The sequence below is a fragment of the Protomyctophum bolini genome, assembly GCF_963924005.1.
Source record: "Protomyctophum bolini genome assembly, chromosome: 14".
Taxonomy (NCBI): domain Eukaryota; kingdom Metazoa; phylum Chordata; class Actinopteri; order Myctophiformes; family Myctophidae; genus Protomyctophum; species Protomyctophum bolini.
In genome coordinates, this window is record NC_137875.1 from 10,821,208 (window position 1) to 10,965,386 (window position 144,179).

Below are 144,179 nucleotides of genomic sequence, written 5' to 3' on the forward strand. Positions count from 1 at the left end.
TGAAGTGTGATATTACTAAATCACAGTAATTCTTAATCATATTCAATCATACTCCAGGGCTTTTGGAGATAAATGAGACAGACTCCAGAGCACTGCAGAGGATGTGTGTGTGTGTGTGTGTGTGTGTGTGTGTGTGTGTGTGTGTGTGTGTGTGTGTGTGGTTCAGCTGGTGCTCGTTGCTCGTTAATGTTAAGGCAATTATGTTTATGCACTGTCAAATAGACATATTATCCTGCTCATTACTGTACACAAATGCATTATATATACATCAATCTTCATGTTTAAGCACAAAATGAGAACACACAATTGTTCCGCGTGCGTGCAATGCGAGCACGCTGTGCGCGCCCCCACCCCACACACACAATCATTCAACAATTATGGCCCCCGGGACTAATCTAGTTGAATACCCCTGGCCTATAGATCGAACCATTAGAATTGAGAATATATGAGACTGGAGTGTGAATGAGCATTGGACGCAGCTTGACTTCCGTGCCTGCTCAATGCCAACTACACTACTGTAATGCCTAGATAAACATTTGATAGCTCTGTAAAGGCAAGTCAGGAGTTGTAATGTAAGAGTAAAAAACAAGAGAACAATAAACGTTTGGGGGTTTACCAAGTATCTATGTGTTCAATGGCTTCATCCAAAACTCTTCTCTTCCTCTGCTGTGTGGAGAGTAACTCCTGCATTAACAGAATACATGGTGAAGTTCTTCAATCTTAAGTGATTCTTCTGCAAGATACACATGCAGACACAATAGTAGGGAAATTACATTGCAGCGGTGTGTTTCTCTCACCTTCTGGAGTTTGCTTCGCAAATGCAAAAATGTGTCCTTCTCTCCTCTCATGGTCTCAATGTCCCCACGGAGACTGGCATTTGTGGACATCAAGGTGCTTAACTTGCCGTTGGCCTGGGGGTGCAAGAAAGGAGATTTTACTAGGCCATTTCTTTCGATTTAAAAATGAAGCCACCTGGGATTCCTTGTTAACAGCGCTAGCCAGGGGCGCATATAGCATTTCATAACTGGGGGGGGGGGGGGGACATATTTGGGGGCTATCTGCGAACGCAAAATGCACGCAGAAGGTTTCATGAGGAGGGGGGATATCCCCCCAACTTTTGCGTATAATTACACAGATTTTCCAATTTTCCAACACAACAAAACACAAAACACAAAAATGCCATCTGGGACAAGGAAGAAACAGATAAAATGGGTGATTATGGCCACGATTATTTTAATGCTGCGATCCTGTGTTATTGAAAGCACCAGCTAGCAACCCGGTGCTAACGTAAGTAGCATTATGACTTGATCGATCGAAAACGCTATAAAAGCGCAATTGCCATTAATCTACGGCAATGGCGTTGACAGTTTTATTAAATAAAGAGCTTTTTATTGAAGTAGATCTGGCGGTATTATACCAATTATTAACGCTTATACCGCCGGTATAAGCGTTAATAATCTGCCAAATAGATATTACAGAATATATATAACAAAATATATAAATTATTTTGCTCGAACGCTGTCATCCACTCTCCTCCGGTACAAATGCAAACTTCCCCGGGTGGAGTGAATGCCTGCATCACCCCCCCCCCAGTGTGTGAAGCCGTCAAGACACGTGTGTGTAGTAGGCCTATAGTGTGGTTGTTATTATGAGTACACTCACACCAGAAATGAGATTGAAATAATACCGTTTCAATGGGTGTGTTTGTTGACGCCGCGGCACTAAAATGTCTGCTACATTACAGTATCATGCGTTCCCGTTACCCTGAGGTCAAGAGCCCTCTAAAAGGCATTGACAATGAAGAGGAAGAGGAAGAGAATTGGATGTTTCAATGAAAGCCATCCCAGCTATTAGCGGTCCCTCAGCATGTCCTTGTACAGTGAAATTATGCACATGTACGTACATTGCTATTCAAGTAGTCACTAGCCTTTAGGACAAATGTAGCAGTAAGGTGGAGTGGAGTTTGTTTGTTTGTTGTTGTGGCGCGGAGGCAAGATGTGACCCTGTACACCTGTGTGAAATGTTTACTGTAGTAACTCTGCACACCTAGGTATTTTCTTTTTTTTTGCTGTGCATGGATTATGGCCACGAATAAGAAAGTAAACCTCTCTGTAACCAAGGACTCACATTTTTGCTCAATAAGACCATCTCTATAATCTCCATATTCAGATTTTATAGCATTTTTTTAACCAAACAATCTATTTATAGGAAGAAAAAAGGTGAAAAAAAGAGCATATGAAAAAGGTTGAAAACCAATGAGATGAAGAGAACGTGACAGAAATCAAGAGATGCACACAAAGCATAAACCTGTGCAAGCTGTGTGGTTATCTGCTGAATCTTCCTGTTAAGGTCCTGTTTGGAAGCCGGCCCTTTCCTCTCCTTGTCAATCCTCTTCTGTACGTCCCGGGTCTGCAGGAAGAAAAGCCTTTAAGTCTTTCATTTTACGGATCACGTGGGTAGGAAATGAATAAGATTCAGCGGATACGTTCATAAATCAAGGCATACATGCAACAGAGTTCATAAAAAAGGCACCTGAATTTGGCACAGGCAGTAGGTACAAGTAGGCAAACATGGAAATACAGTTGTTGCCTTCTACAGTGCAGGTTCAAAATACTGATAAGAACCCACAATCAATTCAAATGGTGAACGCGTTAAAACCATGAGGAAAGTATCCGTGTCGGTTTACAATAGATTTTAGCGTTGGCTATTCAAAAGTAGAATGATCTACAAGCTCACAGCACATCACTTCCTGCCGCGCTGCGAGCTTGTACATCTGCAATTTCTTTTAAACATTTTTGAAAATTCTTGAAAGTGTGAGAACTACGTGATTCAGAAGGCATTTGTAGAATCGGCATCAGGTCTTAACGGGTTAAAAATAAAACAAATCAAAAAAGGACAGTTCTCTGCGATCTGTGTTAACAGGAGGATAAGGTGTTTCTCATTGTTTAGGCCTTGATGTTCAACGTTGAAATTCCAAGCATGACCCGTGCTGCTATAAATATCCAGTCGACGCTCGGGAAATTACTGCCCCGAACATCAGAAACGCAGTACCAAAATCTAACCTTACATGCTTTCATATTTCACTTCAGACAGTTTACTTTCTTCAAAGCCAAAGCTGCCAGTGGGAATCAATAGTGAGTGAAGGGTAAACATTTCAAACGATGGCCTACTTTTGAAATGGGCACACAAGGGGGGTAAATTATTAATCATTATTAATTACAGCGAAATATTAGAGGGTGTATCCGTGGCAAATAAAGGACGAGCTGCAAGCCCATAATCGACACCACAAAGCACAAGACAGCTGTGCGGGGCCGGGGTGAGACCTCTTCTGCTAAATTGACATCAGTACTTTGTACGACCTGGCAAATGTATTAAGCTCTCCGCCATGGGGAGCATCTTGGATTCAAAACTAAATAATATGTTGTCTTAACATTAAAGAAGAGGATCCAAGGCACTCTGTTCCAGTGAGGTGAAAAAAAAGCCTTTTTTATTAAGAGTTAAGTCATGGCAAAGAACATTACAAAAAGGACCAACGCGTTTTGGCATACAGCCTTCGTCAGGTTCCCATGATTCCCATGACTTGATGGGACCCTGACTAAGGCCGAAACGCGTTGGTCCTTCTTTTTGTAATGTTCTTTGTCATGCCTTAACTCTATAATAAAAAGGCTGGAACAGAGTGCCTTGGATCCTCTTCTTTAACGTTATGATTTAACCTCGCCAACGAGCACCTGTATTAAGTTCAACAAACAAAGGACCACGGCAGCTCTATTCAATATTTTGTCTTTTTGACTTCTTGTAAATGAAGTAATTCAGATGTTTAACAATAATGTAACTCTTGAGAGCGTAAAATGAAACCGAATGGACCCGTACGGGTCCATTTGGTTTCATGTTACAGTTAAAGATCTATAAGGGTCCATTTGGTTACCAATATTAACTCTCCATCATTTAGCTGGGGACCACCTACGGTATAACTGCTTCAAAGACCACTGGTTGAAAACCACTGCCTTAGCTTAAAAATACATTATGAACATAATGTTAATGCCATGAATGGCTACTGTAATAAGTCTTGAAGGTGATGGTGGCATCCACTGGCTTGGAAAAAGATGGCAGATGGCAGTAGATCTCTTGCACCAAGGTGCCCACCGTAGTCCAACATGCATATAGAGCGTTGCGGTCCCGCCCCCTTTCATGACGACGCCAGGCCCAGGAAATAATTCTTAATGCATTTTTCCCATAGACATTTCAAAATTAATTAATTTAAAGACCTTTATCGTACAAAGCCAACTCGAGTTGTGACAAATCATGACAACACACACATTTTTGGGGGCTACCTGAGCTAACAAATAATTAGAAAGAAGAAAAAAAAGGCAGGTTATTTTTGTTGGTTTTCTTCTTTGTAATTATTTGTTTGGTACAAAATATTGTGTTTGTTGTCATGATTTGTCACAACTCGAGTTGGCTTTGTACGGTGCTTAAAAGGTCAAAATAAATACTTTTTGAAATGTCTATGGGAAAAATGCATTGGGAATTATTTCCTGGGCCTGGCGTCGTCATGAAAGGGGGCGGGACCGCAACGCTCTATTGACATAGTACTATTAAATAGTTACTATTCAACTATTACGAGTTGCAATGCGTCTCTCAGCGCATTACATCTTGACACCAATAAAAGTGCACGCATCCTTGGGAATGTCACAATTCCCACAGTTTCAACATTATTACATCCTCTAATTATGTTTATTTGCATGAATCGTGATTATAGCTTTGCTGGCCTAATGTGAACCACCTCGTTATTTTTGCCTTGCTGAAGGAAAACTGAATTTGGAGCAGAGGGATTTCCATTTCAATGTGCTCTTAGTAGGGAGCCCTAACCTCAGTATTATCCCATAAGCACTGGCAGATTGTTTTTTAATCTAATTGTTACATGGGTGATGACTTGAAATGCTGCTGTTTTTGTAGGAATGCAGTGTTTCCCCTTATACCTACTCTGAGTGGAAAGGATCAAAACCATTCTGCTGTCTGTATGTTCAATACTGTCTTAACTCTTGGACAATAAGAGTCCAATTAAGGGCTGAAATCTAATCTATAATAGTCTATTAGGATCATGCATTTGAATTTGATCTTGAACAGTCTTGATTTTTTTTTTTATGAAACATTGTAATCTGTGGATGGCCAATTGTTTGAGGCCTTAAGGTCACAAACTCCTGGCCTGGGGGACAGACATGGCCCCAGAGCAATTTAATTTGGGCGCCCATGCAGGCCAGCCAAGTAAGTCTCTTGAGACAAACTAATTGGCTCACACACAACTTACAAATGCTTCCATACAGTCTGTGCAAAGCGGATGTACACAGTACACCTCTCCAGAGGCTCTCCCCCACTTCCGTTTTGTCTTTGCAGTCACAAACATTGGTCCTACTTTAAATCAAATATAGAATTAGTCTAAGCATATCTAGGTTGTTGATACTCGCATGACTGAAATGCAAATGAGACATTAACTTGAACAATTGGGGCTGTCTGGAGTTGTGAAGTCAAAGTTAATTTAACTCTGAGAGTGTACAAATGGAAACAAACGGACCCTAATGGGTCTGTTTGGTTCCATTTGTACACTCTCAGAGTTAAATTAACTTTGATTTTACAATATACATTGGGGTCCCAGAGATAGAAATGCCAATAAATAGGGGACCGTAGCCTAATTCAGGTCAAACCGGGGGCCCCTTGAAATGAAAATGGTTGAAAATCACTGCTAGAGCCATACAATTATTCTCCTTGGCATATATTTTCAAATGGGGGTCCGCAGGCTAATGAGTATCATTTTGGGGGGTCCTTGACATGAAAAGGTTTGGGGTGTTTTTGACAGCAAATTTCGATTTTAGTTTTAGTCATAGATTCTTTTAGTCACATTTTAGTCACCTGGAATGTCTAGTTTTAGTCAACTAAATATCCTAAGATTTTAGTCGACTAAATCTACAGTTGATTTAGTCGACTAAAATGTATTTTGGCGGGCCTCGATAACGTCGTAATGACCGTTTTTACATTTGCTGAAAATCTACAATCTACGATCTACTAGCTCACAACGCGAGACGCATTGTGAGCTTGTAGATCGGCTATTTTCAGCATGCAACAAAGTGTAAAATGGATCTCTTGTCCACTAGTCCCTTCCTAACATTTTAGTCTAGTTTTCATTTGTTGACGAAATTGCCAGTATATTTATTAGTCTTAGTCATCATAACTTAATTTTCATTTAGTTTTCGTCAGTGAAAGAAATGTAGTCGACGAACATTTTTCGTCTTGGTTTTAGTCGACGAAAACAACACTGGGAACCACTGCTCTACGGACGGAGTCTTCAAACGGGAAAGGCTCCAGGCCTTGATGGCATCCCAGAGACATGTCGTCTCTCATCTCTATTGTCAGTAAATGCTCTGAGAGTCTGGTGAGAGACTACATGTCCCAGGGCGCATCTACCAGGTGGTGAGTCTGGTGAGATACTGGGGCTGTATTTTGCGTGTCTTAAGTACCAGGTCTTATTACTTAACTTAAGACCTGGAGGCGTGATCAATGCCATTTGGCTATTCTGAGTGGCCAAAGAGCATTGACCACTCCTCCAGGTCTTAAGTCCACGCAAGTCGTTCTACACATCAATAGCTCACCTCGGACAAACATACTGTATAGGTCAATAGTTTTCAACCTATTTCACATCAAGGCCCATTATTTTATTCAGTATTTGAGCCACGGAACCACCATTTGACTGAATATGAATATTTTGTTGTCGTTGGATATGATTTTGTCCAACGTTGACCAAAATAACAATTCTTCTACATTCTCTAATTGTGCAGACTTCTTGTAAATTAAGTAATGCAGATGTTTAACAATAATGTAACTCTTGAGAGCGTAAAATGAACTTTAAAATGCGTGAAATGAACTTTAATGAAAAATGAAAAATTTGAAAATGAAACCAAATGGACCCGTCCATTTGGTTTCATTTTTCATTTTACGCTTTCCATCATTTAGCTGGGGGCCCACCTGGAACCCCCTTAAGGACCACTGGTGGTCCCCGGACCACTGGTTGAAAACCACTGCTCTAGGTCATTGGATGTCATACAGGGCTGACATTGAACCCTTAGTTTCATCAGCAGTAGTTGCAATCAAATGTTCATAATGCAGCAGATGATGATGATTGGAAGACCCACCTCTTTCTGAAGACAGGCCTGTGTGGTGTTCTCTTGACTAATGAGGTCACCGAGTTCACCATCGTGGAGGTGCAGTGCACGAATGATCTGGGCCAGACGACGGTCCTCTGTCCTTCTGGCTGAAACGCCGGCCAGTGAGGTCAGAAGCTCCTCCTTCTCTTCACTCAGGGAGCAAATCAGCTGACTAGAAAAAACCGAAACAAAGGCACGGAAAACTTGAGATGTTGAGTCTTATTCTGGTTTAAGTGGTTACAAGTGAGGTGGCCACAAGCCAAGGCACTGTACAATGACGACTGAGGTTCAAGGTTATCATAAAGAGAAACCTCCATTCCAATCCACTCACGAGCAACTTGTCCTAAAAAGGGAAAATCTTGAAAAATCTACCGCCTATAGACAAATCACATTTCACAGCCTCGGGGTAAGAAAGGGCATTGAAGGGATTTCACTTTTCAGAGAGCAGAGCCTCTGAAAAGGAGAGCGCATGGACCGTGGCCCATGCGCTGTGGTAGCTCTGGTCCATAGCTCTAATGCGTTGCATTTAGAGCTATGTTACTCTCAACTTCCGCCGCTCGCATGAATGCAGACCAGCCTCTCCTCTTTAGCGTAAATAAAAATAACGTTTTTGTTACTCACCAAAACAAAGGCGAGTTGTGTCATTAGAAAGCCTACTTTCCATAGTGGACGCACTCTGAGCCCCCACCACACGTATAAACTGTACTTTTGGGCCAAAACCGGGAAAAAATACTTTTAGTTACTCCGCTGCGCCCTCTACCGATATTGCCCAGAGAATTGCCTCATAGAGAATATTTTTCCTCCGGTGAAAGAAAATCCCTTTCTGGCCAAAAAGTACAGTTTATACGTGTGATAGGGGGCTCATAGTGCGTCCACTAAGGAAAGTACGCTTTCTAATGACACAACTCACCTTTGTTTTGGTGAGTAGAAAAAACTTTATTTTTTATTAAGCTAAAGAGAGAGAGAGTAACATAGCTCTAAATGAAACGCATTAGAGCTATGGATCAGAGCTAGCGCTGTGGGAGACTGACACTTCAAGAGTCTATGCACAGCTTTGGCCATTCACTGCAGTCATTGCTGAACTTACAGTACCTGAATAATGGAGTCAATGCTGGCCATAGAGCATTCTAACATACTGTATATGTGTGTGGTACACCAGCTGTACAGTAGCCCAGAGGAAAAAGCTCCAGAGGGTCATTAACACGGCACAAACGATCGTTGGCTGCCCAGCTCTTCCCTCATTGGAGGACCTACACAGATCCCGCTGTCTCAAAAGAACACAGAGCATTCTAAAGGACAGTCACAGAGCACCCCGGTCACTCACTGATTGAACTGTTGCCGTCAGGTAGACGGTACAGAGTGCTCAAGTAAGGGACCAGCAGACTCAGTAACAGTTTATATCCCTCAGCGGTACACTAAATGCTGCTAAATGCTGCTGCTGAAATGATACGTTGCACGTCGCATGTTTTATTGTGCTGTTAAGTACAATCAGGGTTTGTGCAATAACAGCTGCAGTTAAGGGTGTACTGAGCAATATATGTCGTGTGCAATAGGGATTTGTGCAATAACATGAAGTACGGTTATGTGTGTGTTTTGTTATATTAGCTTTTATAGTTTTATATTCTAGTTTATGATGCACTGATCGGTTGGCACTTTTTAATTCAGTTGTACTTGTTGCAAATGACAATAAATATCTATCTATCTAAACGGTTAACACATAACCAAAAAAATAAATACTTTGTTTTATTCTTTTCTCCAGGGTTAATATTTGAAAATAAATCTGTGCTTAATACTGTGTTTAATGTGCATAACGATAACTTTCAACTCAACTTGTTGATGGACCTTGATGGACCAAAGTGCTCGGCAGAAAATGAGTCATAATTTAACAGTAAAAGACAAAGCTAACAAAATGATAACAAAGTGAGGTGGAAAAAGAAAGGCTAGCAATACATAATAAGGGCCACGGCTACACACTCAGAGTGAATACATAATAAGGGCCACTGCTACACACTCAGAGTGAATACATAATAAGGGCCACTGCTACACACTCAGAGTGAATACATAATAAGGGCCACTGCTACACACTCAGAGTGAAGGCCAAGGGAAATAAGTGCGTCTAAAAGACTCCATTGATGAAAATGCTCGGTCGGTCACAGGCGGAATTAGCCGACCTCGAGGTTTTACTTGGGGTGTGCCAGAGTACGAGTTCAGGAATGTACGGAGGAGCCAGGCCGTTAAGGGACGTAAAAACAAACACTAAAAGCTGAAAATGACTTATGAAATGCACAAGGAGCCAGAACGAGACCGGGGTGATGTGTGACCCAACGTTATTCTTGCCTGTGAGGAGGCGGCCAGCTGCATTTTGCACCAGCTGCAAGCGCCGGAGCGATGACTGACTGGTCAATTTCCGCATAGAGGGAATTACAGTAATCGAGCCTCAAAGAAATGTGATGAGGTCATCACATTTGGGCACATTAATTGGGCAAGTGGCTATGGCCAAATTTAGCCCAAGCAGTGTTTTTCGTGCAAAACTAATGCTTGGATTGGGTTCAGAATCATGAAGACCCTCTAGTTTGATACATCACATGCTACTTAAAGCTTTTTTTTGCCTTATATACGTGTAGGTAATTGTACAACTTTCAACCCCTGAATTTACCATGATCAACTAAATATTTCATTCACAATTTTTAATGTTATTTGGATGACCCTAAGGATAAAAAAGAAAAAATCACACCCGTGTTATGTAAGTGGTGCAGCTCCGTGTGGGGGTCCCCGGAACTTCCAGACCTGCAGGAACGCGCACAGGGTGCCAGGCCTGTTCCGGTGAGCCGCTTAAGGAAGTGGTTGCACCACTTAAAAAGAAAAACTTGAACGATTACTATTGCAATTTCGTTTTGGTCACGCCCCCCCCCCCTTTTCTTAGCTTAGGCCTATAATACAGCATGTGCAGTAGAACAACCCTGTATGCACTAAAGCATGTGGAACAGCACCTCTGTCTGCGAATCATCTCCTGGGTTTCCCTCTCCTCTGCTCTCCTGGCTGCCCCCAGACGCAAGTAGGTCTGCTGCAACATGGAGAGCTCATTCTCACCTGCACACACACACACACACACACACACACACACACACAGAGAGAGAAGACCTGAGGTTTGGCAGTGTGTGCTTTTGACTGAGTGAGTGGATTTTTTGTTAATTGGTTGGTAATAAGCAAAATTGTTCATAATGTCTAGACTGCTCTGCATTCATAATCAGCAGGATGAGGAGCGTGTGTCTGCGGGTAAGCAGGCCTGTACTGTAATCTCATTATCAATGTCTGTTCAGAGGACATGCACAGGACAACTATGGCCTTGAGCCAAACACTCATCTTGAGCCCGACATAAACAAAGCAGTTATATGACACAGGGTGTTGCTATGGAGATGGCGTATGTTTCTCTCACTGCCGCAATCAATACAGAATTGGCATTAGAAGTCAACGGGATGAGACCTTTCATTTGGCCGCCATCTTTCCACAATCTATATTGTTGACAGACAGAAATCTTGAATTTCAACTTATCATGTTTTTTTTGTTTTTTTTTGTAAATTCATGTCCTACATACATAATCATACAAATGACGACGTAATACTTCATATGTCCCATATAAATAAATGACACGCGCCGGCCCTCACTTCACACAAGTGTAATAATGAAAAAAGGAACCGTTTTGGACATACAAGGTTAGGTTTCCACTCGACAGCAACAATGTACAGAAACCTGAAATCATCCATATATCAGATCAGATTCATTGCTGGGGCCTTAAAGCGAAATTATCCTTTGTTATGCAGCCGTGGAAAATCTGTTACTTTTGGTGAGCGACAGTTCCACACAAAGAAGCATAATTAGGTTTGAGGTGGTACAATACCTTCCTTATCTCTGTCCAATTTGTCTCCACAGTTTCCATGTATGTTTGATGAGCCTGTTCAACACACACACACACACACACACACACACACACACACATTTGGGTATAAAAATCTATGTTGAATGGATTAAGGTCATTGAACCCGACAAATGTAATTATCCTCATAAAAGCATCCCGTCTATTGCCAAGGTGACCTTTTGCATTTTTTTTTACCCAGCTGGGGCAGAACAAACTCGTTCCAGCAATAGCACACAAATCCAATCAGTCTTGGAGTGGACTCCACCCAAAATGACTTACAACTCTATCAGGGTATATAATGCCTCTGATTCGAGACCAGTGCTGTGGCTTGTGTCCGTCTTTAAGGCTTAGAGTTCACCACTGTTGAAATGCAGTGGCATTCTGCACTTCATCACATATTGACTTCCCACTCACCCGCAGGTGACACAATGTTTAGGGAAGTCTATTTAACCACTTAAACCCTATAATACTTTATTGACTAGTCCCTCAGGGGTCTATACTAGGCCCCCTACTTGTTTCACTCTACACTAAATATCTTAGTTGAAAATTAAAACAGCCTCACAAAGCCTCTACAAGCTCACAAATTCGCGAGCTACAAGCTCATAATTTTGCGATGCACTGCTTTTGTAGATCAGCTATTTTAAACTGATATTGGCCTCAGCACAGGGATGCTAGGGTTCAATTAACAGTTAGGAATCGATTAAAAATTCTGTGGAATATAACCCATATATTTTGAGAAATAATATGGCGGGATTAAAAGCTTATGGTTGCATTGCATACTCTGATAACCATATCCGCTTAATTGGAATTACAAAACATGAACCCCCTTAATTCAAATTATTTGAGCCCCATTTAATTGAAGAGATGAGTCATGGCTTCTCTTAGCTGGTATATGAACTGAAAGGCATCCTCATTTTTGTGTTTGACTTGCTGTAGTGTGCCTAAATGAGGCTGGGTGCGACCTTGTGTCAAGAATATTTTTAAAACAACTCTTAACATCATCCTTACTGAAAATGTTTACTTTGTTTACCTTGTGTCAAAATATTTTTAAAACGCCTCTTAACATCATCCTTACTGAAAATGTTTACTGTAACTCACCATATAAATAATACAACAACATACCTGCTTTAGGTGAGATATTTTTCCTAGACTCCTTGGACTTGTCCATGATGGTACCTCAACGTGTAATGGTAGATGTGTTCTCTATAGTAGACTCTGAAGCACCCTGAAGGTTGTCAGCATCTGTTCGTCTCCATGTAATCAGAGGATCTCACATAGATACCAGATAAGTGAGCACAACATGTCAGCATTTATAGTATACTGTTGGCAAAGCCTGAGTAAACATCCATGAAGCAATATAGCAACAGACAGTAGTCATGATGGGAGTGCAAAGATTCAAGACTGAATTTAGCACATCTCCTCTTTTGTCATTCATAAACTCCTATAGTGCACAGGCGTATATGTTATGGCATGCCTGTTACAGGTATATGCCCAGTTTTGAGATTTGGTGCCTTGTGTTTTCTGTGTAAGTTTGTTGACTTAGTTTCTGATAAATCTTTACTCCTTCAGTCCTTCTAATAAGATGTTCTGTAGCTCTATACTCCATTCTTGTCAACAAACCTCAACCTAGGGAGGTGGTTCTCAACCCTCTCTGGATTCAGAGCGCAGTTGTGTTCACAGCTCACCCATCTGATCACTTACAGATGGTAAAGAATAATAATTAAAACAATTAAATCATTACAATAACGAGGGCATGTATTTAAGATTATAGCGATGGTACTTTCCAAGAATGAAGTTTGACCTACCACAATCACATTACTTAATTCCTTAGCTTTAAATGAGACACTACGTCAGGGAGAATAATATACCACAATTTGATATATGACCAGAGTAACGCTTTCAATATGTTCATGCATCATCAAGCACGGGTTTCTGAACTAGGAATGGAGACGAGTGATGAAGTCTGGAAGGAGGGTTTGCATGTTCCATCAATGCCAGGTACCAACTAAGACAATATAAAGGTATGTACAGAATGCACTATTCCAAGACAAATCTACATGGAATCTATCCTACAGTACATCATCTCTGATGTGTGATAGATGGAAAATAGAAGAGGGTACTTCTGTTTGGTGGGGCTCTGTCCCATTTTACATGATTTCTGGACAAATATATTTTAATGGTGTTCTATCTAGAGTCTATAAAAATATATATATAATTATTGAACCTCAAATTGCTTTATTTGGATGTTCGGAGAATACCATAAGATGAAGAAGAACAACAAATGCTTGGAATGGTTAACTTATTGCAGCCAAACCATTCTACTGGACTGGATGTCACCCTCTCGCACTTGTTTTAAGAAATGGTTTAGAATAATCGACTTGTCACATCAAGTAAAAAGTGGGTGAAATTAGTTCCCATCGTGAAAAAAGAGAAGAGGGTATAAGGGGGGATGGCAACGGGGGCAAGGAGATCAAGTACAAATAAGATGACATGCCCAAAATTGCAGAACTTTCCAGAATCAAAATCGGAAAATTGGATAAAGCCAAGGTCAACACTCTTATTTCATTTCAAGTCCAAGGTTTTAAACGAGGGAATATTCAATATCTAAATGTATCATTGAATAATAAAATAGATACTGTGAGTAGGCATAAAAGAAACAGGTTTTGGTGTTTCTTTTATGTTTTTGAAATACTGTATACGCTTTCGAAGTATATATAGGTTTTATCCACACATGGTAATGTCATCTTGTCTGGCTCACAGACTATAGGAGTTGCCAGTGCAGCATCAAAGAACCCAATCCCTGCCATCTTTCCATCAACAAACACGGCCCAATTATATTAATTGGGAGCACCTGGCCATGCCGGAGGCACCATGTAGGAATCTAACAGCCTCTACAGGGGTGCATGGAGTGCCTACCTACCCCTAGTCCCCTACGGCTATGCCACCCAGATGCCCAGACTTTTTGTTTGGCAAATAATTTACTTCGTTGAGTCTCCATAATCTATCTATAAATGTGCCACGCAGTGACGTAGAGTCTGTGGGGGCCGGGGGGTCAGGGCCCCCATGAGGAATTGGACCGCGTTGCCTGTCCCTTGTACACATGCAGATCAGGCATTGAAATGCTAATCTGGGTGCTTCTTTTCACCTGCCAGGTATGGGTATGCAACTATGCATGCATACAGTACTGTACTAAGGTTTAGGCTACTTGTTCACAATATAAACCACTACCAGCAAGAACACCCTGGCTGGCAACAGCGATGCCAGCCTGCTGTTGAAACCTTCCGCCATCCCAGCGACAGAACACAGCACTGCTGTAGCACTTGCCCTATGATCCAAGGTTCAATTTATGTAACTTAGATAGCATTTTATTTAGACATAGCACTAGATAGTATACATGCATAGTTTCATTATATAGATATTCCATTTATGTTCTTGCAAGGACTAGTGTCTGCTAAATGCCTAAATTCTAATCCACATAACTCAAGAACCATTATCCCACCGACTTCAAATTTGACACGCACGTTCCACACCACCACAGGGAGTGCAGTGTCTGGTGTAGAGTACATCGGACCCACAGTTGTCCAGAACCATCACAAAAGCCTCTGCCCCAGCTCTGGACCTGATCACCTCTCCCAGTTCATTGCCTCCACCAGGCCGAAGGCATGGGGACAGAGTATGTTTTGCACTCTGTCCGTCCGTCCGTTATCAGCTAATCTCTGGCACTCACACAATTGCATGCATCGAAGCCTTAAATTCACACCTCAACACAGTTTACAACAGCTGCAGAGTGAATTAGCATAGGAATGAGCCTAGACACATGTCAATTGTTCATTGTGTAGTGTATAAGTGAGGTGCGCGCGTGACGTCTTTGAAGTAGCGTCCCACCAGAGATAGATTCACCAATGCAACACTTGATAATCCACTCACGCACACACACATTTCCTGATTCCCGATTTGTTTCGTTATTTTGGATTATTTAATAAATACTAATTTAATAAACTAGTAGCGGCCCGACGTCTAGTCGCCTCCCTAGTCAGCACACACGTCTCTCTCTCTCGCTCGCACACAGACGCACGCGCACATTGAGAGAAAATGTAAAGATAGATACTGATTACTTTGTAAATTGCGTCTTCCCTGTTTGCTATGTTCCTTGGCACCCCTAGGCCAGGGTTACAACAATCACATAATATACATGGGAAATGCATTTCCATTGTTATTTTGAGCAACGGGCTCACTGCTAAAATCAAAAATATCTAAAACCACATATTACACACATTTGTATAATTTATTCTGATTTATAATGTTGTTTGATGTATTTTTGTATATATTTTTTTTACTGTATTTTGTGTATTGTAACCTCGGCTACATTGAAAATGAGGGCTTGCCCTCAACTGTATTTTCGAGTATAAATAAAGGTGATGATGATGATAAAGACCCCCAGGAAAGTGGTCTAAATCTTCTAAACGTCATTAACATATATTTTTGAAGTGTCCATGTCCCTTTAACCAACGACAACTAAATATTTTACGTTTTGAGTAAAGGCTAAATGTCATCAAAGGGTGGTCCGTTGCTCAAATGCACAATAATGGACCTTGATATGAAAAAGGGTTGAAAACCACTGCTGTTGGAAGTGCTTTGGCAATGTAAACGTATGTTTTCTCATGCCAATAAAGCCCTTTGAATTGAATTGAATTGCATGAGGTTTACCCTCAATGGGCTCCAAGATTAAAGGCTTGAAATGAATTACTAACAGTCAGACTTTAACTTGTTGATGGCTTGTTCTGTGTTCCGTTCAGCACCTTGTGACTTTGTCTTGAAAGGTGCTTTACAAATAAAATGTACTTACTTACTTACTTACTAACCCAATCTGTCATACAGTAACAAGGCCTTCTTCCATGACACAGCAAGCCCTGGTTCTTGTCCTCTGGTGCCAATGTACTGTACAGTACATAACAAAACAGAAAATGAATCTCAATGTCGTGAGAAACATTTATTTAGATTCATATTCAGAGAAAGAGGAATGTGAATTTAAAGAGACAATAGTTGTTTTCCTTTGATTACATTAACCTGGTGATTACCAGTTTTGGCCCTCGATGCCACCGAAGCCCATTATAAATAAAATAAATAAATTTAAATTCTATTGCGCATGTCATCACCTGCACACCAGATTAAAGGAATTTTCAATATATATATATATATTTAATTTTTATAGTTTATTTTTCTTCAAAAAGGCATCCAACTCTTGGGTCTGTGGTTATTGTTTGAATTAGGCTACACAATTAGACTACGGTAAGCACGGTATGCTGCAAATCAATTTAACCCGGGCAATCAAATGAATCATATTGTAACTAAGTTAGGAAGACCATAAAGTACGCAGTTGAATGGAGACAGTGAAATTGCAACTTTGTGGATCTCATTACTCCTGGAGTCAGACTGGGACGCATCATCTGCGGAGGAAAGGACAGGGGAGAGAAACGCATGGTAAGACTCCTACAGTATCCACCTTTTTCAAATGGCCCGTCAGTCTTTGCGTTTGTGTGTGTGCATAAGTTCCTCTTTCTCTTGCTGTGTTGCCAGTTTTGCAAGAGAAACAAGTGGCCAGGTCTATGAAAACCAGCACAAATGAAAATAGCTGATCTACAAGCTCACAGCAACACATTGTGAGGTTGTACATCTGTACACTCGAAATATTTTGATAGAACATATAAAAAAGGCACAAAATATTTTCAGATGGATGTCTATGGACAATTACATATTAATCTGGGGTTCATTGACGTCAAGAAATGTGAAAACCAATGGTTTAAACAACATTAGGAAGCAAGCCCAAATAAGCAAGTCAAAGGTTGCTTATAAGCAGACATGGCAGCACGGCCTGAAGGAAGCAAAGCACACACACAAGGAGCCCCAGTACCTTGGCGGGGAAAAATGTGGATAGCGAGAAAGGCATGACACAGCAAGAGAAAAAAAGAAATTGAGATGAAACTGACATTAGAGATAGACAAAAGGCAATGAGGATAAAGATAGATGAGGAGAGATGTCGGAGTGAGAGAAAAATAGTAAAATACACAGAAATACGAGAACGATGAGAGTGAAGTACAGTCATCCAGTGAGTGCCTGCACAAAACATAGTTATACAATAATAAGAGACGTCACAGAGAGGAAGCATTTAAACGATGGTAGTGGTATTGCAGCTTCGAGCGGCACTATATGTGAACAAACGCGCGCAATGCTCTATATGTGAACAAACGCGCGCAATGCTCCATACATGAACGCGCGCAATGCTCCATACATGAACGCTATGTTCCATACCTGAACGCTATGTTCCATATGTGAACACGTGCTATGCTATGAACGGTCCAGCGCGTTCACGTATGGCCCAATACAATCCCAGAATGCACTCTGTTGGATATATAACTCTGTGGTACAAAAACACCATGGGCTCCATTTTCGTCACCTCTAAACCCCTTATCCCTAAACTTCTTTGCCTTTTTTTTACTCTTTTGAAAAACATTTTTTAATCGTTCAACTAGCCAATCTAAATTGACACGTTGTGAGCTTGTAGACTGGCCATTTTAACTATTCAAAAATGTTTCGCAAAATATTTAAAAAAAGGCGAAGAAGTTTAGGGATAAGGGGTTTAGCGGTGACGAAAATGGAGCCCCATATTCATAATACAGTAAGGGGTTTACCGTTTAATGCTGTGTGCTTGTGATCTCTGTCCGCGACATCCACATCTACTTTCCTCAAGGCATGAACACTTTGTCCAGAGGTCATTCCTGCTAGGAGAAGTCCTGCAACGCAACGTGTGTCAGTCACTGTAGTGTGTACAGTATAGCTAACATTACGTTATATACTTTAGCTGTTGAAAAATAGCAGATCTACAAGCTCATAGCGCTGCACAGAGTACCACGCTACGAGCTTGTAGATCTGCCATTTTAGAAAAATCGTGAAAATGTGGCGCAAATCTTTGAATATATATATTCTTTCAGAGGAAACGTTTTTGGAACAACACTCCCCCCCCCCCCCGGGAAAAATCTGGAAAAAAACGGATAAATATTTTGCTTGCTTACCTTTCTCGTTTCCATTGTATCGCTAAATGTTCCAAAAAGCGTTCATATTTTGACTCAAAAATAAAAAAAGGAAAACATTCTGAAAATTCTTTTCTCGCCTGATATCATTGAGGATGCATTAGGACGTGTACACACGTCCTATGCATCCGTCGATTGGATTCCCTATGACATGTGGACACGTCTGATGGATGGAACCTGTTAACATGGTGAAACACATCTTGATGACATCATGAGTTTCACCATGTTAATGATTTTAAAAATAACCATTTTACAGCCATTCATTTGCACAAAAATGTATAATAATAATACAATAAAATAATTTGGGGACCCCTGAGGGGTCGCGACCCACATGTTGAGAACCCCTGCTGTAGTATACTGTAGTTTTGGCTCAGACACAGATGATGATTCCAGCAGACTGTCCGCAGACCAGTCATATGTACTGAAAGCACCCCTATTGCATATCTCTCCACCAAAAGGGTGAACAAAATATCAAACGCAAGCAGGCATCAATGATAAAAGCTCGGGAGGAGACATTCTCAAGTCTCTCTAAATTATATTCTTTGCAAGCAAGCAGCCAAAATGTCACAGCAAAGCCTTTGTGTAACTTTGCAATGAGAGACCCCAGGTAAGATAAACACATCGACATCGTTTACTGTCCATATTCCTCTATAAATGGCCCGTTTTCACTGTTTCTAATAACTCTTTATACTTTTGTATAGTATGTGCAATTTAACTTGTTAACTAGTTGCAGATTAGGCAACATGTTTAGTGCTCTTTTCATGCACAAGGCAGGCAGCAGGTGGAATCAATCTATTAACGAGCAATTCTCTGACGTTCTGATTATGCCACAATGCCACAATATGGGAAAGATCGGCATCGGTGCGTCTCAAAATCAAATGATCGGAATCGGATCGGGAGCTAAAAACGTGATCGGAACATGCTCGAGCCTTTCCCGCATGTCTGACTAACGCTCCGTCGGAATTAGGAGTGGATCTCCTGTGTACCAAGCCCTCGACCATGTTGAGTGGCAATTGTCCCGCCCCATTTGTTAGTAGTACAGTATATACCTTGATTAGTGCATGGCGCGTATATCTATTCTATGTCTGAGCATAGACATGGTAACGCCCCACCTGCCTCTGATTGGCCTACCGACACTACAGAATACAGCTGGTTTCACCAGACTGTCCTCCGTCTGAGGTGGGAAATAATCAGTGTTGTGACTAACGCCCTCACATGCATTACGTTACATAACGTAACTACTATTTGCAGTAACTTGTAACCTAACGCTTTACATTTCCCCATTCCATAACGGCCTTATAGTTATTGTGCGAGCGTTATGCGCGTTATGGCGTTATTATGTCAACTTATGTGATCAGTGAAAAAAAAGTCTCGCAGCTCCGTGAGTCTATCATACAGGCGTCTCTGTGCTGTGCTGACTGCAGTGCAGAGAGCGCTCTCTGTTGACAGTTTCGTTTGTGCAGTCATACTAGCCTGTCAGCCCACATGGCTTGATACACCCTAACATGATAAAAACAGAGGTGGAAATTTAAACACTATTTTGAGTACTTGCGACCCAAGGACGACAAAAACATTGAGGTGAAATGTAAATTGTGTGGCGGACATAAAACATTGTCCTCAGCCAAAAAAAGCAACGCAAACCGTGAAAATGTGAAAAACATCTCAATGTGCTTATTTATTTTATTTACTTTACGGTGTAAGAAGAGTGTACTCATTTTATTTGATTATTATTTATTTTCTTCATATTGCACTGACAGCACCATTTGTTTAATTGTTTTGAAGGCAAGTTGAGGCTACAATAAAGATGCCTGTCAAAATTCCTGAACATGTTTTATTGTTCCACTACATTTCATATAATGTTAGGACTAAGTTGTGTTTTCTCTTACTGTGCGACAGAACAAAAAACCTTCTTTTAAATCGTTTTTTATATTATAATTTTTTAAAGTAAAGTAAAGTAACAAATTACTTTTTTAGATAAGTAACGATAACTATAATGCCTTACTTTTTAAAAGTAACTTCCCCAACACTGGAAATAATACAAGAGAATGACAGCTTGGCACGTGCGACAGTAACTTTTATGTTTTGTAGAAGAGGCAAACTAATATATTATTTATGCGTTTTATTTGCACGGCCATCTGCATGACCATCTGCATACTTCTACGGCCTGGCTTCGGGGTTCGCTCGTTAGGATTGGTACTCAAATCTTAACACTAGCACGTCGGAGCGGTCTTTCTGACCGATTTTGAGATTTTGGGCTTGACCATTCGTTTTTTTTTTTCTCCGAAAATATATCTCTGCGAGAATGCGATATGCATAATAAGAGTACTATGTTCATGTTGTGTATACATGTTACATGTTTAGATGTGTCAGGGGGGCACACAACCGGTGTGCCAGTGCACATACATCGTCAAAAAAATGTCTGTGCCATCAAAGGCATGCAAGGCTCATTTGCGCACCAACAGCTGAGACAGTTATGTAGAGAAATCTGACAGGCATTCAAAAGGAACTCAAATGTGACGTTAACGTCCTGTAAGTAGACTTAGAAATAAAACTAGTGTTGACTAATCATTACACGTGGCTCTTATTTTGAAGAGGAAGTTAGTGCACAGGAAGCCCGTTTTTTTTGTTTTTAATATATATATTTTTATCCCACGATTTTGTAACCCATTTTTCACCCCTGTGTCAATCATCTACACACCCTCCACCAACCTAGTCCCCATATATGGGGGACGAGGGGAGAGCAACGGACTTGAACTCATGCTTCCTTCATGCCTGAGTGTCCAAGTTGCTCCTTTACACCCGACAGGGGTAGTTTCCCTGGTTGGACGTAGCGTGTGGAAGGAACACGTTATTCCAACCAGTTCCTTTCCCCTCCATCAGCTGGCCAGGGGGAGGCGGTTTAGTGACCAGGATTACTGCATGTTTTTTGTGAGGGTACCTAGAGAACATGCAAACTCCCCCCCCCCGCACCGAGGTTCGGAGCTCGAAGGCTATATTTTAAATTAATAAAAAACGAATGGTTCGGATGTTCGCTCGAAAATGTCTGCTGATTGCCGAAGTTCGAGTCCTAAAAAGCAGGGCTAGGGTACAGCCTTAGTACTGTGTGTGTGTGTGTGTGTGTGTGTGTGTGTGTGTGTGTGTGTGTGTGCGTGTGCGTGTGTGTGCGTGCATGCGTGCGTGCAACAGCCACTCACTGTCCAAGACTGAATCCATATGGTGTGCGTTCATCTGAACACTACTGTGCCACTGGTTGAGGACGATACAGCGAACTCCTGCCAGGCTCAGAAGGACTGCCGTCTCCAAGGGTCTGTCCAGAGCAAGAAGACCAGCACGGGAGACAAACGGATATAGAGAGAGAGAGATGGTTAAATGAGCTCTGCACAGCGGCCATATTGGAAATGGAAATGGAAATTAACTCTTGCTTGCTTCAATGATAATGATTAAGACTCTGTTCCATTCTGGTCAAACAGAGTCAGCAGGGAATCAGAATCTACTGCGGCGGATAACCAAACCAATTGTGCATTTTATGACTAAAGCATGAAACTTTCATCTACATGGATGGATGGAACCAGAAAATGGCCACCACTGCTATGCCCTATAGCACCTTTGAATATACTGTAACGATATTGGATATAAAAACCAAACAAACTCATCAATCAAGTGAGTCTTTCTGTAATTTTGTCTTCCCTAACTTCATTAAAAAAAAATCTCTTCTGTGGTTCTTTCCTTATACAGTACCGCTTCATACAGTCCTTTTTGTAGCTGTATGAAGAGCTGCATCTTTATTTTATTGCGCTAGCACTGTATAAAGTGTCATGCTTAAGACGTAAAATGCACAATACCTTCCATATATGAGCTTAACCTAACTCTCCTAGATGTTTTTAATGTTATAACAATGTCATAACCTTTATATCATAAAAGTTGACATGATTCACCATTTCTGTAGACTATTGGGGGTTAAGTTGTCATTCATTAGAACAAAACTTCCATTTAACAAACATAATAAATTATTATAGTGGAAAATAATGGAGCAAAACGTGCCAAAAATGCAATTCTGAGGTCAATGACCCCTCAAGGTCACCAGAGGTCAGTCAGAAAGTGGTTCCACGTCTGAAATCAAACCTTGGGGTGTGTAGACGATATCCTGAAAGTTTCATGCTTTAGTCATAAAATGCACAATACCTTCCATATGAGCTTAACCGCCGCACTAATCATCTTTATTGTCACATCACAGTTTTAAAAGTAAAAAGGTGTGCATAGTTCCCATCGTGGGGTGGGTACAAGATTCACTGAGCAGAGTATTGTGTTACCTCTTATTTATGTCGGTGTTTGACTGGATACTAGTAGCACTGTTCTGCATCAGGTCAAAGAGCAGAGCCATACGGCACTCTGGGGAGACAAAGGTAACTCTTACTACAATATAATGACACTGGTTCTCAACCTTTTCAGGCCGTGACCCCCACCAAAAATAATCATAATTTATACTGGGGACCGGACCCCCATCCAACCACTACCACCACCCTGACAAGCACTTGATGTAAGAGCTCGGTTGCATTTTCACACGTTTCCCCTCCAATGTTTGACCAGTTTTTATAGTATAGTTTGTTGATTGCCGTCAGTAATGCAGTAATGGTATCTCTTTTCTTTTTTTTTTAGGTATTAAAAATGTCTTCAATTGTGCTTCAATTGTCACTTTATTTTGACCCCCCCAACATCATGCGGGGGCCCCCACGACACACAGGGGTTGGTTGAGAGAACCACTGCCATATGGCTGCAGTGTAAAAATAATAATAATATATAAAACATCAAATGCAGTAAAAAAATACTCTGAGAACCAAATCAATCAGAAATCAATTTATCAATCGATGAAATTGCATATAGAATAATTACATTATCTTTTAGACCAGAGGTAAAGTATTATGACCACGCCACAGTGCTAGCCCCCCACACACACACACACACACACACACACACACACACGAGAAATGAACACTGGTGACAAAACAAAGCTCAACAGTGACCTAAAACAACCTAGACAAGTGAACCAAGACAAAATAACAAGAATGCATAATAATATTGCGTTAAATAAGATGCGAGGAAATACACTTCCATCGTCTGCAATAATGATGCTGCTCCTGCCGCGGGCTCGTACAACAAGGAAGTGTGGAGCTGTGTTGAGGCAACAGCTGGACTTCAGGTCATGGTGTCAGTCTCACTATAGTTAGCAGCCCTAATGCCAGGCTAGCAGGTGTCAGTCTCACTATAGTTAGCAGCCCTAATGCCAGGCTAGCAGGTGGCGCATGTGTTTGGCCTAAGGGTGGATCCCAGCGGGATGGAGCTCTGTCAATCACATCAAATTAAAGCCGGGCCGTGTGGTACATTTGTTTGCCTATGACTGACAGGAATAAATAAATATTATAAGGAAATAAATAAATTATCCAACACCTGTGTTGTGTGAGACATTTGTGAAAGGTGTGAAGGCCCAAAAGACAGTTTTGGGACGGGCAATGTATTTAGGTAACACTGGGGGAGTAAACAATACAGTCTGCACAGCGATCAAGGGTGCACAGTGTCATTGTCCTAAACTTGGGTTTAAAATGACCCAAGGAAATAAATATATAGATAACATTAAATTCAGCTCATCCCTTCTCAATTCAGTTAATATTAGGCCAATGGGAAAAAACACATTATTGTATAAATGCAACGCTAAAGGTGTTACTGTGTTAGTAAAAATGAACAATCAGATACTCTACCGGAAAGGTTTAGTGCTGCCAGCTTGCCGGGCGGGATGATGGCCGTGAAGCGCTCCCTTCCCAAGTAAACGAAGGCGCTGCATTTGCACAGCAGCTGTTCGACCTCAGAGGGACTGGATAGACATGGAGCGGGGTTAGCGGAGGGGAACACGGACACAGTTTGTGATTGTTTTTCATATCAAGGCACATTATTTATTCAGCATTTGAGCCACGGTCCACCATTTGATGACATCTAGGCTCTCAGACCCAAAACGAAAGAATATTTGTTGCCGTAGAACTACTTAGTTACATTTTTGATTACCGGACTTTTACTTGTAAGAGAAATAACTAAAGTATTCGTATAAATAAATAGAGAGAGAGAGAGAGAGAGAGAGAGAGAGAGAGAGTGGTTAATGTATGTTTTGTAATAATACAAATCTCCAAAGTAACTAAAGTTTTCAAAACATTGCAGTGGAGAAAAAGCCTCTGCCAAGTACAAATACTCATAATTAAATGCACAGTTACTTTCCACCACTGGTATTGGCCCAGCATTCTGCATCATGTGACATGAACAAGGACGCGGCCCGCGACACTCAAAACGACGTGTATATATATCATCGCCATGTCGTGTCAAGTTTATCATAGTCTGCGGTGAGTCACGGGGGGCCGCCCGCAGCAGCTTAGTGAAACGTGCTGTGCAGCAGTCAGCAGCGTGCTGTGCAGCAGTCAGCAGCGTGCCCCCATGTGGAACTGCTATGTTGACAGTGATCTATGGATTATGTGAGGCTTTGTAAAGTGCCGCTGAATGGCTTGACCTTTGACCTGTACCTGGGTGTTTGTTTGGTGCCCTCCCACCCGGCCAAATGTTGACCGAGGTTGTCCAGGGTCATCTGCATCCTCTGCGTCAGACTGGTCCCATCTGAGACACACACACACACAGTTCATTATCTAACCCCAAAATAGAATTGGCAAAACTTTCTGTGCATTCCTAAACTGTCTGTCCTTGCGGACATACTGTACGTACAGACCCCCGATCCATATACCCCCCACACGAGGAACACACACACACACACACACACACACATACACCCCCCCCCCCCCCTTTCTTGACATCGTAAAATACAAAAGACAAAATCTGAATTGCAAGTGGATTTATAATGAGGCAGAGAAGTTGGAGGTTGGCGACACGAAGGACACTCCAGCGGTGTGGAGGACACCGGAGAGACAGAACATGTGGCCTGAGCCCGTCCCGTCCTGTCAGCAACAGGGGGCTGAGTTTGGGGCCAGCGCTGTGGGACATTAATCACTGCACACCGTTCTCCTTGCAGAGTGTCAGGAAGAACACCCCCCCCCCGACCCTGCCCGAGGGGCCGAACCGATATTCGGTTTCCAGATGGACCCGTGCTGCCCTCTAGTCCATTTGGCTACCGACCCTCCATCATTTAGCTGGGGACCACATGGAACACCATCAAGGACCACTGGTGGTCCCCGTACCACTGGTTGAAAACCACTGCATTAGATAATTGACACTGGGTGAAAAAAATGGGTTGCACAATCCATTTTTTTAAGAAAAAGCACACATAATTGTAGCGGAGTAAAAAATACAATATTTGCCTCCGAGATGTGCTGTAGTAGAAAATCTGAATCTATAGCCACCGTTTAAAAATAAATAATCGTTGAACTGATCCTGAGAGAAAACAAAGACTAATCTTCACATGCAGGCGGCATTCACATAACATTTGGAAGTGATTCATGTCCACAGATCCTCTCGCATCGGACGGTCACATCCATCCACTTACCAAGAGTGTCTTCGTAAAGATCCACAATATCTTGGGTAGTCCGTCAAGAATAACTTTATGCAAAAAATGTCACCATACCGTACATAATAGCATTGGACGTTTGAAATTGCATTGGTAATCAATACTATTGGGGGGGGGGGGGATTTAAACTGAGCCATGTTACGGTGGTGAAATATTGAGCACTTGAAGGACAATATACAGAACCACATAACTATGACAAATCAATACTGAGCTTGTTTCAACGACCACTTTACCAATTTTCAACCTATCTTCATATAATTGGTCCTCACTAATGTTCATGATAAAATACCACAATCTTTTCCTACTCGGTCTGTGTCTCATAGGAGGGCTGTGGGCAGTTTACAAACCCGTCCACCAGTGACATCGATGGGGAATCCAAGCTAATAAAAACTGCAGGCTTTCTATTCCTGGAAAGTTGCAATGCGAAAATGGAAGCCATCGTTCTCACGATAATACAATCTAAATATATATAAAAAAAATCTGATTAATGGTGGACGGGTTTCTGAAATGCCCACAGCCCTCCTATGAGACACAGACAGAGTAGAACAAATTTGTGGTATGGTATCATGAACCATTAGTGAGGACCAATTGGTTCTCACTAATGTTAAGATACCGGCAGGTTGAAAAGTGGTGAAGTGGTCCTTTAACCATGGATCATTTAAACATGCACCATACAATTGGTCTATGTTTGTTAAGACATGTCGGGCAGAACCCAACTCCAAAATGTAGAGTTTTCAGGACATGAAAACATCCAGCTCAAGTGTAGTTAGCTCATTAATACTTTTCATTGGTTCAATATTTAGTTAACCTGAACACAGACGTAAAGGGTGTTCAATAGCACTAAAAAAATAAATAAAAATAAAACTTGAGTTAGCTGGTTTCTGAGTTCTAAAGGGCAGCAATACAGCAGCAATATGCAACCGAGGTCAAATATATATTTTCACATAAAGACAAAAAAGATACATTTGAAGTGACGTGCGTCTACGGGGACTGCATTCGCAGGCAAGACACGGTTCACTGGCACCTGCATGGAGGAAATTATATCCACTAAGTCATTTCAGTTTAGACTTACTTTCTCTTACGATTGCAAATGCCAGCAGCAGTCGACAATGAGAAGGTTTTGAACCGAGTCAGGGAGGAGGGGGAAGGAGAGCAACAGTGTGAGACATGATAAATGCTCCACAGACCTGGCTGAAATAGGATCTTTACAAAAACACATTATGTAATTGATTGAAAAGCCACACTTAAAAGAGCGGCAGAGGCAAATAATTGGCAGTGCTGACTGCTGGTAAGAGTAAAACTGCCGTACGGCTGTATCTGGCAGGCCCAGATTAATTGACTGAACTCACCACTTTGATGGTTCTGCTTTGATCTCCTTTCCCCTTGGTTGCCTTGCCACCTTTGGTCTCCTTCTTGTTGTCGCTTTCAACTGTCATAAACATGATGCAGAATTAATACGCGAGCGCTCGTCTGAGGGGATAAATTAAGCAGCATTTTGACTGGTCGTCAATACTTTTTCTTTCTCTTTCTTATTCGAACTCCTTAACCTCCACAAACTTCACTTCAAGGATATTTGCATGGCCCATGATATTTTGATGTAATAGGCTAGTTGTTTGAGCTGCTGGTAAAATATACCCTATGTTGAACATAAAAAAATAAAAATAAAAAATAGTGGACTACAGTAACTGACTGTATGAGTGATACTTTGGTTCTAAAAGTTTAAAATGAAAACTAATCTGAATACCCCTAATGTATCAGACATGGACTTTGCTAGAAGCGTGACTTGCTAAAAGTGCAGGCTGCCACATTCTTGTAATTTACACAAAGTCATAAAGACAAATAAAGAAATATATCAATGGCATGCTTTATTAATACTTTATTATTTATTACTATATATGGTTTTTATTAGCGCCGGCACTCCAAACATTTAGAGCTGTGTTCCCCGACAACAAATCTCAAAAACTACTGGCTGTTTTGTGTTCCTTCATGAACCACACACCAGTGTTGTTTTTGGCAGCAAATTTTGATTTTAGTTTTAGTCGTAGTCTCTTCAATAGTCAATAGTTAGTTTCAGTCACTTTTTAGTCACCTGGAATGTTTTAGTGTTAGTCTAGTTTTAGTTGACTAAATCTACAGTTGATTTAGTCGACTAAAATGTATTTTGGCGGGCCTTGATGCCATCCTGTTTTTACAGCCGATCTACAAGCTCACATGGCTTAGTTTTCATTTCGTTTTTATGTCGTCAGTGAAAAAAGGTAGTCGACAAACATTTTTCGTCATAGTATTAGTCGACGGAAAAAAGACTGCCACACACAATGGCCCACTGATTTTAGTGACCCGATGACCTTTCCTCTAGTTCCTCCATTAGGCCACAATATCCACTGGAACTATACACACAATAGATATCTAAAAAGAAATGTAGTGGGCAGATTGCCATGAAACTACCCCAGCGGGTTCATTCTCCCTGGAAGATGAATCCGGCCAAATTAAGATAGACCAATTCCAGCTAGGATGAAACATTTTGGTGACACTACGGCATTTTCCTCTATCATCATCCTTTGGAAAATTGGGTGTAAGGAGCAGCACTTATTCTCAGTGCTGTTCCATCTTAAAACTTTTGCAGCTTGCTTGCTGCATGACCCAAGGTATCTAGAAGAAGACAGGCAGCCTTTAAAAAAAAATCCTGTGTATGCATCATGTAGAATAACAAATAGCCCTTTCAAAAGTGGTTTCAGACAATATATATCTTCTTGACATAATGGTAAACTAGAGATGTCAAAAGTATGGTAATGCTGCTTGTAGGTGAGAGACGAATATCTCCCTTTTTGTCCCCACATTTATCCTCAACCATGTGTCTGATTCGTTTTTTGGATATGTTTCATGTTTTGATGTGTGAAAAAAGTTTACTTTCTCTTTTTGCATCTGTCAGGAACAACATACAAACCCACAGACACACACTAACTATAATATCCTTTGAACACTGACCAGGGTTATGCACACGTTTACATTTTTAAAAGGGTATTTGCAACATCAAATACACTCCAGGGCAACATTAGTGACTTCCTCCTGGGGGATCCCGAGACATTCCAAGGCCAGTGAGTCGATGGCTTTTGACACCGTGAACCACTCCATACTGGTTAAAGGTAAGCTAAAAGCTATTGGTTTTGATAGCACATCAGTGAGCTGGATGCAATCCTACCTGGAGGGGAGAGAACAGATGGTGGAGGTGAACGGAACACTGTCCCCCCCCCTCCCAGTGAGCTGTGGCGTTCCACAAGGAAGCATAGCATACTAGGGCCTTTACTGTTCCTAATAATAAGTGTGCTTTACATAGCAGATCTACAAGCTCATATCGCGCCACCGAGTGGCGCGATACGAGCTTGTAGGTCTGCTATTTTTGAAAAATTCGAAGAACGACTGACATTTTTAGAATCTGATCTCAGGTCAGAATGGGTTCATCAGACCAGTGTGTGTCGAGTGGAAACCTCGTATGAATCTGATCTCAGGTCAGAATGGGTTAAGGAAAAAAATCATAATATTCCTCTCTCGCCCGGTATCATTGAGGATGTTCTAGGACGTCTACAGACGGTTTGAGTCGCTATGACGTTTCCAGACGTCCTACGGACGGAATGTGTTAAAAGGCCTTTAAATAAATACTTTTTAAAATGTCTATGGGGAAAATACATTGAGAATTATTTCCTGGGCCTGGCGTCGTCATGAAAGGGGGCAGGACTGCAACGCTCTATATGGCTGAGGCTGCAGATAGATGTGTTGACATCAGTATGGCTGTTTAAGCAAAATAAAATAAAAACATAATAGTAGCCACAGTAAGCACAAAGAGGGGAGGAAAATGACTGAGTGGATAACATTTCACACAATATTAAAACCGGGAAAGCATCTGTGTCATTTCAGATGTTTTGCGTTGGCTATGCAAAAATACCTCGCACCACGGCAGAAGCACAAGCATGTGTTATTTTTGAACAGTTTTGAAAAATGTAGAAAGCATAATAAGAACCACTGATATAGAAGGCCTTAATGTAGAATCGTCCTCGGGTCTTAATGCGTTACAGAGGTAATGAGCTATTGGTATTCCCAATATTTTTAGAGTGTGCTTAAAATAATAATAATCATGTTAAAACATTTGCTTAATATGTGGGACACACGCGGAGGTGAAAGAAGCAGCAGCACACTGACGGCTGGGCTTAGACCTTCCTGTAACAACATCTCATCATGGCCACCAGCCAAGCCAGTCGCCATTCTCAGTTGCACTTTTCCAATTAATGATTGAGGAATATAGCCGCACAGCCACTCAGGCCTTTTGTTTTCACCGCTATCTAGTATGGACATGAGTGTGATTTGCTGCTGCAAATTAGCTCTGTTGTGTGAGTACTTGTGTTCATGGATGGTGTACAAAGTTGATGGCCCTGCGCAGCAGAATCCTGAGGGTTAACTGAACCCTGAAAGTGTTCTTTCGGTGTTGAATTAAGCAACATTACACGAGAGGGGGTGGTTTAACGTCATTAATGCACGCCTGCGATGCTGCAGGAACGAGCCTGCAGGACGAGTTCTGGAAGCAACGCAGAAGATCATAGTTTCTCATTTTGAGGAGAAAAAGGACTATTAAGCGTGTGCGCGTCCGTGTCAGATCCGGATGAAGGTGTTTTTACCATGCGAGTACAACCACCCCCCAAGCGTGCGTGCGTGCGCATGCACACACACACACACACACACACACACACACACACACACACACACACACACACACACACACACACACACACACACACACACACACACACACACACACACACACACACACACACACACACACACACACACACACACACACACACACACACACACACACACACACACACACACACACACACACACACACACACACACACACACCAGACAGTTATGTAGTTGTCTGTTAATTTATTTTCATTGTTACTGTATTGCTTGTTCATTATTGTTGGGATGTTTGTTGTTGTCTCTGCGTGTGCAGAGAGTTGTTGTCTCTGTGTGCGCAATGACTTTTGTTTTGTTGTATGTATGCTTTGGCAATGTAGAACATATAATTTATCATGCCAATAAAGCCTTTTGAAATTGAAATTGAATTGAGAGAGAGAGAGAGAGGCACCTTTCTCCGTCTCGTCCCTGTGCAGGCGGTTGTGAAGGAACTGCAGGGAGAAGTCTCTGGTCACGGAGCTCAGGCCCTCCTCCCGCAGGATGGACAGCGCCTCTAGTGGCAGCTGCAACAGCCTGCGGTCTGCAAGCACCACCAGAGTCTCCCCCGACTCCATGGGAGAGCTCACTGCGAACACACACACACACACACACACACACACACACACACACTCAAGTCAACTTGTATGGCACATTGTTGATTTTGACAAAAGTATTGGCATCAATATCTATCTATCTATCTCCCTCAAGGACCCCCGGACCCCACTTTGGGAAACACTGCTCTAATGCACCGCCTCGGGAGGGGAGGGATCACATACTGACTATCGGCTCTGGTCGAAGAGAGGACGCACCTGACAGACCTTTATCAGATCCCACCTTCTCGTCCTTTTCTCTGGGTTTGGCGGGCTCGTGGTGGTCGGATACTGATGGAGCGCAGTGCCTGAGAGAGAGGAGATAAGGACAGAAGGGTAGTGGAGGAATCGGTAAAGGCTATAGGGGCTCGCCCGGCGCCCGGCCCAAACAAGTAAGTAGTGAGGGGAATGGAAGCAATGATCCAAGCCCCAAGAAACACAGGAAGGGCGAACCAGGAGAGAGTGAGATTCCCGCCGCTTTCCCCGCTGTTGGTACGTAAGCAATGTGTTTTGAGACGAACACACATACACACACACACACAGGACCCGACTCACCAACGCTATGAGGCAGACAGACAGACACACGTCACACGGAACGTCACACAGCAATTCTGCCAGTAACATGTAATGTGGTGATGATATGTTGAAACACGCACTGTATATCCTAGCACTTTTTCTGAATGTAGCCTTTCTTATTTGATTTGATTTGATTCTATACATGCACTAGATGCTCCCAGACCTGTTTATGCTATGGTGTCTCATGTCTGTTGTTGTCCTGTATTATTTGTATTGTTTGCATGTTTTAAACCACTACTCTTGCTATAAACCTAATTGCCCTTCTGGGACATAAAGACCTTGAACCTTGTCACAGTCCACACGTCACTTTGTTTGGTCAGCGGTTTATTGAAGGGCATTCGTACGTGTGATCAAGCCCAAACAAGAATGTGCATGTGCGTATACAGTACATGTCGAAGGCGCGTGAACACAGACACACACAAACACACACACACACACACACACACACACACACACACACACACACACACACACACACACACACACACACACACACACTAATATATTAGTGCCCCTCACTTCACACGGGTGTGATTATCTTTTTGAAGAATTCTCCATCTTAAATAAGGTTCAAACTAAGTATCACATGTTTACACAGCTGCACCCCTGCAGTTAGGAAAGCAACATCATCCACATCTCTGTTGGAGACTAAATGGGGAGATTTGCTGAATTATATGCAGCTCACCTGAAGCAAGAGAAGTCCAACTGGGAGAGAATTGGATACAGATAGTCCTCCATACCACGCACAATGTCTCTGAAGGCAGTTTCAAGTGTTTCACCTGCCGTGGTTTTCTGAACATGCACAAGTTGGAAATAGACAACATTTGTTAGTCAGGCTCAGAAAAGTGATTGATTGAATTTTGTATTGAAGGACCACTTTTCAACCTATCTTCATATACTATACTGTAGGTCCTCACCAATAATCATGATAAAATGGCACCATTTTTTTCCTACTCGGTCTGTGTTCATAGGAGAGCTGTGTGGGCAGTTCAGAAACCTGTCCACCAGTGACATCATCGATTCAAGCTAATAGAAACTGCAGGTTTTCTAGTCCTGAAAAGTTGTGAAAATGGAAGCCATCGTTCTCATGATAATACAAATCAAAACAAAAAGTTAAAAAATAAATGGGGCATTTAGCAGACACTCTTTTACAGGGGCCAGTTTCGAATTGCAGCCGCCTATAAGTGCTCTTTGAGAGTGGTTTTGAATACCTTAGAGTGCTATGTCTACATAAAATGCTAATTTATAAATATAATAAAATGCTACATTATAAATCTAAATTACATAAATTTAGCCTTTGAATACACTTGTAAGGTCGTCGAAGGCTAGTGCAAGTTCTACGGCAAGTGCTACGGGCGTAACGGGCCTAGATGGAATCTGAAGAGGTGGGTTTTCAGACTATGTGGCTGTTGGTAGGGCGTTCCACATTTTAGTGGCATGTGAGATGTGAGCCTTGTGTGTGCAGAGGATAATAATGCCATCAGAGGTCTCTGGCCAGGACCCACAGTCGGGGGGGTCTGCCTAACCTCCTGGGAGGCTCCGGGCTCCTCGCCCTCTCCGCCGTGCCACTGGGCATCCTTGAGGTTTCTCGTGGTCTCCAGGCCAAAGGTCACGGTGCGATCCCGGAGCATCAGCAGAACCCTGGGGCAGACGGAGACCTTGGCCACCCTGGAGCACCGCAGTGAACCTGCGTCGATACAGAGTTCACAAACATAGACATGCATAATGGCAGACGGCATACAGTACAGGGCCTTGTAATTGGTCCCCCTGAGCAGCTACTGTATACCGTCTCCTCCGGCCTTGTTCTCAGGTCTCTCCAAAATCTCACTGTGTCTCCCTCCGTCTCTTAAGTTGCTCTTTGGTTTTCTCCATCCCTATCTCTTGGGCTGCATTGGAAAGTAGATTTTTGCAGGGCTTGTCCCAAGAAAGGTCATTTTGAGCGCTATTATGCTAATGATCGCTTTTAGAGTAGAATCGGGCTGGTAAAAACATGTGTTCCCACGTCGGGGCAGTTGCAAAGAGGTCAGAGGGAAAACTCTGGTTTGCCTTGCTATTCTTCACTTCACTTTCTCTCTCCCTGCCTTCATTAAATCTTGAACTTTCCATCTGCCTCATGGATAAATGTTACACAGGAATACAAATGACGATTTTTCATTCCATGTGAATACTCAAAACAATGCTGTATCCAGCACTGTATGTCAAATGTCATGTTCGCCTGCAGCTAGGGAAAAAAATAAGCTGTCTATTTTTTTACTTAGACGATCCCACGATTTTGCAACCCATTTCTTCACCCAGTGTCAATTATCTAATGTAATCCTGGGCGCTACACATCCTCTGACAACCTGGGAGGGCAGCAGACTGACCTCATACTTCGTTCTATGCATGAGGAGTCCAAGCTGCTTCTTTTCGCCTGACAGAGGGGAGTTTCCCCGGCCAGACGTAGCACGTGGAAGGAATACGTTATTCTGACCAGTTCCTTTCCCCTCCATCAGGCGCACCGACTGGCCAGGGGGAGGCAGTTTAGAGACCAGGATTACTGCATGTTTTTTGTGAGGGTACCTACCCTAGAGGACACGGTGAGAACATGCAAACTCCACACAGAAAGGCCCTTTCGCCAACCCCGCCTCGGGTATGGGCACCGATGACGCGGAGGAGAGAACAGGCCCCCAGCGGGAATCGAACTCAGGACCTCCTAGCTGTGAGGCGACAGCACTACCGACTGTACCACCATGCCCCTAAAAAAACAGGAATTACCGACGCAGGGGGTTAGGGGTTTTCAGCTTGGTGGCTGGATAACACTGGATAGGGTGCTGAGTGCTGACCCCGGACGTAACCACAACATCCCCGGTTTGATTCCGGCTGGAGTCCGTATCAAACAATTTAGAAGAATAACACTTTGGAATGGTGGGGTTTCCCATATTTGGTTTAAGAACCCACCAGGTACAGTGGCCAAAGCATTTCTGGGGGTCCCCAGCCAAAAAGGTTGAGAACCCCTGCTCTAATATACGTACTCTAGCCTACAACCTAACAGACTACTCGCCTACTTCGTTTGCTATCCTGAATCAAAGGAGGCTGCCAAATACCAATGCATGTTAGTGTGTCATTCATTCCACAAGCAAGATGCGTTACATACTAAAACACGCACAAATAAATTACATTAAACAGTGCTGTAGGGCGGGTCTTGCCGCACCCGCTGCGATGTTTAGATATAGGCGCCATGAAAGCCTAATGAAATGCACTGACATTGCCCAGTCTCAGAAAGGTTACAGTACACAAAAGAGGCTAAGCGCCTGTGCGATCTGTTAATGTAATTGTTTAGGCATGCATACAAGCCCAATGCATTTGTTTGATGAAATCATCGATCATGAGATTAATAGAGAATGTATTGACCTGTAATCTCCATACATCTAAAATGCCTTCTGAATGTTGTGCTGTTGGAGAGCCATGTGATAGCTGTCCATAAGAGTCTCCAAATTGCACATGCATGCTTTGTAATTTTATAATATATGTATTTCATTATAGGCCTATAGATATTCCACTGTACGTATGCTTCATGAGGACTATTGTTTGTGATGCATTACCATGTTTTTGTTCTTGCTTACTGTAATTCGCTCTGGATCAAGATTGTCTGCCAAATGCCTAAATTGTAAATTATTCCTATCTCCCATTTGCTAGACCTAGAGCTGAGGCGTCACACAGTAATTTGAGCTTGTAGATCAGTGATTTTTGGGCAGCAGACAGTTATGGACGGAGTTTGTCTCTTTGACGCATGCATGGTGTTGATGCAGCCGACACTTACATTTCAACATATAGCCTTTTATTGAGTTCAGTTTAAAACTCTAGCTCTCCCAAAAGCACTAACTTGGGAGACATTGAAAAGAAAGCAGTGCCGTTTGCTTTCATGAAAAGACATACAGTACAACACAGGACAAAACTTTTATTTTATCTAATAAAAGGAGGATTAAAGAAAGATGAATACACAGGTGTTTTCAGATCGGCCCTTATTTGTCATATCGACTGGGCGATATAATGTAATGGCATATGTAAAATTACTAATAACTGAAAATAGCCTATCTACAAGGCAAGCTCACAAAACGTTGCAGCTCGACGTGTTGTGAGATTGTAGGTAGACTATTTTCGGTGGGCAACCTGCTTCACAGAAGACAACATGCATGGGCTTCCATGGAATGCGAATGACTGAAATCGATCGTGGGCGACTGAGAACTTTAATGCATGTACTATTGGTGAACATGAAAAAACAAGACTCACTTGTAGCTTGCACAGGCCTCCCTTTAGGAGCGTCGGTCGACTTGGACTTTTCATAGAAGGCTCCGTAAAGCTCGGACCTGAAACACACACAACAAACACGCACATATACAGAGAGATTTCCCACATTTATAGAAGGTCTATTCACATGATATATTCTTAAAGAGGCTTTCTTGATAGAAATGAGGCCTGACACTTTAAACACCAGCACTGATTATGCACATTGACCAATATTATTCTAATTATTATTAGTTGACTAGGTTCATTCCATTCACTCTGATCCGCTCTGGATAGGAGTGTCTGCTAAATGCTTAAATTGTAATCGTAATACTGATAATAGTATTGATTTCAGCTGTTACAATTCCAAACACGCAAACATGACCCTATTTTAGTAGCTTAATGACTAGTATAAAAATGTTATTGTATTTTTTGTCCAATATGTCCAATGTATTTGTATGTAGTCCATAAAGTTAATATACTAAATGCATTTGAAAAAAAAAAATCCAATGAAATAAATTAAAAAAAACATTTCAGGATTTCAATTCAAATATAGCAGATATACAAGCTCAAAACGCGTTGGAGAGCGATGCGTTTTGAACTTGTAGATCTGCTATTTTTGCCATGACCTATATGCAATGTGGCCCCTCTGGAGTGAGTGTGGAAAAGTAGTGGCTCATGGTCAAAGTTGCCCACCACCTGGCCTGTACTACGACACACATTACCCCTCTAGCGGCCTGTCTGCCACACTGCAGGCCATTCTGCTCCAGATAATGTCTGCGACCTAAACCTAATGTGACATGCGACCTGCGGTCATACACAGTGAGAGAGTGGAAGGAGGAGGCAGATGGGGCCACACATCAAAGAGAGAGCGAGAGAGAAGAGTGAGAGCCAACAGTAAGATAGCAAGGTTATTGAAGTTTGTCATTTTGTATTATTTGAGTGGTGCAACCACTCCAAGGAACAGCAATGTCCGTGTTCACCTATGTGTTGTTCACCTATGTATGTGACGTTAATGAGCACCAGTATATGACTGGTGCTCACTAAAATGTATTTTGACAGGCCTTGATGCCATCGTAATGATGATTTTACACTTGTTTAAAATAGCCGATCTACAAGCTCACAACGTGTCGCACAGCGACGCGTTATGTAGATCAGATATTTTCAGCATGCAATCAAGTGTAAAATGACTTGTGTCTTTTACTTATAGTGGATCTCTTGTCCACTAGTTCCCTTCCTAACATTTTAGTCTAGTTTTTCTTTGTTGACAAAATTGTCTATACATTTAGTCTTAGTTTTAGACATCATAGCTTAGTATTAATTTAGTCCCCCTTTTAGTTTTCGTCAGTGAAAAAAAAGTATTAGTCGATGAAATCAACACTGCACTGTACCCATCCTCGGTGTGCTGAAGGAGCAGAATCCGCAGGTTGGATGGCAGCTCTCCAAGGATGCTCAGGTGGTTGGGATTAATAGTGATATGGCCATAAGCCTGCACAACAGAAAGTCAATACGGAATATGAAGGATATGCCTGTGAGTGTATAAGCACATGTTATTGCAAGCAAGTTAATTTAATCTTGGTCTATGTAGTTCTGTATAGAGTGAAAAGGGGAGAAAAACGGCATTGAATAAATGTGACCTTGCAAGCTTCAAACAGAAGCCTGGGTAACAAGGTATATATTGTATATATATCACGCTGATGAAGGTCAGACACGGGGAAGGTCTGATTTCCGAATCCGTGTGAACAAGAAGTCTGTCCACAATTTAATTATTATTCTTTTTTTAACCATTCAGAGACACACTTACAATGGAGTATCACCTTGTCTTGAACCAAGACTCTAAAAGTCATTTTCTATTATAGCAGGAAAGAAAAGCAAAGGGAACGTTTGGCCTTTTGACACCAGAATCTACTTACTGCACTAATGACACTCAACAAAAGACCACAAAAGGACCAATTCCAGAGGTTACTTTCTAGTGAACTTTGTACAGCCGGTAGCTATAAATCATGTGCAGAGAGAGGTGGTAGTGGTGTGCGGGCGTGCGTGCGTGCACCTTGGTCAGGCTGAGGGCCTCCTCCACTCCCTCCCGCATGGGGTGTGTGTGTGTGTGTGTGCGTATGTGTGCGTATGTGTATGTGTGTGCGTGCGTGCGTGCACCTTGCTCAGGCTGCTCAGGGCCTCCTCCACTCCTTCCAGCATGTTGCTGCAGGGACTCTCCTCCTCCTCCTGACAGCGTCTCCTCCTGCGCAGGCTGATCAGAGCAGAGAGCCGGGAGGCGCCGGTGTCTGCGCTGCAGGCACCGCTCAGGACCTCGGCTGCCACCGCGGCACTGCGGCAGCTCTGGAGGTTAACGGGGGAGACCAGAGAGAGAGAGGATAAATGGAGGACATTCTTTTTAGGGGTGGGGGGGTGGGGTGGGTGGCGGTTTTCATGTCAGGGGAATTAGGTGATGATATCTCAAAAGAATAATATTATGACGTGAGCCAGGGCGGCTGGCAATTTGTAGATGTACGAGAGGGAGCGGTGGGCGTGCACACATGCACGCACGCTCTGCGCGACTGCAATATAGGAAGAAAGAGTTTGCAATCTGTAAAGCTAAAATATTTATCCCTGCTATCGCACATTACCAACATAAGCTATTCCTCACTCATGTAATGACCTAATTTCCCCATCAGGAATAAAGCGTATATTACATAATCTTTAACCCATTTAGATCTGAGGACGATTCTACAAATGCCTTCTAAATCAAGACAGTTTTCTGAAAAACCCATGTTTCTATGTCAGTGGTGCTCAACCTATTTCATGTCAAGGACCCCCAGAATTATCTGTATTTGGCCACGGACCCCCATCTGAAAATATGTTGTTCCAGGAACCCCCCCCCCCCCCCCAGAAGCAAAGATTTGAGTTAAAAACGTTCGCTTTCAAGATTTTCTCAAAAATAGCAGACCTACAAGCTCGTAGCGTGGCACTCGGTGCCGCGCTATGAGCTTGTAGATCTGAAAGTATAACAATGCTTAAAACACCAAAAGGGGGTTCCCGCCCCAAAATGGGTTTTTAACAGAAACGTGCAGAGACGATTCCAGACTCGGGGGACTAGTCGTACCTGCAGCAGGGCTAGGTATTGGCCGGCCACCACAGGGCTAAGCTGGCCATGACACTCCAGCATGTCTCGGGAAGCATCAGCCAGGGTGGGCAGCGAGAGCAGCTTTTGCTGGAGACACAGATTGACGGCTTGGGCCAGCGTCTCACTGGCTTGGGCCAACAACTGCTGGGCTTCGTATCGGCGCCTCCTCTGTGCAATAAAAGGGACATTTAAACACACGCAAGCACGCACGCACAAACACACAGTTTAAGGGCCCCAGACGGAGGTCTCCGTCCTATTAACTAATTACGTGCAATGCCCTAAACGGAGATTGATTTATAGGACGGAGATTATTGATATCAAAACCGATCGCATCACTCCACAGGCTGATTATGTGTTAGACGGCCCACCGTGGTGCCGTCACTAGTCGCGTTAGAATTAATCATACCTCCCGTTGTTGCCGATCGCCTCGAGAGTGTTTTGGCTACATCTAGCTACTTCAGCCACATCCGGGATAACATCCGGTCCGTCGCTAAATGTGCTCCGCTGCTATAAATCGCTGGGCGCTCTGATTTAATGGATTAAATAACCCCGGGCCCTCAAGGTGAGACCTATACCAGACCTATATTAATATCCCAGAAGGGCAATTAGGTGCTGTAAACCTAATTGCCCTTCTGGGACATTAATAAAGACCTTGAACTTCAAGGGTGACCCTTTGTGGCGGGAGATACGGTATGAAGTGAGCCTCTTTATGAAGACATTGAATTAGGCCTCAGTCAGGAGGGTTAAGCCCCAGTCAGTTTATATAAAGGTACCTGCAGCTCTGCATCCTTGTCCTCTGCACTGCTCGACTCCGTGCCTTTCTGTCTGCCTGCGTCCTCTCTCTCTGAGGGAGCGGCTTTAGCCTCGGACCAGGCTTTCTCCTGCAAAAATGTTCAGGTCCAACATCACAGAATAATGATCATGATTAGTTTGCAATCCCCATCATGATCACAGGCTGTAGAGACCTCCTTGCTTTTACATGAAATAAACTGAAGTCATCGCTCTAATCACTTTAAGGCCCACCGACCATTATTGTCTTTCCTTCCAGGTTGCATGCATCCGTGTGTATATTGTATGTATGGACAGACTAATATCACTAGTCTGGGACTTTGTTATGGAGGATTCATTTCCAAGGGGCGGTTACAAACACATTCCAACGCCACAACAAAATAGTCTCACTCTGGGATGAGCGAAATGTAATTCAAACTGAGGAGTGCCAGACCAATCTCCCCAGGGATGTTTATTTTTTAACCTTGTGACAGGGTGTCATGTCGTGTCTGTCGTCTGTCCCAGAGTGTTACTGTATGTTGTGTTGTTTCATACCTGGCTGTGTCTGTTCCATAGTGTTATGTTGTTTCATACCTGGCTGTGTCTGTCCCATAGTGTTATTTATGTTGTGTTGTTTCATACCTGGCTGTGTCTGTCCCATAGTGTTATGTTGTGTTGTTCCATACCTGGCTGTGTCTGTCCCAGAGTGTTATGTTGTGTTGTTTCATACCTGGCTGTGTCTGTCCCATAGTGTTATGTTGTGTTGTTTCATACCTGGCTGTGTCTGTCCCATAGTGTTGTGTTTCATACCTGGCTGTGTCTGTCCCATAGTGTTATGTTGTGTTGTTCCATACCTATTACCTGGCTGTGTCTGTCCCATAGTGTTATGTTGTTTCATACCTGGCTGTGTCTGTCCCAGAGTGTTGTGTTTCATACCTGGCTGTGTCTGTCCCATAGTGTTATGTTGTGTTTCATACCTGGCTGTGTCTGTCCCATAGTGTTGTGTTTCATACCTGGCTGTGTCTGTCCCATAGTGTTGTGTTTCATACCTGGCTGTGTCTGTCCCATAGTGTTGTGTTTCATACCTGGCTGTGTCTGTCCCATAGTGTTGTGTTTCATACCTGGCTGCGTCTGTCTCATAGTGTTGTGTTTCATACCTGGCTGTGTCTGTCCCATAGTGTTGTGTTTCATACCTGGCTGTGTCTGTCCCATAGTGTTGTGTTTCATACCTGGCTGTGTCTGTCCCATAGTGTTGTGTTTCATACATGGCTGTGTCTGTCCCATAGTGTTGTGTTTCATACCTGGCTGTGTCTGTCCCATAGTGCAGAGGGGAGGATGGGGTCCTTCAGGGCAGCCTGCAGCCTCTGGCACTTCCCCTTCAGGGCCAGGCAACGTGCTCTGGTCTCCACACTGTCCGGGGATGGAAAGCAAGTCGCAGCCAGCTGTCCCATGGTCACCTGCCCCAACGTCTTGCCTACACACGCCCATTCCTGGACACGTGGGTTAAATGAGGATAATGGATTGAAAACTACAGAGATATCCTACATGTGCAACTGTTTGAGAAACAGACTAGGTTTTCTTTCGAAGGGAAAGCTGCAGCATTCCACATGCAAGCAAGCACGTGGACACACCAATATTGGGAAAAGCTAAACTATAAACATCTCCGAATTCAAAGGAACACAGATTGATGTTAAGCTCTTGACGGAAGAGAATCTTATTTCAGAATCAGAAGCAAGTTCCCCCTAATGTCAAAACATCAACAGATTATGTCATATTGTATAAGTAGCTGCATTATTAAAGACCTGTAGAGAAACATGGAATGAGTACTCCAATTTAGTTGTTGCCCTCCCGTCTGCACGTTGCAAATGCACCACTGTGAGACCACTGTGAGAGGGACATCTCAGTTAGGGTCACAGATGTGACCCTAAGTTACAATCTGGAATATATATGTGTTTTTTGTATATGTATTTGAATGCATACAACATTATTTTAACTAATGGTAGAGCATGTTAAAGGAGAATTTCATTCTAGAAGGCTTTCTTACCTTTATTTGTAGTTGGATCAAAGACGTCCAGGTGTCCTTATTGGCTATTTCCCCTACCATAAGCCCTAAATTGAATGGGAATTGAATAGGGCTATGGGGTGTTGTGCTAATTCGCTTATTTCCATCGCTCAAAATCATTATATTTTTGTATATATCCTCTCTTCATAATGTAAATAATATCCCAAGCGGCACACTTTACTATACTTATTTCGATGGAAATAAGTGAATTAGCACCCCATAGCCCCATTAAATTCATTGAGGGCTTATGGTAGGGGAAATAGCCAATAAGGAGTTTTTGCACAAAAAAACACCTGGACCTCTTTGGTGGGGCTGTAACAACTACAAAGAAAGGTAAGAAAGTCTTCTAGCATGGAATTGTCCTTTAACACAATATATGCCCAAGACGTCCTAGGAACTACCTCATCGTCTGTGGACGTCTCATTTGACATTTCAAAATGTCAGAATGTGGGTCTACAAGTGGGCACACCATGTGGCTATTTTGAAAGAATGAAAGGGCACATATTGTGTTAATACAATATAATTAGCATATCTCCAGGTGCTCTCACTACTCTTCCATTGAGACATTCCGAACCAGGTGTCTGTTATATGACACCCAGCAACGCTTTGAAATGTCAAAGTTATTTGAAGTAGAGTGAACCCGTAGTAGCATAGAGTTCTCATTTTCTGCCAGAACCCGATCCGAGCCTCGGGCTCTGTGATTTTCCGTGATTTTTTTCTCTCCATTATTATAAAAATAACAATTATTTTGTTTGTGTAATGTTGTGTATTTATTTATCATGAAGAGGGTTGCGCTGCTGAATCTTGGCGATTCATTTTTACTATGTGAGGAGTGAAGTGCAGTTTGTGTGAGAGAGAGAGAGTGCCTGCACTTGCACAGACAGACAGGCGTGTGAGATAGAGACACAGACAGACAGGCGTGCGCGCTGCCTGCCGATGGCCTGGGGCCCTGGGCTGGCAGGCTGAATCATACTTAATTGCAGGCTGGTGTTGGGCAACAAATAGCCATTCGATCTACAAGCCCTCTGAAGTCCACAATGCATCACGATCCAACACCTTCGGTTCCAAACAGGGCCATAAATCAGACGGCAGGGTATGCGATGGCCGTGGACGTGTCAGCTATAGGTTAACAACAGGTCAGTCTAAAAAACTAAAGAGCGTGAAGAAGTACGATAAAGAAGATGGATGTGATAAAAAACTACATCGAAACAGGTGAATCCAGTGTGATTGGAAAACCTTCAAATTGGTCTTGGACGCAGAAGGTAACCCGCAGAGTATGTACAGTGTGCTAAATGCAAGGCAGTACTATCATATGATAGCAAGAGGACCGGGACATCGACATTGGGTCGTCATGTTGACAAGGTTTTCCCAGGGGCACCAGCGCCAGGGGCAGCAGTCATCATTGCAGTCATTTGTCGTTAAGAGTGCTGAAACTGTCACTCTGCGAGTCAAGCAGCCAGCAGGCAGTGACAAACAAAATTAACAAAATGTGTTACATTCTGCGCAAAGGACATCAGGCCGTTTTTTATTGTGGAAGGCTTTGTCGAATTGGCCCAAGAGCTCATCAACGTCGGGGCTACCCACAGAAAAGTGCCTGCAAGCTCCGTTATCCCCTGCCCCAACACCATTCAAAAGCACATCAAGGCCATGGCTGAGGAGAAAAGGAGGGCCTTAATAGCACAATTAAAGAACCACGTAAAAAACAGACACAATGTGGACTGATGATTTCAGAAAACTACACTACATGGTCATTACATGCCATTATGTGGCGGAAGATTTTAGTTTAGTCGGGAAGAATCTGGCCACAATGATTTTCCACTGGAGGACAAGAAACGGGGGAAAACATCAGCAGAGAGATCGTTAAGATCCTGGTGACGAGATTTGGGTTTGATCCGCTATCGCTGTCCAAGATCGTTCGGGACCACTGTGACCAGGGCTCGAACATTGTCAAGGCCCTAGAGCCCTACGTCAGACTAGACTGCCAGGAATACAGTACTCAGGCATGGGCTGGACGTTGGTGACGCACTGAAACATGCCTCCGACATAGCGGAAACAATAACTGCAGTGAAAGCCCTTGTGAGGCAAGCTTTGTTTACCCCTGGCCTACACAATACATAACACTTTGCTGGATATGATTATGATACTATAATTAGGCTATTATACTTTTTGTCATGTCGGTTATAATTATGTGTAACCTATACATTTATAAAAGCATACTGTATATAGTTTGCGTAATGTCCAATTGTCCATGCTCTGGTTTTAATACTTATACTTTTATTATGGACAGTGGACAGTGGACACGAGGTTCAGTTCTGTATATATGTCACTGCGTTCTATCCAGGACATATATACAGAGTTGCACGAGAAGATGGAGGCTTGTGGAGAGGCTGAGAGAGTGGATAAGGTTGCCCCCGACATGCTGGCCTTTCTTTTGAACTTCCTCGAGCCCTTTCGGGACGCACAGCGCAAGCTGGAGGGGGACAAATACCCCACTCTGTGGTCAACAGAGCTGAAGGCTCATTGTCGGCCAAACCCAGTCGACACGGAACAGCAGGCTTTTGTGCGTCAGCGCCATGCGGAGTGGATGGACAAGAAAATAAAACTGCATCATCTCCACAAGGCTGCAACCTTTCTGTGGCCCAACTACAACCAGCTGTGCATGCTGGACAGGAATGAAAGGGACAATGTGCATGAGTTTGTGAAGTTGCGTTTGGCAGGTTTGCCAGCAGCAGCGGTGGTTGTTGAAGGGGAGGAGTAGGAGGGGGATGCCGCGGGCATTGCGAGTGGTGATGATGATGACACAGAGCCAGCGGCTGCTGCGCCTGCTCCCAAGCGTGCACGTTGTGCATTTGATGTGTGGGAGAATGTTTTCAAAGAGGAAGAGGAAGATGATGAGGTGGAGAGCTATATTAGGCAGAGGCCAACTATGAGCGACGAGAAGGATGTGCTCTGTGCTGGGCTGGTGGAACTCTAATAGCAAAACATATCCCAAACTCTGGCAAGACAGATTCTGCGTTTTACAATTCTATCAATCGAACGGCTGCGTTTTACTATTCTATCCAAAAGAAATGTCCTCACGCTGTTGTTTAAAAACTCCCTCCGGTCCTCACTATGTAGCAAGTACACACACACACACACACACACACACAAAATCTATCACGGTTAAAATTTCCAGTCAACTGTCTTAACCTGTTCTATGGAGTCGGGGTCAGGTGTGGACCGAGTAAAGTCCTCCAGTGCCATCTCGACAGAGGACTTCCGTTTCCGCGCCAGGGCGTGGCTGGTCTGCTCGGCACACAGCAGCTCCAGCATGGCGAGGCACAGCTCTGCCAGAGACAGACGCAGAAGCTGCAGCTTCCGCCTGGCAGCCAGCGTGAGACCAGGACTCTGGCACACAAACAGAAAACAGTGCAGCAAAACAGTGTAAGGAGCCTGGCTGCCAGGGTGAGACCAGGACTCTGGCACACAAACAGAAAACAGTGCAGCAAAACAGTGTAAGGAGCCTGGCTGCCAGGGTGAGACCAGGACTCTGGCACACAAACAGAAAACAGTGCAGCAAAACAGTGTAAGGAGCCTGGCTGCCAGGGTGAGACCAGGGCTCTGGCACACAAACATAAAACAGTGTAAGAGCAATAACATAAAACACATTAAACATGAATACAACATTCAAATATATCTGTCCCCCTTGAAAAAGAGATGCTACATCTCAATGGGCTATCCCTTCAATCAAGCACAGCTCAAGACCTGTCTTCACTCAAGCAAGAGTGAAGAGCGGCACAGAGTGTAGATCCGCTATTTTAGAAAAATCTTGAAAAAGTGGCGCAAATCTTTTCCTCTGAAACAACATATTTTCAGATGGGGGTCAGCGGCCAAATACAGATAATTCTGGGGGTCCTTGACATGAAAAAGGAAAGACATGTGTACCGCAATGCATTACTCTTCAGTGCTGAGAATCAAGGGCTACAGATGGACGCGCACCAACACGTGACACACACTAACCAATCAGAAACGTCATACAACGTAAATAACATTTGACATTTCATGGAGGCATAATACTAACGTGGCAGCATATTACAACTTTGAATCACTGCCTTTGGTTAGTGGCTACTTACTTACTTTTAAATAAATTACAGGCTGTAGATTTCGTTTCTCAGTCATTCTTATTCACGTTTTATTCAGGGTGTGGGCATGGTGGTGCGGCGCACCAGTGCCCCCTATGGACGCACCGCCACTCTGCACCACTGACATAAAAACATGGATTCAGAAGATTAAAAAAAAAAAATCTGTCTCAAGTCTAAATGGGTTAAACCCTATACTCTATGCTTGTTCTGCTCCGTTTGGCCCTCAAAATCAGACCATTGGTATCGTGTTGCAATGCGTTGTAAGCTTTGCACATTTCTTATTGGATTGTCTTATGAAGCACATTGTAACTATAAAAATCTAGACAATCAATACATGATGCTTCCTTACGGAAAGATGCATCCTGCACTCTGAGTTACTAACAAGATTCCACATGGATTCACACAGCTGGTAGTTTTTCAATCAACTGTGAATTGCTCATGATTAGATTAATGTTACAATCCAAAATGGCCACTAGCACCAGGCGATTTCTGGCACAACAGTTCTTGGATCTACTGTGCAACTTGGTCAATGAGGAAGGAGAATCTGGTTATCTCACCCATCTGTTGCTGGCAAGCTAATGCTTCATGGACATTATTAAACCATGGCTTCACGCCTGGGGCTGTCCAAAATATTATACATGCATGGCACACACACAAGCACATACTTATACTTGCAGCCGCAGCCACACACACACACACACACACACACACACACACACACACACACACACACACACACTTGCGGGTTGTCTGCTTCAGCAGTCTTTTCCTTCTGTGTCAAAGTGTGCATGCCTCCCAACTGTTCTCCAAGGTGCTGCCTCATAGCCCCACTGCTCCTCACTGTACTTACAGTACAGTGAAAAATACCACAAAAGTGACCAAATTACTATTATGGCTCAGGGCCACGCCAACACGTACTGTAGACTGGCGAACCAAGGGTCCAAACAGTGGAGACCTGATTCCCAGATGGCCTCGGTATCCACTCAGAAATGGCTGCTCATTTATTGACATGTTCCGAGTCTGACATGTCCTCCAGAAGAAAGAAAGCATACTTTAAATTCAACGTAAGTGCCGGTATTCGATAATAGGACTTAACTATTATGCTGGCCGCTTTGCATTGAGGGGCTGAGGCATACCGTAAGTTCAAGGCTGTCATTTCTGACAGGCAGCTAGCTATATACATGGTCTTTTCTTTTTTCACTGACAAATCTCCTTTCCCTTTAAATAGGATCACAACATGTTGCCATCTGCATGCCCTTTACGAAGCAAATGTGATTTCCTCTCTAATGAAAAGAAGAGTGTATGAGGAATGGAATGGTTGCTGTTGATTTCCCCACTTGTAACACTTTTTGGAACCGGTAATTGTCGATCAACACCTATAGAAAATGTCACTGGAGCAGTGCATATCGGTTGAAATGACAGAATGGGTATAAAATTGGCCTTTTTTGTGAGCTACCAGAGGGCCCTTGAGCTGTCTATGTTCAATATGTGAATGAATATTTCTGTCTCTTCTCTGTCATAACATTTGTAACATCATAATTATTATGAAAGCACATGGATATTAAAATTACATATCCACATGAACAGTGCAAAGTATGTGCAGTTCTGAATGGAAAGTATAAGTGGGCCTAGGTGTGTGTGCGCGTGTATCCCACAAAAATAAGGCTATAGTCCTTCTCAGTTACCCCCCCCCCCAGTTAAAATCTGACCTGAATCACTTCATTGACACGCACATGGACGCGCGCACACACACACACACACACACACACACACACACACACACAAATTTCCCTCCAAAAAACAGCCAATCTACAAACTGCATTAAGCTTGAATTCTTTTTACATTTTTTTATAATTTTTATCCCACGATTTTGCAACCCATTTTTCACCCAGTGTCAATTATCTAATGTAATCCTGGGCGCTACCCTTCCTCTGCCAACCTGGGGAGGGCAGCGGACTGACCTCATGCTTACTTATATGCATGAGGAGTCCAAGCTGCTTCTTTTCACCTGACAGGGGGGCATTTCCCCGGCTGGACGTAGCGAGTGGAAGGAACACGTTATTCCGACCAGTTCCTTTCCCCTCCATCAGACGCCCCGGCTGGCCAGGGGAGGTATGTTTTTTGTGAGGGTACCTACCCTAGGGGACACGGGGAGAACATGCAAACTCCACACAGAAAGGCCCTTTCACCAACCCCGCATCGGGTATGGGCACTGATGGAGGAGGGAACACGCCCCCAGCGGGAATCGAACCCAGGACCTTCTAGCTGTGAGGCGACAGCACTACCAACTGTGCCACCGTGCCCCCATTGAGCTTGAATTCTTGCCATCTTCTTGATACAAAGTATAAAATGAAGTCCCCGTGGTTGCCAGGTCTTGGGAGGAGCATGTGTTTTGGTGTTTACCTCTGGCCGTGAACTAGCAGGAGCAGGTAGAAGATTCTGGCCGTTAAGCGCCACGTGTTCCTGTTCGGAGACGGCAAGCTGCATTTGGTAGAAGGCATCCAACAGGTGGCGCCGTTTCCTCTCCGTGTTGGCACTGTGCTTGGCCAGGATTCTGAGGAGCAACACATGAAGGGTCGGTAAGGAGACTATAGGAGGCTGACAGAGACAAAGTGAATGAGAAGAGCAAAAGAAAGTATGAATTTAGACCAGAGGACGATTCTACAAAATGTCTCAAAAACCTCATGTTTCTATGTCAGTGGTTTTTATGTCAAGGACCCCCAAAAATATGTGAAATTGGCCGCCGACCCCCATCTGAAAATATATTGTTTGAGGGACCCTCCCAGAAGCAAAGATTTGAGCTAAAAACGTTCGCTCTGAAAGAATATGATTTGCGCCACATTTTCACGATTTTTTAAAAATGCTATTATTTTTCAATAGCTAAAGTATAATATAATGCTTAAAACACCAAAAGGGGTTCCTGCCCAAAATGGCTTAAGTGAGTGATGAGATGCCCTGTCCATAAGTGTTAATTTAACTGAAAGGGTGAACTACATGGCAGGCATGAGTGAAACCTTGGTATACTCAAATCTTTTTCCGATCAGGTTTTTTAGGGACCGATCACGACCGATACCGATCTTGTGCGTAAGGGGAAAATTTGAATATATATCCAAAATTATTATTACGTGAAAACGCACGTGAAAACTGTTCCTGTGTGTGGGGAGGAAGGGGAGAATGTTTGGGCCTGTCACAAAGTCAGGTATTGACTTTTATACCACTTAAATGGTATAAAAGATTGGTTTCTCCAAATCGGGTAAATTGCAGATCACCGATCGAATCATTTGAAATGAAAATCGGCAGCCGATCGATTGGAGCACCTCTAATTTTTAAAATATGAAATGGGGTGGCTGAATAAGGATGGTGTCATCCAGGTTGTCAGCCTGATAGCTAATTTCATACACCTGTCTCGAAATTATTTGTAAATGCTCCCTGAACCTGGTTGGAATTGAGTGCATTAAATTTTACAATTTAGGTCTTTAACAGAGTCCAATATCTACAGCAGTGGTTCCCAATTTTTCAGGTAGAGAACCAAAAGAGAGATTAGACTTTTGCCCGGGACCCAAACAAGTGAAAATAGCAGATCTACACAACATGCAGATCCGCTATTTTTTTAATATATTTTTTTAATTCATGGTATTTCTTGGATTTGTTTGTTTGAACATGCATAGGAGATCTTTGTTCTAAAATGGAATCTCAACCATTTGAAAAAGCGACAGCCCTAGTCTTGCAAAGTGATTCAGGGCACACAATGTTAGCTTGACAAATCTCGCCGGGGTCCATTTGGTTACATTTGAATACCCAAGGATTCTAACAGTGTATACAACTCACTGACCTCAGTGCGTGTGCATGCTCCTGATGTGCCTCCGCTGCCTGCTTCCTGTAGCCCAGTTTAATAAAGCCTTGGGCACACTGGGTGAGAGTGTCACATGTTGACATGAGCCTCTGAACCGTCTGGGTAGAGAGGGCCTTGCCTGCTTCAGCAAGACCACCTGCTACACGCAACTGTTCCACAGCACCTCTGGAAGACATAGCACAGCGCTGACATCTAGTGGCCTGGCTTAGTCATTGCCATAACCCATCTATGATAGATATAAACCAAATGGGTCTGTTAACACACAGTGTACAAATGGAACCAGTCAACATTCATTTCACTATATAAATTGGGGTTCAAGAGATAGAAATAAATGCCATTTAATGGGGGCCCGTAGACTAATGCATGTCAAACTGGGGTCGTTGAAATTAAAATGATTGAGAATCACTGCTAGAGCCATACAATTCTTCTGTTATGGGGGTCCCTGGCATATCTTTTCAAATGGGGGGTCCTGGTCTACACATGCAGGCAGATAATTGGTCATGCACCTTATGTGGTTGTGCATGGCCTCACCATCACTTCAGGTTAAACATAATATCTGCACTTTACAACATACCTTTTCTCCAACGTACCACACACCGTGCATAGATGCTCCTTACAGTGAAGATCAAACTTTGTTAACTTCTTAATACATGAGTGAGTGAGTGAGTGAGAGAGAGAAGGGACATTGAACCGTACTCTACCTAGTTTCTAGCGACACGATTAGGAATCCGATAGCTGCAGCTCGGTTCGGCCGCAGCTCCACAACTGAATTCAGAGTTGTGCAGCCCTGTTTTATGATCCCATCGATCTGAAAGGGAAACGACAATGAAGACAATGAACGGTAGCATTAAACGCATAGCAAACACAGTACATTGAGTCTTGTATGCGGTTGCAGACAGTGTTGAATTTCTTTCGGCGACTACCTTATGGAAACTAAATGAAAACTAAGCTATGATGACTAAAACTAAGACTAGTAAATATATTGACAATTGTCAACAAATAAAAACTAGACTAAAATGGGACTAGTGGACAAGAGATCCAGTATAAGTCATTTTACACTTGGATGCATGCTGAAAACAGGAGACAGATAGCTTAATGCTTATAGATCTGCTATGTAAAAGTGTAAAAGTAGTCATTACGACGGCATCAAGGCCCGCCAAAATATATTTTAGTAGACTAAATCAACTGTAGATTTAGTCTAAAATCTAAAACATTCCAGGTGACTAAAATGTGACTATAAACTAAATGAAAACTATTCAAGAGGGTATCAGGTACGGTCGCCCCTAAACCATCTCCCCTCAATTTTTTGTGCCAACATCACGCCGACCACTCAGTCCGACTGTTCTTTAATTCTTTATTTTGTTTTACTGAGAATAAGGTTAGAAATAAGTTTAGGGTTAGTCATAGTTTTACTGGGGTTAAGTTTAGGTATAGGGTTAGGCTTAGGCATAGTTTTACTGAGGTTAAGCCGTTTAAGCATAATTCACTTAGGTTACTTTAGGAATACCAGGCCGTGCAGTTCCACCGGCTGTATGCCTGGGGCAAAGTTGGTAAAGGGGCGAGACTAAAACCAAAAGTATTGCTGTCAAAATCAAACACTGAGACAATGAACAAGAGCATTAAACGCATAGCATAACACAGTAAACTTGATGGTCACACAGACCTTGCTGTGAGAACCCTCCTCCTGGCCTCTCTGGCTGCCCACGTTGGCTTGGACCGTGGTGAGAGTGAGGCCGTACCAGAAGTCCTCGTCCCCGTCGAGCTCCTGGGCCTTCTCCAGCAGCACCAGAGCCTGAGCGTGGTTCTGCTCCGCACACGCCAGCTGGGCCAGGCTGAGCAGGGTCCTCGCCACAGCCACCTGATCCCCCAGCTCCTGAATGGATGGATAGATGGATGGCGGGGATTAACTCACTGACCGCCATGCATTACTCTCACTGAGTAAGGCTCTTAAATTGAAAGCCGTTTTGGGCCGGAAACCGCCGAGTCAGGAAGTAAAGATCAGCTATTTAACATGTCTCGCGATTGTTATTTAATCCACCCAAAACTTCTGAAAATATGTTGTTCCAGGGACCCCCCCCAGAAGCAAAGATTTTGCGTTAAAAACATCCGCGTGGAAATAATCTATTCAAAGATTTGCACTACATTTTCATTATCTTTAACAAATAGCAGATCTACAAGCTTGTAGCACGGCACTCGGTGCCGGAAGAATAATACCTTCCCAATAAAAGCCTTGACTTGATGTGTGACGCATTGTGAGCTTGTAGATGTGCTATTTTTTTTGAGTGGTGCAACCACTCCTACAACCAGCAATGTCCATGTACCTGTGTGTATGAGCACGAGTGGTGTGCGCATGCGTGAAATTGGAACGACACGAGTATGTGACTTATTAATAATAATAATAATGAGTGCCAGAAACAGAGAGAGGGGTATGCTGCTAATGAGAGAGAGAGAGAGAGAGAGAGAGAGAGAGAGAGAGAGAGAGGAGGGGGGGAGAGAGGAGGGGGGAGAGAGGGGAGTTGCACCACTCATGATTTTTTGATACATACACAAGATTTGTATACATTTCAAAACTTGAAATGGGACATTCTGCATAAATCAGTACTTTTACTGTTTAAAGTACAATTTGATGCCTGTACTTTTGTACTTTTACTCAAGTACATTTTGAATTCCAGACTTTTACTTACTGACTTATTGATACTTTTAACCTGTGTGAAGTGAGGGACGCTCTTATCATACATCATCATCACACATCATCTCATACTGGCCAATCACAATCCTCACCTTTGTCATCAATGTTTGTGCACAAAATGCTCATAGGAAACGGTAGCAAAACAATGTTTGTGTTTACAGAAACCCTTCAAAAGCTGGACATAGGATGTGAGTATACTCAACAATGTGTGTACTTTCCCCCCCACCACCACCGGTCTCCTGCTGATCCTACTCACCGTAGCCACCAGACGGGCCTCGGCCAGTAGCTGCCTGGCATGCTGATAGAGCCCCATGCTGAGACACACCTCAGCCTTGCCCAGCCAGATGTCATGAGCACACACCTCAGCATTCTGACGGCCAGAGGGCCCACCGAGGTGGTCCACCTCCTGCTGTGAAAACAATAGGGTTGTTGCAGTTCAAATGAAAACACAGTAACAAAATAAACACCACCACGACCAACAGCCACTGCTGTGAAAACACCATGAATTGTTCAAAGCTTTAGACAAATTCGATTTAATTCAAATCTAGATACAAGGATAGTGTGGCAGTGGTGTACTGTCAGAAGTAATCGGGGAGCCGCAGGATGCAACAACCTGTAATCCTTAACCTGTTCAACTGGAGTATTTTAAACCACTTGACCACTATAGTCCCTAATATGCTGGGTATGACGGACGTTCAGTCGAAAATAGCAGATTTACAAGCTTTCACACGCATCGCTACACACGCATCCTAAGCTTGTAACAATGCAATACAAAACAAATAATTCACAATCTAAACCAAAACTCTATACGAGTTAGATTTAATCAAGGACAGTGAAAACTATTAAAACTCGTTGAGCCGGTCACCAAGGTACCAGAATGATGCCTCTTACTCTCCGTTACTGGGCAAGCTAGACATGACGTTGCAACGTGATACCACTACAGTAGCTAGGGGGGATACAGTATGAACAGTAACAACTTCAGTGATTAATTTAACTTTAATTGTACATTATCATTATGGTGATACACCGAGTGTAAATTGATAAATGAACACTGAGGATTTTACTGTGTGTTGCCAGGATAGCAACGTGCTATGCTGCTGCTGAGGGGCTGATGTTGAATGGCTGCTGCAGTGCAGAGCCGTTATCAACAGCTGTTCTGTCCAGACCCAGGTCCTTACAGGCCAGGGTCTTTCACTGAGTCGAGCAAAAAAAAAAGAAAAGAAAGTGCTTTGAATTTGTTCCATTATGTTCCATTACGTTTGATGTGTCTCGTTAATCACATGCGGGATAGGGGACATGTGGTAGCGCGGAAAGCAATTACTACCGTAAAGGACCGTACCAGTGGTCTGGCATGTCTGTCCCACTGACAATGATTCACTGTTACCGTTTAATTGCCATATATAACCGCTTACCCTTTTCCAAAGCATACTGCCATTTCATTTATCGTTTTGATCAATTGCAAGATTTTGCCTTTTTCTTTTTAAATTCAAACTTTCATTTGAGTCAACCATTAATGAGTCATGAACTAAATAAATATTTTCTGCAGGACTTTCAAAGTCTCTGCCAGTAATGAAGTGAATGGAAACCAAGCTTTGGGAAATGCTTGGCAGTAATGCCAATTACGGTTTACTGTGACTCAATGGTATGGTCATACTGTATACTACATTTTCTCTGAAGCTGACTGAGGGGGTGGCTGGCATCTCCCTTAGAGATGGGGTGAGAAGTTCAGTCACGAGTAGAGTCGCTGCTTCTTCACCTGGAAAGGAGACAGCTTAAGTGGTTGGGGCATCTGGTTAGGATGCCTCTCGAGCGTCTCCCTAGGGAGGTCTTCAATGCATGTCCCACTGGGAGGAGACCCCCGGGCAGACCAAGGCACAGTTGGAGGGCTTACTTCGACTCACTGGCCTTGGAACGCATCGGAAACCGAGGAGGAAGTTACTAATGTTGCTCTGGAGAGGGAAATCTGGAGCTCTCTGGTGGAGCTGTTGCCCCTGCGACCCGACTACGGATAAGTGGTAGAAGATGGATGGATGACTAACCTCATTGACAGCGGTGTCCACGCCCCTCCTCGCTCGCTGAAGAGCCATGGATTTGCGGCACCTGGAATCATGGATATCATGTAATTACATTGCTCATTAAAGCAGCACAAAGTGTAAAGAATGAGTCCATATTCCCTTCACAGACAAACCTCATTTGCTCTTGTTCTCGGATGCTGCTCAGATTCACAAGCTTTCCATGGTACGGTGAAGAGGTCTCTAGACCCAACTGACAACAGATTCTTACAATTCTGAAAAGGGGAGTAAACCAGAACACACAAAAGTAAGTACAGTTATGATTTAGTCACAGTAAATTATATCTAGGATTGCCATGGCATCAAGTGCATGCAGTCAAACTCAACGGATGCTTTAGTTTAGAATAGCACACAGCCACTTGGCTGGCTATAGGGTTTATTTTTTTCTTCCTATAGCTGCCCTCTGATTCCCATGTAGGTACGACAGTGTATCGCTCTCTGTGTTGTGATTGGGTAAAGAAATGCCACCACTGACTAGATTGTTTTTCCTTTTCTGCCACTTGACTTGAGCCAGATTACTTTCTTGGACTGGCACGGCACTAAAATGATGTCTGGCTAAACTAGCACATTGAGACCAGATTCTACAAGCATGACATTCTACAAAAAAACAATGTTTCTATATCAGTGGTTCTCAAAACATTTCATGTCAAGGACCTCAAAAATTATATGAAACTGGCCGCCGACCCCCATCTGAATTTTGATGCCGATACTTTTGTGCTTTTACTCAAGTGCATTTTCAATTCCGTACTTTCACTTGTAAAAGTAGTTCTAAATTGCAGTATTGGTACTTTTACTTGAGTAAAACAATTGAGTGCTTTTACCTCAGCCGGTAGAGGTCAGAGAGACTCCTCCTGTCTAAAAGGTCATGGGCGATGACCTCAGCGAGGTGCAATATGGGCAGAGTCAGGTGGCCGAGGGAGAACGAGTGCAGCTCCTTGGCCAGCAGATCAAGGTAGAACAGGCACCGAGTCTGCCAGCAGATGTGGAAAGAAACATGTTACTAACTTTTGTTGAAGTGCTGTGTTGCAAATACCCTGAATACCCTGTATCCTGCATCCTTAGATGCACAACATTGAGAAAGGACGCAATCATGTCACCCTCTGGGTGTCCTGGGACGCACTACTGTACTCCGTAAAGTACTGTTAACAGAATCCATGTTAAAAAGTATGACGTCTGTGAGTCTGTCAGAGGAATACACAGAACTCCCCGGGGAATGGACCATAACAGTACAAGTATATATTATATACTTTGCACTGTTTTTCACATAATACTTTGCAAATATTAAAGTTGTTCAGATACATTTTCTACAACCATATGCTGCAGTTTGTAAAAATGACAAGAATATGACTCCTAATGTCGTTGAAGTGGGACTCATAAGAAGTCCCTAGGACCACCCCTGGGTCCCGGGACCCATTACACTGAAAACCTATTTACATCACTGGAAGTGCTATAATATCGTTACATTCCAAAGAACTTCTTCAGTATCAATGTGTTAATTGGTGTCAAGTGGTTCTCAGAGTGGTGTCCGCACTGTCCGGGGACCCCCAGGAGTACTTTAGGTGGTTCTAGGGTTTCCCCAGCAAAACAATTCATAGTTGGCAACCAAATGAACCCTTACAGGTCCGTAACTCTGAGAGTGTACACATTTATACACTCTGAGTTAGATGTCAGTGGCCTGGGGGTCCTTGAAATGAACAGTTGAAATGTGAAAAATACATGACAAAATAATTGCAACTCACTGATTATTTAGTCATTTAACAGAATAATGTGTAATTTCCGCAACAGCCTCTTCCGTCGGTGTGATTCAATGCACCCAGATCAATAAAAGTCCACCTTCCCTTTTGGTTTAAAACACACACACAATGAACGTCAACACCAGGGTCTGTGTTGCCAGCTGGCGAGCTTTCAACCCTGGGATGGTCGCCAAGCTGCCTGGATAATTGGGCCAAACACAACACCTTACCACAGGGAATGACTGCGATCACAGCAAGGGTAACGAGGGTAATGGTGTGTGTGTGTGTGTGTGTGCTTGCCTTATCGGTGATACTGTGTGTGTTGATACAGTGGGGGCTGCGGTTGGATCTGAAGCTCTGCCGGGCCACATCAGGGCAGGCGTAGCGGACCCACTCCTGTGGGCTGCTAGGGAGCGCCTCCTCCTGGAACTGCCGTTTGGGTTTCTCATCGGTGGTGGTGGTGGGGGGAGGAGGCTGGCCAAGCGTATGATAGCAGGAAATAACATCTGTTTATTAGTATTGACTTTTGCAGTGAAACTGTATTATACAAGGGCAAATCACTTCTTAACAGCCAGCTGTAACATTGAGGAGGTACATGAAGGGTTCATTTTGACACAGACACGAGATGAATCAACGTCTAGAAAAGGGAAATCTAAAAAACTACAAGCACTACCATTCATTTATGTGAAGGCAAGAACAAGAAACATTTCATGTTAAAAAATGACGTTTAACTAAATGAAAACGGCAGGATGAAATATATAGTTTGTTATTGATCGTGTATTGGAAACAGTGATTCCACATCCTTACCGGCTGAATGTCTTTATCTTTCTTGCCCTTGCCTCTGTCTGTGCTCTTGTCTTTCTTGGAGGCAGAGGACGGGGGCTTCTGAGCTGGCAAATGATTTGCCGTCTCGTTGAGCGCCTCATGCACCACTGCCATAGACCCCTGTGCAGAGACACGAGAGCTCACAGCATTTTATTTTCTTAATTTACTGAATGCATTAAAATGTTTTTTTATCCCACAATTTTGTAAGCCATTTTTCACCCCTGTGTCAATTATTTAAAGGGATTGTGACATTTAAAACACATTTTTGTAGATATTTTGTGTTCTTTGGCTTTTCTTGACATCAATTTCACCAAAAAAAAAACAAATTTGAACATTCAGTGTATTCTCCGCTGTCTGGACTTTTGTGAATAATTATGCAAATATGACTCGTGGCTTGGACGGCGGAGGCCTACGTAATGTAACGCTAAACCGCGCCCCCTCTCCTCTGCTCCCTGCCTGCCAATTCTACTACCCGCCCCCCTCCTCTCTTCCCGCCCCTCTCCTCTCCTCCACCTGATTCTCTCCTCTCTTCTTCCTCATTCTGACCGCGACTTTGTTTCAGTATAATAATAATAATAATAATGGCTTCTAGAGAAAAAGCAATCTGCTCCGTTGTCGGCTGTGTCAATCAACACAAGTCCTTGCACTTTCCACCAACTGGCCTAGATGAAGATTCACGCTCTAGGTGGATGCATTTTATTTTTGACGGTAACGTTCCAACCAAGTTGTCAAAGAAGCGACTCTTGTGCGCACATCATTTCACCCCAGAAAGTTTTTCAAATCTCGGACAAGTTCAGAGTGGATTTGCAACCAAACTTTTTATGAACCCAGGAGCAATACCAAGCATTCGTGTCCCAATCCCAACTATAAGTATTTATACTGCAATGATTTGTGTTAAATTGTTGTGCAGTACTATTTGAGTGGACTCACAATAAAAAATCAATCGCCTGCAGCACCCCGAAGTGCTTCATGGTAGCCTACTTTTAATTTACAGTCAATCACTGCCACTACCCGCATTAGCTGTGTGTTTGACTATTATTAATCTTTGATTCGTGGCGTGCACCAGCTGTTGTAGATTGCATGTGCTCATTATTGTTCTTGTAATGCGATACAGTGGAATAGCAACGCAGCCAACGCTCGTGTGATATAATCCACGTTAAAAGTATGGCGAATAATGATAGGCTATAGTCATTGAGTTTGAGTATGATATCGATGACATTACACAAGTTTATGTCGACGTGGTCGTGGGGTGAGATATTGCAGGAGTTTCATAGGCGTGTTCGGAAATAGCGTACTGAGCCCACTGGCACTGTGCAATGCAAACTAATAGGCGAGTGCGCTCCGATGCGGTATTTCCGAACGTGCCTTATTTGTTTACCAACTGTTGCTCGTACGATGACGTTGAATAGAGAATACATGTTACAAAGGGAGTCTACCAACGCGCCTCAAGCCTAAAACGGCTGATCCGGTGCTTCACAGGTGCAGGGACATCAAAGTTGCAAAAGGAGAGGAGACTGGAGCAACACGGACATTTAGAGCCTTTTACGCTTCGACCTTGCGGTCTAGACCGCAAGGTCGAAACGTTAGTCGTTTTGTATACTCAGCACCTTAATAAAAGGCTCTAAATGTCCGTGTTGCTCCAGTCTCCTCTCCTTTTGCAGCAGAGAATACATGTTGTTGTCCATCCCCTCAGTACATACCGTACATGCAGTGATAGTCTTATTATAAATAACATTTTATATAAACTATAAACAAATAGTTATAAAACGAGAATGCCTTTGCCTTCTCAGGATGCATATTACATACACACAAAAACTCCTGGCAAGAAATACTGGAGTGGAGATTTCTGTTCAAACTTTTTAGACACGTTTGAAGGACCATGGCCAAGACTTTTAATGTTGTTAAAATTATGTTAAAAATAATGTCACGATCACTTTAATGTGATCCTGGGCTCTACACACCCTCCGCCAACCTGGGGAGAGCAACGGACTTGAACTCAATATGCTTCCTTCATGCATGAGTGTCCAAGTCGCTCCTCGGGTATGGGCACAAATGTTTTCTTAAGTGGCGATTGTGTTTCGGGTGGTGCCACTCTTACCTTCCATATCCGCAGGACAAAGCTATAGGCTCGGAGCAGGTGAAGCTGGTACTGGGATGAGGTCCTGTCCTCCATGACAGCGAGCAAGGTGTATGCTCTCACCAGGCTGTCCAGACGCCTCACCTCCTTCAGTCTGAACAACACGGAGCCTGTCTGCATTCCCACCGGCCACTCGCTCTTCACTGGGGTCACATCTCTATCGTTAGACTGGGCCTCTACAATACACACAATGATGAATTTAATTTTAAATGCCACCGTTCATTCGTTTACTCGCTGGTGTGACGTTTTTCAATCTTATTGCAATGTTACATTTGTAAAAGTCGTGAAAATGTTGGTGCAAATATTTGTATATATATTCTTTCACAGCAAACGTTTTTTAACTCATATCTTTGCTTCTTTGCCTTGGAACAACATATTTGAGATGGGGGTCAGCGGCCAAATACATATCATTCTGTGGGTCCACCGACATAGAACTTTCATAAAACTTTCATGATTTTAGAAGACAATTTTGTAGAATCTGGCCTTAGGCTCAGTCCTAAATGGGTTAAAGGTTTAAGTTGTACACAGTAGGCATCTTAAAACGGATGCAAAGATGCAACCCGCAGCAGTGCTTTTCAGAAGCCTGTGGTGTTTGTTGTTCTGTATGGTTGTTTTCAGTCATCCTTTGGGAGTTGACTTTCCATTGAGCAGCATTTTACCGGGTTTAGAATTTCACGGAGTGTAAAAATTCCATCCGAGAAAAGAATACATAATAGCCCACAGAGATAACACTACAGAGATGTGAATTGACCCTTAGCTCAAATCACATCATTCCGTTTCACCTCTCCTTCAGGCTATGAGAATGGTGAAAATTGTATTTCTGTAGCACACAGACATTTTGTAGCACACTACAAATCACTACAATTCAGAGGACTTAAAATCATCTCTTTCTCTCCTGTCCTGCAACAAATATATGACTGGACTGCACGTTTTGAGGGGCGCCAGCCGCTCCTATGTCCAGCTTGTAGTGTGTGTAAACACAAACTTTGTCCTAACACAAACATTAAATTCCATTGACAATGAATGGAACATTTTGAGTGTTTGTGTAAACCCAAACATTGCGTAAACCCAAACATTGAAGATGTCAGGACGCAAATTCTCATTGGCCGGAATGGGAGGATGTATGACGATAAGAAAGCCCCTCACTTCACACGGATGTGATTTTCTTTTTTGTATTTAGCAACTAACCATTTTCTCCCTCTGCCTGTGCTGTGTCCATGTGTAGAAGGATGTCTATGGCCCACTGGACCTGGTTCTGGGTATCGGCTATAGGGAAGTTTTGGCTGTAAAGCCACTCTCCAAACTCCAGCAGAAAGTCCACCTTCTGCCACTGACCCTCAACACTCTGAAAAAAATAGGACATTTTATAGAACATTATCTATTGCAGTTCAACATAAAACACAAATTATGTAATGACATGTTGGCTCCACAAGATGGCGATGTAGACTTCTTAACATCCTCTTCCAAAATGCCCATATAATGCCATGAGGACAGGATGCATGCTTGATCTACAGCAGGGGGTTTTCAACCAGTGGTCCAGGTGGTCCCCAACTAAACTTAACCCATTTAGACCTGAGGACGATTCTACAAATTCAAATTCTAAAACCTGATAGTTTTCTGAAAAACCCATGTTTCTATGTCATTCGTTCTCAAACATTTTCAGGGCAAGGACCCCCAAATAATTGTAATTGGCCTCATCTGAAAATTCTTCCAGTGACAGCACATAACTTGTGCATTACATTCACCCATTCACACACTGATGACAGAGGGAACCATGCAAGGCACCAACCTGCACATAGGGAGCAATTAGGGGTTCAGAGTCTTGCTCAAGGACACTTCAACACTAACTCTGGGGAAGCCTGCGGGTTCAAAGTCAAACTGGCAACCACCCCCCCTGATCGTGGACATCTTCTTCAATGAAAACAAACTATTCTAAGAACAGTCTTGGGTCTGAGAGGCTAAATGTCATCAAATGGTGGTCAGTGACTCAAATGCAGGATAAATAATGGTCCTTGACATGAAAATGGTTGAAAACTACTGATCTACAGCATCTCGTCACCATAGTGACTGTAGTGATGACGAATACTATAGCAGACTAATGGGGCATGCACTGCAGTGGCCATGGTTTTCTGGTTTCACTAGTTCCACTAGTTTCCAAAACAAATATTTATATAAATTATTTTAAGCTAGGATCCTGGTGATTCATCACTTTTGATTATGTGAAGAAGAAAAAAATATTTAATTATGTAGTATGATATACTACATTTAATAAATACCCTTTGTTTAGCGGTTTTCGTTTTTTTCACAGAATCAAAGGTCATGTTTCACCACGATCCTGGGTGGCTTGATTCTAATTGATACAAATATGTTTGTGAATCTCTATGGTAAATGGGAATGGCCAATTTTTCAGTTGAACCAAAACAGTTTCCCAACGTTTCCATTCCAAGGACCCCCATATAGTTGTAGCCTCTGCCTGTTGTGCCCCCCTGTTGTGCAAGCCTGCAAGGGGTATATAGCACTGGCGAAAATAGGACCCTTGATGACTTAATAATGAATTGAAAACTTAATTTCCCCCTCCCTATTTTTAATGATTTATTTATTGTATTACTGTCGCTCTCATACCACCAGAGATGTGATGGCGTTCTGATAGCAGGTCAGCTGTTGGCTCGGGTCCCGGGCACACAGAGCCACCCGGCGCCACATGTCAGAGCAGTAGAACTCTCCTCCTCCGTCCCTGAACCTCTGCATGTCCGTCGACACGCTCTGGCCGAGCCTGGCGCGCGTCAACACGCGGTGTTTATCCAGTAGCCTGGAGGATACACACATGCAGCCATGTGGTGGGCCGCCATGGCATGATATAATCAATGTCATGATGATATATCCCATCTTCACACCCCATGAAGAGCGAGTAAATATTGATTATGTATTTAAAAAACTGAGCGTGCAATGAAATGTATACAGATAATATTCATTCGACATTCACTCCTCCTATACCCCACAAGGCAAAGAGAATGATGATTTTGAGTTACCATTTTGTCGTACTTCAAAACATCAATCGTTCATCAAATTTAGAGGCCCTCATTTGTGGAACTCTCTAGATGCATCACTTAAGTCCTCATTATCCTTGCCAATATTCAAGAAATATCTAAAGCAATATCTTATTTCTTCCTCGCTTTAGTATATTTTCATACTTATAGTGCTCCCTGTCCTTTGTCCCCCTGGGGACCAGCTAGGGACTTTCTGATCCCCAGATGCTACCGGAGTACAGATGTTGTGTTGTTTTTGTACTTACAGACGGTGCCTCGTTCGAGGCATGTCTCTTATTGCCTTGTCCAGCAACTGCAATGCACTTTTCCAGTCTGATCTATCAACGTGGATGTAGAACAGGAGGCGGTAAATTGCGACTCGAACGGCCAAATCACTTTCACCTGTACACACACGCGCACACACACACAAAGGCATACACACACACGCACAGGTGCAAACAGTGGAAATAAAGTCCACAGAATGAGTTTAAAACTCAACACACAGAGTGCTCAGGGTTCACCAGCCAGTTCACGGCGCAGACTAAGACGCACAAAGCAATATACAACATGCATAAAGCTCAAAGCTTCATTCTGTTATCATGCGGGAGGAATAACGCTCTGTGCCCGTTAACTAGCGGCGGTATGGAAGAACACATTTATGAAGCCGTTAGCAAGGGCACAGATACTAAAAAAGCCATACATGCACTGCATTTGAAGTTCCTTTACAAACTCACTCGATGCTTCAGGCTGAGGGTTCCCAGGAGCCGCCGTAGGGAGGGCTGTCATGGAATTCACTTTCCCCTGCTTCTATAGGAGAGAAAGAAGAAGGAAAAGCATCAACACGTCAGTGCCCTTAACCCCGATATGAGAGACAGTGGATATGCTACAGTTAGAACAACGCATGACCTTGATTAATCAAATATAGCATTCATGGATGTGTCCTTCAGGTGCTTTTATTGAATTGGCAAACAGAACAAGGTATGCGTTTCACAGTACAAAGTCGTCTTCAACATTATACAGTGATTGCTGCGGTGCAGATGGCTTTGTGCTGAAACGCTACCCGTGCCAATTAAATACATTTCCGGAAGGACAATTTCTGAAAGTGCTGGCAATAATTCCCCCTCACTGGAAATATAAATTCTAGACTGTGAACTCACTTTACACGTGTGAAAATAGACGGATGTACACAAGCTCACAACAGGTTGTAATGTGGGGCAAATTGTAGATCTGCTGTTTTGGAATGACATAAATGACATGACGATAATCGTAACGCCATGTTAACACTGATTATGCTAATGACGTGTATAACGTCTTTTCTAATCAAACTGCGAGGGGCCTTTGGACGTGTCTTTTTAGTGATATCAAACGAGATCGCCGTAATTGCCATTCACTTCCTTGTTTACGGCCCGACTAAAGTGTCCCTTTAATCTAAATCTAAGGGGCTCTCCATGGTTTTGACCGAAATGCAGACGTTCTGTACGCATTTCTGACTTTAGCAAGCATCTCGTTTGGAATATAAACACTTCTAGAGAGAGTTCAGGTGTGACGTGATAATGGAAGATTATGCCTCCCGGTTTTTGGGGGGTAATGGAAGGCGGGGGCTTATTGGCATACCTTGAGGTATTTATGGAAAAAATTATGATATAGTCACTTTGCGCCTCCAAATATGAGGAAAATGGCTGGTGTGTGAATCTAGCCAATAGGGTGCCCAACAAGAAACTACCGTTTCGGACACGGACCCCCACACGGAGTTGCACCACTCACTTCACACGGGTGTGATTTTTTATATTTTATTGTATAATACATTACAGTGTCTTTGTTGTTGCCCATGTTGGTCAAGGCACTGAGGATCTTCTCCAGGGGCTCCTGTAGCCGGCGTCTCTCAGCCGGGGTGTGTGTCAGAGGCAGGCAGGCGTTCCAGTAGTGTCTGGCCGCAGCCGTGCACAGGGACATGTCCTCAGCTTTCTCTGCGTAGCTGAGAGAGAGAGCACAGATGCTTGTAATGATTAGAAAGCTAATAAAAGGTATCGCCTGGTCTATATGGTCTGGTCTGGGCTGTGTGCAGTGTTGCGCACTGAAAATAGGCCGATCTGACTGACTGTGAGCTTGTAGATAATGAATTGCATTTTTGCAGGTTGTTGCATTCAGACTGAGACAGATTGCCTCAAATCAGATTTGAATCCACCTCTGAATGAGGCTCAAATAACATTGGAAAACAATAGTTAGGGTTAATCATTACATAATGTACAAGAAGTCTACATGATTAGAGAATGTAGAATAATTGTTATTTTGATCAACGTTTGCCTGTTATCTCTCCTAATGGTACAATACATCATGGAATTGTGGACACCATATTGAGGCTAAAATGCATCAAATGTGACCTAATTTGACTGAGGGACTGCCATTGGATTGTTTTTAATTTTCGTTTTTTTCATGTCATGTGAAAGCAGGGAACCATAGCTTCAAATTGACATATTGCTTGTTCAGTTTGAACCACCAGTTTTGGAAATATGGCGTATAGAGTAATGTCTTGCAGAAAACAGCGAGTTGAGAAAACAGGCTTGAAAGGTTCACTTCTGTGGTCTCTAACATTACAGTGACCTAGCTACATGTTTAAGCATTTCATTCATATTTACATGTCGATTTCAGCTCTGACACTTTCTAGTATGTGAAGAGTCTGCCTGTGCTATTAACTCATTTCGGGGGGAAATATGGGGGTGAAAAGCTGGAATTTGCGCGATGGCAGGCTCTCAGTCAAATCTGGTCACAAATGGTGGTCAGTGGCTCAAATGCAGAATACATAATGGGCCTTGATAACCACAGATGTATACAGTAGTGCTCACCTGACACTGGAGAGGAGCACCGTCAGAGCATCAGTGTAACTGCGTGGATCACCATTAGACTCCTGGACCAAGCTCAACGCCTTCAAACAGGCCACACTGCTCAGCATCTGGTTCACTGCAGACCTGCATGGAACAGCAGTTCACATGGAATGAAGCTACAATTAAATCTCAAGACTGAAAATGTAATGATGATGATTTAGGATTTTAGGTATTCATTCCAAACCTATAATTGCCGTAACATTTCGGAGACATTCGTGTGCATGGACGATGCTTCTAAACTTGTGTTCTCTTGTGTTTGATCACTTCAAATACGCTTTCATCTTAAAATAACTAATGAACGAAAATAGCAGATCTAACAAGCACACAACACAACACACTGTGATGGCATTGCGAGTTTCAAAATGTCTTCTAAATCTTGTCAACAAGGCCTGCAGTAGGCTATGCACTGGACAAATGCGCGTGACATTTTTTCACTAAACTAGAAATACGAGGAAATGACAGAGGGAGAAACAGTTCAACAATCAACTTTAGCGAGGTCCAACGGGAGTTTCCATGTTGCACGGTATGGCTACAGTCATTAGTTCTATTTCGTCCCTGCTGACCGCCAGAGGCGGTGCTTTAAGCATGAATATGTCCTTCGCGCATGCGTCGTCGAGTGTTGTATACAAACAAAGTCAATTTTGACCCCGTGATGACCCGAAGTAGTCTATATCTTCCGGCAGTCTGCAGGGGATCAGTCTCTAATTTTTCTCGCGCGTCGTGGTGAGAAATTTGCACTGGGCTGCGAGGTATTGCTATGCAATACAATATGCAGCTACGGTGCCTGTACCTGGTCGCCGGTAGTTCTGTGACGGCGTGACTGCCTGTCGGAGTAGCGTTTGTTCGCCCTCCAGGAACTGCGACTATGGTTTTCTATCTCCTCGATGAATGGAGTTTATTTCGCGGATTCACGTGGACGCAGGAGCGTCCAATCTCTCTCGCCGGTAAGGAAGGCTAACCCCCCTCGGACAAAAGGTACGTTATCGTTTAAAGTGGTGCTATCCCCGCTAAACAGACGTCCAAATGATATGATATATATTTTTATCATGGCATAACGTCTTGTGAGTATAGGCTGCGTTCGCGCCGCCTCCCTGCTCTGCATAAAAGTTTTGTTCGACTGTGAACGCTAACAGACGTTCAAATTATATGATTATTGTATCATGGCATAACCTCTTGTAAGTATAGGCTGCGTTCGCGCCGCCTCCCTGCTCTGCATACAAAGTTTTGTTCAACTGTGAACGCTAGCGCTTATTATAAGCGACTATAAGACCTGCCGAAGGATAAGAACACTGTCATAATATTACCTTCGTTTGATAAACACGCTACTGTCAAGCTTGGTTAGCCCCTGCTGATGGCAAGCATCGTCGCTACATACTCTCAGCAGTCGACATATAACTTATGACTTAAGTTAGTTAAGGCTAACCGGCATTTTCTGTTTGACAAGCCCCGCTGGCCAAAGCCATATACCAATATTGGCAGCATTCAAGCTTAACCGCTTTTGCGAATAGCTTGTATTCTTGTTGTTATTATTAGCCCGGTACAGGAGCAGCTACCTGCGTCCTCCCAGGGTATTGATGTTGCTACCAGTATAGTCTGTAGCTAAATAGCTATTGGTGTACATAGCCTGTCTGGTTGTTAACCCAGCTGGCCCCCAGCAGTGGGCCTAGCTGAAGCTGCTACCAGTATGTATTATTATACAGTATTATTTTATATTATTTTATTTTAATGTGAAGCACTTTGAGTTACATTTTATGTATGAAAATGTGCTATATAAATAAAGTTTATTATTATTATTAGGTCTGGAGCTCAAAGCTCCATTAACAGTTTCTTGCATATACAGTGGGTACAACTTGGTTTGTCCACCTGTAGGTCCCATTAACTCAGCTGGTCCCCAGCACAGGGTATCTGGCACTGCTGCCAGCGTAGCTCACAGCAGCCACCAGTAGTTTAAAGTTAAAGCTGTTTATGAACAGGCTATAGCTTGTCTTGTTTTTTAGTAGCCCAGCTGGTCTCCAGCATAGATCTCTAACTGGCGCTGCTACCTGTAGTTGTAGCCCAAGCGCTTATTATACTATCTAAGATAAAAAAAGCTATCTGTGTATAGCTTGCTTTACTGTTTGTTGGCCCAGCTGGTACAGGGCAGGCAGCGTATGCGCTCCGCTCCTCCAGCATACGGCCAGCTTGATGTTACTTACTACTAATGTTTGTTAGCTCAAGCATTTATTAACAGCTATCGGTGTATAGCTTGTTCTGTTCTTAGCTGCAGCTGATACAGGCAGCGTACGCGCTCCCTTCCTTCGGCAGGCGGCCCCTATTGGTGGAGCCATCGGTTGTAGCCTTTTCTCCAAAACTAGCTTGTGTCGGTTTATTTAACCAAACTTCTGGCTGGGGTAGGCAGCGTTAGTGCTCCCTCCTCCCAGCATGAATGCGTAGTAGTGCACACTTGACTAGTGTATTGGAAGTGTCTTTTGTTTCGCTCTGGACTAGCAAACATAAATTACAATAGTCTGGTTGCCCTTTTAGGGCAACCACACTAATAATAATGCACTTGGAGTTTGGATAAATGTCATAGTGCTGGGATAAGCGTTCGCATAGGAAACACTACAGCTGCTACATAGCAGCGTCCAAACCTTGACTGGAGGCTACTTTATTATCATAATTTATAAGTAAGCCTCCGCCGGGGGTACAGGTAGCGTACGAGCTCCCCTCCCCCACCGCGACCACGCAGGTCGCACAGTCTATCTAACAGCAACATTTGTGTGCTGTTTCTATGATGCACTTTACATCTGGTTGAATCTCAAAGTGCTACAATGAGCATTTGCATAAAGCGTAAATGCATGCTGCGGCAGGTATAGCAGCATTCAGTTTTTCGATTAAGTCATTAGATGCCGATCTAAGTTAAAGCCTCTGCTGGTACAGGCAGCGTCTGCGCTCCCTTCCTACAGCATACGGCCCCACCCCTAGCAACCAGTAGCGTCCGCGCCCTGGGCTAGTTGGGACTGGTGTGCACCGGCCGGCCCAAAGGAACCGGTGCCACCACAACGGAAAGTTCCCACTTTTGTACCTGGAAAGCCTCTGCTGGTACAGGCAGCGTACGCGCCTCCTCCCCCCAGCATACGGCCAACACCTAGCAACCAGCAGCGTCCGCGCCCTGGGCTAGTTGGGACTTGTGCGCACCGGCCGGTCCAGAGTAACCGGTGCCACCACAATGGAGAGCTCCCACTTTTGTACCTCGTGTGAAGCTCTCCTTCAGCCGTGAGCCGACCTTGGTCCTGCCCCGGGTGCCAGGAGGAAAAGGTCTGACCGCTGGCTACAGCAGATCCGAGAGGGCTCAGCTATCTGCGGAGTGGCCCACATGAGGTCCATGCTCACTTCGGATGACACCTAGGCACCTCGGAGGGTGCCGAAGCGCCTCCCTCTCTGATGCCACAGCTGACTCGAGGTTGATGTGCTCTCCCCGACAGCTTAAGCTATGCACTTCCATGACTATGAGGAAGATGCAGAAGGCAGTTCCTCCCAGGCATCAGAGCCAGCCTCCCACTTCTCAGCTCATGCGCATAGCCGTGGAACGCATACTAAAGCAGGCAGTCGGCTCCTCCAAGCGCCTTCTGCAGACGCGGCTTTGCTGTCTTCGCCGTCCCCCACGCCTGTACCTGAGTCAGCTACAGGCCTGCCGGGCGGACGATCAGGGCCTTCTCCCATCTCTATACCGATGGTGAAATCCTGGCAGCCCTGCCCTGATTGGAAAAAGTGTCCTGAGACAACCCGTTGCGACTTGACACTTTAATAGATTGGAACGCACAAGGCGATAAGGGCTGGCCTGGGTTACATGCCAGCCACCAAGCCTGTCACTGCATCCCTCATGGTGTTCTCCAGCGAGGCCCGGCGGCAGAACGCTAGGTGACCTCGACCCCAGTACAGGAGCACAGGCAACCTGCTCACTGGGGCCTCCTTTTCACACCTAATAGTGGCAACGTTAATACTGGCTCAGCCACCTTTGGTGTATCACTGGAGGCATTGGCGTCATGTCCTCAGAGCGCGGACGGCTGATGTCCATCGTATCTCTAGCCCGTCGCCAAGCCGGGTTTTCACAGTCAAGCTTGACTGATGAGACTAGGCCAACTCTCCGTAGTCTCCCTGAGGAGCCAGGAGCACTAGGTGGTTCAGCTGGGCGAGAAGCGCTGGAGCGAACCATCCAGGTGGGGAAGACCAGGCTGCAGCTTGCAGGCCTATGACAGATCACGCCTCCCAAAGGGCCGAGCTCCAACATTGATGAAATCATCTTGACTGCCCTCGGAGCTCGCGTATCACCGCCGGCCCACACTAGAGGCCAGCGTGTTCCCTGGCGTCCCACGCAGGGACCTGACTGTGACTTTCCGGGCTGTGCAGCGCCTTCTGACGCCAGCCCCCCATATCTGGCGGGTCAAATTGGCCATTTTCAGCAACATGACGAGAGCCCTACTATCAGACCAGGAGTGAGGTGTCCTCCTGCCCAAGGGCGCAACAGAGGCTGTATATCCTCAGTCACACTAAGGGAAGTCCGATCTACATACTTCCTTGTGACGCAAGACAGACGGGTGTCGACATGTCTTGAATCTGATGGGACCCAACAGGTCTATGAAGTTCGTGCCAGTCTACTGGGCCGAACACGGCAATGTGCTGGAGCGGCAAGTGGTGTGCTCCGCTCTACAGCACTTCCTGCCGTACAGGAGAGGCGAGCACATTCTCATACGTTCGGGCAACACCTCGATCGTGTATCACGTAAGTCATCGGGCAGGGCCACGTTTGCTCGGCTGCTGTAGGTGTCTATGGACCCCCTCCTGACTTGGGCAGCCTCCCCGCCCGATCAGCCTATAGGCAATTTGTCTGAGTGGAGAGCGGGACTACACGGTAGGCTCTCCCTCCCATCGAAAGCTTCCATGAGGGGAGCGGTACCCCATCCAGTGGTGGTGAACACTAATCAGAGGCTACCCCGGCAGAGCGGAGGTGGACCTCCTCACCCTGGACCTCACTAACCTCCCTGGTTCTCCCTAACGGAGACACCCAGCCCACCGGGCCAGGACGCAAGGGTCCGACGGTTTCATAGAACCTGAACGCCACAAATGGCTGTCAGCCTGCTGGACTTCTTAGGCTTCCTGCCACATGGCCAGTATGAACGGAACGACCTACATCGTTCCTGACACACATGGCCCTAAGCAGACCACCGCCCACAGGGCACTATCCTTTTAAATGCGCACTGCCAGAGGCACTGCATATGCCTTGCCACTGCCTCTCTGATACGACCAGCGCCTCAGAGTTATTTAGGAGGGTCACACCATACTGCTGGTTGCCCCCCCCCCCCCCCCCCCCCCCAGCCAAGAAGTACTTGGTCTCCTCTGCTGAACAGACCCAGTCGGAGGACCCCATGGCGTCTCCCTGACAGAGGTCTCCCCCAACTGGGAGGCGGTCGGATACGGCATTCAAATGCTCAACGCCCCCCAACTGTGCGCTTGGCCACTGGCGGCCCTGAACCGCTGTGTGGAACCAGCCAGGCATGCCACCCTGAATTCAAGGGTGACATCCATGACATCCATCAGGCTACTGTACGATAACCGATGGAACCTATTTCCAACTGAGGCCAGAGCAAAGACCTAGTGCGCTGCCCTGCCTACCTGTCTGGAGTTCCGCAGTCCCTCCTAGACAAGGGCCGATCTCCTACTCTAAAAGCATAAGTAGGGGCAATATCATGTTGATATGCTAGAATCAATATTGCTGTAACGAAGCGTGTCCGTGAGCGGCACGTCCTGTCTGTTAGTGACTTGCGTCCGAAGCAAAGCTCAGACGGCCTGAGTGTCTCTGTGGCCGAACAGTGTTCCTCCTGAGGGTGCTGTCACATACACACCTCAACCAGCCTATACGGCTAGCATAGTTTTACCCTCCACCAGGAGAGTGGATGGACGAGCGGGAACTATTGCGCCCAGTGTGGGCCCTGAGAGCCGCTTGTTAGACCTGCCGAATGCTTTCGGCGGTCAGAATGGCTGTTCCGTTGTGACGATGGCCCTTTCAAAGGTAGCGCTCTCTCCAGACAGCGCCCGCCCCACACTATTGTGGATGCCATCAACCACGTTTATGGGGCGAATGATCGTACCTTACCATTTGGCGTGAGGTGCCACTCTTAAACGGGAGCGTCCCCACATCATGGGCTGCCCTGAGGGAAGTACCCCTGGAATATATCTGTGCCGCTGCCTCATGGGCATCACAGCGAGTTGTTTATGTTCCTCTGGGTGAGTGTTGCCACTCCCCATCCGCTGGACGTGGTCCTCTTACGAGAGTCCTCCAAGCCTACTCCTTATGGTTTGTGATCAGGATCCCTCGTGACTTGGCTGGCATAAGTCATTCATGCTTAAAGCACCGCCTCTGGCGGTCAGCAGGGACGAAATAGAACGATAGTTACGTATGTAACTACGGTTCTATGAGTCCCGAATGACCGCCAGAGGCACTCTGTCACTCAGAATCCTCGTTTTCGCGCGAGAAAATTCTGTAGAGACTGATCCCCTGCAGACTGCCGGAAGATATAGACTACTTCGGGTCATCACGGGGTCAAAATTGACTTTGTTTGTATACAACACTCGACGACGCATGCGCGAAGGACATATTCATGCTTAAAGCACCGCCTCTGGCGGTCATTCGGGACTCATAGAACCGTAGTTACATACGTAACTATCGTATTACTGCCATCACCTGGGTGGGTCAGTCGTGTAACTTTCCCGATGTTAAAGTTCAACAAAAGAGCCATGCAAAATAACATTGACAGCTATGAGGCGACGATACACTTACAGGGCACAGGGTGCGGCGGCTTCCAGCCGCAGGGCGCTCTGGGTGCAGAGCAGGACCAGGCCGTGCTCCTCGGCACGGTGGCACAGGGCAGCCAGCTGGGCCCACACCTGCAGCTCCACCAACGCATCGCTCCACAGGCAGTCGGACGCCATGCGCACCAGCTTTAGAAAAGTAAGGGAAACGTGTCACACATGGGACGAGAGTAGTGTTGATTTACTTATCTACATATACTACATATTTTTGGGGATTTTATCCTTTATTGATAGTTGTACAGGTACTAAGGTATAGACAGGAAACGGAGAGAGATGGGTGGGAAGACACAGCAAAGTTCGTCGGGATTGGGACTCGAACCCGCGACACACTGTCATGCTGGACTACCAGCCAAGGTGCCTGGACCGCTAAAACAGCCCAAGCCAGCGGTGTTGATTTTGACAGCAAATTTAAATTTTTGTTTAGTCAGTCTTTGACTGAATGAATCTTCATTTAGTTTTAGTCACATTTTAGTCATCTGAAATGTTTTAGTGTTAGTCGAATTGTAGTCGACTAAATAGTCCCTCCCGTCATAGTTTTAGTCAACAAAATCAACACTAGACGAGAGGGGGAGAGGGGGCAGAAGGAAATGTACTGTGGAGGCATGAAGGAGCAGGCACACGGAATGAGTCAGGAGGGGAGGGATCCGAGGGAATTTGGGATCTCATCAGAGAGGGGGAGGGAAAATAATTTAAGCCAAGGGAGTGAGGGAGAGAGAGAATTAAAGTGAGATGTGCAGGGTTGACATGAAGGAAGGGAGGGAGGCGAGGAAGCAGAGGAGGAGATGGGAGAGTACAAGAAGAGCAATGGAAAACAGGTATATGGCCCTTTCTGAAACCAGTCCCTTGACTTGAAGTGCTCTCGGGAGGTTCCCTCGTCAGGAAGTGCCCCTCCAGCTGAATAAAGTTCCCTTGATTAGGGTGCTGGGTATATCTTTTTTTGGGAAATACACTCAACCGCCTTGTGCAGAAACAGGAAACAGACACCATTCGTTGCCATGGTTACCATGCAATTGTGTTACCTGTTATTTTGTTTGTACAGTTATATTGCATTGCATCGTGTATGTTTGTGTGACATGTGGATTTCATTAATATGGAAAAAGGAAATACAGCGTGACTGTCAAAAATGACATGTCATATACATCCATGGTGTTTATAAATCATTGTGTTAAAAGTTGTTTTGTTTGTGTGGCTTCATTTATAGTTTTTTCACGGTGGGGTAAATAAAGAGCCCTTGTGAACATCAGTTGGAGCGTTGTCTATTCTGCATCAGATGAAGATTGTTTAGGAGTTTATTTATCATTTATTTGTGGTGGTACTTATTTGTCGCGGTTTACATGCGGACAGAGAGCAGGGCTGCACAAGGCAATCGAGTCTAGATCGGCACAGACTCGCTCTTGAGGGCTTTATAAGCCACTTCCACTCAAGGCTGCTTGGTTTTGGACGACACTTAATATGGCGCAGCTTCGCATGAACGCGCATATCGAGGGCAAGTGTGTAGGGCGAGTGGCGAGGAGCTGGTTTCAGAATGGGGGTATGAGTCCCGAGCAAGGCAGGGAGAAAGGGTGCAAGGAGAAATACCAAAGGGGAGAGGGGGAGGCGGGGCACTGGCGTGCACAGACATTTAGAGGGGCAGGTGCTCAAGTGAAAAAAGGGGCACCTTGTGCAGCGCGTGGAACCAGCCGGTTGCCTTAATAGCGTGAGATTCATAGATTTTCTGGCCTAAATAATATATTAGAAGCTTTTAGAATTGATCAATGTCACCATGGACTCCTCCCTCCACCAAAAATTGGAGGAGAAAAAGGGGGAAAGAATTGGGGCAAGAAGAGTGACGGAAAACGAGAGGAGAAGAGTGTGGGAGTTGAGGCGAAAGCAAAGGGGGGGGGGAGATTGGAGCGGGAGACAAAGAAAAACAAAGGAAAGGAGGGGGACAGAAAGACGGAGCGAGGGAGTTGGGATGAAATGTTTCTTTAACGCGAAGGCAGCCACAAATTAAAAATAGAACAATGTACTGTACTAGTACAAGTCAAGTCACACAAAAGCCATCAGCAGCCGTATACCGGTGCATAGTGATGAGGGCACGCTTGCAAGACTTATGAACACAGTCTCAGACAAGAGGGGATGCGAGCGCTGCATGCCCGCACCGGGCATCTGTTGCGTGCAATCTGGACATGCAAAAAATAATAGTGGGAATGTACGCTGGGGCTTTAAGCAACCCGTCGACTAGTAAATCCACCAGTCGACCTTGCTGGTACTAGTTGACTAGTTGATAAGAAAGAAGGACTTTAGGTTTTTGTAGGCCTCAAGATCAGCTACAAGCCTACAATGCTAGTTTATGGTCATCAATGTACACAGTTTTTGAGTGGTGCAACCACTCCTACATCCAGCAATGTCCGTGTACCTGTTTGTTTGTTTGTGTAGGTGTATGAGCACGAGTGGTGTGTGCATGCGTGAAATTGGAACGAGATAAGTATGTGACATGGCTGCCACCTGCTGGACGCAAATCCAACTCCTGACTGCCACGGTCTGTGGGGGTGATTTAGAGGCTGCGCACGCAGCACAGAAACAGGATTGATATCCATAATAAAGCTAATCTGACGGAGCAGAGAGAGAGAGGGGGGGGGGGGAGAGAGGGGAGTTGCAACACTCGGTTCACACAGGTGTGATTTTTAAATGTACAAATAGGTAGTTACATAATAGGTAGTTAAACAACTAGTCGACTGGTAAACTGGTCAACTAGTAAAAATCACTAGAAGTGAAAGCCCTAATGTACACGTAGAGTTACATACTGTGGCGAGGCTGGGTACAGAGTAGAGCCCTGCAACGGGAGCGGGCTCCCGCGAGACCCAACTCAAAATGTTGCGGCGCGGGCGGTATTTAAATACCTGCGGGAGGGCGCGGGCGGTCAATATAAAATATGCGGGGACCGCAAAATCCCGCATCTTCCCGCAATTACACCGGATGGAAAACCTCACCTGACCCCGCAGCATAAATCAATAGTCGCGCGCAGCCACGCACAGTCGCACACACACATTTGAAAAATGGCGGAACAGCAGCAACAACAAAGCAAGAAGGAGACCACAAATGACGTTGAGAAGAAGCTCAAAGCAGAAGAGTATAAATTGAAAGAAAGGAAAGGAGCCAAGTCTGACATATGGTCACGTTTCTCCGTTGTTACAGACACAAATGGAAACGAACTGGAGTTTGCTAGTTGCAGCAAATGCGAAAAAGTGTTGAACTACAGCAGCCACAAATCTGGTACGTCTGGATTAAGGAGGCATACCTGTGTAACTCTTCCCGGCCAAACAAAGCTGGTCTTGAAACAACATGTTCTTCCCGCAGCGGCTAAACATGATGCTACCCAGCAATGTGTTACACTGTGTTGCAAAGATATTCGGCCATATGATATGGTTGCTGGGGCCGGCTTTGTAAACATTGTCCAGCACTTCGTTAATCTCGCTGCTAAACATGGCAAATTCAATGTGAAGGACGTCCTGCCTCATCCAACCACGGTATCCAGACACGTTGTGAAAAACGCCCAAGCCCTGCAGGCGTCCGTGGCAGAGGAAATGAAGCCCATCATTGCAACGTATGGATGTGCCATCACCACCGATATATGGACAGAGGATTACCATAAAACCTCGTTCATTTCCAGCACAATCCATTACACGGACAACGACTTTGGGCTTGTGTCGAGGGTGTTATTTGCGGCGCCCTTTGAAGATGGTGTGTCCAAAACACAAGACAACATCAGGAACCTGCTGTTCCAGAAACTCGCTACTTTTGGGATAGATGCATCACTGTTGGTTAGCCGTGTTGTGTTCGTCACTGACCGCGGAGCCAACATTGTTGCTGCCCTGCGCGCCTACACCAGGCTTAACTGCAACGCACACATCCTAAATGTCATCCTGTCAAGTGCATTTGCACCAGCTGTGTTGGAGAAGACAGCCGCGCTGTCTGAACTGATAACCAATTCAAAGAAGTTGGTAAAATATTTCAAACATTCAGGTCTGCAGAACAGCTTGGACACATCACTTAAGCAATCTATTGAGACCCGATGGAATTCAAATTATGACATGCTTGATTCCATACTGAAACAGTACGATGTGGTCTCCGCATTACTGTTGGCTAACAACCAATATGACAGAATTGCGCATATCAATGTAAATACACTGAAAACCGTGGTTGAATTCTTAAAGCAATTCAAAGAAGCCACCAATGAGCTCGAGGGAAACAACTGCACAACCGCACCGCTTGCCCTGCCATGGTCCATCAAACTCATTGAACATTGCCAAGCGCACACAACGTCACCCTTGCTCTCTGAAGTCGCCAAAGTGTGCGTTAAACGCCTGCAAGAACTCATGGGCACCAACACATATACACCAAATAAATCTCTCCACAGCCTGTTTAGGCTGGCAACATTCCTGACGCCTAAACTGCGACTACTACGGATGCTGGGCCCTGATGCAAGAGATGACGTAGTCAAAAGTATGTATTATATGTAATGTGTAATGTAATATGAATTAATTATGTGAACTAGACAGATAATATTATAGGCATATAATTTATTGGCATTATTTTTGTTAACGTGTTGCCCTTTTTACCCATGTTTATATCTAGGCCTATATGAAAAGGCCAGGCCTATTAATAATCAATCATTTTAATCCAAAGGTGCAAAGGAATACATCCAAAAGATGGAGTTTGACCAGGTCCCACAAACGGAGGAGGATACGCCAACCCCACCACCAGCGAAAAAGCAGGACAGATTTGCTGATTGGGAAGATGACCCAGCCTTGATCGTGAACAAAACTGTGGACGATGAAATAACAGAATATATCAGCACCCGACTCGCGGAGAAGCCAGACCCAGAGAACATTCTTCTGTGGTGGGGGTTCAATAAGGATCGCTTGCCAGCGCTCTCAAAACTGGCACGATTTATCCTGTGCATCCCTGCATCCTCTGCGCCCTCGGAGAGGGCTTTTAGTGTCTGTGGACGCATTATGGAGGAAAGACGCACAGGCCTGGACCCGCAGGCCATCAGCAATATTCTGTTCCTCAACAGCAATATGATGAGGTAGATTAGATTAGCCTTATTGTGTAACTGGTTTGTCACAGGTTACTTTGTTACACTCTTTTGTATCGTTTATTTCATGTTCTTGCATTTCATAATTGCATTGTGTGTGAGTGTGCGCTATAGCGGTGGATATACATATACTGCATGGATATAGGCTACTGTGATTTGATTTAGACAGGCATACATTTTGTGTTAAAGTTCGGCCTTATAGGCCTATATTTGGGCCTATTTGTAGGCTATAGGCTGCTGCGCTCAGTGCACTGCCTTCACCCAGTGCCTTGTTAGGCTACTCGATAGTCGCTATACTGTGATTTGTTTTATTTGTTTTAATTGGCCTTATAGGCCTATTTGTATTTGGCTGCTGGCTTGTGCGCTGCCTTGTTAGGCTATAATAAAAAAGGCCAACGTTATTTCATCTGTTTGTGTGGTCACTGGTCGTGCTTTTACATTTGTTATAGAGGAATCATTTTAAATGTTCCCGACAGGTATAGGTTATAGCCAATGTGAATAATATGCTACGAATATTTGGGCTAATAACCAAAGTTAGCGGTCAATATGGTTGTTAACTTGTTGCTGTCCAGTGTCCTCCTCCATGATTGTATTGTGTATAGGCTACTGCTGTGTACACTGGTGACGCCACCGCACGCCTTTCTTTCTCTATTAACTTGCGGCCTCGCGCCCTCAATCTGTTTCTGTCTGTTTTTCGATCTCAATAGAAATTTTGCGGGTTTAGTGGGACTAAACGATAAAATTGCGGGATGGTGCGGGACTAAATCGGATAAATTTTTTTGTGGCGGGCGGGAGCGGCGGACAGGCCGTCACCGCGGGAGGTCAAAAATTAAATCAATGCGGGCGCGGGAGGGAGTGGGCTGAAATTCCACGGGAGCGGGCGGGCGCGGGATCAACAAATCACTCCCGCGCAGGGCTCTAGTACAGAGAACTCCATCTAATGTACACGTAGAGTTACATACTGTAGCGAGGCTGGGTACAGTGAACTCCATCTGCCTGGGATTGCTGCTGTTGTACCGGAGCATCTCCACTCCCACCAGCACGCGCGTCATGGCCGATACAGACTCATTTATACACTGCAGGGGGGGGAGGGAGGGAGACGGAGACACACACACACACACACACACACACACAACTGATGGATATACAATAGTTATGTTATGTATGTATAATTATATAGCCACGTACAGTATTTTACTACATGCTCATAAATTATGCATCCGCGTACCAACATTCTAAAACTCACTATATACCGTATGCTATTCAGCATGTGTTCCAAATACATACGAGATGCTGTCGTCGATAATGCATGACTTCCCGTTGTGCGGAAAATGAGCCGATGAATGATTTATTGATTGCAATTACAGATAATTACCATTTATATTAACACTGCATTGCTTAATTCGCGCGTGTGGAAGTGACCCCATTTCACAGCGATTCATTCAGATTCTGTGAGTGTATACAAATGTAACCAAATGGACCCGTAATTACCGATGGATACACAGATGGATTTGACTGTATACTTAGTCAATCAACAGTGAACGTATTCAAACAGACGTGTATACACATAAAATTGTGTTAAATGAACTTTTATATCAAAACCATGGGGTGTTAAGGACGTGTATATGCATCTTTTGGTATTCTTTTATATTAAAAAAATATATATTTTTTTTTGGGTTGGCCTCTCCTTCTGCAATGTACTAGAATGGCTCGTATCTCCTAATCTAGGGAACTCTCCATGGTTTTGACGAAAAGGACAATGTTCTGTCTTCATTCCTGACTTCAGCATGCCTCTCGTTTGGAATATTAACGCTTCTAGAGAGACTTTAGCGTGACCAGCGTGAGGTAAGAATGGAAGATTATGCCTCCCGGTTTTTTGGGGGGGAAGGGAAGGTGGAGCTTTTCAGGGTAAAATCTGCCATATCTGCTGGCACTCGCACCATTATTTTGAAAACCTCTGGCGCATTTTTAAGTGTTAACTGTCAAGCTGTCTTTCCCAACTCACTGGACCACATGCACGTGAACGATGTCACACTAGATGTTGATTAACCCATTTAGACACGAGGACGATTCTACAAAGGTCTTCTAAATCCTGACAGTTTTCTGAAAAACCCATGTTTCTATGTCAGTGGTTCTCAAACTATTTCAGGTCAAGGACACCCAGAAATATATGTAATTGTCCACCGAAACCATCTGAAAATATGTTGTTCCAGGGACCCCCACCCAGGAGCAAAGATTTTAGTTAAAAACGTTATATAGAATATATAATATTCAAAGATTTGTGCGACATTTTCAAGATTTTTCAAAAATAGCAGACCTACAGTACAAGCTCGTAGCGCGGCACTCGGTGTCGCGCTATGAGCTTGTAGATCTGCTATTTTTCAATAGCTAAAGCATAACATAATGGTTAAAACATGGGTTAAGATCTGCTGCTGATCAGAGACACATTTACATACGTCCATAATAACCACAACACCAGTAAGCCCAGAAATAGCTCCGGTACAGCAGCGAGGAATTAGAGGATATATATACAGTAATTAACAGCTTAACATTAAGAATTAACTAATTAGTCGCATGTTAATTGAATGGAAAAATTGCCATGCCATCAATGCATGCTGCTTCATGGTAGTAAAAAAAAAACAGGATTACAGTGAATGGATTGGTATTTCAGACAATCACAAAACATAAAAAAATATATACAATACAGATGTTCACAAGCTTACAATACGTTGTGGTGCCGACCGTTGTGTGAGCTTGTAGATTATATATATATTATTTTTTTAATTTTGGGCGGGAACCCATGTTGGTGTTTTTGAGGCACATGTATGTACAAATCTGTATGTAATCTTTGCTTCTGGGGCGGTCCCTGGAGGCCAATTACATAGTTTCTGGGGTCCTTGACATGAAATATTGAGCACCACTGATACAGAAACATAGTGACAGGATTTAGAAGACTTTTTTCAGGCCTAAATGGGTTAAATTAGCGCATCAGTGAGTATAATACCTCATCATCGACGTCCATCTTTGGACCGATCTGCTGCTGCAGGTGTGTCTTGATCTGCACCCATGTTGCCACGACTCGTTTCCTCACTGTGATGGGGACACGCTCCGCTGGGACGTTGCAGTTGGACAGGCGAAGGGCGTAGTCACACAGCTATAGAAAGACATGATATACTGTACAGTAAGTGACAACATTATATAATGCAAAAAATTCCATTTTAGTCATAATCTCTCTGTCACCCGGAATGTTTTTGTGTTAGTCTGGTTTTAGTCGACTAAATGTCATAAGGTTTTAGTCGACTAAATCTACAGTTGATTTAGTCGACTGAAATGTATTTTGGCGGGCCTTGATGCCGTCGTAATGACTGATTTTACACTTGCTGGAAATAGCCGATCTAACGCGTCGTGTTGTGAGCTTGTAGATCGGCTATTTAAAGCATGCAACCAAGTGTAAAATGACTTATACTGGATGTCTTGTCCACTAGTCCCTTCCTAACATTTTAGTCTAAATATTCTGACAATTTTGTAAAAAAAAAAAAAACTAGTCTAAGTTTTAGTCAACGAACGTTTTTCGTCATAGTTTTAGTCGACGAAAACAACACTGTCTAGTGTCTACTACTGCATGTTCTTCTATAGCTATAGCAAAGCATAGCTCATGGCATCAACAACACGGGCTAAACTCCCATGGGGGGCCTCTCCCTCGCTGAGTGTTTGCATTGACGACACTGTCTGCGAGGCACTTTAGATGAGAGAGTTCATAAAGTGGTGTTACGTTACAGTATATTATGTATCTGCAAGACATTCTCTGAACACACTAGTCTTTGACTACGCTGTATGGACCAAGTCATCTTAACGCAAGACAACGAGTCTTCTGTGACGTAAAGCCTGCGGTGTACAGTACGTAAAAACAGGAGTTCATGGTGCATTTATATAGCGTTTTTATCCAAAGTGCTTTACATAGATTGTGCATTACATTCATCCATTCACACACCGATGACGGAAGAAACCATGCAAGGCACCAACCTGCACATCAGGAGCAATTAGGGATTCAGTGTCTTGCTCAAGGACACTTCAACACCAACTCTGGGGGAGCCCAGGTTCGACCTGGGAACCGGTTCGAACGGTTATTCCATCCTGCAGTTTACCGGCTACACTACCACGGATCCACTGCCGCCCCCAATCACATATTATCCATATTATTATAACATATCCATTATTATCCTACTATTATCACATAATATCCAATCACAGCAAGCCCTGTAATATAAAGATGTGCCGTTTGAGAAGTTGTCCTGATGTCAATTCAGTAGATTGTCAGTGCATTGTGAGAAACAGAACAATTCAGTAGATTGTCAGTGCAGTCAGAAACAGAACAATTCAGTAGATTGTCAGTGCAGTCAGAAACAGAACAATTCAATAGATTGTCAGTGCATTGTGAGAAACAGAACAATTCAATAGATTGTCAGTGCATTGTGAGAAACAGAACAGTTCAGTAGATTGTCAGTGCATTGTCAGAAACAGAACAATTCAGTAGATTGTCAGTGCAGTCAGAAACAGAACAATTCAATAGATTATCAGTGCATTGTGAGAAACAGAACAATTCAGTAGATTGTCAGTGCAGTCAGAAACAGAACAATTCAATATATTGTCAGTGCAGTCAGAAACAGAACAATTCAGTAGATTGTCAGTGCAGTCAGAAACAGAACAATTCAATATATTGTCAGTGCAGTCAGAAACAGAACAATTCAGTAGATTGTCAGTGCATTGTGAGAAACAGAACAATTCAGTAGATTGTCAGTGCAGTCAGAAACAGAACAATTCAATATATTGTCAGTGCAGTCAGAAACAGAACAATTCAGTAGAGTGTCAGTGCATTGTCAGAAACAGAACAGTTCAGTAGATTATCAGTGCATTGTCAGAAACAGAACAGTTCAGTAGATTATCAGTGCATTGTCAGAAACAGAACAATTCAGTAGATTGTCAGTGCAGTCAGAAACAGAACAATTCAGTAGATTGTCAGTGCATTGTCAGAAACAGAACAGTTCAGTAGATTGTCAGAAACAGAACATTGTCAGTGAAAAGGGGGGGGGGGGGCATTTGCCACGGTGTTATATGTTCCTTCTATTCAGATTCCCTGAATAGATGAGTTTGTTCCCCTGCTGGACACTTATTTTCAGTAGCAGTAGCATCAGGAGAGCGAGACGATAGAGAGATGGAATGGCACATCTGTGCAGTTATCAATGGGCATAAGTCCCAAAACGCATGCATCCCTCCGTTGCCCCTGGCTGCTACTCCCCGCCGTTTGAACCTCCCACCATCCAGCAGGAGAGTTAGACTCTACATCGATGCATGATCATTATAGGATCGACTGCTCACCTGCTGTGTTGCCTCCGAAGAAGGAAGGATAACCTCCTATAATAATAATCTACTGTATCCTTTCCAGTTTCCCAATAAGGAAAGTGAGAGTGAAACGGTTTGAAAGGGTATTTTTAACTCATCTTCAAAAAAGGACGATGTTTTAGTTGATAATTTATGGGAATTGGCAGGTCCTTTGAATGTAATAAGAGAAGAAAAGTAGCATTTTAACTGCAGCAGCAAGAACAGAGGAATAAGAGTCCATTGGTACAATGAGGCCATGTAATACGTGTGTGAATGTGACGTGTGTGAATTGTGTATGTGTGTGTGTACTTGCAGGGCTGGAGGGGTGTGTGTGTGTGTGTGTGTGTGTGTGTGTGTAACTTTGCATAAATAGTTCAGGTGCAGCAATTTCCTCTGTGTGGTCATAAATAAATTGTTAAAATGTATGTGTGTGTGTGTGTGTGTGTGTGTGTGTGTGTGTGTGTGTGTGAGATATATGTGTATAGGTTCAAGATTGTACTTTATCGTTACATCTTGTGTACAGGTACATAAGAGTCAGACTTATTTTTGTTTGTCTTCCTTCAGACAACACAGCAGCATTCAGTAGCTATAGTGTAGCAACAAAAACACAGCAAGCACAGCGAACAAATGGATAGAATACAGAGTGCAAGAAAGAGCAATCAAAGAGTAAAACAAATAGTAACATATGTATATGTGCATGTTTTCCCTGTAGTAGCAAAGTAAAATAGGAGATTGATTTCAGAAGATGGAGGAAAGACAATCTTCAATTTTTTGATGCAAAAAAAATAAAGAGATTCAAAGAGATTCGTATTACTTTCACAGTCCATTCAATCAGATCTCACTCTGACTGTCACGTTCATCTTATTATAATACTGTAGTGTCAGGTACGAAGCACAGTGTAGCTCTCATGCACGAGAGAGCAGGTCAATGTACTGTACATCAATCTCTCCCTCGTCGTAACACGACCCCAGTCTTTGATATTTAACCCATTCTGACCTGAGATCAGATTCATACGAGGTTTCCACTGGACACACACTGGTCTGATTATAACCCATTCTGACCTGAGATCAGATTCTAAAAATGTCAGTCGTTCTTCGATTTTTCAAAAATAGCAGACCTACAAGCTCGTAGCGCGCCACTCGGTGGCGCGCTATGAGCTTGTAGATCTGCTATTTTTCAATAGCTAAAGCATAACATGATGCTAACACCTAAACGGGTTCCCATTCAGAATGGGTTAATAAATAGCCCGCGGTCCGCCTGCATGAGCAATCTGTCTCAGTCAGCGTTTGAGTCTGTCTGCTCCAGTCAGCAGTTAAGTGTTTTTATTTGTGCGGGAGGAAACCAGATTGAAACACGCCGATCGGGCGGTCTGACGAATCAAATAAACTTCAAACCAGCCACGCCAGCTCAACACTTACAGTGTAAACCGTTGCATACCTACTCTGTCTTCATGCATCAGTGTTTTGAATTCTGACAGACAATAAATAAAAAGGCACAAAACACACTGCTATAGAGTGTCACAATCCCAACCCCGACGAGCGGCCCGGAAGAGTATTTCTCATTATTGTTTTCCCATAGACGTTTCAGAAAGTATTTATTTTAAGACCTGTAAGCCTCGGACAAAGCCAACTCGGATGGTGACAACGAAACACAATGTTTGGACGAAGAAAAAAATTAGAAATAAGAAAGAAATCACACCTGTGTGAAGTGACCCAACGTAAATGTTGGCGGCGTGGGCGGTATTAAAATGCCTGCGGGTGGGCACGGGCGGTCAAAAAGAAAACAGCGGCCCCCGCGAATCCCGCATCTTCCCGCAATCAACCAGATACAGAGCTTATATAGCCTACAGTTTAGCAAAATATAAATGTCTGATGAGAACGTATAATTTCCATGCGCTGGACAAGCACCGTGGAATCAGTCTCACTCTCTCCAACAGACATCATCAACCACGCTCCCAAAGCGGCCGCACCTGTCAATCATTAGTAGGCTAATCACTCTGAGTGAAGTGCATGCGTGGTGGTTGCACACCGGCCGCGTTTTTCGGAAAACCGATGGAGAAACGCCACTTAAAAATCCGAATTCACGCCCGGTGTGTGGAGACCTTTACCGTGTGGGGGTCCCTCTACTGTACTGTCACTGTACTGTACTGGCACACCCGAAATCATCATATACAGTTACAGTTAATATGTGCGTGTGTGTTTGGTTGTGCAGTTGGTGAAAAACAACCATGCTATTTTCGTGCTCATACCCAGGCACCCACCCAGCTGCACTCCGTAAGGGAGTGGTTGCACCACTCAAAAAGGTACAACACTGTTTGTGTTGTTTGTTCGGCCCATGGGAAATTCTCTTCCGGGCCACTCGTCGTCATGGAAGGGGGCGGGACTGGGCCGCTGTACTATATGCTCAGATATGTAGTATGCATGTAGACACACACACACACACACACACACACACACACACACACACCTACCTCCAAAGCCTTCCGGATGTCCAGGAGGGCAGCTGGGTCTAGGGGGACGCCACCATGGAGGCTACTGGCCCTCTCCATCACCTTGCCGGCTCCTTTCTTTGCCTTGTCCTCGGCCGGAGCTGCTCTGCGGCGGTCCTCTGGTTCACATAGTGGCTGGATGAAGCCCCGAGCCACCGCGTCGCACAGCAGCACACACAGAATGCGATCCCTGCCAGACACAGAAGGAGCGTTCTGCAAAATGTTGGACAATTCCCTTTGTGACATTATCTAGTAAAAATTAAATAAATCACACCCATGTGAACTGAGCGGTGCAGGCTGCTCTAAACAGACAGACATACACACAATGGCCAGGGCTGCTCAACAACACAGTAATACCGCTGCCAGCCAGCCAGCGGTATTACAGCTGCTTGTACTTAACAGACATGCATACAGTACAGTCAAAAAATAAGAAACTAAAATGCACTTGATGTGGTGCTTTAATCCCTAAATAATTTCAGATAAAATAACTATAACTAAAAAACATCGCATGGATGCACCTGGTACGTATCCTCAGTGATGTATCTTGAGGTCAACAGGGTTTCGGGTCTCTCAACATCATACCCCTCACTCAGGCGACCCAGCCGGGAGTGATCAAGTCCCGACTTACGTCCCAGTAGCTACCCTCAATCAGTCCCACTAGGGAAAAACCAGGGGCAATCCGTTGGAACTACTCCAGAACTACTCTGCCAGGGCTGGGAGGTACACTTCTGGCGCATGGAGGGACTAGGCTCTGTGGGTTGTCTCCTGGCCGGGCCCCTCCTATGTCTCACCAGGTCCACTCCTGCTCTCACCAGGAGTAGAGCGAGGACCTGTGCGTTGCACCAGAGTCCCAGCACCAGACAGTTCATTCAGTTAATTTACTCTCCATGAAATTGGAGACTAAATGTGTCCGCATAATTTCTTGGACACTGTAGCAGGGGGAATATCAATGAATCTCGATAAATCCACATAATTACCCCCACTGCGCCGTAGGTAGGTCAGTTTAGTCAGTATTCATGAACATTTAATTCTGTCTCGTACAGCCTTGGAGTTTAACACGCTTCTTATTCTGTGATATCACAGAGGCACAGCTCCTCAGACAACAAAATGTAAATTTAAATAAAGATCTTAAAAGGTAACTGACAGGCTAGCACGTACTGTACAGCAGGGTGACTTTCACTACACTTCGGAAATTTTAGAAGCGAGGCTTATTTGGATGTGAAAGGTATTTTTCTTTTTAAACCTCTAAATAGTCCAGCTAGGCTTTTAACCACTTTAACCATCATTTTAAACTTTAGCCGTTGACAAATCGTGAAGATTTGGCTCAAATCTTTGCATATATTTTCTTTCACAGTGAACGTTTTTAACTCAAATCTTTACTTCTGGGGGGGGGGGGGTACTTGGAACAAAATATGTTTTTAAGATGGTGGTCGGCAGCCGAATACAGAACATTCTGGGGGGGATTGAGCACCACTTGTATAGAAACATAGGTTTTTCAGAAAACTGTCAGGATTTAGAAGACATTTTGTAGAATCTGGTTCTCAGGTCTCAACAAGGAGCAATGCTCGGTGATTCAGACCCACCCATAGCTCTCTGTTTGCCTCAACATCTCCACGAGCCTCTGGAGCGTCGGCATGAGGTGGAGGTACTCTCCTGACAGCAGAAGGTGCTTGTTGTAATTCCACAGGTACACGGCCGCGTTGGCCACCACCCAACGCTCTTTGATCTCCGATCCCAGCTCTGCTGCCCGCAGGAAGCTGGATGTGGCATGAGCGGACAGACCTTGGATCCAGTCTCTGAAGATGGTGGGAAAAAGAGCGCATGCATGTTCGTGCCTCACTTGGACAAAGAAATTGCCGACCTATGAGGTCACAGCCCATCGTAGCACAATGAGTTGTGAGCTTGTAGGTCGTTTTTTTTCCAGGACAAAGATTTGGTGTAGAATGTAGATGGAAAAAAAGGAAGAAAGGAGGTGACCAAGTCCAGACCCCTGGGGGACTCCAGTGTACAAAGTATATAGGATTTAAGTAGTTACAGGGAAGACACAGTTTGTGTTGGAGAGCGAGAGAAAGCAAGGCACAGTGAATTTAGCTATTATGCTTAGCACTGCTTGACATTATACTGCATGCATTTATTCCCCGTTTTAAAATGTAAAAGATGGACTCGATTGATAGCATTTGGGAGCGAGAGAAAAGAAAGGCAGAAATTTTAACATAATACATACATGTCCTGGAGTGCTTATCGAATTTAGAAAGAAAGTTATAGTAGAAAGGGGATTGGAGTTTTTACATCCTATATGGATTTAAAGATTTGACGTGTTTGACGTTTTGAAGTGTTGAATGTTGTAACACTGTGCATTTGGGAGGTTTTGTGAATTTAGCTTCTTTTGCTTAGCACTGCTTGACATTATACTGTATGCATTTATTCCTTGTTTTAAATGTCAAATATAGACTCGATTGATAGCATTTGGAAGCGAGAGAAAGAACTGCAGAAAACTTTACATCTAACATGTCCTGGGGTGCGTATCGAATTTAGAAAGAAAGTTATCATATTAGAAAGGGATCAGAGATAATGCCACTTTTCCAAAGTTGCCAAGCGCTTCACGGATAATACATTAAACAGAAATAGATACAGTAACACATATACTGTCTATTATATAAATAACCAGGGACAGGTCAGTACAGACAGGCTATATACAGGCAGGGGAGGATTATCCAACGGGCCTGTGCTTGAGCGATTGCAAAGAGGCTCAAGCTCAGGGACCCCCCCAAAAAGGGGTAACAGTGGATAACAGTGACGCACACGGTCCTTGTCACTGTAATTAACAATGGGCTTATTCATTTGTGTCAATAAGATAACCCCAAAAGTCCTAAACCGCATCATGATACGGTACATTACTGCAAGTGTTTAAACCCTCAGTTTGGATTTATTTGGCTTAGTGTTTGGCTGTTTTTTAAGCAATCCCTTGCTGTAAATCCTGAATATCGCAGGCCTATATGTCATAATCGTTATGCGTACACGTGTGCAGACAGTATGCGCCACGTTGGACAAAATAAAAAGCTCTGGGGGGGTGGGAGGGGCCCTTTTGCATGGCGGTGGCCCAGGGGCCCATCATTTCTAGATCCGCCTATGTATAGAGGCCAATGGTTACATTTCCTACAAATTAATGTAGCATTTTGCCGCATATTTTATTAATGGATCATTGCTGACCATGCACTATCTGGTCAATTAAAAACTGTTAACATTTTCTTCCCACGACTGGTTGGTTTGACAGCCCTGATAGCATCACAGTCCTCCCCCAAAGCCCAATGGCTTCGGAGGAACACTTCCTAACCAGGGAGTGCATTGATGAGGCCTATAATAATGTTGATCGCAATCTGACTTGTGCAAAAGGGTATGATGTATCACTCACTTTCTATACTCATTAGACCTATATGATGAAAACGCTATCATGAAGTATTGGCATGTAATTTCGACCCACCACTTCAAAAATCTGTGGTCACAGAGTAATAGTCTGGCCAAGGCCAGTATACAGACCATCCCCAAGCAGACCCTTGGCAAATCTGACAGATGGCAATTATCCAGATGGCATCTGTGCCCAGTGTAGAATAACACCCATAAATCTTTTGACGCCAAACGTTCTAAGTCTAATAAATGCAATTCTTTGAGGGGAAACATTATGCAACATACAGAAAGTTTTAATATCAGTATATTGTTATGACATTTATGATTTCAAGTCATTATTTTGGGAACGTTTTGGATACACAAACTAGGATTTGTACATGTTAAGATTTGGAGGTTGTGTGAATTTGGCTCTTTTGCTTAGAACTACGTGGACATTATAATGAATGCATTTATTCCTGTTTTAAAATGTAAAATATAGACTCGATTGATAGCATTTGGAAAATATGCTTACTCGTACATATTATGCAGATGGCATGCGTGGGTGTGCATGCAGCGCACATGCAGATTTGATGTCATGTGCTCGCTTCCAGCAATTAGAGTGGCTGCTGATGTTAGAGCTACTACAGCCAACAGAGATGTGTTCTTGATCACTTACAAGGAAAACATAATGAGATACTATATTAGAAAATAAGCTGTGTGTGTTATTGCCAGATTGTGCTCTACTAAAAACTAAAGAAAAAAAACATTGTATGAAAATGCACTGCAGAAGTCAATTATACTGGAAATAATTAAGTAATTACTTGAAAATACTGCATTAATCAAGCGTGCATGTCATTTTGAGTTATTTTAAGTTATTACATGCAATTAACACATAAATTAAACAGGAACTTGGATTATTTTTATTATCCCGGAGGATATTTTTTTCCTAAAGATAGAATTGCTTGGGTTTACCATGGCTTCTAGGACACCGTGCAACATTGAAAGTGAAAGAGTGTGTATGTGTTTACGTGAATGCGTGTGTGTGCGTGTGTGTGTGTGTGTGTGTGTGTGTGTGTGTTAAGGATGCTATTATACAGCTTGGCTACTTGTGTTCATATTTGGAAGCCTCTGTAATGTCCATAAATCAGTCATGAGGGGCCTACAGATTGCAGGCATGCCCAAGCCGAGAGCTAAGGCATCGTCAAAATTCTTTCCAGTGTCTGCAATAATTGGCAGTCGCCATATATGGAGAAGGCGATGCTTTCTGTACCCGTGATCTGTACCTGAAGCACTTGTTGTAGAGTTTTATTTTTCAAGTTTGCGCATCCACTATTGTTTGTGTTCAAGAAATGTCTTGTGTGTGTGTGTGTGTGTGTGTGTGTGTGCAGATTAGTGTACGTATATGAATGGGTGGGTGTTGCCACCTGTACACTGCCCAGTGTGGATCTTCTGCAGACACATGAGCCCCTCTCTCCCGCGGGGGGACGGCAGGGCTGTTGAACTGATGCCCCTCTGCTCGTAGCTTCTGGATGGTGGCCTGATGAACAACAACAACAAAAGGCCTCCATTTCTCCTCTCATTGACATGACCTGCACCGTTCATAACCCCAACATGTTAAAAATAAATGCACAAAATGTACACAATGACCCGCACACCGTCTGGCATATTGAGAACGGAGAATGCCCACAGCGGTAGGCATGGATTATAGGATTGGAAATATACTGTAGTTTAGTTTCGGCTGGTTGCACTGTTGTACCCACATTTCATCAAGCCAGTTAATTTGTTTAAATCCACAGTATTAAACATGACAGCACTGAAAATTAGGGATCCATAGATCACATTTCTTTTAGCTCCCGATCAGATCCTGATTACTGTATTTGATTTTGAGTATCTGCCAATACCGTTTTTTTCCCGATGCGATATTTATATTGTTATAGAACACTTATGCCATATAATATCACAATAGTACAATATCCAAAATCAGACAATATGCAGTCGAATATCATGATATGGATATAATATTCATACTAGGAATGTCCCTATAACAGTTTTTTTTGCTCCAGATCCGAATCCGATCTTTTGAAAATGATGTAGATCGGCCCCGATTTCCGATCAAGTGATCAGATCGGGACAACTAGTGAAAATATAGTAGATGACCTTGCCAAGACCAGATTCGCTGTTGTGACATTGCTGCTGCACTTGTGAGAGCCTCTTTCTTTATACTATGACAGCTCTCTCACGCTTGCCTTATAGGAACGTTTTTGATTCCTTTTAAAATGCACACCTCCAATATGCTGACGATTTTTCTCATGTTAGTCGTCTGCTGCAGGAGCCGAAGACAATCGTGTCCTGTATCTTTCATCGTCTCTAGATGAGTTTATAAGACTTTTTCACAAGGATGTTCAAGGACACTTGTCGCCATGTGATGCGTGAGCTAGTAGTTGGGCTAATTTCACTAGTTCTTAAAAGTGGATAAGGTTGTATTTATGTTGGGGTTATACTGTAGGAAACACACCTGATCGGCTCAGAGACGGCTAGGTGCTTATTTCTATTATTTATTATGTGTACATTATTCATATGAGGACCGGGGGTGTTGTTGTTTGTAGGACACCGGTTAGAAGTGATGCGATTACCTCGGCATTGATGAAGCACACTTCAGCCAGGAGGCAGAGTAAGTCCCTTTCTGAGCTTTGGGTGGGTTTGTGACCATGACCACCTTCCTCGTGGGTCGGTTTATGACCATGACCACCTTCCTCGTGGATCTCTTGTGTCAAATATTTACCTGCTGGATTGAAATGAGATTGGATTTAGACTACAGTCTGGGCTGTGAGAAATGTCAGTCACCTTCTCCTTACTCTTTACTTGGGACACCGATATGCAGGCTATATTATATTTATATACTGTATGTGGCGTGGACCATTATAACCAGGCCAGAAGGCAGTGTGTACATATTGTTGATTTGTTTATTTGTCCGTCCGGCATATGAAGAACAGTATAGTACAGTATCTACCAAGTCACTATCCCTCTGCAGCCAAGTCGTCTTTACACTCAAATTCCAAACTTTGACTTTGACCAGCATGCATTTAGTTTATAAATAACCAACTGGGAACATTGTGATAAGTATCGCCCTAATCATATCAAACTAAATTGGAAGAATCATTTAAGTTGAAGTGGAAACATAATTGCACTACCCCCCTAACCATATTAGAAGAATCATAAGTTGAAGTGGAAACATAATTGCACTACTCTACTATATATTGCCAATTAAACAGCAGTTTATGAGAAGCCTGCACAAAATAATTTCACACATCGTTATACCTGGTGTAAACTTGTGATGTGAGAATAAATAAGTTGATACAAATAGAAGAACCAAAAATATTGTTTGCAAATGTTCACTTCCTCGCTGTCTTAATTATCCCCGTGTGATGAACAAAACAAGACAGAAAGATGTAACATCAGGCAATAATATGTAAATGAACTGCGGAACACTTCCTGCTTCAAGCCACGCAACAGCCATACACAATTTCACAATGGAAACGGATGCTGAAAATGCATCAATTTACTTGGAGGGGAAACACAGACATCTGTGAAACATCTGAGTTTCCATCTCAATCAAGTTTATGGGAATTCAACTTCAAGGACTATAACAGCATTTTTCAGGCATCTCTACATTTATTTATTTTATGAAGTCCATAGAAAAAAAAAAAAAAACAGCTCTAGGCCTCCATCTTCTCGGTATCGCTGCAGGAACTTTCCAGCCCGAATAATTATCACTATACAATACACAGAATGCTAACATTCTTTCTCACAAACGTTCTTTCTTTCCGTTGGCAAACGGAGACGCTTGTCTTGGAGATACAGACTGCAGAATGAACGGGAAGGAGGTTGAGAACAGACCATGAGTTGGTCGGGTTGTTCTGTGATCCGCAACTAAGGCTACACAACAACGGACTCCAGGGAAAACGGCAAAGTCCCGCCGCGTCTCACTTTTTATTTCAGCCTTTACGCAACAGTGACTGAAAAAGCTGGAATGTGGATGCTCGGTGGCGGCAGATAGACTGCTCCACAGACATTTTTCCCACTAAACACTAGTGTTTTATGGTTGGTGAGAATGCATCTGAAAAGTGCAATTGTGTGGAAAGCAGCAACAATGCGCTAGATTTATTTGCAGTTGAGACATTTTCTTAGAACACATTATCCCACAGTATGAACAACAACCCAGTCATCCAGTTCTAGACAGTTTCTTCAACATTGAGCCCTTTGAAAAAGGTGCAGTCTCTTAATTCCATGACACCTTGCAGGCCGTGACTAGCCTATATTGTATCTTCACGCTTGTTTGGGAGTATGTGGATAAAATAAAAAAATTGTTTGTTACTGCCTGACTGTCACTCTGGGGCGGGGTAGGCGGCTGGGAATAGGCCAATATAACAGCATAAACCACCCCTAAATGCCCTAAAGGGTGTTTGTTTAGATCATGGTTTACATTCACCATCGCTAGTCCCTACATTTGTATTCGTAAGACGAGCGGGCGAGGGATCGCATGCTCATTCTAGGAACTCCAAATTCGTGTTGTGATGTCATGATGTCACATACGTTTTGTGGATTCATCGTTTTGCCCGTTTACATTTTAGTTTACATTACATTACAAGATTTCCACTCTGGAAGGAGTTTTAACTTTGTTGCATTTTCAACCCCCGAAAACACTGTTGTCGTCTAAAACGGGCCCCTGCAAACTTCTTTTTGTAAAAGGGGTCCTAATACAGTTGCAACTCTGCCACTGTCACATCTATAGGCATCAGAATAAATGAACTAGGCTGCTGCAGCTTACTACAATACAGCAATATAGAGAATATTATTATAGACATGCTACCCATTGACGGCTTTAAATCTAAATGTGGTTTGTATCCTTCAATGAACCTCTTACTCTCAATTTTAGAAGCGTTCCACCTCCTGTCGTCATAAAGCAAGCAGAATCGACAAGCGGCTCGGCAAACATCCCAAACTTCTTGTTTCCTGGCCGTCTTCGCCAGTGCTGCCCACAGCTTCAACCTGGAAAAACAAGGGGGGGGGGAAACTAATGTATAGGGTCACGGTCAAGAGCATGAAAGCATGCTATAATACAAGTTTGTTTACTGAGAGTACATCAATAATGCAGAAGTCTCCTTTGGGAATCTCCCCATCTTGATGGGAATGCTCTTTCACTGCCACAGAGGCAATGCTTTTTGATGTGCGCTCGCTCAGTTTAGATGTACAGTAATGATATCGGAGGAACCAGTGGGATTTGAGAGGAGGGAGGAGAAGTGTGGGAACACTGCAAAGATCCTGAGTGTTAATGCAATTCTTGAGTGTAGAATAATAAAAGTGGGTTGCCTTTTGGACACCCTCGAGACTGGAATTAACACTCAGGATTTTACTGTGAAGAGATGGAAACAAGACTCATACACACTTCTCATCTTCAGAAGGGCCCCTATGGACTGAGCATTCATTACAATCTTGTGTTCGGTAAATCTATAGCTAATAACTTTGGCGGGGGAACAGGATGGAAGCAATTTTCTAACAGACCTCCATGGAAAACTTTTAAGTGAATAAACAATTATCGAGAAGAGATGACATATCAGCTGGCTTAACAGAATGCTTTTACACCGACAGACGTTGATGATTGAAAAAAAGGGCTGGCACAATACAAGATATACACTGTGACAGACACACAGGCACAGGATACTCCACACATAGTCCACACATCTCTCACACACACACGTTTGACTTGCAATCTTTGTGCACTGTGCAGACATCATTTTTAAAGACTATGGACTACATCTTGCACCATCACAGTGGTAGTCACTGCTCATTTTCAACCGTTTTCAGTTGTCATTTTCACGGCCAGCGCCGCGTTGTTATAAGTAGCGAATTTACTTGTTGCACATCATTTTAAAGAATAAGAAATACTTTAAGAATAAGAAACACAAGTTCAGATCAATTTCAGGAGGAGAGAGACAGGAGCTACTGCAATGTATTTCATTTGTTTTTGGGTGTATGTTAGCCTCGTTAACCAGGCTTTTATTTCCGTTCGTATTAGGCTCAAAAATGAAAAAGCCTGGCGAAACCCATTGGAAGATTTGGCATAGGAAGCCCACTTCCTTGTATTCCGCCAACCAATGACCAAATTTGGTGGCGTCAGTGTTCTCCGCTGTTTTCTACCGGGAGGACAGGGGTTGGGGGCAGGCGCTCAGATTGGTGAACAAATAGGATCCACCGCCTGTTTCCGACCGGCACGCACCCCTTTAGACCAGAATGCACATAGGCAAATTTCTCACTTCTCTGTCGCTCGAAATAATTAGTCTCATGTCCTGCGGCTGTTTCTAGTTTCTCCCGGCGGATCCTGCCGGGAGCTGCCTATGCCATAGAAAGCATAGGTGAGTTCCAGTCTAACTCAGTAGCACTCACACATCACTATCCAGCAATCTATTCTGAGATACACTGTCCATTGTCGCATAGTTCTGAAGGGCCAGATGCAAAGATACAGTCTACTATTCATTGTCAATGGAAGCAAGCCACATTAACTCTATTTTTCCCAGGTACGTATATACGTACGTTGCCGCTAGGTGGCGTCATATACCAAGTCCCTATATATACGTACCCCAACATAGACTCCGTCTATATAATGGTTGATGCCTACGGAAGCCTTTAACATTGGTCCGGTTCCCATAGCAACGCCCCACCGTTTCAACTATGGGATTGGAAATACATTCACAGTGCAGAGCAGTGGAAGAGAGGATTTTCAAACCGTCATAACTCTGGATCTAAGATCGCTGTCCTTTTCGGACACATCCACATTTCGGATTTAATTTGTGCCTTTTTACCGCGACGCTGGCGCCATGTAAATGCTTCTGACGAGAGGTAAGGAGTGTTCCAATGCTGCGGTAGTTTGCGTAGCAACAGTATGTGGGGGGCGGGCAAACAATGTCGTCTTAAAATTAGCATGTAGAGCGGTAGAGATAGAGTTAAGAGTCCGACGTTTGTAGCTGCTGCAAAAGCTACAAAGTTACAAATTGAAGCCGAGTTGATTCAACTTCCAGATGCAAAGCTACAAAGCTACAACCGTAGCTGCAATGACACACGTCACTATACGGAGGCACGCTTGATGACTTCACGACCGTGTGAAAAACAGATTAGACTTTCTGACAATGCAACAAATTATGCTGTGATCTTTGCATCTTTTGCATCTGCCCGAGTGCAAACGCAACATATGTTATTTAGCCAGAAGTTACAGCACAAACGACCACACACACACAGCTGACCTTTCCTTGTGGTTGGTGTCATCTCCCAGCCTGGTCAGGTGCCACTCCAACCTCCGTACAGAACCAGAGTGGTGCTGAGCCTTAGCAGAGAGCTGAGCCACAGGACTAGACCCAGGGCTGCATGAAGGGACTAGACCACACACACACACACACATACACACACACACACACACACACACACACACACACACACACACACACACACACACACACACACACAAAAGGTTAAATTGCTCATCTAACGCCTGGGCTCCACTGAACCCTTCATTGATATGAAAAAGGGAACATAACATTTCCTGCATTGACGTTTAGTAATTGTGTTGCACAACACCCCAACTATGTAGGTTTATCATTTATACGTTTGCTCTGAAAGCAGACAAAGCGTAACCAATGAGCTGTGATCGTAAAAAAGGCCAATTCCGCAAATCTCTCCACCTCCACTTAAATAGGGTATGAAAAACATATTGAGAGCAGTGTAAAATACAATTACCAGTGGATATGTATTTCACCGTTTCACACAGGGGCAGTGGAAGGAGGGGTGTTACCAAATGATTGATAAAGGGCCGCTTGAAGTTCAGAATACAAGCGTGCGCTCGAGGTGTTCAAAGAAGCTTTCACTGGGGGTGGGGGGGCAAAATGTTTGACCCAGCACTTGAGGAAGCAGCAGACACTCTGACTGGCTGTCAGCGGAAAGCCTTTCTCTGGGTCATTAGGATCGCTGAACGCTCATTTGATCCTGAGCACCACAAGGAGCCTGCAGAGGTCCAGATCAAAGCGCTTCCTGGAACCCATCCCCCTCTCCGCAGACTGGCTTCACGCTTCAAAGACCGTACGGCACAGGGTTGATGGAGACAGGGGGGGCTTTGCAATTTACAGAGATTGTGCATTACATTCAACCATTCACACACTGATGCTGGAGGAAACTATTCAAGGCACCAACCTGCACATCAGGAGCAATTAGGGGTTCAGAGTCTTGCTCAAGGACAATTTGACACCAACTCTGGGGGAGCCCGGGATGGAACTGAAACCTTGCAGTTCCCATCCGGTCACTCGACCCCTGAGCCACTGCTGAACCACTGGCTCACTGACCCCAAAATATAAGGCTTGGAAAAGGGCTTGAGATTTCCGACTAGCTACACCGGGTATGATTTACATAACATCTATGGGATCGCGATCGTTTTGATCGTTTTGTGTGAAATGTTTTGAGAGCAAAAAAGGTCAGTACTTTTGGAGGAATTGTCTGCATCCAGCACCATCTGGAAAGAGTCTGGGGCCAGCAGGACACCAATTTCAACCAGCAAGGGACGGCTATCGGTCTTGTCTTGAGGCTGCCTGTTCTTGGTCTGAAAGAGAGAGGAAGAGAGAGAGAGACAGAGAGAATGAGAGACAGAGGAGGATGTTTTTTCTTCAATGATCCTCATTTTCTTTTGTATAATCTCTCCTCAGTCAGCAGACGTGCTTTCTTCGGTGTCTCACAGCATGCCACCCCAAAACTATTAAATGTGGCTTTGAAACCCTATAATGTGCGAGTGGGGGTGCATACTTAGTTTAGACTAGTCATTGGTAAAACAGCCTTCTCTGTTAGAGCCTCCCATCACTGGAACAGTCTCCCTACAGAACTAAGAGAGACCACCAACTATCTGAAATTCAACCTGAAAAGGTGGCTAAAAACAACTCAAATCTGTAATCATGAGTAACTATCAGCACTATTTAGTATTTATCACCGGTGTCATTTCTCACTTCACTTGCCGTTGTTCTGTCCCCTGTACCATGTTGATCTGTTCCTGTATTGTACTGTATCGTATTGTGTCAAATAAATAAATTGGTTAGACATGGGTTAAGGTTAGGTTTAGGTGTGCTGCCCCGTGGGAGGTTAGGGTGAGGGTTTGAGATTGAGTTGTAATGACTGGTCTAACCAAATCACTAGTCTAAACTAAGTATACTGTCTAAACTAAGTACTGCACCCGTATGTGCGAGTGAGACACTTCCACCTTATTTAATCAAAAACCGTATCTTTTGGAGTACACAGATTTAATATGTAAAAACAACTGTGATATACATACCCGGATAGCAATAATATTTCAGGTTATATCTGGTACTGTATATGCGATACATCATTTGTTTCATCATGCACTGCAGTATACACGTCCAAAACTGTTCACATTGCCCTTATGCCTGATGTATACTTGGTTGCTCATCATGTCTTGCACTTAAAATAGATAGATGGATATATACTTTATTCCCGAAGGAAATTTGGTTTGTCCAACAGCTCTAGTGCAATACATACTTACAGAATAATAAAGAAGCATGATGAACATAAAAACTACATTACATCTGTAGAAATAGAATGCAGTAAAAAAGACAATAGCTATAAGTTAAAAAGGCCTAAGGTAAGAATACAACACACCTAAAACAAAAAAGATACATTAACTGACAAACCGCCTCGTGTCCCCCCACGGCCCCCATCGATTCATTATCCTACTATAAATGTGCCACGTCTCTGCCTGCATGCGTATGTGTATGTACGGTTGTAATGCACGTAACTCGAGAACCGTTTGCCCCACGGACTTAAAATCCGACACACGCGGTCCACACCCAACGGGTATTACTAGGTTCCCAAGTTGCATTGTTCTCAAATAGGCCGATGGGCACGTACAGGTCTAGTACAGTCTAATGGCCCTTGGGATAAAGGAGTTCCTAAGTCTCTGTAGCTCTATATAGCAGATCTACAAGCTCACAGAATCATCTTTATTCACACCATAGTATAAGCACGGTGGCCATTTTGCACTTGTTGTTGCTGCCTTGTGATTGACCGATTAAAAAAAAGGTATCTCTGGTGAGTATTTAAATGTTTTCATTTGTGAGCAATGTGTCAAATTCCTCACATCTGAACATACATACCTACAACACTTGCTGTACACAGCCAATAAAACGATTGTGATTATGCGACAGAGAACCTGTTGCAGGAGCATGGTCGCCTTGTCCTCCGGCCTGGCGGTGGCGGCCTGGCAGAGGCCCCTCCCCATGCTGAGCTGCAGGAGGCGGACCGCGGCGGAGAGACGTTCTCGCCACGTCCCGTCGTCCAACAGCAAGGCTTTGTGGAGGTGTGTCCACGCCGCGTCCAACCGTCCGTCCTCCTCCTCAATCACCGCCAGCTCAGAGTGAACCTGACAGCGGGTGTCCAGCAACATACTGCGGAAAGCGCGCACACACACACAGTTAAAACTGGAAAAAACTAAAGGAGAATTCAGAGGAATACGTTTAAATAATCCAATACAATCAACATAATAAAAACTGTACATGATCGCTCCTCCCTTAGTCAAGTGCACTATACCTACCCCCCCCCCCACACACACACACACACACACACACACCTCTTTAGCCCCTTCCTTTTTCCCCCCATCCCGTACATCTTTTTTTTCCGATTTGAATTTGGTTATTTTTCATAATATTAATAATAACTTTATTTATATAGCACCTTTTAAAACACGTGTTACAAAGTGCAATGATTATGAATTGAATACCCAGGACGTGAATGGAAACAAGAGAGCAAGGACTTTTTTCGGTGATATCCTTTTGGACCGAGTGTACTCAATCAAACTTGCACATCACTGAAAAAAAACACTCATTATCCCATACAAAACTCCCTTTCCACGGGTACTAGGAGCACAAGTGCCCGCACATTGGCACCGAGCCACAACCATCAGTGATCACCATCGTCACCTGTGCGTGTTCTCCAGCACCTGGGCCACCCTGAGCAGCTCCGCCTTGACGTTCCTCCGTAGGTTGGGCTGCAGGAGGGGCAGACAGGCCCTCCACTGGGAGGCACACACCGCCTGCATGGAGCCGGGCTCTCCCTCTCTCTCCGTGCTCTGTAGGCACTGGTCCAGTTTGCGGATCACCTTCAAGCGCTTCTTTCCAACAAACAATGACAAATACGGACAGACAGGCTATATCTCTCCAGTAGCAATGGGTTTGGTAACGCTTGAGGGATACAGCATACATGACCAAGGAGAGCGTTCAATGGTATCGATTTAATATAATTGTGTATGCGTGTGTGTGTGTGCTTGCGAGTGTGTGCCCAAAGCATTCTTCAATCTAGTGTACAAATTAACAAGTTCTGCAAGAGATTTACCATAGTAATCAATCAAGTATGATAGGTGTTTTCAGCACTACAGTGGAATGCATCTTTGTACCAATTAGATAGCCCGATAGCTCGGCTGTTGTCTTAAGCGCACTCTACATTTTAATCAGATGAGATAATGAGAGTTCACGGCACTCATTAACATGCTTTGGAGACAAACACATTTCATATGGGTTTGAGTCGAGGACATGATGGAGTACCTCCACACAGGCTTTGGAGTAGTCATTCATCTTCCCCTCATTACTCAGAAGACACAGTTCACACTGGACACACTCTGTCATTATGCGCTGGCCAGCCGTCTGTAAAAGACAAGTTCTCCTTTAGGATTTGGGTCCATGACATAACATTATCACAGTGTACTTTACAGCATGGGGTAGGCAACCTTATAGGCTGGCACAGGGGCCAACAGAACATTGGCACAGGGGAGTGAGATCACTGGCACACTGGCATAAGTATGAGAGAGAGGATTCTTTTTTTAACAGTTCTACTGCGTAACCAGCGTTCCCCGCTATTTAATCCATGTGTCGGTGCTGCGTAATACACTAAACCCGCTATTTGTTTAATGTGTTTAATTAACCGTTTTTTATAATTTAAAAAAAGAGCGGATTTGTCGCGGACCTGGTGACGAGGCCGTCGCATTATGATGACGAAACCGGAAATCAAGCCATGCTCTGGGTTGCTAGGGCTTCTGGGAAAATGAGTTCAATGCAAGTGAACAGCTGGTTTGTTTGGACTACAACATGCTGTGCAGGCTGTTTTCGTTTCGCATCGTAATGGCGGCATGTAATGGGACTATTTTCCACTGGATTTTCGTGGATCAAAGTTGCAAATACTCCGGCGTATGCTCCAAAGGTAATAGATCAATCCTGGCAGCCTAGATAGGATGGATAGATTCATCTAAGGCCCCGAAAGTGTTAAAATGTATATAAAAAAGAAGTTTAATAAGTTCACTCACATCTATATGCAAATGACGTGCTGCACATGATTCTACATTTCATTCAAAGTTCAAACTGATAACTCTGACTGGGGGAGCGTCTGGGAGATAGGTGAGTCTAATGATCATCAATGGAAATCTCTCTAAAGAAGAAGAAGGTTGTTACTGTATGTATTGCCTTTGGACAATCTAAATCAGTTGGATATATTTAATGTTATTATAACTAAAGCTAGCAAAATAAACTAGAATAAATAAAACAGTACAGTAGTGCATCCCGTACATGTAGAGGTAGTTGTTTTATTGCGTCCCTTAACTATAAACTGTGTTTTGGGATGCAAAATGCACCCTATTTTAATCTCAATATCATTTTGTCAATATCATTTTGTGAAGAATCGTGCAGCACTTGTTGGCTGTCCAATTCATTTGACATTTTAGGTTTAAGCTTGGTTGTTGTCCGTTTAGAGCCACAGTAGCCACAGTTAGTTTCTTTCAACCAAGGTTCATGTTTTAGAAAGTAAAAGATGAGTGTTATTTTTTATTTATTTGCTGCCTTCTTTCATTTTAGGGATTGTAGCCGTTTATGACAGGGGTGGGGGCATTCGAGCATGGGGCTAAATGTCATTTTTTTCTGAAATGTTATTCTTGTATTATTTACTATAGTCCTACTCGACCCCAAGAAATTACAAAAGATCACGAGATCTGAATGTGTCAAATTGACATATTGAGCCTATGACACACAGTTCCCCCCCAGTAGGCCTCCTTCACATTCAGTAGATCCTGTGATCTTTTGTGGATATATATATGTAAATAATAAAAAAAATCGCCATAATATTTTGTAAAAGAAATACATATTTCCATGCTCGAATGCCCCCACCCCCTGTCAAAAACAGCTAAAATCCCTAATACGAAAGAAAGCAGCAAATGAAAAAAATAAATAACACTCATCTATTACTTTCTCTAATAACCTAAAACATGAACCTTGGTTGAAAAAAAACTAAAGTTGTCATTTAAGCCATTTTAGGCAGGAACCCCTTTTGGTGTTTCAAGCATTATGTTATACTTTAGCTATTGAAAAATAGCAGATCTACAAGCTCATAGCTACAAGCTTGTAGATCTGCTATTTTTGAAAGGTCTTGGAAATGTGGCGCAAATCTTTGAATATATATTCTTTCAGAGCGAACATTTTTAACTCAAATCTTTGCTTCTGGGGTTTTCAGATGGGGGACGGTGGGCAAATACATATATTTTTGGGGGTCCTTGACATGAAAATGTTTGAGAACGACTGACATAGAAACATGGGTTTTTCAGAAAACAGGATTTAGAAGATATTTGTATATGGTCTAAATGGGTAAAGTTCAAATGTACGACGGTGTCTCGCAGCAATACAATGTTGATCTACAGTAGAAGCGCACATAGCAAATCATCAAGACACGCTCGTAAATGTTCTATTTCCCCCCCGCACGACACCGGTGTAGGCCTACTGTACGTCAAAGTGTAGATTGGTTACGATCCATCAGCAGACAAGAAGCCCCTGTAAATGTGCTCATTTCAACGAAATCTATTTTAAATGGCTGAGATTAATGAAGAAAAAGTGTCAAGCTCTCTCACGGGAACACACACTCGGCTGGTTTATCACATCCCGTGTCGTGTTGTGTTCTCCCCCCACAGAGCGTGGGCGTCAAATTGTGTAGTAATTTGCATACATTCATCATATGTGACGGTGCACAGCTTTAAATACATGCTAACACAGTAGGAGGTCCAGCGTGATTATCGGTCACTCACGGCGTCTCCTGATGCAGACCTCAGCTCTTTCAGGCAGTCAGAGGCAGTCTCTGGATGCTTCAGCTGCAAGGACAGCAGGGACAACTCTAAGAGCAAGGCCACTCTGCAAAACCCAAGATATAAAAATAAAAATGGGGGTTTATGCAATTCACATCACTGTGCCATACAGGCACACAGTAATCCCGTGGGATAGCCATATGGGGATTTATTATAGTGGGAGTGGAGGGTTGCGATGGTGGAGATCAGACTGGGAGGGAGGAATTGTGGCTTTCCCTAGGGGAGAGGACATGTGATGGGTAAGCAGGGGGCTGTGCACCTCATTGTTGATTTTGATAGAATTTTTTATTTTAGTTTTATTCATAGGGCACATAGCCCAGCGCAGTGGTATATTAGTATCACAACGCGAGGCTACTATTTTTGCTAAACCCATTATCCCTAAACTTATTTTCCATTTTTTTACCATTTTGAAAAACATTTTTGAATAGTTCATCTAGCCGATCTACATCGACAATTTGTGAGTTTGTAGATTGGCTATTTAACTATTCAAACATGTTCAGGGATAAGGGGTTTAGCATGGACATTTTCGTTCGATCTTTCTAAATACACTGTTTGGGGAAGTGTTCCCCCACTATAAGTCATCATAGCTTAGTTTTCAATTAGTTTGTCAGTGAAAAAAAAGAGAGTCGATGAACATTCTTCGTCATAGAGTTGTTAAGTCGAAGAAACTCTGACACTGATGATGCACCTGTCTACTGGAGGGACGGGGGCGCTCTGCGGTGATGTGCATTCCACCAGGAGATCAAATGTTTCTTTGAGCTCGGCTCCAGCATCCTCCTCCTTCTTCAGCTTATCCACGTTGCTTTCATCTGTGTTGCTGTTGACATCAGGAGAAACGCCAAACGTGTTTATGCATGAATTCGCTCACGCACACACATGCACGCACGCACACATACAAGCACATTAAATCACTGAATAAACCCCAGGCAGGCATAATTCTGATGATGATGATGATGTTGTTGATGGCGGGGTCGATGTGAGTCATGCTATGCCTATTGCCTAATGCCTTTACAGCTTGAGCTTGTGATTTAGACCTGAGAACGATTCTACGAAAATGTCTAAATCGTCAGTTTTCTGAAAAACCTCATGTTTCTATGGGTACATTTTCACATCAAGGACCCCCAAAAATATATGTAATTGGCCGGCGACCCCCATCTAAAATATGTTGTTCCAGCTCACGTTTGATATCATTGAAGATGCGCTAGGACGTGTACACACGTCCTATGAATCCGTTGGTTGGATTACTTATGACGTGTGCTGTGGGCACGTCGGATGGACTGAACCTGTTAACGGCCCAGGCAGTAGGACCACCCCAATGACCCGGGTCCAGTACTCGCAGTGGGTGCGAGTTGGCTTTAGAGAGCAAAAGCTTTAGGAGCAGGAAAGACAATAAATCCTATATGTTAATCCTATATCACCTCATATGGCAAGCTGTGAATACATTTTCATGGGTTATGGCCTGGAAACTTCAGAAAGCCTTTGTGTTAACCTTCATGCTCATTATGGAGCAGGCGAGCAGCGTTTGTTTGCAACCGTGTTAACTCAATTGGTATCCGGATTAGGGAGGGATGCACTAAAACAAAGGGCACACGTAACAACACATTCAGAAAATAATCTGGCGACCCCAGAGTAACAATTATCAAACCAAACCAAGTACTGATGTCCCGATACACTTTTTTCGTTTGTTTTTTCTGTGTTAGCTGATACCGAATAACGATACCAGAGAATAATGTTTATAATAGAAATAAATCTTATTTTGAAGTCCACCGACCTGGAATAGTGTTTATAGTGTTGTGTTTATAGCAGACTCCTCACTCAAACGTGCACAAATCGAAAGCAAACTCCACATGCCCCAACATTTTATTTACCTGCCATAGTGTCAACCAACCCCATATCCCTGTGTTGGAATCGGTGGTTAGACTGGCATATTCACCGATACCGATTTGACCAAAAAGGGCCGATGCAGATACTTTTCCGATACAGATACAGTATCGGGACATCTCTAAAAGCAAGACCCTCTCACCAACTGCTTTTAAAAGAAAGTTTGTCACTTACTCTTTAAGTTGGTGTATTTTGTAAATAACGGTACATTGCTGGGTCATTTCATGGCAGTCCGTTTCAAAGAGTTTGTGTTGTACCTATAAGAGAGAGAAGAGTGATGTTGTAAGTGGTTCACCCCACAAAAATGGGAGTTCTACAGAACCAGAGCCGTAGAAGAAGAGAGTGGCGACACGCTTTGATCCTGCCGCAAAGCGGGGTGATGCTATGGGCTATATAGATCCCAACATTGGAACTATCCCATTGAGATAGAATGAGCACTTCCAAATTCCATTGTTAGAATGGGAGTCAACGCTATAGAGCGTCGCAGTCCGACCCCCTTTCAGAACGACGAGTGGCCCAGGAAATGAATCCCAATGCATTTTGCCCATAGGCTTTTCTTAAAGTATTTATTTAAAGACGGTTACGCTGCGGACAAAGCCAACTCGGATCGTGACAAATCATGACAATGAACACAATATTTTGGGCCGATCAAATCATTAGAAAGAAGAAAATAAAGGCAGGATACAACACTATTTGTTTTGTTTTTCTTCTTATAAATTATTTGATCGGCCCAAAACATAGTGTTCATTGTCCTGATTTGTCACGATCCGAGTTGGCTTTGTCTGCGGCGTAACAGTCTTTAAATAAATACTTTAAGAAAAGCCTTTGGGCAAAATGCATTGGGATTCATTTCCTGGGCCACTCGTCCTTCTGAAAGGGGGTGGGCCTGCGACGCTCTATAGTGTCGTCACTCTCATACTAGATCACGTTGTAGAGAACATAATGTTTACCACCAGGGTGAATAGTTTTGGATACAGATGAAGATGATTCAACTTGATGAAAAAAGATGTTTACCACCAGGGTGAATAGTTTTGGATACAGATGAAGGAGATGATTCAACTTGATGAAATCTTGGGTAACTTTGGCAAAGCTGCATGCGTCCGTCGTGTTCCCAGAGTCCACGAGGCACTCGACCAGGAGTCTGCAAAGAGAGGGAAGAGACGGAGAAGAGCAGAAACGAACGAGACGACTGAGACGAACGGCATCTTGCAGAACTATACAGCTGTAATTTTCTGAATCTATCGATGAACTCACTTCATTCAGACTGGGACAGTAGTCAAATATCCTACAGTGCTGCTTCCGCAGCATATCATATGCCCAGTAAAATACACAGCTAATGTATCAATTTCTAACATTTCAGAATGTACAACAACCATGTGGGTACACATTGGTACACAACATGGTAATGGTAAATGGTGCATTTATATTCACACAGACGGCAGAGGAAACTACGAAAGACACCAACCTGCTCATCAGGAGCAATTAGGGCTTCAGCGCATTGCTCAAGGACACTAACTCAGGGGGAGCCTGGGATCAAACTGGGGAACCTTCTTGTTCCTATATGCGGCCACTGCCGGCCTCATTGTTGAATGAACACTAAGGATTGCACTGTAACTGTGCACTGGACACTGATGCGAGGTGATTTGTAAGAGAGTGAAAAGGACACTTGCATCATGAGCCGAGCCCTCCAGCCGAGGTCTTGCTCTGCTACCTCCTCCAGGGCTCTGACCACCTGCAGGAGGGACGGCACGAGGTGCGTGCGTAGACCGGGACGCAGTAGAGGCCGCGCTGCCTGGAAGTACAGCACCGAGGCGTTGAAGACCAGAAAATGATATCTGGTAAAAAATAAATAAATAAATAAATAAATAAAAGTAATGGAACAAGACATGAGCCTGGGATCCCTGTAAAAAAGAAAATGTGCTATCCGTAGGAAGCACTACAATGTGTGCAGGTAAGAAGGTACCTGTGTACATATTAACAACTGTAATACAACAATCTCTCTTTAAGTATTCGTATTTCCTGGTCTGTTTCCGTTTCATGATGTTATGCATTTAGTAGAGTGCGCTGTGACTTAACTGGTCTGGAAAGCAAGCAACTAGATAACTGAGCAGTGAAAGGAGCTGATAATGGCTGCATACTATGTAGATGAGAAGTCCAATGTCTTGGTACATCTCAATTAACCCAACTATGTAGATGAGATATCCAATGTCTTGGTACATCTCAATTAACCCAACCAATTTTGCCAACTTTGGATGGAAACCTGTCTGAATTGCAAATGAGCATTGCAAATCTATTAACCAAAGGAGATCAATCCGCTACATTTCCAATTGAGAAATAAAATATTTATAGAATCTATATATTCTGGCCAGTTTGAGAGAAAGAAAGAAAAAGGGGAAAAACTGGGGGGGGGGGGGGGGGGGGGGGGGGTTGGGTGAGGGAGAGCCTGTTTGCATATCGCTAATTTATTCACCAGAGAGTGTGCTGTACATTAGTCTGGACTACATGTGATAGATATGTATTCCCTTTGCTGTTAGCCTAATTGGGAACATTCCCTCAGCATCTCTTGACATATTATGAGTTCATTAGGTGTAAGGATTCAGAGCCTTTGTCTCAAGACAAAGAAGATTATGTTTGATAGTTCATAGTTATTACATTTTTGTTTTCGCAATTTCACCACATGAGAATGTTGCCAACGTAATCTTCAAAGCCTGGAATAGAGGTCAAGAAAAGAAGCGTTTAATTAGTATATGGTATATGTTGACATTTCAATAATACATAGCAAGCTTCTGTCAGTGATGTTGTTCCTCCATTACTGAATGATAGATAGTCTGAAGGATGAAAGATGCTTTAGAAGTTAATTTCGTCGTTTAGAAAAACAGGCACTCAAAAGTTAAAAAGAGAAACCGAGAATGCTATGTGATTCCCTCTTTTTCTTCATTTTACTGTTGTTGGACAATGAAATTACTGGCTTCTTTTTAACATATGCGGGCCGGGCATACAATTCATTAATTTATATAATATACATAAAAGCATGGTATTGTTAAAGTATGCATTTTATGAAAATTGATCAGCGGTCATGAGGTGGTTGGTTGGTGGTGAGAGAAAGTGTTGTTGAAATGAAACTCCACTCTCAGCAAATCAGTCTACAATGTAGTCTTTGCAGCGGTGTCTTGCTCGCAGAGCACAGGGACGGAACGGAACGGTGCACCGTGCCGAATAATGGATACTATACTATGCATAACGACAGGTTTAACTTATAGCCTACCTGAGCGCACATAGCCTATACGGTAAGTATGCACACTTCACACTTGGTGCTGTGTGGTGTCGTGTACACAAGAAGAATGCCTTCTCCTCCAGAACAGATTCATTCGTCAAAGCAAACTTTTTAGTTTTGCTAGTGTGCAGTAAAGATGTAAGTCTACTTTTGTGTTTGTGTCTAAAACTCTCATACACTATTTAACAATAGGCTTAGGCTATATGAGCTGTTCTGTGTGCATGCACCATGACACCACTGAGTCTTTGTGTATTATCACTGAACTCAATGAACATGACATCCTTCTCCTCCTTCCAACCCCTCTCTTTTTTACAATTCCTTTTACTTAGTGGTATGTTAAAATATTACTGCTACTCCTGACAGACAACTGTGAAAGACATAGATACATTATTCAACTTCCCTGCCATTTTGAGAGGAAAGGAATGCCAAGATAACTTCTGCCGAATTGCACACCTTGGCTTGTCCTTTGATATCTCAATCGCCTTCAGGAAACACAGTGCAGCCTTTTCAAAGTCCTCCTGAGATGGGGAAAGGAAAGAGAAAATACTACATCAAACAATACCGTCTACCATTCAATCTGTGCTGTCATTTAATAATTTAATGAAGATACATGAGACATGAGAGAATAACATGAGAGAATATAGTAAATGGCAGGGAATGATATATGTTTATCACATGAGTACATAGTACTGTAGGAGTAGCAAAAAGTGTGTTGTTTTGAAGAAAATAAAGAAAATCTAGCAAAGTGGAAATGGGCATAGCCTACTGTATATGTGGAGTCACGGCATGATGAACCAAGGAATCCAGGGAGGAGATTGATTGTATAAGGGTTATACAATCAATCTTTATAACCAACCAATGGTTGTATAGGCCAAAAGAAAAGGTGGCCTGATACGTACAGTATGACACCACCATACAGCCAAATTGAAGAAAATTGGTCTACTGGGACTATGCATGCAACGGTTGACCCCAATCGTTACAGCTGTGTCTGAGATCATAATCATAATCTGCCTTTATTGTCCCAGAGGGACAGTTTCACAGTCTGTTCAACAAAAAAACAACAATAAAACAAACTAGAAAAGTTTGCTCCTCACTCAAAGCCCTCATTTAGACAATGTTGGAACTACATGGGCTTGCCCACTTCCAGCCCATGCAAGGTAGCCCACATGTAAACCATGTTGGAACTACTATGGGCTTGCCCACTTCCAACCCATGCCCAGCTAGCCCACGTGTAGACCACGTGGGATCCTCATAATTTGCCCAGTTCAAGCCCATTCCCACTTGGTAGTACTAGGTACCCATGTAGCCCACATTGAAACCACATGGGCCCAAAGTGGTCATGCTGGCTGGGCAGGTGGCGCTATAACAGGCCAATTTGAAAAAAGGGGTCCAGCGGTGCTTGTAGCATGTCGTACAAAACTGTAGGCACAATATTTGTACAATTGACTATGCTTACCATAACTTTGCGTCACTAGGCTTTCCACCTCGGAGGAAAGCTGAGGTCTGTGTTAATAAATGGCTGTGATCCGGTCAGGAGCGGATGATATCGTATGTCTTGTTGTAGTCACTGGCACTGGGGTGCAGATGTTTATCCGACATACCAAAAGTCTGACATGCGCAAATCACCGGTTGCTCCCGACATGCGCTGCGTCCTCGACATGGTCAATGTTAGGGTAGGGTTTCGGACTAATGACTGTCGGACTCTTGGTATGTCGGAACACATGCAGGGAATTATTTTGGGAAGTTCTTATTCTGGTTGTGGTTCCAGCCCGATGACTACAAACCAGTGACTAGAAGTCTACAACATGACGTAAGATATCCGGGCGGATCATGAACCCGAAAAGGAATGCTTCCCAGGCTATGCTTAGTACTTACCACACTCCCAATGGTCGACTGGGACATTGTCAGCTGGCCCTCACAGAGGTAGGCTCGAGACAAGAATTGATTAGCCGGTGGTTGACCTTCAAAGTACATCTTCAGACACGCCGTGCTTATCTCACCGCATCCCAGCTGAAACACAAGCACCACAAACAAATGGTCAAATAATGTAGATAATCCAACCCTGTCCCTCATATCAGCATGTTTCTAATCAGAGGCAAGAAAATATAGTGTGGCTAAAAAAAAAATGTTAGCCACACATGGGCACTCCACTCACTCATTTTTCTGCTCCAGGCAGGGAAAGAAACGTTGTCAACGCACATTCAGCTGCGCACAAATATCTGCACACAATAAAGCCATGAGCAATGCTGGTTTTTTTGTGCAACTTTAGATCGCTATTCGTGTGAAAATAAAAATTATAATGTAAATGTTGACATTCCCAAAAATAGGAACACCAGGTTGAAAGTGGCTAATAAACTCTGATTGTAGACCAGAACAAAATGGGTTACATTTCACGTGTAGATGGAAGGGCAGGAATTGAGATGCACTTGACTCACCAAAATCAGATTAATCCGCAAAATAAAATCAGCGGTGTACTGTATGTGTATGTATGTGTAGTTCTGTACATGTATACCGTAATTTCCGGACTATAAGCCAGGACCTTTTCCCCATGCTTTGAACCCTGTGGCCTATACAACGGTGCGGCTAATCTATGGACTTTTACAGCTAACGGCCACTAGGGGACCTTCTAAATATATCTCTATGGCCACCTGCAGCTTATAGTCCAGTGCAGCTTGTATATGTACACATTTGTTTTTTTCCCCCTAAATGTAGCTGGTGCGGCTTATATTCAGGTGCGCTTTATAGTCAGGAAATTACGCTATATGTTTTTTTAATATTTGTATGTATATATATATATCAACTGTATTCTAACGCTGACCAATGGAAGTGACAGTGATATATGACGGAACAAATTATCCAAGTTGATGATGTCATATGCCCATTATGGTCTAGCCCTATGGAATGTATGGAATGCATATGCTAATAAAAACAACTTAATACTTCCTAAGGATAATATGAGCATCAAAGCAATATTTTAAATACTTTTTATTAGCATGTGCATTCAATACATTCCATAGGGCTGGACCACACACACATGGACATATGACACCATCAACTTGCGACGGGAGTAGTTCCTATTGCGTGAAAGGTTCTTTATTTATGAAAGAAATAAAATATTTAAGGTGTTTTTATTTTTTATTTTAGTTATAGAGGGCAAGTATAATGTTGTAAGGCATATTTGTCTTATTAGTCAGAATGACGCCCCTGCTTGTAATACATTATTGAGAGGTTTGGAAGTGCTTTAATGCATGTCTGAGTTGCTTCCATTTTCCTTGCTAGCTTTTTCCCATGAAAACAAATTTGACCAAAAAGTATTTGCATATTTTAATAGCTTATATGCTATAAAAGGTTGAAAAATGTGCCTTCTATCTTTGTTTCACTTCATGTTCATATCAGTGCAACTAATATACCATTGGCCCAGGCTAATTATGAAGCTTATTAGTAGTCAATACTGCCCAATATGCCAATCCTTCTGCCCTAGGGTAGTTAAGACCATTAGCGAATACTATAGGCTTTGTCCCTTAATGTAGGCAAAACCAAAGAAATTAATGATCATCGATTTCAGTAAGTGTAATGTCAGCAATTCTCCAGTACCGAAGGTACAGCTGTTGAGACTGTTAAAGTAAATGAACGTAAAACGAAGGCTTTTACGTTTTTTTTATGTTACTGTATGCCGTTTGGTTTGTTATAATAACCCATGTAGCTCATCTTAGCACAAGCTTTTCACACCATTGGAATGCACTGATTTTTTTAATGCATACACATGGCAATAAACCAAGTCTAGTCTACACAGCACTGTCCCATATTATAGCCAGCCTAAATATCATGCCAATAGAAATCGGTTTACACAATTAAAACCTGTACTGGAAAAATAACACCCAAGAAAACGAAGAAATACAGTTCTGCCATTCAGTTCAAGAATATTACCCGGTGTGTGCTAACGAGGTCACGTAATTCTATCACTGTCAGGCACAGCCTAGATCTCCGATCCAATTAGCAGGATCACTAGATTCTGTGTATCTAAGCAAGTCAGACAGACTTATTAATTTGCATTCCTTCTGGTCAAAGTGCTGTGTACTACAGTAGCAAGTTTCACTACACTTCAAGGGAAGGTTGGTCTTGATCCTTTTGTTGCTGAAGTCAGATGTCTCATGTCAGAAGGCTGTTTGAAACATCATGTCTTAGTACGTACCACAGCCAGCCAATGCAGCCCCAGGAATGATGCACATTAAGAGCAACAGTCAATCTCCCTGCCCAGTGCCACTGCCTACACAACAAAACATGCAGTTCCAGGTCATGGTATGTGTCACCACTCCAAAAGGGTCTTTTATTTCTGGGTAGAGCATTTTTATTCAGTGCCAAGTCAGTGGTTCTCAGAGTGGGGTCTGGGGACCCCCACAGGTCCTTGAGGGACCAGCTAAATGATAGTAGGAAACAATATGGACCTTCATGAGACTGTAACTTTATGGGAAACAAAAGGACCCATTTGGTTCCATTTGTACAAATAACATTGACTGTACAATATAAATTGGGGTCCCAGAGATAGAAATGGGGGCCGTATGCAGGTCAAACTGGGGGTTCTTTAAAATCCTCTCTCATGGGGGTGTCCATGGCATAGCAGGCATACCTTTCCAAAGGGTGGTCCGTGAGCTAATAATTGTCAATTTGGGGGTCCTTGACATGAAAAAGTTTGGGAACCAGTGATCTATCCAACCAATGACTTTCAGACTATGCAATGTTTGTTGTAGTGTTGGCATTCTATACTTCTGTTCTGCATTAGTCTAATGATAGATAGCCCTATCTTACACAATATGCATAATGCCTATTTATGTTTTGATGTACAACTTGCAGTTGAATTGTGAATATTTATTGCATGCTAGTTTGGAACCTTGATCACGTTAATTGTCACGTAGCCCAGTGGTTCCCAAAGGACCCCCAAATTGACAATAATTAGCCCACGGACCCCCATTTGAAGAGAAAAATGCCAGGGCCTCCCATAAGAGAAGATTTTTAACGGCTCTAGCAGTGATTCTCAATCATTTTAATTTCAAGGAACCCTCCAGTTTGACATGCATTAGTCTATGGACCCCAGGCCGTTTAATGGCATTTCTATCTCTGGGACCCCCAATTTATATTGTTAAATCAATGTTAATTTAACTCAACTACAAATGGAACCTAACGGGTCTGTTTGGTTCCATTTTGTACACTCTCAGAGTTACAGACCCTGAGACCCATAAGGGTCCATTTGGTTCCTAACTATCATTTATCTGGGGACCCCCTGGAACTCCCTCAGGTATCCCTGGTACGTAGCCTACCCTCCGCAACGAGGCTACCATAATTTGACCAAAGAAATAAGTACCACACAACAACACAAGTCTTGTTCTAAATTAAATATGAAGAGCCCTGCACACAAATGTCCTCGTTCTCACCTGCAGAGCCTCCTCGGCACACAGAACCTGCAGCTCTGGGGAGAAGCACGCCGTTTGTTTGGTTGTCGCTCCATCTCCTATCCTCCCAACAGCTGCGTCTCTGATGAGGCGGTAGGCTGCTCGAACACCTCCAGGGTCTAAAAAAATGTTAAAAAACAAAAACAAGTGAATAACAAAAAGTCACATAAGAAAAGGGTATATACTTTCAGAAGACAGTGGTGGCCAGTGCTATGCCTAATTAAAGACCAAAGTTACACAAACACATGCATATTAAAATAATACCGTTGTGTTCTTTTGCCTTGTTCAGGTGCTGGCGAATAATAAGATCCATGTCGGGCTACGGGCCCGGTTACGGGTAGTAGGCTACGGGGGATTCACAGGTGGCTTTGTGATGGCTTGTTAACTCAACGACTTTTGACAGCACAGCACCATGATAGTGCAATTTATTTATACTGCACTAGCAAACACAACGTCTTTACAAAAACATGCTGTAGGCTGCGTAAATAAATTATAGTTCCTCGTCGTCAGAACCATGCATTTTCACGACACAAGTTGCGTTTGGTAGTTTGGTTTGGGCTAGCGTATCTAAGCAACTGAACGGAGAGGAGTCAACGACGGTAAGCGCAAAGGTACAATTAATGTGCTTCGGCAACTGCAGACAGACGGGGCATAAATACAGTACACACATACCATCTCACATCTGATAACTTTTTTAATCCGTAATGTTTTATTTTTATTTCACTCAATGGTGCACATGCAACGTCGCACCATGGCAAGTCAAAGTCTTCATTGTATAAAGCACATACAAATGATACAATTAAAAACAGCCCCAAAGTGAGAGTGAGTGAATCATAGCCGATATGACCCATATTTAGCCTATATATTCAGATGTATTTGATCTACGACAGTCCTGAGGGGGGTCACCAGCAAACAGGTACAAATGGTAAATATAAGGTGCTGCTTACCCCGATAGCCCAAATGTTAGAGAGGCACACGGGGTGCTTGTGCAATGTATAGTCTGTAGTTTTCAATAAAGAAGCGTTTTAATCCTGTTTGTGGCCGAACGCCATTTCCCCCTTCTCGTTTGCTTTGCTAGTTGCTACATAGACATGAGCGATTCCGGCTTTCACCCGAAGCGCCCCTCAGGCCCTCACTACCGCCATCTATGGCCATTAATTGGGAACTTCCAAAAGAATCGGGATTCGGCCACAAACGCGATTTAAACACAAAACCATGGACTCATACATTGCACAAGCACCCCGTAGACCTCTCTAACATTTGGGGCATCAGGGTCAGCACCTTATATTTTGCATGTGTACGTTCGGAGCCATATAGTAAGTTATCAGCTGGTGTCCCCTAAACCATATTATGTAAAATAAATAAATAAATCACTGTAAACTAAAATAATCACAATACAAATAATAACAATAATGGTAATACAATTACGAATAGGCTATATAATTAAAATATACAATATTTACCATAGCCTATTATTATTATATTTCAGGCCACCACAGAGATTCCAGTTAATTTACAGTTCAATTAATCAGTGCATTCCTAACCCTTAGTTAGTTTAGCAGACCTACTAATAATGATACAATTTTCATCAATTCAGTCAACCTGATATGCTAATTAATATGCTTGAATTTAATAAATGTCTTTGATTTCACAGCAAAGGTTTTCACGAATATCTTGGAGGTCTGTCAATATAATTTTACTTTCTCACTTGTGTTTTGAGATATTTAGTGGATTGTGAACCATATGTGGCTTGTTTGTAAGCTATACCTTTGTGGACTATATGAACCCATGGCAATGTGCTGACGCTCTTCACACTTTAATCTCATGCACAATGCACTGATATTAGTTTGCAGAGTTTTGCAAAGGTATTCATTTAGATTGCCTATAGAGTCCCGTGGTAGGATTCGTGGGAGTTCTGGTTCAGGTGAATATTAGGTATAGTTCTGGCATTTGGTGGGGGGAACTGCAGGGGCCATTCATTAAAAATAAATTAATCCACAGAACTAGCGTTATTTGTATTGTTGACTTTGACCCTTCTGTCAGACACACTTTTTGAGGGGCACATGCCTGGCTTTGTGTGTCTGTGTGCATCACGGAATGTGATGATTTGATTGGCTGAGCACGGAATGTGATGATGTATGATGATGTATACGGTATGGTCATAAGAGCGCCCCTCATTTCACACAAGTGTGATCTTTTTTCTATTTCTGAAAATAACAAAAACTAGGGAGCTAGCACTGATATAAAATTCACCCACGTTTCTTTTACCACCTGTGAATAACAATTTAGATTTTGTGAATGTTGTTCAGTATGTGTCTGCTCACAGTGAAGATAATGTAACTGAGCACCCACTCTGGGACCCATCTGCAAAAAAGGGAAAGAAACAGGGTTTTTTTCTTCTCTTTTCTCCTCCTTTGCTAAATCTGTCTTGAGAGATTACCGAGCACCTTACACGTTTGTTGAGAGGAAACTATTAATGTACCAAACAGCAAGCACTAAGGTCTCTAGAGAAATTAAATGCTATCTCAAGGAGAGGAAGGCTGCCTTCACTAAGGGAGATATGGAAAAAATGCTCAGAGGCCTCATCAGGAATAACTAGAAAAGTGTGCTCCTCAGAGCACAGGTCTCCGCCAGGCCTGCCCAGGACAGGGCCCAAACACTTTGGTCATAGCCACTTGGATTGGGATCTGAACCACACACACACGCGCGCGCGCGCACACGCACACAGAGGACGGGCGGACGGGCAGGGGTGACAACATAGTCTCGGCCATGCCTTCAGCCTGTTACAGACAATTATAGAGTAAGGATGGAGATGCAAGAGCTTAATGTTAAGATGGACAGCCCTCCGCAGGTGATTTGAACAATTTATACAGTTATTTTGACATGATGAGACACCATCACTGACATGACATGATGAGACGTCCATCACTGAATATAGCTATAACTGAAAATGAGGTTAGCACCAGAGTACGATGGCTTGAGGGGAGGGTAGCCTGCAGTTTCTAACTTAAATCTGTTCTCACCAGACTTTTCCAGCACCTTCTTAATGAGCACCATGGCCAACACGTCAGGTGCTATAGTGTGTCCTGTCGCCAATATTATTCTTCATCTACACAAATGATGCAGTATACCGGTAGGTACATGATTCAACCTGTTCCCTGTATACAGACATACATACTGAATATTTAAGTCTCTTCTTAAGACTCATCTCTTTTCTATGGCTCTTTATCATTCCTGATTCTTTATTTTTGTCATTAGAACCGTTTCATTTCTTGTTATGTGGGTGCACATCCATACTAGTTTGATGTTTTTGTATTTTGTATGCAGTACTGTTTCTAGATTCTATTGTGTAAAGCACTTTGGTCAATCTCGATTGTTTTAAATGTGCTATATAAATAAAGCTTGATTTGATTTGATGTCATTGGTCCGACCTCCTGTTAGTCAGACCATTACTAACACTATCCCAAACCCTAACCTAACCCTAACCTCACAGGAAGCCACGGATGATTTTTTAACCTGCAGCACGGATTAGTTGTAACCTGCCAGGGATGTCGGGAGCCACGGGTGACTTTGAACCCGCAGCACGGGTGAGTCTTAACCAGCCATGCAGGTCTGACTAACGGGATTGTCTGACTTATGGTCAGTCCCCGAATACATGGCCTTGGTTGCTCCAACGCAGGAGAGCCGACATATTTTCACCTTTAAGATCTGATAGTCTGGACGGCGCTAGCCCCTCCAATGCATGGCTTTCTGGAATCACGTCATAGGCCAGCAAGTCTACAGACTTTTGTAAACAATCATAAACATGCAAACGCACACATAAAGGTATATCTAAATCTACATTCGACTGACATCAGTCAATCAATGTAGCTTTGTATGTTATGACAGTTGACAGTGGTTCTCAACCTGCGTGGGTCGAGACCACCAAGGGGGTCCCCAGTCCCCGCATGATTTTTGGGACACTTTAAGGACCTTTAAGACATTTTTAGGACTAGGAGAATTAAAAGAAACTGCATCAAATGTAATCAACAAACTATACTATTAAAAACTGACCAAACATATGTGACAACAAAGAATCTTATCAACTCCATTGATTTACTCCAAGGTGGAACAAACAAAGCGCAAATCTTCATGCAATCTTCATGCATCTAGAATGGATGAATAGACTACTAAGAGGGATAACCCGAAAGCCTGCCGTACGTTGTGCTTCATGAACGAAGATGAATCCAAAAGATTTAGCTTTTTTTTTAGCTTTTTCATTATTTTTTTAGAAGACTTAGAAGTTTTAATGAGGGTGTTTGTTGAAAAAGAAAGTGTGGTAATGAGGGGGGAGACTAGATACTTGGACTGAAACTAATCCTTTTAGAAGCCTAGTTTACAGGGGGTGGAGAGTGTTCAGCATGGAGAACGGTGGGAGATATTCCAAGCAGCCCCACTGGCCAAACTTCTGGTTCATTAAATTAAATGACTGGATAAAACAAATAGGAACAGACTTAGTTTCACAAATTGATTATCCACAGCATTTCTTCCATTCCAGTAATCAATGACTGGTACTATTAGCACTAGGTCACATGGCGTGAATTCCGTTTGTGTCCGAGCATAGGCATGGCTGAGGCATGGTAACGCCCCGCCTGCCTGTGATTGGTCTACTGACACTGCCCGTCTTGACTGTCCTCCGAGATGCAGGTTACTCCGTGGTGAGATTGAGAAGTAAATAATAGGCTACAAGTGAGTGACAGCTTGACACACGCGACACGAGCCTTGTAACTAACTTGTACGTTTTATTTTTGTAGAAGAGGCAAAGTTATTGTTTATGCCGTTTGCTTTAATACTGTTGATTATTGTGTATTAATCTAATCATAGTAAACTAATACTATTACACTAAAAAGGATCAAGATGAAGGCAAAACAGACCTTTTTATAGTACAATAATGTTTCAAGTTTACACATTACAACAAATTACACAAACACTTTATTTTAGAACACACCCAAATCAAATCATATTATGGCGTGCATGTTCAATCAATTATTCCATCAAAGCAAACGGCATAAACAATATTAGTTTGCCTCTTCTACAAAAATAAAACGTACAAGTTAGTGTTCTCTTGTATCATACCATACTACTATACATACTATCCCACCACCCTCGCATCAGACTATCCAGGCATCCAGCATATTCACCTCGGAGGACAGTGTCGGTAGGCCAATCACAGGCAGGCAGGGCGTTACCATGCCTATGCTCGGACACAAACAGAATTCACGCGGCCACATGGAGCCTTGTTATAAGCAGAACTCTATTTTCAAGTGAACCCTTGAGCTTTGTGTTAATTTTGTGATTATTTTATGAACACATTAATATAGAATATTATTTGTAATTGTAATAATTGAATAATTGTTTGTAATTGTTTGTAATTTGAACTGGAGGAGTGCGAGAGAACAATGAATCTCAGGTAGTTTACTGAGTTGTTGCGACAGTAGATCGCAGCTTACTATGAAAACCTGCAAAACCTGTCTGTCAGTCCGTCACGCCTCATCATGACACGCTCCATTATATGGCCAATACAATATATGGAGCTGACCAGTTCTGACATTCCATTATGTTGAACTGACCTCATCAAAACCTGTACACTCAAGACACACTCCATATATGTGACTCTTTTGAACTAACTATCCAACTCATTTTTATCCAAAATGAGTTAATAACACAGGCAGACTCTTCACATACTAGAGCATGTCTGAAATAAATGTCAGAGCTGAAATCGTAAATAATACATTTTATATGTATTCGTAAATAACGAATACTGTACATCAGAAAAAGTCACATATGGCCACTTGGCCAGTATACAGAAGATCATTCCATATGTTGATCTGACCTCCCATGCCAAAGCGCCAGCACTCGCCCAGCAGTCTTCCATCACCCAGGCCTGGGTGCCTAGAGGTACTAGGCAGAGAATTTGAGAGTATTTGAAATACTGTACATACAATTTGAAATACTTTTATTGTAAATGTATTTTCAAATACAGAAAATACACATTTTCTGTATTTTCAAATACAGAAAATACGTATTTCAAATACATGCCCATATCTGGTACTAAGTACCATTAGAGGTACTATTCCATGCACAATTCACCTCTCACCCATAATGGATAGGGAATGAATTGAATAAGTTATATTAGTTTCCATCCCTGCTGAGGTAACTTTCAATATGCCTTGGACAACTCAAGACCTCAACAAGGTTTAATCAATTATTGATCAACTCTTACAAATTGTCATAAATTATTAATACATGCAGCACAACAACTTGTGGTTGCATATGCGAAGGCCGCCTATACCACATCAGGCGTGCGTGCAGAAAAAGTTTTGATATGAATACTGGTAGACCCTATTTGATGGTTGAGGATTAGCTTTAAAATGCGGTGGGCGTATAGCTTTGGCTTGTCATTGCAAAATCTGAAAGAGTTGCATTCCTTTGCATGTGGACACTTGCATTCTGTTTGGAATTGCACCCCATTTTTACCATATTGCACTTAGTGTAATATGCACTATATAATAATATCGACTAGTAATCAAACATATCAAACCATGGACAGTATGGCAATGTTCAATTCTTATGGTGTCATCCTTGAAAATGTGAGCTATGTTGTGACATTACTTTGGTGGTAAAACTGCAGCTGCATGGGTGCAAGCATGTTGAATGTGTGATGAACTGTACTGTGTGTGTTATATAGTATCACGGTCACATATATTTTAATGTGATCATTAATATTGATCAACTGTACTACATATAGGCTGATATAGATACAAACTCCCATCTGCCAGTTTCCATTAAACACTATCACAGCAGAAGACACATGCACAGTCGTGCGCACGCACACACACACACACACACACACACACACACACACACACACACACACACACACACACACACACACACACACACACACACACACACACACAAATGTTAAGTTAAGCAACCATAATGAGTTGCGGATAGCATGACCACCACCCACTTTATAAAGATCAAACTCAGTCATGAAATTCCAAATAGACACGGGTGTGCCGTCAGAGATTGCACTTCAGCTGGTTCGGACTATAAGGCTGCCGTTCAGTTGGTTATAATTACTTCCCGGACAACCAACCACAGCCTTGTCATGTGAAAGCAACACCTCCACTTCCATTGATTGTCCAGTGGGTCATGGGGCTAATTGCAGTCACTTGGAGGAGCATCCTTTTCAATGCCTTAACAGTAATAAATAATTGTCCTTGCACTTAAACTCTGAAATCGTTAGAAACCACCACAGCAAGATAGCCAGTAGCCACACATTGTTTTATTTTTTACTGTAATGGCTTTTTGTAAATCTGTGTACATTTCACATAATAATGGACAATTATTCTGAGGTACATACTACAGTAGGTGCAATTATTTGTGTGAATCATATTGTTGGCATATTTGCAAGCATTTGCTTTGCCTATATTAATGAAAAGTACCCCACCTCCTCATCTGTCATTGAGGGGCGCTATAGCCCCTCCTATATGCCCAGCTTTGTGTGTTTGATTTGATTGGCTGATCATCTCATAGCGATGATTTGATTGGCTGAGCAAAGTACACATTGAGGATAAAAAGTGAGGGCATAAAATTGAAACGCAAATTGTGACTGGCTGGAATGAGAAGATGTATCATAATGTATTATGATAACAGCGCCCCTCACTTCACTTCACATTTCTTTACAGAGTACTATAGACTAGGCATGTAACGATATATCGTATATATCGATATATATATTGATATTAATCCCGACGATATATGATTTATTTTCCTCTTTTTTAGGGGGGCTAGTGAAATATGGTGTGTGTGTGTGTGATATGAAATGTGAGCTTTAATCATATTCCATCATATCAAGTGCTTTTGGAGAGACATGAGAAATGAGTCACTTTTAGTAGTAGAGCACTATAGAGGGGAGCTGTGTGGGTCTGCGACTGTGCCCAGATGATGGTCGTTGATGCTCATTAATGTTTCTGCACTGTCAAAAGTAATGCTACTTCTTTTATGTAGTTAAATAAAAAATGTGGAAAAAGCTCGGGAGGAAGATAAATTATATAAATTTTTAAAACAAAACTATTTCTTTGGAAAGTATTTTTTGTTTAAAATATCGTGAAAAATCGTATCGTGAACCTCGTGATACGAATGGTATCGTGAGTTGAGTGAATCGTCACATGCCTACTATAGACGAATAACAGTTTAAGTCCAAATTGTATTCTGACCCCTCCACAAAAAGGCCTCGTTGTCCTGACCCCTTATCCATCATTTATACATTATGGATAATTAGTGTGAATAGAGTTGAGCATGTTTATTCTTTGCTAAATTCTGGAATCTCCGGATAGACCGCATGCACATATGCTTTAGTATTTGAGTTAACCCATTCTGACCGGGCACCCATTTTGGTGTTAGCATCATGTTATGCTTTACCTATTGAAAAATAGCAGATCTACAAGCTCATATCGCGCCACCGAGTGGCGCGATACGAGCTTGTAGGTCTGCTATTTTTTTTAAATTCGAAGAACGACTGACATTTTTAGAATCTGATCTCAGGTCAGAATGGGTTAATCAGACCAGTGTGTGTCCCGTGGAAACCTCGTATGAATCTGATCTCAGGTCAGAATGGGTTAAGCTTTGAAATGAGCCTTTTGTATGCTGCTGTCAGAGTTAGACTGCTGACGTAGGACCTCTCTTATCTCTACGAGCATGTGTTCAGATGGTTGATGAGGGTATACACTCACTTGCTCGTGGTCTTACTGTAGATGACAGACGCACGCCAGTGATTTGTTTAAACGTCGTTCAGTGTGGGAATAGGATTTGATGGCACCCAGCTGGCTGACTGTGTGCTCAGCACTAACCACGAACCGTTGCCAATCCTTCTCGGGCATGCATTTAGAGAATTGGTTTCCTTCCATGGAGATATTAAACTAAGGCATTTTGACACTGCTTGAATAGTCGAAGCTTTTACATTCAAGCTTATTCAAGCTTTGCTCATTGTGCATGTTTTAAGGTAAGTTGAGTGCATTCATCCCATACTGTATATACTGTATATATATACACACAGTATATATACTGAGAACCACTGCTGCATATACAGCAGTGGTTCTCAACCAGTGGTCCAGGGACCACAAGTGAAGTGGGCCTTGAGGAGGTTCCATGTGTTCCCCAGCTAAATGATGGAGAGTTGCTAGCCAAATGGACCCTTATAGATCTTTAACTCTTGAGAGCGTAAAATTAAAACATATGGACCCGTACTCTTTTTCAATAGCTAAAGTATAACATAATGATTAAAACACCAAAAGGGGTTCCCTTAGGTCAACCTTAATGCATGTTCGTCAACCTTAATGCATGTTTGCCAACCTTAATGCATGTTTGCCAACCTTAATGCATGTTTGCCAACCTTAATGCATGTTCGTCAACCTTAATGCATGTTTGCCAACCTTAATGCATGTTTGCCAACCTTAATGCATGTTCGTCAACCTTAATGCATGTTTGCCAACCTTAATGCATGTTCACCAACCTTAATGCATGTTCGTCAACCTTATATGCATGTTCACCAACCTTAATGCATGTTCACCAACCTTAATGCATGTTTGCCAACCTTAATGCATGTTCACCAACCTTAATGCATGTTCGTCAACCTTATATGCATGTTCACCAACCTTAATGCATGTTCACCAACCTTAATGCATGTTTGCCAACCTTAATGCATGTTTGCCAACCTTAATGCATGTTTGCCAACCTTAATGCATGTTCACCAACCTTAATGCATGTTCACCAACCTTAATGCATGTTCGTCAACTTAATGCATGTTCACCAACCTTAATGCATGTTTGCCAACCTTAATGCATGTTTGCCAACCTTAATGCATGTTTGCCAACCTTAATGCATGTTCACCAACCTTAATGCATGTTCACCAACCTTAATGCATGTTTGCCAACCTTAATGCATGTTTGCCAACCTTAATGCATGTTTGCCAACCTTAATGCATGTTCACCAACCTTAATGCATGTTCACCAACCTTAATGCATGTTTGCCAACCTTAATGCATGTTTGCCAACCTTAATGCATGTTTGCCAACCTTAATGCATGTTCACCAACCTTAATGCATGTTCACCAACCTTAATGCATGTTCGTCAACTTAATGCATGTTCACCAACCTTAATGCATGTTTGCCAACCTTAATGCATGTTTGCCAACCTTAATGCATGTTTGCCAACCTTAATGCATGTTCACCAACCTTAATGCATGTTCACCAACCTTAATGCATGTTTGCCAACCTTAATGCATGTTTGCCAACCTTAATGCATGTTTGCCAACCTTAATGCATGTTCACCAACCTTAATGCATGTTCGTCAACCTTAATGCATGTTCACCAACCTTAATGCATGATCACCAACCTTAATGCATGTTCACCAACCTTAATGCATGTTCGTCAACTTAATGCATGTTCACCAACCTTAATGCATGTTCGTCAACCTTAATGCATGTTCACCAACCTTAATGCATGTTCACCAACCTTAATGCATGTTCGTCAACCTTAATGCATGTTCACCAACCTTAATGCATGTTCACCAACCTTAATGCATGTTCGTCAACTTAATGCATGTTCACCAACCTTAATGCATGTTCACCAACCTTAATGCATGATCACCAACCTTAATGCATGTTTGTCAACCTTAATGCATGTTCGTCAACCTTAATGCATGTTTGTCAACCTTAATGCATGTTCGTCAACCTTAATGCATGTTTGCCAACCTTAATGCATGTTCGTCAACCTTAATGCATGTTTGCCAACCTTAATGCATGTTCGTCAACCTTAATGCATGTTTGCCAACCTTAATGCATGTTCGTCAACCTTAATGCATGTTTGCCAACCTTAATGCATGTTCGTCAACCTTAATGCATGTTTGCCAACCTTATATGCATGTTCGTCAACCTTAATGCATGTTCGTCAACCTTAATGCATGTTCGTCAACCTTAATGCATGTTTGCCAACCTTATATGCATGTTCGTCAACCTTAATGCATGTTTGCCAACCTTAATGCATGTTCGCCAACCTTAATGCATGTTCGTCAACCTTAATGCAGGATCACCAACCTTAATGCATGTTCGTCAACCTTAATGCATGATCACCAACCTTAATGCATGTTCGTCAACCTTAATGCATGTTTGCCAACCTTAATGCATGTTTGCCAACCTTAATGCATGTTCGTCAACCTTAATGCATGTTCGCCAACCTTAATGCATGTTCACCAACCTTAATGCATGTTCGTCAACCTTAATGCATGTTTGCCAACCTTAATGCATGTTTGCCAACCTTAATGCATGTTCGTCAACCTTAATGCATGATCACCAACCTTAATGCATGTTCGTCAACCTTAATGCATGATCACCAACCTTAATGCATGTTTGCCAACCTTAATGCATGTTTGCCAACCTTAATGCATGTTCGTCAACCTTAATGCATGATCACCAACCTTAATGCATGTTTGCCAACCTTAATGCATGTTCGTCAACCTTAATGCATGATCACCAACCTTAATGCATGTTCGTCAACCTTAATGCATGTTTGCCAACCTTAATGCATGTTCACCAACCTTAATGCATGTTCGTCAACCTTAATGCATGTTCACCAACCTTAATGCATGTTCGTCAACCTTAATGCATGTTCACCAACCTTAATGCATGTTCACCAACCTTAATGCATGTTCGTCAACCTTAATGCATGTTCACCAACCTTAATGCATGTTCGTCAACCTTAATGCATGTTCACCAACCTTAATGCATGTTCGTCAACCTTAATGCATGTTCACCAACCTTAATGCATGTTCACCAACCTTAATGCATGATCACCAACCTTAATGCATGTTCACCAACCTTAATGCATGTTCACCAACCTTAATGCATGTTCACCAACCTTAATGCATGTTCACCAACCTTAATGCATGATCACCAACCTTAATGCATGTTCACCAACCTTAATGCATGTTCACCAACCTTAATGCATGTTCACCAACCTTAATGCATGGTGGAACTAACGGGAGGTGGAACCAACGGGCAGCCCCCCTTGGCCTGGGAGTCACAACTACAATTGGCATTTTAGAGGATTTTCTCTGGCATCCCTATTTTGGGCATGTCATTATTGGAGATTATTCTCAAAAATAGCCAATCTAAAAACTGCAATGTGACAAGCTATAGCCTATGGCTATTTTAGAGAAAATGAAACAAAAACATTATTATGGCTTAAAGTGGCTGATCATTTTCAACATTAAACTATATCTCAGAGCTGTTGTGTGGGGAAAAGAAAAAAGTCCAACCTTTCTTTGTTGCCTAGAAGCGGATAATAGATTTTTGGGATCAGTGATCACCCTCTAGGCAGCCTCACTAGAGTGGGAAACGGTCACGGTAATTGACTTGTTTGAGCCTTTCAGCCATTTCAATTCTGTTACTGTCTTCTGAAACAGAATATATAACCATTTGCCATAAACCAATTACTTGCGATTAATTTCTCAGCTCAGAGATTTGGAAAGCAAAAATCCTCTCTTGACATACTGTAGATGCCCTGGAGTCTCGGGCCATGAATGCCTTCAGCCTGGCGGAGACAATAAGGGCATCTTTGTCACAGAGGATTTGAAGGTGCACTTAAATCTAGTGGTTTATAATAGTATAAATGGCTATATATTCCATTTCACAAGACATACAGTAGGATAAATATAACGGAATTGGTTGAAAAGGCTCAAACAACAAGTCTTCATTTTAATACTCAAGTCACGCCGTTTCAGTTGGAAATTTTATAGATTCCCAAGTCTAGTCTATGAGGCTGCCTAGAGGGAGGGCCAACGCCCGTACATCACTGATCACATGACCTCAAAAATCAATTCTCCGATTCTAGGCAACACAGAAGAGGGTGGAGGATTTTCCCACAACGGCTCTAGGGTATAGTAATGATGATATAGTTTAATGTTGAAAATGAGCAGCAGTCTCCTTTAAGTGGTTAACTAGGGACTGTGTCAAGGTATCTCAGTTGGTAGAGCACTCGCCTCTAGACCGCAAGGTCATGGGTTTGATCCCAGGAACCGCCAACTCAGTATATGTGTTGTGCGTATGTTGTATGTACTGGGAACTGATGGTAGGTGTTTCATACAGTAGGTGTTGTGCCCTCAGCATTCCATCTCCCAGAGGTCTAGCACATTGAAATAGGGATAGACTCCACGCCCTGGCTGATACACGACAACAAGTCTCTGACTTACTTACTTACTTAACTATAGACTCCAACTGATTGGTCGGAGCACCTATTGTGGGGAGGGGAACTAGAGAACATATGTGAATCCGTGAAGGAATTCATCGGCAATGACTAAATTGAGGAGAAAAAAATAAAGAAAATAAATGTAGAGTTAAGGGTCTGGTGTCATCAAAATCAATCAAGGTTTCTTATATGTGTGGTGTAAACTGCATGAATGTGTACAGGCAGCAAATGTAATTCCAATCCGACCATTACTTTGAGATATATAAAGTATACAGTTATATCTTGTGCCACCCCTTATCCCTAAACTTATTTGCCAGTTTTTACTATTTTGAAAAACCCTTTAAAATAGTTCAAATAGCCGATCTACAAGCTCACAACGTGTCGATGTAGATCGGCTAGTTGAACATTTAATTTTCTTTTCCAAAATAGTAAAAAATGGCCAAAGAATTTAGGGATAAGGAGTAAGGGCCCATATAATCTGAAATATAAAAAAATATATTTCCTTTCCTTTCTTGCTGTGAACCACCCCAAGATACTTTTACCTGTAGATATCTATGGTGTTTAATATTCACTGTAATTGATCAATGACCGGTGATTAAAAAAAGCTATGATCTAAATGGAGGCTGAGGACCCATATGAGCACTTATTAATCAGCAGCACAGTCGACTGCATGAAAGATAAATGAGTCCAGCTTCCATGGATGCATTTCATTCCATTTAGATCTGCGGATAAACCGTTTTGATTGATTGGCTCGTTAAGCTGTTAGAACCTCTCCTGTGCCTTCCCACTGTCCTGCACACATCCACACTGTCAGTAGTGATTATAGCCACACTCGCACAGTGCTGACAGGCATCATAAGACACTTATATTCAGAGATGGTATCTGCATGGTCGTGCTTTTCCAACCCCTCACTTTACCTTTCCCTGAACCTCAAAGATATTGAATAAGCCGACCTGCACATAAGCTGTATTTTATATTCACAACTTTAAATGCCTTTTGAGAGACCTGCCTCCGTGCCTCATGGAAACCACCAAAGATGACGTCAATGACGTAATAGACGTACTTAAGCGTCTATGATATATTTCCCTGTGGTAAATAGCAATCACACATGACACGTGCTGTCGCTGGCTGTCCCACTTCTCTTTGAGAGAGGACTCCCCATCCCCCTCAATCTCTGCATGTCTCTTGACTCCTGCTCTCTAATGCTTTGGTTTCATGTTCTGAAGGCAACATCAGATCAGAGATACTGTGTAGTATAGGTATAGTGGGGGGGGGCGTGAATTGCTGCTTTGGAAGGTTTATGATTGGAAGGTAGCTATATGTTGAAACCACACACCAGCTGCGAAAGATCTGGACGGCAATACAGAATGAGTAACGATCTCCCCTCGCTTAACAACTACCGCTAGGTTACCCCTATGGAGAGCAAGGCAGGCAGATAACAACCAACCGCTTTATTAGATATACTCGGAGACGGAGTTGCTAGAAGCAGCTCCGCTGGGGGGGAGGGAGGGCATGCAGGCTGGCCTTGATGATGTAGGGGCCAGCAGGGGACCAGCCAGAGAACTCAAAGCACGTTTGATCCCTGGTGCCATCAGGATGGTATTCTAGCTGAGCCTGCATGCCCAAGTGCCCTTGAGCTACAGTATAGGCACTGGAGTACAGAGATCCTCCAGGGGCTCTGCTCCGCTGCTTCCATCGCACTCTGACCTCTCCAATGTAATGCGTATCAACATATGTGTATACTGTAGGGGAACTATGTTTTTGTGTATGATTCTAGGAGGGGGATACAAAGAAACGTCCAGCCGAGCGTCAAGTTCCACTTTGTAGTTATACTAAGCGACACACACTGGACCCTGCGGTACCATTTCCTCATGAAAGAAATGATTACATGGCACGCTTGCTTGCGGCCACAGAGTACAGTTGGTAACAGCGAACCTTGCTATTTTATTGTGTGTACAAGCCAACGAAACGCTAACTTACTTTCTTCCTAATCTCTCAAGACAGATTCTGCTTCACCGCTGCATTAAACATGCACTGTTTTTGTTAAAGGAATGAACATAGAAGCACAGATGTGTGTAAATAAGTTACAGTTAGTCAGGCAGCCAGAAACTTTTACCCCTGTGCCACTGGGACTCCCCGAATGTGTCCTGAAGACAAATTAGCCATTGGGCCAGTGGGGCCGTGGCCCAGGGGCCCTTGGCTCTCAGGGGCCCTTCGGGGAAATTGGACTGCGCAGTACTAGGTTTGACGCCCTGAAAAGGGCTCCTGGGGCCCTTCATTGGCCATTTATTTAGTTAAATTTAGGTCAAAAACATGATAAAAACACAGAAAAACACAAATGTTGCGCGCACGTACGCTATGGGGGCCCTGCAAAAATTACCGGCCCAGGAGCCCTCGTGGGGGTTAATCCGTCTCACTGAGAAACATGGCATTAGTAGAAAAGTCTATGTTTGCTCTGCAAACATGTACTAGGTAAATACTTTGTGGGCCTCCTGCTGTTACTGGCTCCCACATAACCCCAGTCTGGAACATAAAACGCTAGAAGAGTCTGCATGACTCTAGGATATTTAGCTAGGTAACAAAAAAACAAGAATTCATACATTATGAATTAATAACCAGCAGCTTCCGTATCTATGTGTGTTTAATCTAAGGGGGTCCCCGCGGAGGTCGATGCGGTGGTCCGCGGCAATGTTCCCTCTAATTTGTTTTCGGTAAACAAATTAGAGGGTGGTTTGAGTAAACACTCAAACCTCCTTGTTGCCTCCGTCTTATATAATAATAATTTATTATTATTATTTATTTTAATAATATTCATTATTATTACGACAATTAAAAAGCAAAAATAAAGAAATAAGATTTTCCCATTCAGACACAGAAGTACAGGCCTATGTCTGCATCAAATTGTCTAAGGAAAATAAATACCTCATGTCACTCACTGCTACACAGTTGTTTCAGTTCATTTTAAGCTCTGTATAGGGATTCGAAATGTTACACTTTCTGTTGTAGTGTAGTTTGTTAAACGTTAGGACGTTGGGAAGCTTAACGATGTTTAATGGACTGCAGGCGCTAGAGTGAGAGACAACGCGTCGTCAACTCTGTATGGCCAGCTGTGTGTATGGGTCGAGTGGATGTTTTTAGAAGACTGCAGGTATAGGAGGAAAGACGTAGAAGTGTTTGTGAGGTTCTGGTCAAGCCATGCAGGTTGTGGAGGCGGAGCAGAAGAGGGCTGCCGTACCATATGGATCCACAGTAATATATTTAAACCTTCTGCAGCCATCGCTGAGCTCATTGCACCATGGCAACCGGTCACAACCTTCATCCTTTCCTAGCTTGCTTCCTCTCTGGTGAATTCTCCTCAGTCCTTCACACCCTCGCGCCTCTTTGCTCTTTCAGGCAGACTGCGAGTTCAGTCTGCTGTAAGATTTAATGTACACATAAAAAAAGGGTATACCAATATGCCACAGTCTGAAACTTGAGTTCACACTACTTAACCCATTTAGACTTGAGCTCGATTCTACAAAATGTCTTCTAAATCATGACAGTTTTCTGAAAACCCTATGTTTCTATGTCAGTTGTGCTCAAACTATTTCATGTCAAGGACCCCAACAATTATATGTATTTGGTCGCCGACCCACCATCTGAAAATGTGTTGTTCCAGGGAACCCCAGAAGCAAATATTTGAGTTAAAAATGTTCGCTCTGAAATAATATATATTACAAATTTGCGCCACATTCACGATTTTTCTAAACTAGCAGATCTACAAGCTCGTAGCTTGTAGGCCCTGAGCTTGTAGATCTGCTATTTTTCAATAGCTAAAGTATAACATGATGCTTGAAACACCGAAAGGGGTTCCCGTTCAGAATGGTTTAACTGAGGGAGAGAGCAGAAGCCGGAGGGATGATGTCAGCAACCCACGATGGAGACAACACTCAAAGTTCACCTCACGGTCACATCAACAAGAGGGCAGCTCTCCCTTCTGTTGCCTTTGATGTTATGACAATCTGCCTCTGAACATGTTGACAATGTCATGTTGATATAGATGTTTTGTTATTCATGTTTTTTTTTTGTTAAGTTATTATGCAGGCATTTTTCTTTTTTTCCCTGCACTACATGATTTTGTAGGCACTCGAAAGTCTAAACCAATCTGTTTTGCCCAACAGATTGGTTGGCCCCAGGACACATGCCCCAACAAGGGATCCTGATGGTTCATTTAATACAGACTTCATTCAAAATGCTATGATCAAAAAAAAAGCTATTTTCGCCAAAACTGATATAGAATAGAATAAGCAAAAGGATACACAACACACCGGTCCTTAAGGTGCCTGCCAGCGGGGAAGATGCTAAATGAAACAATTGTATAGCCGCACACTCATAGCTGCCAATGCCATACTTTTATTGAGCACACAGAGAAACCAACGTTTCGGACAGATATACTGCCTTCTTCAGGGTAACCCCATGACATTACCTTTTAGCGTTTAAGTTCATGTGGTTAACTGAAAATGTCAACACCCATACACACCTGATCACTGTGAATTCCTGTTCATTACTGTACATGTACTGTAGATAGGTTCGCTGACAGTGATTCTGACCCTGCTGCTCGTACACATACAGCAAAGGAAGGGAGAAAAGGAGGCAAACGAGAGGGGGGGGGGGGAGGCAGTGATGTGATGGAGATGTTTTACCATGTCCTAGTCGATGCATGCCCTTCAGGTTAGTTGCAGCTTTTTTCACGGTTCATCTCCCTTTCCTTTCACCAGACTGAGTGGCACAGATTGGGGCATTCCCCCTCCCCATTCGTAATCCCTCTTGAGGGAAAGACTTTATGTAAGGGCACAGATGGGCCGCCGCGCTCCTGAAAATGTGTCTCCCTAGAGCCAAGATGCCAAACTCTACGTTAATTAGGCCCTTGCATATCTCGGTCAATCTCTATCTCTCATTTTCCATATATGGCTTTCAGTTTTCATGGCCGTCTGTCTGTCTGTCTGACTCTGAATAGCTAAAGTGCAGAATATTTATCTCAGTTTTATGCTGGGATATTAACAATTCTTTGGGATCTTTTCCAGCGAGGGAAGCTCGAAGTTCCAAAATACTCCACAAACTGGATTGATCTTGAATTCAACCTCAAAGTTAGGTGCCGGTATTTCGGTCTGTTTTAGTTTTTTTTTCTTTTTCCCTCAAAGCCTTTAATGCTGAAAACAGTTTACACTCAAAAGTTTACTTGTACTTCAGTCATAAAAGTTACAGAGGTACAAAAGTGTTGTTCTTAATACAAATGGCTCAATAAATACATGATGGAAGTTAATCGAGTATATTGGCAATCATTCATAATAGCGATACAGTATTATAAATAGGGTAAGATATTAAAGCAGAGCGGTGTATAACTTATGGCTCGTACACACTGCACGATATTTGCTCCGATTATGCTGTCTGGGACCATTTTTGGCGCTCGGCGACAAAACTCCTGATCTGACGCAAGATTGGGCTTTGATCGCCGAGGTTTTGCTCGCTGTGTGTGAAAGGCTCTGTGAGAAGATATAGCGCCGATAAAAGTGCTCGTCCGTCCGTCGGTCGTCGGCTGTATCAATAGATGATCAGATGATAATTGCGAACTCAGTGAGCACTTACTATGAGACCTAGCAGATCATGTCTGTGTGTCTGTCTGTCCCGCTATCCAAATATGGAGTGTGTTGCATCAGCAATCACTCAGCTCCATATATGGGCACAAAAGGGGCCAGGTCCACTCAGCTCCATATATGGGCACAAAAGGGGCACCATATAAGGAGTCCCCAAAGCAGCTATACGTCCAAAACCCAAATATGTACGAGCTGCGTTCGCTTCCCGCGTTTGCGCGTCTTACTCGTAATATATATAACCTTTATTCCTTTGGTAAATACCTGTCCTGTGTCATACAATGGTAGCTATATTAGCCCAATGTTGCTGTTAAATAGTCTATAAAACCAACTCATTTCACAATAATGTTGATAAAACCGCATCGGAGCAAACTGTCAACATGGTGACCTCATGGATAAGTGAAGGTCCGGGCGCCCACAGGAATTTAGGGGATGGTAAACAGGAGAGGAACTGCAAAGGCCAGTCTCTACCAAAGGATCAAAGGCCGGTTACCTCCCAGCCTCCTGCCCGTCTTCGTCTTATATTTAGGAAAGACCTGAAATCATGGCTCCATCTACACACTCACTGGTCATAGTTAGATTCTGACCCATCTCCCATGCTCAGGACTATTCTCTCAGGGTACCTCTTGTCCTATGTATATAGCTCCCAGCCTTGGATTATTTATTATATGTTCCATGGTTGTTTTGTCTGTACAGTATGTATGTGTATAGTTTCATGTTACAAAGTGGACCACAATGGAAACAAGCGAAGGCTTTTTTGTGTCTAAGTCCAGTTGGCGTTTTTTAAAATTATGTCATTTTTCTGTAATTTTCTTAAACTGCCAATAAAGTATTCAATCTATCTATCTATTCGTGAGAGACCAGGGTCTCAGCCAGTACATGATGTAATGTTCCCCAAGCAGCGAAGGGAACGGAACAACAATAGCGGCTCCCGACAGGCGGGTTTCAATCCATATCAGAGGAATCGTAAATCCCGTCCTACAACGAAATGGGCTATGGGGCGTTTTCAACAACAACTCTGGAGAAGGATGTGCAGCAGGTCAGAGGACAAGATTCCAGGAAGATACGGCTGAGGTTACAAATCCAAATCAGGAAGATGGCGTTTTTTGTTTTGTTTTTTTTAATATATTTTTTATCCCACGATTTTGTAACCCATTTTTAAACCCTGTGTCAATTATCTAATGTGATCCTGGGCTCTACACACCCTCCACCAACCTAGTCCCCATGTATGGGGGGACAAGGGGAGAGCAACGGACTTGAACTCATGCTTCCTTCATGCCTGAGTGTCCAAGTTGCTCCTTTACACCTGACAGGGGGGAGTTTCCCTGGTTGGACGTAGCGCGTGGAAGGAACACGTTATTCCAACCAGTTCCTTTCCCCTCCATCAGGCTGGCCAGGGGGAGGCAGTTTAGTGACCAGGATTACTGCATGTTTTTGTGAGGGTGGTTTATTGCTGTCATTAGTGTGATGAGATCATTGGTGTTGTTCGCCAAACTGTTTTTGTTTAAATCTATTGCAAACGTTTAACGTTGTATGGTCAAGTTTGTATGGTTACTACGAGAAGATATTTTATACCCTATAGAATAAAAGGGAAAGAAACAGCAGACTTGCATGTTGTCCTCCATATTAGGAGATAGTAAACAGTCTGCCTATTGTGACCTCCCCTGGTTCCCCAAAGTCTCTATGAGAGATTTACACCACCATCTATAGTTTCACCCCATGTCAGCTGATGTGGCAGACACTGAGTACATTTTATTGTGTTTTTTTTGTATATAATAAGATTCAGAGGGGAATAGGACTATCTCTCAGAATTGGAGTAACTCATTTGGGTAATTCAACAATAAAGTGTAGAAATTCACTGGATTACACTTGAAGTACGCAGTAAAATAAAAAATCCTCAGAATTTACAATTAATTTTGGTACTCACGGACAGTTACTCAATTACTGTTCGCCTCTGAAACTGATAATATGATTAGTAACCGGTTTGTTTGTAATGGTTTACAACTTGAATTGAAAAAGGGATGATTGTTTTCGCCTCCCTATTAACTAAGTAAAAGTTTGATTCCAGGTTGCTCATGTTTTCATATGACAACATGTTGTGTAAGCCTAAACATGTTAAATGAAATACAAGTTTTAATATAAAATAGGGATGATGGTATTTTAGCCTCCCTAGATCCTTGTAAACAGTATTGTGGTTTCATTAGTTTTTAATGCTAAAATCAAATGTAATGTTTGTAGGAAGTGTGTTTGTAGAGGACATGGTAAAAGGTCTTTAGAGCTCCTTAGTTGATAAGTAAAGCCCCATAAATAATTAGGAGTTGACATAAGAATGTGTGTCTGTGTTCCCCTCACTAAGCCATAGTGAGTTATTTGGCGCCATAAATCAAAGCATGGTAAAAAAAATAAAAAGACAAAAGTTACCTCCCCCTCAGTAACATACAGTATAAAAGCCCTCAGAGCAGAGGGTCGGGGTTCCAGTCTTCAGACCGGAGGGGAGAGGAGAGGTACCAGACCGCTGAGGATGCTAAGCCTTTCAAAGAAAGTAGAAACGTAGTAGTTATTACTTCTATCTACCGTATATCTCCAGTTTTCCTAAACAACCTATTTTTTCCTGTCTTCTTTTCCTTATTTTTTTAACTACAAAACTAAACTAAGTTTATAATAAATCTTCACACTTCATGGAAAATCAAAGCCCTGGTCTTGTATCCGTCTATTTTGGTGAGTAACCCGTTTAATTAATTTATACATTTTAATGCAGAATGTAAGCACATTCTGAATTATGTTTCCAGGGTATAATCATGCACTTTTGGGTGAGCGATCTGTCAGTTGCCTCAATTGCCATGCACGGTCAGGACAAAGAGAAGAAATCTACTAAAGTCTGCTTTTCCTCTCAACTCATGTCACATGCGAGGCGTTTGTGACCTCTGGCGAGCCGCTGAGAGTGTCCTTAATAACAGAGGCCGCTCTATCCTTTAGGCGAGGCGCTCTCTTCGTCGGCAGTTCAATAGATACCCAGGCCGTACAGGCGAGTCACTGTAGGGTCCTGGGGTCTGACTGACTGACTTCACTGACCAGCCACTACGCCACTCACTGGATCCTCCAGTGACGTGGTGGGAACAGTTAAGGAACAAACAGTACACAGAGATTTCAATCTCACAACCGTTCGGGTGCACTACACAAGGCAGAAGGAGTGGAAAGACAACTTGAACCCTGTATATATGAGGTCCGATATTCCTGAATGGCTTATGACTTAAGCCTAACAATCCTTCCCGAAGGGCGCTAAACATAAAACAAAAGGATAAGCAAAAGTTTAACCAACAGAATAATAGCGAACAGCTAGAGCTAAATAAGCGATGTCATATCGTTGAAAGCCAGGCAAAGTCTGTCCTTTATAGTAGACGTACTGAGGCCTCAGAGTGTCACATGATGACCGGCTCAGCCAATGAGGGTGATCAGGACCTCACGCAGCTTCTACCGGTTCTTGCGAGAGATGGCGAGGAAGAAGGGACATCTTCCGTCTGCAACTAAACAAGACTGCTGGTAGTCCTGACATATAAGCTTAGCTCCATAACTGTAAAGAAGGGCTACTGGTCCCTTACAATAGTTTGTTAGTATGGAAATAGCGATAAGTACATATATTTCACCAACCACAACCATAAACAATACCAGAAATAATAATAATAATAAACGGCTCGCCGTTACAAAGAGATAAACATGTCCACATATACTGTAATACGCAAGTTCACACATCTGTCGATGGGAGGTCATTGTGTGCATGGCTGCATGCGCATATGCGTTTCTTGTTTTGTGCTTTACAGTCAGAGAAATTGCAGTAGAATATTCTCTACCCTCCATTTGTGTGTGTGTGTGTGTGTGTGTGTGTGTGTGTGTGTGTGTGTGTGTGTGCGTGGGCGTGGGCGTGTGCGTGTGTGTGTGTGTGTGTGTGTTCGGAGTAGCAATGTGAATGACTGAATGTCTGAAAGCAAAAGCTTGATTGTCTAAATATTTTAGAGGGAAATGTAAGTAAGTAAAGTAAGTAAGTAAGTATATTTTATTCATAAAGCACCTTAGAAAGTGCTGTATAACAGCAATATAAAAACAATCAAGTTAAAACAAGGCACACAGGAGCAATAGAGAAATAAAAGCAAAAAACATTGACAACATTGAAGAAGGTCAGATGAAAAATTCACGAGACAAAACGTAAACCTAAATAATGTGTTTTTTAACAAGATCTTAAAACCGTCAACAGCAGACTCAGCGTCCGTTTGTTGTTGCAATCCAGAGAAGTCTCACTCCCACCCTCTTATTCCATCCTCCCATGTGGAATCTGGAACCAATAATTATTCATATTTCATAAGTAATGTGTGCTGACTGTGCTCATCCTGCATGTTGTCGATCTGAGAGCTTGTTTCACTTCAAGTTCTCAGCCGGGACCTCTGGGGTGTCGATGGTTTGTTTATGCTCCTGGGTGACACACCCAAAGGACATTTACATGCTAAGGGCCAGTGGATCAAAGGGCTACAGTCATCCCAATTCTATCTTCTAGGGGGGTGGCCACAGGCCACTCTTGATAATCAGTCTCCCCGACGGTGAAAGGCTGTCGGAGGTGCCTCTGCTTTGCTGCTGTGTACTAAACCATCAAGGAACATCTCTCAAAAATAGAAAAAGAAGCATGCCATATGTACTACATTTTTCCCTGTCCATAACCTTATTCTATGCTCAATAAAAAACTCTAAAATTGAAAAGGAACATCTCTCATCTGCTGTCGTGCAGTGTCACAATTCTCTTCTGCTCTCCAGTTCTTGGTTAAGTCTCTGCAGTGTATGATGGTATAGTTCAGATACCACACCCACTCTATCAGCTCTCCTGTAATATCAGCCTGAATTTAGTACAGGTTCGTTTTTACACTCTAAACACTGGGGATCAGTGTTGTTTTTGGCAGCACATTTTCATTTTAGTTTGTAGTCATATATAGTCTTGAATAGCTTTCATTTAGTTTTTAGTCACATTTATGTCACCTTGGAATGTTTTAGTCGACTAAATGTCATAAGATTTAATAGTCGACAAGGTCTACAGTTGATTTAGTCGACTAAAATGTGTAAAAATGAGCTTGTAGATCGGCTATTTTAAGCATGTGTAAAATGACTTATACTGGATCTCTTGTCCACTAGTCCCTTCCTAACATTTTAGTCTAGTTTTTATTTGTTGACAACATTGTCAGTATATTTAGTCTTAGTTTTAGTCATCATAGCTTAGTTTTCCTCAGTGTCGACGAACATTTTTTGTCATAGTTTTAGTCGACAAAAATAACACTGCTGGGGATTTTATTTACTGATTTTATACCGGAATGTACTGTCCCAGTGATGCAACCTCATGTCCTTCTGGTTCCACTGCTACTGTGCTCTCTCTTCTGTTTCTCTCTCTGTCTCCATCTCCCACTGCGCCCCACTCTCTCTATTAACGATTAACACACACGCACGCATGCACAAACACACACCCACGAACGCACAGTCATAATTAATTCCATTTGTAACTCGAGAGTGTATACATGTGATCATGGACCCTGCATCTGTATTCTGTACACTATCAGAGTAAAAAAGAACATGCTTACCGCTTATTAATCCACCACACACTCCTTTTACTGAACTATATGTACAGTTGAGTACATGCATGCACACACAGTACATGTCATGCATGGAAATACAGTATACTTTTGCCCATCATGTATATCCCATGTATACAGTGTTTTAGTTATTGTTTGGGCATATGTCTCTCCCCGTCTCTCTCTCTCCCTCTTTCCTGTCAGTCTTCACTGTAACTATCAATAAAGGCATAAAAGACTAAAACAAATCTAAAAAAAATAAAGATACATGAGGTTTGATGTAACAGATTCAATACAAAATCAAGTGCTGTAATCAGTTGCCATCTGTGATGTTATACTGTGAAATCAAATGATATGATGATGTACCAATTATCTCTGTAACAGACACACAAAACTATACCCGGGAACTATAGGCTTCCCCAAAGAAATAATTAGCCTTTGGGTCGATTATGGTCAAAGTATAAGGTCACAGTCAAGAATAAGGGCAAAATAACTCACTCATATTTATGGTGGAAATGGCATACCGGCATCTTGACATTTTTGGAGCTATATGCGTACTCTATATAACACATTGTTGTACAAAGTCAAGTTCAAAATCAAGAACAGATGGGTGGATTGTCTTGAACCTTGGAGCGAATGATCAATTGGCTGCCCCAAAGAAATGGGTCAAAGATCAGATCAGATGAGAGATGTAGAAGAAACAGATGGGGGAGGGTTTGCACCCCGAGGTGCATTCATTTATTGACTCTGTTTTAATGTCAAATCAATGATTAGATGGCATTACCATCGGGGCGGCGGTTCAAGGTTCAAGGTTGTTTATTAGTGTATAGTCCCCGAAGCGCAAAAGGTTTTACAGCAGGTCATAAGGCTTGAAACACATACATACATCAATCAAACCAAACTTATTGGCTTAGGGGTAGAGTAACCAGAGTAGAACGGGCCCGATGGGAGCTCCCGGGCTCCCCCAGAGCTATGGTGGAAGTGTCCTTGAGCAAGACTCTGAACCCGCAATTTGCTCCCGATGTGCAGGTTGGTGCCTTGCATGGTTTCCTCCGCCATCGGTGTATGAATGAATGTGTGTGTGTGTGTGTGTGTGTGAATGCCTGGGTTGAATGTAACGCACAATCTATGGAAATCGCTTTGGATAAAAGCGCTATAAATGCACCATTTACAAGCAAAAGTGTCTCGCATGAAGACTTTGCTCTTCATGCTCTGACACTCAAATCTGGTGGAGAATATGTTTGCACTTTTGCAGTGGTCGCATGCAGAGGCAGCGTTGGTGGATCCAGTATATGCTGACAGAACTACTGCGCCCATCGGGGACAGTGTGATTAAGCCTGAGTGCCTACTGGGGGTTTGCTGGCCTCCTTATCTTCCTAATTCCTCGCCTCGCTCCATGTCCCCTCTGGTGGCACTTACAATGGTCCTGCATAGCAAATGACCCACAGCGCACAGACCAACTGCGTTCTGTTGTGGGCATCAACTTCTGCACATGCACATGCACATGCACTCGCACATGCACGCGCACACTCACAACGTGTGCTGTGGCTTCGTACACACAAAGAACAACTGTGCTGTGCTCTGCCTGTGTTTCATGGCCGCCCCAATGCCTTTCCAATGGAAGTCACGTGGTTTGACCAAACACTTGTGTTTGATTGCCCCCCCCCCCCTCCCCCATCACACACAACTGTTTGGTCAAACCACGTGACTTCCATTGGAAAAGCATTGAGGTGGCCATGAAACACGGACAGCACAGAGCATGTTCGTCTGATATGTGTGTACGAAGCCTCACAGCGCAACCCGTTGCCTTAACCTTTAATCACCAGGATTGTGTCTCAGAAAGGGAGTCGGACACAAACGTAAAAATGAAACGGGAACAATAAATTGAGCAGGAGAAAATGGAGCGTTGTGGTCATTTGTCAGGAGTGTCACCTGGAGTGGATGGCCCTATAATGAGGAGAGCTCTGAGGATGCCTTTATACAGCCGTGTTAGGAAAAGTTATTTCATTATAGAGCCCTTAAACCGCTTCGGCCCTGTTTCGAATCGTAACTCACTTCCACATACTGTGTGTGCGTGCATGTGCACGCGTGGTTGTGATAATTAATCATGATAACTTGGTCTTTCAATATTTGTCAGTGTATAATTGCATATGGTTGAAAAATGAACTGTGGTATAATCTGCATTTAACACATACCCCCAGTATCAGGAGACGTTATACGGGGGCAGCGACCTGCAGGGCCAGATTAAAAACCGGGGATCTTCTGTTTCCCAAGATAAGCATTTGGTATAGTGTGCACTAGTATACGTACTAATTCGTGATTTATTCTACTACTTAGAATAAATCAGGCTTGTGCCGCTTGACACGGTACACATTCCATTGTGTACCGTATATATATGCCATAGCATTTTAGAGACCATTCATAAAACTGGCATACGGTGCTGGTAATTGGTAATTGTGTCACCTGAATTGTTTTCACGAACTTCCGACACACGACAGGCATGAATTAATTCCCATCTGGTTGCGTTTGTTGTCCCCTCAGAGACATGTTTCGTATAGGCTACTTCCTATCCTCCTCAGCCAAGCTTTCTTCAAAGCGGTCCATTGTGCCTTTTTTCACTGACGGAAACTAAATGGAAATGAAATGAAAACTAAGCTATGATGACTAAAACTAAGACTAAATATACTGACAATTAAAATTACTAAAATGGGACTAGTGGACAAGAGTTCCAGTATACCCACATGTCTGGCTTTGCATATATGCCATACATAATGCCTTATATATAGCTCATATGTCTGGGTTTGCATATATGTCATACATATTGCCTTGCTCATATATGTCTGGCGTTGCATATACTGTATGTCGTACATGATGCCATATATAGCTTATATACTGTATGTCTGACCTTTTGCATAATGTCATACATAATGCTTTATATCTCATATGTCTGACTTTTTGCATAGATGCTATGCTAGTTTGCTACACATACATGTGCATATACAGTATGCTATACAAGGAGCGGACGTAGAATACGCACATCGACAGGCTGGGTGCTGGGCTAAAGAAACTTCAGTAGATATTCGATGGAGCCCGCACATCACAGGTACAAGAAAGACGTTCTTTATTGAGAAAATTGTGATAGAATTCTCAATACAGAACGACTTTCTTGTACATAAGAGGCATATCTTTTCGAATGGGGGTCCGCGGGCTAATTAGTGTGGATTTGGCGGTCCCTGACATGAAAAAGGTTGAGAACCAGTGCTCTCACAAAGACATGAGAGGCCATGTTGATAAGATAAGCCCCCGTGTGTTGATAAGCCTCCATGTAAGAAAAAGGGGATGTTAAAGGTCTTCTCCTCTTACTGTAGCGTACAGTGTGGAAACAGACAAACAGCTGCTCAGTCCCGCGGCACAGTTTGTTCTGAGATTAAACTGCTGCTTCTTGCGCTTGACAGGGCTTTGTAGTAGCCCCCGTTAAACACACACGCGCACACACACACACACACACACACACACATGCGCGCACACACACACACACACACACTTTTATGCAATACACAGACCTGCTAAGCTGACATATTAGACACCCCGTCATGTTGACAGGGCTTTGTGTGCACACATACACACACACACACCAGCAAAGATGATGTATTGGACACCAGACGTATTGGTTCTCTCCCTTAATTGGTGATATTTAAATGATGAGTACAATCCCAGTGAGAGAGAGAGAGAGAGAGAGAGAGAGAGACACAGACAGACAGACAGACAACATAATTTGGCATTATTTGAAATATTATTTAAAATAAGCAATGCTATGCTGTTTTACAATGTCTGCACTCTTAGTCCATTGCCCTGAAGTAATCTTCTACAGCTGCAAATACACTTTCACAGCATGCATATCTGATATGATATGATGACCATGCAATAAGGTGTTTCCAAAACAGTTTTGAGTTCAGTATTACATTCCTTTAAATGTCTAAGCTGTTTGCTTCTTCTTGTTCCATTTTATGCCAAACCTGTCTTTCATATCTTGGATATATAACTCTGAAATCTTCTGTATGAATTGTGTATGTGTGCGTGCGTGCGTGCGTGCGTGATATTCCTTGATACTACTTCTAAAGGAATTATGCTGGCATTAATAATTGCATTGTGCATCGGTATCCAATATGTTTGTTCAGCCGGAGCATATAGCAGGATTTTCATGCTATTTTTAGGTGGGCTTAAGGAGCACAATACTGTGCATATACTACATATTAAATTTAAATTCAGACGGGCAAAAGGACAGCTGAACTTGTAGAGAGATATTAATTTTTTTACTCTTTTTGGTCCATTTTAACAATTGGATGGCACAAAACTTTCTACAGCTCAACGCAGACTAAACTGAAATCATCATTGGCCCAGAAATTCCCACACTATTCTACAGTCCCTTGGCCCACTGGCAGCAAATGTGAAATCGACAGCCAAAAACCTGGGTGTACTTTTTGACTTGAGTCCCATGTCAAAAAAGTTACCCAGGCATGTTTTTATCACTTACACAACATTTCTAAAATAAAGTCTATTCTCACTCCCACTGACCTAGAAAGAAATCATGTACGAATTTGTTTCTTTCCGCCTTGATTATTGCAACGGACTCTATACCACTCTAAGCAGCTCCTCATTATCCAAACTTCAACTTGTACAGAACAACAGGCAGCCAGAATTCTCACCAACACCAACCGTCGAGCACATATCACCCCGGTGTTAGCCACACTCCATTTTAGATTTGAACTACTTTTAACTACTTTAAAGACCTACATGGACTGGCCTCACCTTACATTTCTGATCTTCTGCCCCCCCCAAGGTTAATGTGAGATCCCTGCGGTCCTCTGACAAAGGCCTCCTAATATTTCCTGGGACTAAGCGAAAGACAAAGGGTGCTTTTGCAGTAGTTGAACCTACATTATGGAACGCCCGCCCATATTTTTAACAGTTTCGGAAACATCTTCCCGATGTTATGTGACCTTCTTGATTATGTTGTTCTTATTGCTTGTGGTACTCTATTTGTCCTTGTATCATTACACTGTCCTGTTTTAATTTGATTGATTTTATTGTGTTCATTGTACAGCACTTTGTAACCTTGTTAAGAAAAGTGCTTTATAAATAAAATTTACTTACTTACTTACATTATGGCTGACAAACCTTTAAGGGTTGTCTGTCTGACGCACATCTTTAGTGTAGGCTACAGTACATTCCTGCACCTTAGCGGACACTTTTCTAAGTGGATTCTCTCCATTTTATAAGATATAGACAAAACATTAGAAGTATTCCATTCTGTGCTTTGGTGCATCAAGGCTGAAAAGGCTCTACATTTATTCTAAGATGAGTGTGTCTTCCCTCAAGTGACTTGTGGATTTTCATCCCTTACCCCATGGGCACATATGAGCAGACAGCCGCGGACAGAAGAAGCTGCGTTTTACGTAATTTCCGACAGCTGGTGGATGGAAAAGAAGCTCCACCTCCGCAGACGACTGCCGCGGAGGAGAGCGTTTCTGGGAATCTGTCCGTCGCTCATATGTGCCCATGGGGTTACTCTGTGTGTAAGAAATGTATAACTGACTCCGCCAGCTGGTAGCAGCAGTGAGAGGAGGGAACTTGTGAAGACATTTATATCAGTCTTTTAAATTCAAGGGCTCTTATATGTAATAGCCAGCAGCACAATACTGGTGAAAAATACAATGAATAATGGAACATATATAGGCAGTTTATCCACTGGACCAGCAGGTAAAATCTAATCAAAATGTCACTTGAGTGGTTTATGGAGGATCACTTGTAATGACCAATACTCGTCCTGAGTGTTCTCTCAGACATGTCAGAAGGTCATGAATGTGAGTTAGTACCTTATGCAGTACCGTATGCGTATTATGCTATATAGCATTGTCAGTCTCACTACTTACTTATAATACAATGTATAGCCTATAGAATTGCATACTGTATGTAATCAAGTCTCCCTACACAAGATGTCTGCTTTTACATCTTGTAAGTTGTGCTATAAATCATTCTAATTTCATGAAAATTGGTTTTCTGTGTTGCTGCAGCAAAATCTTATTTACTGATAAGAGAAGCCGCAAAGTTTACGGTTACAGAGGCGGAGGAAGATGTATTGAGTGCACTGTTCTGTAATTACATCCACAGCCACAAAGACAGCCACAACAAAGACTCCCTTTGTCTGTCATTATCAACGAGTTGGTTATTAATCATATTTTACAGACATGTAGACAAAGAGGGTGTCCCTGCAACCCTTTCATTCTCAGACTATTCTCTCTCTCTCTCTCTCTCTCTCTCACACACACACACACACACACACACACGTGTGCAGTTTGCGCACGCACACACAAGCAGACACACACATGCGTGCATTAACACAAACAAGCATGTCCACACCCACACACACCCTCATTATGTCCATGCTCCATGAGACTTGAAA

The 144,179-nt window shown here is 43.1% G+C and overlaps 1 protein-coding gene across 1 annotated transcript; it reads right to left on the bottom strand.

Annotated features, from left to right (window-relative positions):
- Positions 1-14,308: 14,308 nt before the first annotated feature.
- Positions 14,309-113,509, bottom strand: cfap46 (cilia and flagella associated protein 46; the record flags this gene model as incomplete). The annotated part of the gene is made up of 65 exons (XM_080782158.1): positions 14,309-14,437; positions 16,486-16,559; positions 21,395-21,576; positions 22,511-22,589; positions 23,954-24,066; positions 24,761-24,851; positions 25,732-25,761; positions 26,716-26,776; positions 27,102-27,181; positions 30,896-31,069; positions 31,293-31,381; positions 32,335-32,441; positions 33,176-33,336; positions 35,919-35,995; positions 37,304-37,401; positions 38,067-38,249; positions 39,013-39,201; positions 39,807-39,914; positions 41,103-41,275; positions 43,360-43,514; positions 43,860-43,966; positions 44,216-44,311; positions 44,397-44,525; positions 45,053-45,250; positions 48,388-48,538; positions 49,817-50,002; positions 50,539-50,645; positions 51,501-51,710; positions 52,783-52,935; positions 54,566-54,626; positions 54,715-54,813; positions 55,419-55,567; positions 56,631-56,804; positions 57,138-57,275; positions 59,254-59,468; positions 60,481-60,637; positions 61,915-62,101; positions 62,585-62,720; positions 62,951-63,125; positions 64,128-64,293; positions 65,162-65,284; positions 72,017-72,177; positions 78,091-78,204; positions 80,133-80,282; positions 84,978-85,185; positions 86,579-86,791; positions 89,804-89,916; positions 91,013-91,164; positions 93,304-93,428; positions 95,678-95,807; positions 96,903-97,020; positions 98,635-98,869; positions 99,401-99,591; positions 100,022-100,120; positions 102,538-102,640; positions 103,283-103,411; positions 103,809-103,947; positions 104,084-104,167; positions 104,684-104,732; positions 105,490-105,616; positions 106,146-106,310; positions 108,203-108,267; positions 109,625-109,759; positions 113,179-113,315; positions 113,461-113,509. The coding sequence occupies 65 exons, from the start codon at positions 113,507-113,509 to the stop codon at positions 14,309-14,311; spliced, it is 8,661 nt and encodes a 2,886-aa protein (XP_080638284.1).
- Positions 113,510-144,179: the final 30,670 nt, after the last annotated feature.